The 105,000-nt window shown below is 45.2% G+C and overlaps 1 protein-coding gene across 2 annotated transcripts; it reads right to left on the bottom strand.

Moving 5' to 3' along the window:
- Window positions 1-11,080: 11,080 nt before the first annotated feature.
- On the bottom strand, window positions 11,081-92,647 carry PARVB (parvin beta). Of its 2 annotated transcripts, none has more exons than XM_051962332.1 (13): window positions 92,425-92,647; window positions 41,530-41,619; window positions 41,122-41,192; window positions 32,898-33,000; window positions 29,191-29,331; window positions 27,306-27,421; window positions 26,127-26,185; window positions 25,230-25,249; window positions 23,308-23,369; window positions 22,177-22,245; window positions 18,400-18,501; window positions 14,988-15,060; window positions 11,081-11,579 (listed from the first exon to the last, which is right to left on the bottom strand). In XM_051962332.1, the coding sequence occupies exons 1-13, from the start codon at window positions 92,552-92,554 to the stop codon at window positions 11,503-11,505; spliced, it is 1,113 nt and encodes a 370-aa protein (XP_051818292.1). In that variant the 5' UTR covers window positions 92,555-92,647; the 3' UTR covers window positions 11,081-11,502. The 2 variants fall into 2 exon arrangements, with proteins under 2 accessions (XP_051818292.1, XP_051818294.1); XM_051962334.1 differs by lacking the exon at window positions 92,425-92,647 and adding an exon at window positions 54,515-54,841.
- Between the last annotated feature and the right edge of the window lie 12,353 nt (window positions 92,648-105,000).

Below are 105,000 nucleotides of genomic sequence, written 5' to 3'. Positions count from 1 at the left end.
GCACTGCCCTGGGGAGGGCAGGGGTCCTGGCGAGGGACTTGCCCCTGGAGGGCTGAGATCTCAGCAGCCACTGCCTCTCCATGATCCCGCCTTCCTTTTCTATGAAATGAGGTGGTGGGAATAGCTTCTTTCTGAGACCCTCCCAGTCCTGACCTCCCCTGTTCTAAGCTCCCTCCCAGCCCTGACGCCCCCTGTTCTAAGCTCCTTCCCAGCTCTGACACCCCCTGTTCTAAGCTCCCTCCCAGCTCTGACACCCCTTGTTCTAAGCTCCTTCCCAGCTCTGACACCCCCTGTTCTAAGCTCCCTCCCAGCTCTAACATCCCCTGTTCTAAGTCCCCTCCCACCTCTGACATCCCCTGTTCTAAGCCCCCTCCCACCTCTGACATCCCCTGTTCTAAGCCCCATCCCAGCTCTACCATTTCCAGACACTCGAGAGCTGAGGGGAAGAACCAGAAGCTAAGACAAGTGTCAGGAAGTACCATTCTGGTTGAGACAGCCTGGATCCTGTAGCTGGGGGCGGGGGGATGATCAGAGATGCAGGACCCCCCAGAAGCAGACCAGGAGAGGGAGCACTAGGTATGACTATGGACTTTCTCACCTACGTTCAGCCCCGGGGTCAGAGCCATGACCTCCTGGGACACTGAGCCAAGGGAAGTACGAGGGTCAGCAGGACTTAGGAGTCTCCTGACTGTGCCCAAGGAAATGCCAGCACCCACAAGAACTGGACTGGGGTCACCACACAGGTCATGAGGTCCTAGAATCCGGACCAAACCTCAGAGACCACCAAGCCCATCCCTTTCTTTTTTACAGAGGAGGGGAACTGAGGCTCAGAGAGGCAAACAGGCTTGTCCAGAGTCACCTAGAATAAGTACAGGCAGTGAAGTGACATAGAAGTGAGGATCTGGATCTGGACTTAGGAAGAGTTCAAATCCTCACTCAGACACTCTCCAGCTGTATGACCTTGTCATACATGACCAAGTTACTTAACCTCTGCCTCAGTTTCTCCATCTGTAAAATGGGGATTATAATAGCACCGACCAGCAAATGAGATGCTGTTGTAAAATCCTTGGCCAACCTTGTAGCATCGTGTAAATGGTAGCTATTAGTATTATTTTGAGGTATCTTCTCTTCCTTTTTTCCAAGTCCAGGGCCCTGTTCACTGCATTTTGCTTTATTAAGGTAAAAAGGTACCCTTTCTCCACCCTATGGCTGGGGTACTGGGAGGGGGAAGGATTGGTAGCTGGGCTCTGCCAGTGGCTTCTAGGAGAGTTGGTTTCTTCAGGAGGAGCCCAGATCTTGCTACCCTGAGAATCCAAGATGGCGGCAGATCCCTCCACTGGAGCCTCAAGGAGGATTCTGGGTTCTGCCTTCTGTTCCCTCCCACTTCCCCAGCCAAGTCTCCTCTAAGGGAACCTGTTCCTTCAGCCAGGACTGACATGGCCATTGACAAAGCACTTTACCCTCATCATCTCCTTCCAGGCAGGAGACTGGAAGCTCCCTGAAGGCAAGGACTGTCTCACAGCGGTCCTGGTACCCCTGCCCCACTGAAGGCTCTTAACAAATGCCTCTGGGTGAAGGATCTGGGGATCAGAGCTTCCAAAGAGCACCACTGCCATCACAGAGTCAGTTAATCAGTCAGCATTTATTAAGCACCATCTGTGACTCAGGCTAAATACACAAAGAAGGAAACAATCCCTGCTCTGGAGAAGCTTACATTCTAATGGGAGAGACAAGTGCACACACGTACAGGAATACAAATCAGTCCAAGATTGCTAATTATTTTAGGGAGCACTAGCAGTTGGGAAATGGGAAACAGATCCAGGTAGAAGGCAGAGAAGGTGGGGAGGAGAGTGCACATTGTGGGTATCCAGGGCAGCCTAAGCACAGGAGGTGAAAGATGGAGGGAGGACGGGGGAGAACCGGCCCGGCTGCGTCCCAGAGTGCAGGAGGTGTGCCTTTCAAGCTTCTGCCCCAGCTCCTGAGGAAGGAAATCTGAGCCTGTGTATGAAATTGTGCTACCCGGAGGGGCCAGAGAGAGGGTGGAGATGGGAGCGAGCCCATGTGTGAAACCACTGCAGAGGGAATGGATAAACAAGGCAGCTTTCTGGAACATTGCGATTTTCACACCCAAGGGTACAGATTGGGAGGGGGGTGTTCTAAAAAGCTTTTTGAAAAAGTAAGAAAATAAGAGCAGGAAGATCGAGAAAATGAACATCTGCATCCTTCTGAGACCTTCTGGCTTCTCTTCACTTCCCTCTCAAAAAAAGAGCATTAATTAAGCAACTATTGTATGCCAGGCGCTGGGGATGCAAGGAAGCAAGGGAAGCTGCCCCTGACCTCAAGAAGCTTACACTCTACTAGGAGAGACATCTTGCATGAAGGTAAGAAAATACAAGGTAGTTGGAAAGAGGAATGGACACTAATTGGAGAATGGGGGCATCTGGGAACGTTTCCTGCTGAATGATGCTTCCCCCAAGCTGAGGCTCAATGGGAAATAAGGATTCGAAGTGAAGGTAAGGAGGGAATACCTTCTCAGGGACAGCTTCTATAAATGCATAAAGGGAAGGGTTTCCATGTTTTAATTTGGGGAATAGTGATTAGGCCAATGTGAAAGGAAGAAGTGTTTGAGTTATTGAAAGGAGACATCCAGAAAGCAGTAGGCAATTCAGTGCTGGAGATCTGGAGAAGGATCAGGATTAAACATATGGACTTGGGAAGCACCTAGGAAGAAAAAATAGTGGAAACCATGACAGATAATGAAAACACAAGGGGAGAGAGTGTAGAGAAGAGGAGAAGGCCCAAGAAAGAGCTCTTGAGGGGAGCCCATGGTTTGGAAAAATTCAACAGCACAAATGTAAGGATGGACAAGGTGGGGGGAGAGGAGGTTGATGCAGACTTGGGAATTTGCAGGGCATTCGGGACTGGAGGGTGAGTAAGTTTACATAGTTCAGCCATGAAGCCAAGGTTAGGAAGGAAGGAAGGAAGGAAAAAAGGAAGAAAGGAAGGAAGGAAGAAAGGAGGGAAGGAAAGGAGGGAAGGAGAGAAAAGAGGGAGAGAGGGAAAGGAGGGAGGGAAGGAAAGGAGGGAGGGAGGATCTCAGAGCATAGACAATAGGGAAACCAGCCCAATTAAGGAGTTGTGGCAAGGATGGGATTTGGGGTTGAGAAACCCTTTCCTAGCACCTTGAGAGAGAGGTTCCCTCTCCTTAGAGGTTTGTGTTCCAAGGCTGGAGGACCACTTGTCAGGGAGATTTGAATTAGTCTGGATGGCCCCTGAGATCCTTTTAAATGCTGATATAGACATTTAAGGCTTTGCTCTTGATTTTATTTGTGTCTTGGCCCCTTTGGGCAGTCTATCTGGTGAAGCCTGTGGTCGCCTTCCCAGAATAATGCTTTTAAATGCATAGGAAACCAATGATACCGAAATAAATACATAAAAAAATTTTTTTTTTAAATCAACTCCTGCTCTAGGAGATTTTTTCACACCTTGAACTTGGGATTTCGGCTCTTGCCTCCTTGCCATCGGATAGGCCGTCCTCCATGTCTGGGATGCCCCCCTTCCTCATTTCCTCCTGAGAATCTTCTGCTCTCTCCAAGTCCCACCTTAAAGACCACCTACTATAGGAAGCCTTTACTAGGCCCAGCCTTCTCAAATGATCTTGTGTCTACTATTTAGATGTTAGAATATAAGCTCCTTGAGGGGAAAGCAGGGACTCAATAAATGCTTATTGTATTGGACTAGAAGTTTAGAGTGAAGATGAGGAAGGTGTTCTAGACCTAGAGAATAATGGAAGCAAAGGAAAGGGTGTGATTAGGGGTTGGAACATGGTTCCTTTTGGCAATTAGCGTGAACTAAGGCTAAAAGCTTATCCAGGACTTTGAAAACAAAACTTTGGTTTTTTAAAGCTGATTTGATCTTGACTCATCAGGCTTAGGAGCTCACTGTGTGATACCCATCCTCATAGAGGCTACATCTAGAACTCCAGGAGCTCAGTGTGGGAAGGACCTTGGATAGCGTCCAGTCTGAAGAAGCTATCTAATCCCTTGAGGGAGAGACTGGAGTGGCTCCTGCCACTTTGGGCCAGCTCTGGTTGGGAGGATTTTCCCTTCCACCCCGTCTGCAATTTCTGTCCCTTGTTCCTGAGGCCAGGCAGATCCCCAACGCCAGACAGTGCTTTGGATCCTCACAGACATCAAACACGCTCCCCCCGAGCCTGTTCTCCTTCAGAACTTTAATACTGAAAACACATAAAATGACAAACCCCTCTTTAGCCACTACCGACGAAGGACAAACCCTACAAGGGCACCACAGAGGAAAAGGATGAGCTTGATCAGAAGTAAAGACGAGAGGCTTCCTACAGGGCTTGAAGGAAAAGATAAGCCCCCAGTTTTTGCTCTTATACTGACAGGACATCTGCTTTGCTCCCCAACAGTGCTAATCCTGGATCGTTTAGAAGAGAGAGCTTGTGATGTTTGTGTGCGAGCAGATCTTAAGGAACATAGCAAGCAACATCTGCTTGGGATGAATTCGATCAATGCTTGCAAGGCAGCTAGTCTTGCGAGAGCTGAGCACGCTCCTGGCCACTCAGATTAAACCCGTGTTCTCCTCCTCAAGAAGAGAAGGACATTTCACAATGAGCACCTCGGGGTCACCACAGAACCTTCAAGGAAGTGACACATCGGATCCATATAAATAAAGAGGAGGCAGGAGCTATCCAACTTTATTCAGCTCCTGGTCTGCCATATTTCCTCTCCTTCCCTGCTAATTTCATTTCCGCCAGAGGCACCTGAGCTATTCCTGTCTTATCTTTATTTCTCATGCAGGTTCAAGTTCATTCATTTCAGATCCAAAGAAAGGAGCAAGCGCCATGGGCCATGACTTCATAGTGATTATTAGGTCTTTATTAGAATAAATAACATACCGTAACCTTCCATGCGATTAAAATTTGCGCCAAGCACTTCCTTGAGACTCAGAGCTTGGATATTCCTTAGAGCAGCCCTACCAGCACCTACTCAGGACAATGTCTGACAAATACATCCAGTGTTTTGTCTACCTTTTTTTAGTATCCAGAAAAGGATCCAGAAAAGCAAGGTGGAACAGTTGATATAATACTGGTCTTGGAATCAGAAAGACTTATCTTCTTGAGTTCAAATCCAGTCTCAGACATTTATTACCTGTGTGACTCCAAGCAAGCCACTTAACCCTGCACAGCCTCAGTTTCCTCCTTTGTAAAATGAACCCGAAAAAGGAATGGCAAATCAGTCCGGTATCTTTGCCAAGAAAATCCAAATGGGGTCATGAAGAGTAAGACAATTAAACAAAAACAGTATCCAGAAATCCAGAGTAAACTTGTTTTTTCATTTAAAAAAAGTAGAAAAGATCAAAAATAGATTTGACACCCCAAATACCAAGTTTCTTTATAGAAGGAATAGAAAAGAATCCCAAAGAGCTCATCTTTGTCATATCCCAAGCTTACAGGACTTCAGGGCAGGACAAGGTCCAGGGTATGGAGCTCACTGTAATACTGTGTGGTTATTGGGAGGCAGAAGCTAAAGCAGACTCCAATCATCCAGCAGGAGGAATAGACACATTGACATATGGAGCTGCACTGAACAAGGCTTTTTCAGATTTTTCAGGCATCCAGCAAAAGAAAAAAGATTCTTCAGCTTTGCTAGTTTGAGGAAACCCATCATGCCCATTCCCAGGCACAGATGGAAGAGTCCAACTTTCCTAAAGGAAATGGGGGGGAGAAGGAGCACTTTGTATTTAAACTCAGGTTTAATAATAGTCCAAGATGCATATTATGAAATGAAAGGTGGCGTGGCTTAGCTGAGTCAGGCTCTTTATCGAGAAGCCCTTGGTTCAAATGTCATATGATTTTTTTTTATTGCGGCAAGCAGAAGGAAGAAAGGGAAAGAGGGAAGGCAGGTAGGAGGGAGGGAGTGAGAAAGGGAGAAAGGAAGGAAGGAATAAAGGAAGGAAGGAAAAAAGGAAAGGAGAGAGGGAAGGAGGAAGATAGAGAGGGAGAAAGGAAGGAAGGGAAGAAAGAAAGAAAGAAGGAAGAAAGGAAGGGAGGAAGGATAGAAGAAAAGAAGAAAGGGAGAGAGGGAGGAAAGGAAAGGAGAGACGAGTGCTTATGAGATGCTCAACAACTTGCCTCAGAGCAGTTTGAGGGGAATCGTTCACTCATTGAGTGAAGACATCTCATCTCCATCTCACATACTCCTAGCCTCCTAAGCCATATGAGATTCTAGGGGAGAAACTCCAAGTTTTATTCAACATCTCCTCTTTTTTTTTTTCAAGTAAGCAGAGCACAGAAAAGCCCATAGTCAATCCAATAGTGGTTTCCCAGATTTCCACACAATCCCAAAAGCTAGTTCAGAGAGAGGAAGGGGAGGACCAATTATATTCAAAGTTTAAAAAAAAAGTTTTAACTGGAACTCCTCATTTCAGCTGCTACAATTGTGAGTGAATGCCAGAATCTCAGTCTAGACGGAAATTCAAAGATCATCCCTCGCCTGGGTAAGGAGAGAATCTCAGCATTATTCCGGTAGGAGAGCCATCCAGCCTTTCTAGGAAGCCTTTCCTACGCTGGACAACTCCATCCTTTTTGAAGCTGGTCCTTCTCCTGAGCCTAAATGGGCCTCCCAGTAACTTGGTCCTCTTGGTCCTCGCTCTACCTACGGCCAACAACTAGAACAATAATTTACCTTCTTTTCTCCATCTGATGGTTCAATGTGCTACAGAGACTCCCAAAGATTATGTCAATGGATGAATGTTTGGGTGGGTCACTCTCCAAGCTACAGAACCTTCAGAGGGGGCTGGGCGATGGCTTTCTTCTGAGGACCAGACTCCCCGGGCATAAGAGAGTTCGTCATCCGTTAGCCACCAGGGACGACTTTCCAGGTCATGTTTAGTCATGAAATACTGAACCCAATAGGGCTGGCTTCTCATTAGTGGAGGAAGGAAAGGCACAAAGGAAATCACAGATCCCTGAAGTCAAAGGGATTAACATGCCAGCATGGTTGGGCAGGAAACTCTCCATTAGCCTTAAATTGCTGGATAAGTATGAGCTACTATTAGAATAATAAATTGTAAATTTAATAGCTTCATCGAGCCGGAACCTTACACTGGAAACGGAAGATTAAAATTAAGGGCAGAACACTGGAGGATGAGAGACATGTGATGTTTTCAACATTTCTTACAGTTAAAGGTTGGGACTGAAGAAGAGAAGGGAAGCAATGGATGGTGAATAGATTCAGAGAAGAAAAAATAGTTATTAGACCAGAGACACATTGACCTAGAAGTCGATGGGATCTGCCAGATCCCTGGCCCAGGGAATGAAGCGGTTTACCAAGGGTCACACAGAGAGTAACAAAGGGGGAATTCGAACACAGGTCGTTTGGCTCCAAAGCCAATGATCTACCGCCCCTCACACGGTCCCTTTTAACCACAGTCCTTTCATATTAAAGATGAGGAAACTGAGGCCCCGAGAGGTGATGGGATTTTTACACAGATTTCCAAGGCAGCCAAGCCCAGAAGTGAGAGATTATTGAGCTTCAAGCATTTCCATTTCATCAGTTGGTTCTGTAAAGGGCGGCAGCTGGACAAGGTGACTTCGGACGTCCTTCGCAGTTCCAGATCTAAGTCCGTGCTTAAGGAATAGTGGTCAGGAACTGATTCCTGGCCAGAACCACTTATTTGCCATCCTAGCTACAGTGGGAGAGCTTTATGACAAATGGAGGACAAGGGAGACAAGGGACATCCTAGGAGGAGCCAAGGAGCCCAGGAGAAACTCTACCTCTAGTTAGTAAGGCAACACTCGGGCCTGAGAGAGAATCAAGAATGACAACAGAAGCCTCTGAGCAGTTCCAGGAAATGGGGGCAGTGCTAGCAAAGGGAATGACAAGGTCTGGGGCCGGGAGGGAAACCTCTCCGAGGAACAGGTGAAGAAGGGGAGCTTGGGCCCAGCGTTTGGGGAGCATCCCTCACTGTCTCTCTGCGGGCTAAATGTTTAATCAGAACGTGACCTCTGTAGGGGTAAAACAAGAACTAAAACTTGGGGGTGGGAGGTGGGAAACCCACCATCTGGAAGGGGAGGCTCCCCCAGCACGGGGCAAAGAGGGCCTCGATTTCCCAAGAGTGACAAATATGAGATCACAGCCATTGTCTCAGCCGGGGAAAATGCTGGCCCGCTGATTGCCAGACACGCTGCCTTGTAATTGTTTCCATTCCTTTAAAGATAACTTTTAAAAGCAAAGAAAAACAGCAGGATCTTTAAGCAAATGAATTGGTTCTTGCTGAGGATTGTCACCCTTCCTACTGTTATTCTGAGGTCAGTACTAAGATGAGAAACAATCCAAAATTCTTGAGGGTGATCAGAAAGCTAGGGTATATGGGACTTGTAACTTGTGAGACTATGAGGTCCCTCCCAGCCCTCGATATCCCCCTTTCTAGGCTCCCTCCCAGTTCTGACATCCCCTGTTCTAAGCCCCCTCCCAGCTCTGACATCTCCCGTTCTAAACCCCCTCCCAGCCCTGATACTCCCTGTTCTAGGCTCCCTCCCAGTTCTGACATCCCCTGTTCTAAGCCCCTTCCCAGCTCTGACATCCCCCATTCTAGGCTCCCTCTCAACCCTGACACCTCCTGTTCTAGGCTCCCTCCCAGCTCTGACATCCCCTGTTCTAAGCTGCATCCCAGCTCTGACATCCCCTGTTCTAAGCTGCATCCCAGCTCTGACATCCCCTGTTCTAAGCTCCTTCCCAGCTCTGACATCCCCTGTTCTAAGCTCCCTCCCAGCCCTGACATCCCCTGTTCTAAGCTCCCTCCCAGCCCTGACATCCCCTGTTCTAAGCTCCCTCCCAGCCCTGACATCCCCTGTTCTAAGCCCCCTCCCAGCCCTGACCTCCCCTGTTCTAAGCTCCCTCCCAGCCCTGACATCCCCTGTTCTAAGCCGCATCCCAGCTCTGACCTCCCCTGTTCTAAGCTGCATTCCAGCTCTGACATCCCCTGTTCTAGACCCCCTTCCCAGCTCTGACATCCCCTGTTCTAAGCTCCCTCCACGCTCTGACATCCCGTTCTAAGCCCCTTCCCAGCTCTGACATCCCCTGTTCTAAGCTCCCTCCCAGCCCTGACCTCCCCTGTTCTAAGCCGCATCCCAGCTCTGACACCCCCTGTTCTAGGCTCCCTCCCCTCTGACATTGCCTCTTCTCAGGTTCTGTGACCATTCTTTAGCAGTCTTTACACTCAGTAAAATAGGAAGAGCTCTGGGCCTGGATATGAAGAGCTTCTTAGTCCCGGGGGCCTCTGTTTCACCCCCACCCCCACGGGCTTCTTCCCCTGCAGTAAAAAGGTTGGGCCCAGAGCATCCCTTGGGCTCCTTCCAGCTCTGCCCTCCGCATGCCCAGCCTCTGGCCAGGCGCCCTTGGTCCGAGTGCCAGCCCCAGGGCGGGATTTGCACCCTCTGTCCCAAGCCCTCATGGAGGCCAATGTGAGCCCCCAGGGCTTCTGCAGAAGGCACCGGAGGCTCTGACTTCCTGATGCCATCACTGTGACCTTGAGTGTCTCAGAGTCCCCGGCCTCCTGTGCCAGGGCTAATCTCTCTGCCCCTGCTGGGACACAGCCCTCCACACTAGGTTCTGTCCCAAGTGACGAGATAAGGAAAGCCTTTCTGAGAAAATCAGCCCTGGCCTCCCACTTCCCATGGCACAGATGGAGTGGAAGGGCCACTTAGGGCACAAATCCCCTTGGACAGAAATGGCAGGGACCCCCGTGCCCACTGGCACCAAGCCCCTAATTTTACAGAGGAGGCAACTGAGGCACAGGAAAGCATCCAGGACTTGCCCAGGCTTAGCCAGATGCTTCACTACCCAGGCTCTCCATCTCCAAACTCGAGGCTCTCCCATCAGGCTACCCTGTCCCCTCTCATCTCAGCTTTACAGCCAGCTCGGAAGTGGAGAGGGACCGGGCTACTTCCTGTTTGCATCTCCCCCAGCCCGGAGCCTGCCATGGAGGGGGTGCAGGGCTCAGTACATGTTAGTAGAATGTAAGCTCCTTAAGGAACTGTCTTTGTTCTATATCCTCCCAACTCAGCACAGGCTGGCACACAGCAGGCAATTAATAAATGCCCGTTAGCCAGAATGGAGCAGTGTAGACTGCAAACTCTCCAAAGTGAGCCGTTGTACCCTGCCTTAAGCACTGCATCAGGCACACAGAAGGCAATTAATAAATGCCCACTGGTTGGCTTACTGATGTCAGATAAGGAAACAGCCTCAGAAGGATGGGGAGATTGCTCAGGGTGACCCAGGAAAAAGGGGGGTCGTGGCTGGTTGTGATCTCCCACCCCGTAACCCCACAGCTTAGCTCAAGCACCCGCCGGAGGGGACCTGATTCCAGGGGAAGCCCCAGGGCTGGCCGGCTCTCCGGGTCCCCAGGTCGAGCCATAATCCAGCCTCTGAACGATCTAGAGGAGGAAACGGACATGGCCGCCCCCTCCCACCAAGAGGTCCTGGGAAATGAAGTCATGTTAAAAATTACTTTTATAGATAATTGAAAAGACACTCGGGAATATCAAAGTGGGCCCCGAGTTCAAATCCTACGTCTGATTTTCCTTCTCAGTGTGATGCTAAAAAGCCACTAAATATTCTTGGGGCCCAGGCTCCTTGTTATAACAAGGGGGCCTCTGGGTCTCTTTCACCTTCAAATCTGAGTTTATTTATTTTGCTTAAGAAAGGAGGGAGCTGGACTAGATGGCCTAAAGTCTACTTCTACCTGCTTTTTGACAGCTGGAGAAACTGAGCCAGGGAAATTCCTTTCCTGGGGTGACTCGGCCAGACAGTGACCGGGTTGGGAGGAGCCTCTTGCTCTGGGAGGAGATCTGCAGCCTCCCGGCACAAGAATAAATAAGCAGGCTCATCAGTTGGGACTTTTTGTAGAAACTCTGCACTGGTGACGTGGCTCATGTCATTTAAATGGGGGCCAAACATTCGGACGAAGAGGAAATGTCGAGTTCCTCGTAAATAATTTCAGATTTTCTTTGAAAGGAAGGTGAAAAGTGGAAAGAAATAAGATGCAAAGCCCGTTTTTGCTGGAAAGCACAGGTTTTAAAGGACCTTCTGGCCCGCAGGAAACAGCCGGAAAGCCTGGACAGTGCACGAGGGCGCTCGGACAGACCTCGGGTCACCGAGCACTCCGTCCTAGAACAGGCCGCGAGGCCTCCGTGGGGGGCAGAGTCTGAGCCTGTCATCCGTCCCAAGAGCGAAGCAGGATGGGGGATCCAGCATCCCGGGCCGGGGGGGCCCCAGCCCCTGGCTCTGGACCCATCATTTCCAGAGCTCCCTAGCACCAAGGAGACAGCGTCAAACGGCTCCGAAGAGGAGGCAACGATTCCTGCGGTCTCAGGAAGACGGGCAAACTAGGATAAGGCACAGAGGAGAGACCGAGTGGCGGCTCTCCTTCGGGGAGGAAGGCGTCAGGGGGTGACTATTTCAGCAGCTTCCAGGATCACTCGATGTTTTTGTACTTGGTGAACAGGTTGTATAAAACCCTCAGGGTAGACTTGAGATCCAGGTTGACAACATCTGCAGGGGAAGAAAAGCAGCAGCTATTTAGGGGGCTGTGGGAGAGGGAGCAGCAAGCCCCACATCCACCCCCAACCCTGGGGGAATAAGACCCCGAAATCTCTCACGGCTCTGCCCACACTTGGGGAAAATGGCGACGAGGAGGCAATTAAAAAGCACTTATTAAGTGCCTATGATTTACAAAGCACTGGGGATGAGAGAGAAAGGCCTTCACATCAAGGGGCTTTCCCTAGGGGGCTTTCCCTTCTGTGGTCTATAATTCAGCCTCCTAAATTACCCCCGACTTCTGGTTCGACAGAAAGAAGGAAAAAACACCCTAACAATAACATCGGGGAGTAAAGAGAGGCACAAACTGGTTAATTCTATGGCCCGCAGACCTAGAGACGCTGCCCTTCAGTCCTATAAGTGCTGAGGAGAGAAAATTGGCAACGATCAGATCACGAGCCTGGGGACTCGGGCCAAGGGCACACTTAGTGTCTCTCTGTGGATATCTGTCCTTCCCTCCTCCTGTCTCCTGCCCTTCCCCTCTGTGGGTCTCCCTCTGTCAGTCTGTCCTTCCTTCCTTCCCCCTCCCCATCTGTGTATGTCTCCCTCCCTGTCTCTGTGTCCCTCTGTCTCCCCCTCCCCACGCCATGGGGGAGGCCCCGAGACCCCAGGAGGGTCGCCCCTTTGGGAGGGTCGCCCCGGAAACTTCTCCGGGAGATTTCTCCGTCGTGATGGCTTTGGGCCCATCAAAAAGAATTCCACGAGAAACGTCACCCAAGGTGTCTGGTATAACTTCCTCTGATACCAGACCACGGAGGAGGGGGCGCTGCCTCCAGGAGGGAAGCCCAAGCTCTGGCAGGAATGGCCAGGCTGGAACGGCCTCAAACATAAGGGAGGGACCGAGTCAGCCGCCCAAGCAACAGCCGGGCAAGGTGAGAAAAGCTCATCACCAGATGGCGGCGACCGCCTGGGGAAGGAGATCTGGGGCCACAGCGATTCACAAAACCCAATTCTCGGGAGCGAAGAGCATTTGTTCTCTAACAGCGGAGAGAAAACGCATGCTGAGAACAAAACTCCTCTTCATTATGATGTATCTTATCAATGATAAAACCCTGTGTCCTTGGAGAAAATTATCAGTTCACTTCTGAGTCCCTTCTGTCAAATGGAAAGACGGCCCAACTGAAAGGACCCATTCCTCCCAGCTCTGTTCTAAGCCCCCTCCCAGCTCTGACATCCCCTGTTCTAAGCCCCCTCCCAGCTCTGACATCCCCTGTTCTAAGCCCCCTCCAGCTCTGACATCCCCTGTTCTAAGCTCCTCCAGCTCTGACATCCCTTGTTCTAAGGCTCCTCCAACTCTGACATCCCCTGTTCTAAGGCTCCTCCAACTCTGACATCCCCTGTTCTAAGGCTCCTCCAACTCTGACATCCTCTGTTCTAAGCCCCCTCCCAGCCCTGACTTCCCCTGTTCTAAGCTCCCTCCCAGCTCTGACTTCCCCTGTTCTAAGCCCCCTCCCGGCCCTGACTTCCCCTGTTCTAAGCTCCCTCCCAGCCCTGACATCCCCTGTTCTAAGCCCCCTCCCAGCCCTGACTTCCCCTGTTCTAAGCTCCCTCCCAGCTCTGACTTCCCCTGTTCTAAGCCCCCTCCCGGCCCTGACTTCCCCTGTTCTAAGCTCCCTCCCAGCTCTGACATCCTCTGTTCTAAGCTCCCTCCCAGCTCTGACTTCCCCTGTTCTAAGCTCCCTCCCAGCTCTGACTTCCCCTGTTCTAAGCTCCCTCCCAGCTCTGACTTCCCCTGTTCTAAGCCCCCTCCCAGCTCTGACATCCCCTGTTCTAAGCTCCCTCCCAGCTCTGACATCCCTTGTTCTAAGGCTCCTCCAACTCTGACATCCCCTGTTCTAAGGCTCCTCCAACTCTGACATCCCCTGTTCTAAGGCTCCTCCAACTCTGACATCCTCTGTTCTAAGCCCCCTCCCAGCCCTGACTTCCCCTGTTCTAAGCTCCCTCCCAGCTCTGACTCCCCTGTTCTAAGCCCCCTCCCGGCCCTGACTTCCCCTGTTCTAAGCTCCCTCCCAGCCCTGACATCCCCTGTTCTAAGCCCCCTCCCAGCCCTGACTTCCCCTGTTCTAAGCTCCCTCCCAGCCCTGACTTCCCCTGTTCTAAGCCCCCTCCCGGCCCTGACTTCCCCTGTTCTAAGCTCCCTCCCAGCTCTGACATCCTCTGTTCTAAGCCCCCTCCCAGCTCTGACTTCCCCTGTTCTAAGCTCCCTCCCAGCTCTGACTTCCCCTGTTCTAAGCTCCCTCCCAGCTCTGACATCCCTTGTTCTAAGGCTCCTCGAGCTCTGACATCCCTTGTTCTAAGGCTCCTCCAGCTCTTACAGTGTCTGATTGAGGAACCAAAGAGTTTCCTATTAAGCTTCTTGGCAGATTCTTCCTTGGTCTGTTATCCAATCTCCAGGTCCAGTCTCTCACTACCTTCCTTTCCTCTGAATCTCATGGAAGAAATTTCACGGCCAGAAGGCCCCCATAACTAATTTAAACTCTCCTCAAGGAGTGAGGGCCTCCAGGCGTCCCAGCTGCTGCAGTCAGAAGGACACACACAGGTGGCAGCCCAACACGCTCTCCTGAGAATCACCAAGGTCCAGAAAAGCTGACGGTAACACAACCTAACTTGGGGGGGGACAAGCTCCTCCCTTGCTATTTCTGAGAGCCAGCTGCCTCTAGCCCGGGGTGGGCCCACTCCCCAGTCCAACCCCCAGGCCCTCCCTTGGTTCTGAGGAGGGGGCGCTGGGCAGGGCTCTGGGGGGAGCCCAAGGACCATACAGCCCGTCCCCCTTTCCTCACTTTAAGTCCCTGTGAGCTTGCATGAGTCCCTTGTTGGGGAAACCCATGGTGGAAGTCACTGGGGGTGGATATAATCTGGAGGTGCTACTTTGAGCTCTTAATCCCTCCTTGGCCCCCGAGGCTCCTGGGCTCCCCTCTTCCAGTTGGAGAGTCATAGAATTATCAGGACTAACCTGGACTAGGTTCCCAAGAAGGATGACAAGAGCACCTTCCTCTGTCTTTGCCGAGGTGGGGAGCTATGGGTACAGAATGCTACATGTACTCGCACATTTGGTAACTATGTAAAGTAACTTTGCTGAAATATATTTTGTTCTCTTTTGTTCCAATGGAGAGGGATATATTCAGAAATAGAAAGGAATGGGGCAGCTCGGTGGCCCAGTGGATAGAGCACCAGTCCTGAAGTCAGGAGGACCCGAGTTCAAATCTGATCTCAGACACTTAATACTTCCTAGCTGTGTGACCCTGGGCCAGTCACTTAGCCCCAATTGTTTGGGAGGGAGGAAACAAGAAATGGAAAGGGATGGAAAAAAAAAAAAAAAGAGAAATCACTTTTTTTAAGTCTCCCATTAAAAGAATCCCATACCTTCTGGACGAGCCTTGGGTTTCTTAAGTCCTCCATCTTGCATGAGTTCAAAAGCGAATGAGACATTATGCACCTGCCCCAAAATAAAAATTAGCATCATTATCAAAGAGCAACAATTTCCTCTGGGGGACACTTCCTCCCTGGAGGGACCAGCTCAGTTTTTGTTGTCACATTCCCAGCATCTAGCAAGCAAGCAATCGACATTTACTTATTAAGCACCTACTAAGTGCTCGGTAAAGCACACACAGTCTCATAAAAGCTAGGCAGAGTGATTCGAATTCCATGCTTCCTTTTTTGGTCCCCCAAGAGAATCCTGTTGAATGTCTTGAGGACATTCTCCTCCCCACCCCAGGGGCTTGCTTCTACTTTCAGGAAATCCTTCTCCAGGTGGCGCCCAATGGTTGCCTCGCCTCCTTAAGGGGGTCCAGTGATAGAATAAATCCATTTTCAAGGGAAAAAAAATCAAACAAAGATCTACGTGGCTTATAAAGTTTCTCGTTGCCTTCTATGGGGTAAGCTGGGAAAGTCACAGGATCTCGGCTTGAGTCTCTGAGAGTTAGGGAAGTTTCTTCTCCTTCAGGGATACTGTCCCAAAGAACCCTGGGACAGGAGATGGGGAGGATGCAAAATGGACAGAAGGGACCCTGCCTCAGGCTCCTCCTTGCTGGGTGATCTTGGGCAAGTCACTTAATAATCACAACTAGAAACAAGAGAGCCAACCTCAAAGCCAGGAAAACGTGGCTCTCAGCTCTACCTCTCAACACATTCTGGCTGCGTGACCTTAGGCAAATGACTTAACGCCAACCCCCGGACAATTCTCCAAGACCGAAATCGAGGGAAAACAAACTGGGAAAAAGCCATCAGAGAATTCCGCAGTTGGAAGAGATCTCGGAGTGCTCAACAATAAAAAAAAAAAAGCCCTTTGAACCATAATATTTTGATGAGTTAAGTGTAAAATGAATCAGAAACATATGGATAAAAATTTACTCACAATGCAAATTAATAATTAACAGAAAAACATTTGAAAAAAAAAACAGCATTTAGTCAAACACACAACATCTGAAAACAACTCAAGATGTTAGAAAATCGATGATGCTGCAATGATCTAGGACAACTGTGATGGAAAATGCTGATCACATCCAGAGAGAGAATCATGGAGTCTGTGTGAGGGTCAAAGCGGGCGATTTTCACTTCTTTTGTTTGTTTTTCCTCTTATAGTTTCTCTTTTGTTCTGATTCTTCTTTCACAGCGTGATTAATGTAGGAATATGTTTATTGTACTTGCTATTTTGGGGAAGAGGGAGGGAAGGGAGAAAAGGAGAGAAATGGGAAGCCCCAAGTTCAATGTCGTCAACTACCTTTATGTGTAACTGGAAAAAATAAAATACTATTAAGTAATAAATAAAAATAAAAATAAAAAAGGGCCAAGATGGTCGAGTCCAACAGACAGCCATGACTACATGCAGCGATTAAACTTTCCTACAAGATTGCAGAAATGCAACCTAATGTGGAGAGAGACAGAGGACAGGAGAAGCCAGGAAAATGTGGCTTCCAGCTCTACCTCTTAACACATTCTGGCTGACCTTAGAGAATTGTCCAGGGCTTAGAGTTAAGTCATTTGCCTAAGATGGGAAATCTGTTCCAACTCGACTGCTCGAGTTTTCATCTCTGTATTGATGATTCTCAAATCTACTTATCCATCCCCGACTTCTCTCATACTTTTGGTCCCAAACACGACTCCCTTTACACCCCCCTTGCCTATTCCTCTATATTATAGAGGGCAACATCACCCTCCCATCTCTCAGGCTCCCAACCTCGGAATTATCCTGGACGCTTCACATTCTCTCATCCCTCATGGCCTGTTGATTTTGCCACCGTGGCTGGCGATCTGCTCCTATACACTCCCTTCTATCCTCTGAGCACCATCCTGGGGCAGACCCCATGTCCCCATGCCTAGGGATAGGTCAGCCTGCCTCAAGTCCCCCCCCCTGCCAGTCCATCTTCCATTCAGCCATTAAAATAATTTCTCTAAAGCTCAGGTTTGATCCTACCACGTCCCCCTACGCAACAAACTCCAGAGCATCCCTCTTGCCTCCAGGAGCAAATACAGAATGAAAAATACAGAAAGCATTTTCTAGTATCTTATTCCTTGAAACTCTTCCTCTTGAACCCAGTGACCTCTCTCTTCAGCCTCCCGGCTGGTCCATGAGCAAGACTCTCCATCTCTGATTGTCCGCCATGCCTAGAATGCTTTCCCTCCGACTCCTGACTTCCCTGGCTTCTTTGAGTCCCAAATAAAATCCGACCTTCCACGGGAAGTCTTTCCTAGTAGACTCTCGTAACTCTAGTGCTTTCTCTCCACTAATTATTTCCTATTTAGCCTTTGTATATATTTATTCACACATTCTCTCTCCAAGTAGATTGCAAGGGCAGGGATTCTGGGTTGTTTTTCTTTGTACCTTTATGGTTTATAGAGTAAATGCTTGATAAATGTTTATTGATTGACTAAGAAAAAGCGCCAACCTGCATTGGTCAAGGGACTTTCTTCGACTGGAAGTTTCCCACCCCGCTGAAATCATTAAGAAACCAGATCAATTCTCCAAGTAAGTCTCCTAATTTCTATTTTCTGACTCTCAGAATTTCCCCTTCCCTGGTTAGCCTCCCTCTCTCCCACCCCCTAGTGTAAGAACTCGGGTATTACTGCCCGAGTCTCCCCCATCACATTGTACCTGCTATAATGTTTATATATATATATTCTCAGTGGAGAAAGCGCTAGGCTTGAGTTCAAACTTTGCTTCAGGACACATCAGCTGTGAGACCCTGAGCAAGTCATTGAATTTTTCTCATCTATAAAATGGAGATGATAATGGCACTTATCTTCCCTGTCTGTCTAAGCTCAAATGAGATGCCATCTGTAAAGTCCTTGGCCAGCCTTGAAGTACTTTGGAAATGCCATTATTACTGTAGAGGAGGCACTTTGGCAAAGTGGGTCGAGGGAGCAAGCCCCAAAGCCTCCTGGGAAACACGGGTTCCAGATGCCTCTGGGAGAGGATTCATGATGAAACCCCAGAGAGAGGGGATAAACTAAGGCTACAGATGGGGGCGAGCGGACACGGCCAATGCATGAGTTTGTTTCTAACACTTGTTCACAGTTTGGGGGAAGAAAGGGAGAGAGAGAAGCTGAACCTAAAATAAGAATAAAATGATTTTTTTTTAATGTCTCTAGCATATATTTCCTGGACCCTGGATAAGTCATTTACATTTCTCAGGAGTCCCGGGCAATGTTCTAAGATTGCAGGTCTAATGAAATCCGGAGTTTATTCTCATCCCCCCTAACTCACTAACTACATTTGACTGTAACTCCCTTGAGACAGGGACTATGGGCCCCAACGTGAGTGCGAGTGTGTACGTACCTTCTGGTCGAAATTCTCCGGAGTTAAATGGAAGTTGTGAAGAGGGACAAAGTATCCTTCCAGCAGACCCATGAGCAAAACCAGGTACACACCGTCTGCAAACTGAAGAGACGGCATCAGCGATGTTCCTGGACGGTCTTGCCTCTCCCTCACCCGAGCAGAGCAGTCGCGTTCAGGCTTAGAACGCCTGCCTCTGGCGCGTGCTCCCTCCACCAGGGCCAGAGCGGGCCTTCTCCTGGCCCTCGGAACAGGCTACAAGAATAATTCAAGGTCACCACCACCCCCAGTGATACTCGGCCTTTCTGGAGAGGGAGGAACTAAAGCAAACAAAGGCCCTTCCCCCTGTGCCTTTGTCAAGGGAAGATGCTAACCAGACGGTCCAGGTCCCTTCCATCGGAAACGCCCAGCTCCCTCATTTTACAATTTAACTGTGAGGGCCAGAAAAGGGACGAGCCTTGGGGCAGGGCCCACAGTCAGCATGAAAGAGACCCCGTTTCCTAGACTTTCTAGGCGCCATTTTGAAAGTACAAAGTATGTACCAAGGGAAGAGCAATAAAAGAGCTTGAGGATCTAGAAAATACCAGGAAGACAGGGGAGAAAGTGAGAAAGAACAGAGATGCTAATAAAAATGCTTCTTTTCTATTCTTTTTATAATTAACATTCAGAAGTTCAGGCAGCTGTGTCACAGTGGATACAGCACAGGACCAACTGCAAATCCTAGTCGCATGACTCTGAGCAAATCCTTAACCAATGTCTGCCTCAGTTTCTCCATCTGTAAAATGGGGATAAACATCTAACTCCCAGGGTTGTTGGAAAATCAAATTATTTATATGTATGTATAAACATGTATGTATGCATGTCTGCATATACAAGCATATGTATGTACAAATACGTATATATGCATGTGTGTATATATTTCACTTATATATAATGTGTGTATACATATCTGTATATGTATAAATGTATGTATATATTTTGTTTATATATAATATATACATATCGATATGTATAAACACATACATATGTATGTTATATCGTGTATATGTTTTATCGATATATATAACATATTTTTATTTATATGTAAATATCAACATATAAAAATATGATGCTTTGGAAACTCTAAAGTACCATACAATCAACCCATCAGTAATTAAATACTGAGGGAACTCCCAAGAGGAAAGACCCTCAAATAATGCAAGTTGGCAGCCCCCCAGCTCAAATCCATACCTTAATTTACTAAGGGTTGCTTGGCACCTCAGCAGAAGGCTTTTTAATAAGCAGCGGATCCTACTCTGATAAAAAGAGAGCAACAAAAGCTGACATGGTGACGAACCAGAGGCGGCTTCCCCTGCCAGGGCAGCTCTTAATTAATCCTGCCAGATTCAGGCCATTACAGAGTAGGGAGTGGGGGGGAATATCAGCGACCACAGGCAGCTCCAATTAAAGACAGTTCCAATTTCAGAGGCCCTTGAAGATTTTTCTCCTCCTTCCCAATAACTCCAAGAAAGCAGTATTATTCACACTTCACAGATGGGAAAACTGAGGTTCTACAGTCAAACAGCTTTTACATAAACTCTATGTAGATTTGATCCCAACAACAACCAGTAGAGTGAGCAGAGAGGGCTTTGGAACCAACTTACCAATCAGCAGCAGACCGTGTTTCTTAATTTAATATTAAATTTCAATAAGTTTATTTTATCTATATTTGTATCATGAGGTAGCTTTCCACCATGTTTTCCTAGAGAGTAAACCCTTATAGCAAATGAAGGGGAAAAGGCCCCACAAAACTAACCAGGATGTCAGGAAAAGTCTGAGGAGGCATTCAGTATTCCAAGACTATGTCCTTCCCCATCCCTCAAGAGCATACTGGATTCTAAGTGCATAGGCCCTTACTCAAAGGTATACTGTATAGCCCATAGGCCCTCACTCAAAGGTATACTGTATAGCCCATAGGCCCTCACTCAAAGGTATACTGTATAGCCCATAGGCCCTCACTCAAAGGTATACTGGATTCTAAGCCCATAGGCCCTCACTCAAAGGTATACTGGATTCTAAGCCCATAGGCCCTCACTCAAAGGTATACTGGATTCTAAGCCCATAGGCCCTCACTCAAAGGTATACTGGATTCTAAGCCCATAGGCCCTCACTCAAAGGTATACTGGATTCTAAGCGCATAGGCCCTCACTCAAAGGTATACTGGATTCTAAGCCCATAGGCCCTCACTCAAAGGTATACTGGATTCTAAGCCCATAGGCCCTCACTCAAAAGTATACTGAATTCTAAGCCCATACCCCCCACTCTTCAAGAGTATACTGTATTTTAAACTTATTGCCCCCCCCTTCAAGGGTATGTTGTATTCTAAAGCCCATAGCCCCCTACTCTTTAAAGGCATACTGTATTCTAAGACCATAGTTCCCACACACACACTCTTCAAAGGCAAAGAAGTGCTATCTAAAATCTCATGAAAAACTAACATTTCCATTGACAAAGATCCCAAAGAAGAGCAAGAAGAATGAAACTGGATTTGGGATTCAGAATATGGTGAATTAAAATGAGTGCATGAAATTTTACAAGGAATGGGCACTTGGGAACTCGCTCTCCAGACGCAGGCTGGAACCCACACTATTCAGTCTAAGAGTTACAGGAATAAGTAGCTCTCCCAGAATCCCCCAGCTAGTTTGTGTCCGGGGCAAGGCTCTGATCCAGTTCTTGAGCCAAGAGCCAGGCCCCTCCCCACGGCACCCTCGTGGCTCTCCAAGATTTTCACAGAAAATTTTCCAAGACGGGCCAGTCTCCCTTCACTGAGAAAGAGGGGGGATAACGAGCACATTTACGGGGGATCTCAGGCTACCTCACGGTGGATCCCCACAGAACCCCTCAAGGGGGACGTGACAGATGAAGAAACTTTGCTCAGGGGTCCCACAGTCACCAGAGAGAGGATTCAAAACGGTCAGAGAATCGGGTTCATTTACCAATCCGTGCTAGAATTATCCCCATTATCCTCCCCGGCAAATTCTTCAATTCCTTCCAAGAGGCGGCGAGGGAGGGTCATTAACCAAGAGCCGCCGTGGAGGTGGATAAGTGTTAATAGGTAGCCGGACGCTCTCGTTATTATAGAGAGGCAGCCGCCGTGGCCCGGGGATGACCCGGATCTTTGGGGAGTTGGGCCGGAGCGTCTCTATCAAAAGCGTCTCAGCCAAAAGCCGAGAAGTCACGAATCCCAGAACCGCTCGGGAACTGCTGCGACATCTTCACGTGGCTGAAGAAGGCCTGGGAACAGAGCCTCCTCAGGCTTCCTTCGGGCCCTGCCATTCTACGGGCTTGGCTCGGTTTTTCTGAAGAATATTAGGAATAAGGACTAGAGCCGTGATTTCATTTATGAATTCCTAAATGACTCCCAGAAAGATGCTTAGAGGTTAAGGGTCATCCAGCCAGGGGTCAATGTAGGACTCATCCCTCCATCTTCCTGGCCCCAAAATCAGCTCTCTATCAGCTACGACACAGATGTCCCTCTTAAAAATATTACAAAGTACACTTACAAATAGTAAAGCGAATTAAGATTGAAGTCACCCAGTCAAGGAGCTTTTCTTAAGCACTGTCTGCCTGTGGGGGTCCTCTCCTTTTATAGACACATCACCGGGGCCCAGAGAGCCGGCTGGGACTTGCCCCGCTGGCCGGCAGCTGGGGCAGGCCTTGGACCGGGTCTCCTGGCATCCGTCCCGTCCCAGAGTGTGCCCTTTATTGCCACAAGGATGTGTGCCCGGGGGCCAGCCTTACCTGCGTCTCCAGCTCTGTGACCTCCAAGTTCAACTTATTAAGGTGTTTGTTCACAAATGTGATTAGAGACTGTAGGGACAAGAACGTGGAAAACAAGGGTTAATGATGGCCAGCCTGGACCCCGCAGGCCCACTGGGAACAGGGCGGGGGACTGGGAAAAAAATACTAAACTTTCAAAAGTAAAAGCCAATGAAACAAAGTCTGATGCGTCAATGGGACGGGGGCATCCATCACGGAATGATGGGAAGTACAATGACATCCCTTGTGTGAAGGGGAGCCCACTGCTGCTTGAGAAAACTGTCCTTGGAATGGAGAGGAGACCCACCCCATTCTACCCCGCCCCTTCCATGCTCCAGAGAACACATTCTCGCTTCCTTTTCCATGGGACGGCCTTTTGAATGTGTGAGTGCCAGGATCCAACAACTAGAACTCTGACTGTCAGGAGCTTCTCGGAAGCCTCTGCCCGTCCCGCCTGCAGGCCCACCCCACACCCCCACCCACTTGAAGGTCTGCAGACAAATGCAGATGAAGGGATGGTCTCAGACAAAGGAGCGGCTACGTCACAGGCCCCAGTGACCAGCTGTGCGCTTTCTCAGAGACGGAGCCAATCCCTCCATTTATCCTATTTCACCCGAATAAAGACATAGATTTAATGTATTTCTAGGCCCTACCAGGGTTTCAATGTCTTTAACAATAAATTTTTTTTAAAAAAAATTCAGGCCAGATACTCCTGGAGGCTGATCAGCTCTTAACAGTGCCGACTTCAAGGGAGGAAAATTCACATGATTGGGGGATTGTTTTTTCCCCATTCAAGTCTTTGACATCTGCAGGAGCTGATGAGGCCCTTCAAGACCCTTTCTCCTTTGTATACCTGTCTGGAAGAAAAATGGGCTCAATTTACTCTCCAGCCCCATTCTGACAGGCAAGCTCAGAGAAAGGGTTTCAAATAAGACTTTAAATGCTTATCAGAAAGAGCAAGATCCAACAGGCCTCTGCGCTTTACAAAAAAGAGCCACGAAGATGAGGAAGGAGCTTGAATCTGAATTAGCTTCCACAGAACAACAGCGGGGGGGGTTCTCTGGATCTCAAGCCCCCGCAGCCCCTGGGAGCCCAGAGCCGACCCCGGCTTACCTTCTTCACCACGCTGAGCTTATCCGGGGCATGGTCGAAGAGCGTGTCGAAGGCGTCCCTTTCTGTGGGGCGAAGGGAGTGAGAAACATTGGGTGAGGGAGGGAGAGCCGAGGAGGATGCAGGGAGAGACCTCTCAGGCCAGGCCCATCTCTGAAGGGGCCAGTTATGCCCCTGCAGCCTTCCCCGTGAGACTGTAAGCTCCCTGAGGGACCATAAGCTTCTTTTTGTATTCCCAAAGCTTAGCCCAGTGCCTGGCACATAGTAGGTGCTTAATAAACGTTTCCTGAATTAAACCGGATTGAATTAAGGTACACTAGGCGAAGCAGCCGGTAAAAGATGGTACTTGAGACGCAAGCTCAAATCAGGCCTGTGCGAGCCTGGCTAAAGCACTCTGCCTCCGCCTGCCTCAGTCGCCTCATCTGTAAAATGAGGACAATAACAGCAGCAGGATGTGGAGATGAAAGAGAGAATATTTGTAAAGTGAGTTGCAAATGCTGAAGCTCTATAGCAATGGTACCTAGTACTATTGCCATTACTGTTATTATTTCTATTGCTATTATTATTATTACTACCACAAGTGCCACCATTAAAGTCTCAAGCTGATGTTAAGCCGGACTCGGGCAGAGTCAGCCTCTCGGTGTCCAAACAGCATGGAGATTTTAACCTTGGGCCTACAGAAGCCAACAGGCCTGTGGACAGATGTCAGGGGACCAGGGAACTTATTTGTTGGGGTTTGGGGGAAATAGTTGGATAACTGCATCTAGTGCGATTGCTTCCCTTTGTAATCCCCTGCATTTTATTCCGTGCACTGATTCTCAAAGGTCTCTGAAGCTTCACCAGAGGGGCTGCCAAAGGGGTCCGGGGCAGAAACAAAGTCAAAAACCTCAGCTTTAGGGCCTTCAATAAGCTGCCCTCAATTCCCCAAAGGGGGATCTGGAAGAGGAACCTAAAGATTGCCAGAGCAAGAACATCCCCCCCAGAGAGGACCAGCCAGTGAACAGGGACCACCTAGATCTGAGGGATGTTGGGAGGGAGCAGAGAAACGCCATCCCCTCCCCCTTCCCCAAAGCACCCGTCTGTGGTTCCCCTCCCAAATCCGTCTCCAGCCACAGAAGGGGTGCGGGTCCCACCCACCCGGCAGCCAGCCCAGTTTCCAGGGATAGCCTAGGGCAGTGGAGGAGGAAGGCGGCAAACGGGAGGCTGTTGCCATGGCGACCCCACATCATGATCCCTCCCTCCCTGAGGATGCTTCCTCCTATTAAGAGGAGGAGCCCTTCATGAGCCACTGCCAGAGGAGGCTCTGGAGACTTCCACTCCACGGGCCAACCAGGTGGCCGAGGTGAGAGTCTCGGCCTTTCTGGCTCAGCCAAGAGGAACCCCCAAAAAAGGGAAATTTAGTTCGCCTGCTTATGAATGCTCTCAACACCCAGGGAGGAGATCACAGAGCCCCAGATTAAGATGTGAATTCTCATTTTACAAAGGGGGAAACTGAGGGCCAGGGAGGTCAGTGACCCGACATGACCATGACCTCTCAATATTTTACACCATGAGAGAAAAATGCTGAGGGGACAAGATCACCTCGCTCTGCTCCAATAGGAGTAAAACAGGTCCAAAGTCCATCAGCTTGGCCTGAAAATGTAACAGCTAGGGGGCGTCACCGTGCACAGGCAGGAAGACCTGAATTCAAATCCAGCCTCAGACACCAATGAGCAGAGTGACACTTCACCTCTGGCCGCCTCAGTTTCCTCAGCTGTAAAATGAGGTGAGAAGAGCACTATCTTCCAGGGTGGCTGGGCAATCGAATGAGAAATCTATAAAGTGTAAGTACACTTAGCACAGGAGCCAGCACACAGTAGGTGCTCTATAAATGCTAGCAATAATCCATTATCATTAATAACGTGTCCATTTCCCAGATTACTCACCAAATCTTCCCATCATCATCCTGCAAATGAAAACAGGAGAGGAACTCTCTGTTAGAGCAGGCTCATTTAAGTAGGGAAAGGATTCTTAAGGAGAGAAAAAGACGATGAATAAAGGAACACTGACAGTTACTGATTGTTTTGGTTAGAGAATAATTCACCTAATTAATCGTTCGTCACAGCCTTTTATTTTATCATCAGAGCTTTTTATTTTATCCCCATCTTGTCGTCCTTATAAAAAGCAGACATTCTTCACCTGTGATACAGGAATTTTTTTTTTTATTCTAATAACTGTATTTCAATCTAATTAGCTTACATTGAAATGTAAATTGCAGTAATTTAATAAATTACATTATAATATATAATTATATAAAATAAATATATATTTATAATATATATTTTATCTATAGATAAAATAAAACTAAAATAAAATTGCATTTTATTTTAAACATTTTTTTTTTATATTTTATTGAGACATTAAAAGCTTATTTTTTAGTGGGTCATTCTGGGGGCTTGGGTTTTTGGTCTGTTTTCTTTCATAACAAGATTAATAGAGAAATACATTTTGTACGATTGCACATGTTATAACTGTTTACATCTCAGGGAAGAAGAAGGGGGGGAATCGGGAGAACCAGGGGAAGGGAGCAAAAGGCCCCAAATCTTTGGGAATTAAGGCGATTGTGTCATAAACATTCGAGAAAGGAACGTTGCTGGAGGTATAGGACAGGACAGGATAGGAGCTGCCTTCAAAGCTGCTTCCCAAGATTAACGGGGAAATGGCTGCACGCCGTGCAGGGGACGCACGGTGTTACAGAGGATGAGAAGGGTTGTGACGACAGGGGCAAGAACAGAGATAACCCTCAATCAGTGGCCCCGGAGAAGGGGGTGGGGGGCACTTACTCAGTGGTGGTGGTCAGCTCCTCCGCCACGTGGGTCGAGTGCAGCAAGCCTTCCCGCTTCTGAAAGACCCCAAGGACCCCATGACCGTAAGTGCTGCTCTCGCAGGAGCCCCCCGGCCGGGCCCCACAAGCCCCCCCTGCCTTGTGTTCGGCCTGCCTCCCAAGGCCTCTCAGCACGCTGGCTGTGTTAGCTGGAAGGGGCGGCCTTCCATCCCCCAGACCCCGATTAGACAGCCCGGGGAGGAGGAGAAGGGGGGGAAAGGAAGTCGCAGGCAGGACTCGAGTGGCGCTGCTCGCCAGCACCTCTGCTGGGTCAGACCCTGAGGGAAGGCGACAGGGCACTGGCAGACTTTGCTGGGTGGGAGGGATCTGGAGGACGGGGCGCAGACGCGGCAACGGGGACCAGGAGGATGGGGAGGACTGCCAAAAGAGGGCCAGGAGGCTGGAATCTCGGCGTCAGCCCTGAGCCCCAGAGACGCTCCCTGGCTCTGTGACTGCAGACAGAATGAGCAGAGCAGGGGAAGGGCTGGAGGTGAGCACTTTCAGCATCTCCCAATAAGAGCTGCTGGGGGCATCGTGGAGACAAAACTCGGGCCAGCGGTGCACGCTGCGTTCTGCCCCCGTGGCCCCCCACCTCTGCAAAGAGGGGAGGGCGGGGCTTTTCCTGGACCCCTTCCCCTGTTCTAATCTCAGGTTCAGAACCGCACCCTCACGGGTACATCTCCTACATTCTCTCACTCCCACAGCCCTCCACCCCCCCTGTTCTCCGTGCCGCGTCACCCCGCGAAGGCGAAGGCAGGTGGGCAGCGAGCGGGGAGAGCGCCGCGTCTCGGAAGCCCCTCACTCCCCCTGCCTGCGCCTTCTCCCCTGACGGAGAAGCACAACGAGGGGCCGAATATTGAATGCTGACACACGGCTCCAGGAGGAGATCAATGTGGCTTTTGAAAAACATCTTGGAAATTAAAGCTGAAAGCTCGGGGAGCCGTGGGCTCGCCTTCCCTTCAAACATGGCCCTGTTTCTCATTCCCACCATTTATCTCAAATCCAGGGTGGGCGATAAATTTCATCAAAAAGGAAAACAGAGCAGAGCCTCCTCTCAGGAGGAAAGAAGAGGGTACAAAAAGCCCGCCCAGGGGAGGGCCAGACGCGGGCTCGGGGGCCGGGGCGTGGCGACACTCACCCTGACGACCACCACCTGCACGGAGACGTGCTCAGGGAGCCGGATCGGAGCTCGGAAGTGCATGGCCAAGGCAACCAGCAGGTGAAGGATGGCCACGAGGTTCTTCCCGTGGATTGCTACAGAGGGAAAGGGAAGGGAGGGCCTTCTGAATAATGTTACACATGAAGTAAAAAACTAAACACCGAAAAAGAGAATGCAGTCCGGAGGGGAGAGTGGGCAGTAATAAGGAAGAACACCAGAAAGAACACTGGGCTTGGATTCGAATCCTGCCTCCTCCTGGGTATTCTGAACAAGATACCTCAACTCCAGGCCCAGGTTCCTCATCTGTAAGATGAGAGTATTTGATCGCCGAGGTCCCTTCTGACAGTCTCTGGCCCTCTGAAGCCAGAGACCTGGGTTTGAGTCCTACCACTACTGATTACCTCCCACGGGATGATGGGTAAGTTACTGAACTGCTCTGCTCATCATTTTCTTATTTGTCAACTAGAGGAGATGTCCCCCTGCCTCTTGGGCAGTCTTCCCTTTTTAGAATGTAAACTTCTCAAAACCAAGATGCCTTCCTCATTGATTCACAATCTTTAAGGGCCCCTAACTCTAAATTCTATGTTTCAATAGGTGAGAAATGGGGAGGGGGGGTCTAGAAAAATGTGCCCCGGAGGTCCAGGACCTCCCCTCCCTCTGCCCTGAGAGACCTAAGCTTCCCATGGCCCATGGCCTTTAAGAACTAGGCCCCGGGGCCAACCAGGCCAGCTGTGGCTTGTGTTTCAAGCAGGCCGTTGAGTGGGAAAAGAGTTGTGTTGAAATGAATGCTCTCTGCTGTCCCAAGACGGAACCACGCTATCGCTTGTCTGCCACAGTAGTTAGTGCGTGCTGTGAGGGAGGCCGTACGGCGGGAGGAGTCCGGGGGTGAATTCTGCTTTCAGGTTGGTACTGACAGGTAACACCTGCTCGGGTTAATTAGCCGGCATCCCCCGGACTCTTCCATTTGCTCTTACTTAGCAGAGAGGCTCTCTGCCCTCCAGAAAACATCTAATAGTAATTATCTTCTATTCTGGAAAGGGGGAGCAAGGAGTGGGAGGGTCCCAGGAGGTCCTGAGATGGATAGTGGAGCCAGGGCAGGTACGGGAGTGAGGGAAAGGGAAGGAAAACTTACAGCACCCACAGCCGGGCGGGACGAAATGTGCAAGGATGGGGCAAGGGGACCGGCAGGCTCCAGAGTTAAAGGAGCATCTGATGCTTCCTGTGGCACGCCGGGTCTCGAGACCAAGCCCTTAGTAAGATGCCTTCTTCACCGATTCATGATGTTTAAGGGCCCCAACTCTAAATTCAGTGTCTCAAGAGATGAACTGAGAAGTGAGAATCTAGAGGTTCAGGGCTTCTCCTCCCTCTGCACTGAGGGATCTAAGCCCCGCCAGGCCCTCGGTCCTCCAGAACCAGGCCCAGCCCCCCTATGATGGCTCCATGATGCCCACTGACTACATGACCTTGGACAGGATCCTTCCTCCCCCTCCCTCAGTTTCCCCCTCTGTATAGGGGTTGAGCGCGATGACTTCTGAAGTCCATACCAGCTACAGAGCCAGGATGCGGGGTCCATGGTTTGGAATCTTAGTGCCAGAGGCCCGATCTGGCCCTTCCCTGCTGATTTAAATCCCGACACTATTCTGCTTAATACCATAAACACACAAGCCTCTGAAGCCCTGCATGAAACACTTTCCAGTGACTGACTGTGGGGCTTATCCAGACCATGGTTCCCCTCCACTGGGCCAGATAATCCACTGTTGACCGTCCCGGCTTTGTGGAAGTCAGATCACGTCTAACGAAAAAAGAAATCCCCCTCGGGAGCTACGGTCCCGCCCGCCCGGCTCCAAGGGCACATCCTACTCACAGTCCACGTTCCATTTGATGGCCCAGCCGTGGGGCCGCAGGACGTCGTATATCGCCTCCAGGACGGTCTGCAGCTTTTGCTTCTGACCAATTTCTGACTGCGTCACCTCGGCCACGTTCAGTTTGCGATTGGCTAACTTTTCTGCAGGGAGGACAAAGGGTGAAAGGGCAGGGTTGAGGGAGGTAATCATGGCGGGGTCTCCCTGCACCTCCCCTAGGCAAAGAGGCAATCTGGAGCCACAGGAAGTTCTCAGAGAGCCAAAGATGAATCCTTTTTGTTCATTTATTCATTCATTTCTCCATCCATTGAATTAGTAAAGTGAAGCTGATAATCTCCGACTTTAAACTTTCCCATCACAAAATGTTACAGTTGAAAGAGACCTTTGACCTAATCCAACCCGTTTTTACAGAAAAAGAAACTGAGCGCAACCGGGCAAGTGGCTTGCCAAAATCACAGTGAGAGCTTATAGAATGTGGCAGCTACCCTGCTTCTGGGTTTGTATCCCCAGCACTTAACGCTACGTCTGGCGTGTGTTTGGTGCTTAATAAATGCCTATTCATTCATTCAGTGCTTTTTCTACAATATACTTCCTAACCATCTCCCTTAGAAAAGGGCCCCTGGAGAAGAGGGAGGAGGTAGGGAAGAGTCCAAGAAGAAATAAGAATGTGAAATCCAGCAGAAGAGAAAGGTCATTTAAGTAGGGCAGGCTGGAGAATCTGCCTCAGAAGGATGAGGATTTTGATAAAAAAGAAAAAACAACTTAAAAGCGTTTTTTTTTCCCTCTCTCCCACTATCCCCTTTTTCCTCCCACACTTCCACGTCAGTAAGAATGATTAGATCTTCCCGGATATTCCCCGACTGCTTTATTACCAGGAGCGAGCTTTGAGCCGAACAAACCCTGCTCGTTCAATCTGCTTGCAGTGCAATTACTGAAGGCGAGACCCCCAAAGCCGGCTTTGGCTGGCTCAATCTCGCCGCTTTGTAGAGCGGATTTGGGCAGAATCAGCAGGGGAGCCCTTGCACGTGGGACTGGGTGCAGGGGGAGAGGGCAAGAAGGGGCAGCTGATCGGCATCTCTTCCTCCAGATTTTTCACAAGACCCTGCTGCCTTCAGCTCGAGAAAGAGAATAAAAGCTACTTGGAAAAAATGTTTTTAAAAATAGCTAAAAAAATGATGACATTTTGACCATTCACATATGGCTTATCTACAGCCAACGAAAGACAAAAAAATCATTTTCAGGGTTTCTGTCACTCAACGTGCTTCTGGGATGCCTCCCAGAGAGGGAGGTCAACCATAACCTTGGGAAGTTAAACCTGCTGGGGGAAGGGAAGGAGGAAGAAGGGATGGAGGACAAAGCCAGATTAAAAACACTTTTTCTTTTTTCTTTTTGGTTTACACTTGTGATTATTTCGGGGCAGAAAATTTCTGGAAAGGAAACTCCCTCTTCCCATGATGCTACAGGATCTTAGCTCTGGACCAGAAGGGACCTCAGAGGTCACTGAGTCCAACCCCCTCCTTTTATAGAGGGAACCAAAGTTCCCCCACGTCTCTGCCTCCCCAAATTAATAAAGTGAAGCTGATAATCTCCTATTTTAAACTTTCCCACCCCAAAATGTTACAGCTGAAAGTGACCTTTGACATAATCCAACCCATTTTTATAGAGAAAAAGCAAGTGGCTTGCCAAATCTCAGTGAATTTGTTAGAATGTAAGCTTCCTGAGGGCAGCAGCTACCCCGCTTCTGGGGGTCCTTCTAACCAAAGATGTCCCTCCCATCTCCCTCCCTTTCTGGAAGCCCGCCGGCCCGCCTCAGAGCCCCGGGACTGGCCTTGCCTGCCTTGACCTCCCATTACTGGCTCTCCCACATACCAGGCACTTTCTGAGAATCTCCCTGAACAGGCCTCCTCGGGGAAAGTCCGTTTTGGACACGTTGAGTCTACGGTCCAATACGACGCCCAATCCAGCAGGCAGGAGGTCAGGAGGGGGGCTGAGGACCATCCGGGCGGGGCTAATGGGATCCTGAAGGGAGCCCAGGCCCAGCACAGAACCTTGAGGGGGGCTCTGCTCACGGTACTAGCAGGTGAGACCTGGCTAAAGATCCAGGGGAGGACCACGGTGTGCTCAGACCATAAAAGCCAGGGGAGAACAGCCACAGGAACCACAAGAGCGTGTCAGGGAGACGGCGTCCCAGGCTGCGGGGGGTCAAGGAGAAGGATGGAGAGGAGGGTTCTGGGGAACGGGAGTGGAAGCACTGAGAGGCAGCGAACGGGCTCCCAGGCCCAGCCCTGACAGCTGGGGCAGGTCAAGAAGCCCCCAGGGAGAAGGCAAGGCCCGCAGCGCCCACCCGGGAGGACGGCACGAGCCACCATTCGGAAGCCCAAAGGGGACGCGCCCGATTTAGCTGTCGGCTTGGGAATCACAGGCCGGGGGGGACAGCCACGACTTCAGAGCCCACGTGCTTGGGATGGAAAACGAGAAGCAGCCCAAGTATCCCCCAAACGCCGCTTCCCTCGCTGCAATTCCATCAAGAGTGACGGAGTGCGGAACAGGGACCAAAAATTAAAAGAATGAAGTCATGAATATGTGAGTGGAAAAGCATGTTAGCACTTAGCATGTGCTGAGCGCTGCAGGCTCTCTAGAGACCCAAGGCAAGCAAACAATGGCAGAAAGGCCCTGTGCTCCTCAGGCTCACAACAAACGTGGCAGAGGGGCGCCATTATCCAAAAAATGCTCTCAGGGTGCTTCTGAATGAGCAGGTTCCTTCCTTTCCCCCTTCTCTCCCTCTTTCCTCCATCCTTCCCTCCCTCTTTCCTTTCCTTTCTTTCTTCTCTCCTTTCCCTCCTTCCTCCCTTCTTCCTTTCTTTCTCCATTCTTCCTTGCCTCCCTTCATTCTTCTGATTCTCATAATCCCTTTCTTTTCTCTTTTCTTTCCTTCTTTCCTCCTTCCCTCTCTCCTTTCCTTTGTTCCCTCCTCTTTCCTTTCCCTCTCTCCCTTCCCTCCTTTTCTCCATTCTTCCTTGACTCTTCTCTCATTCCCTTTGTCCCTTTTCTCCTTTCCTTCATTCTTCCCTTCTTTCCTTCCTCACTTCTTTTTTCCCTTCCTTCCCTTTCTCCTTTCTTCTCTCTCTCCCTTCCTCTCTTCTTTTGTCTGGAGTAAATTATTGTCATGCTACTATTCTCTTAAGATGTCCTATCATTATATCATCTCTTATCATAATTTATAGAAATGGTGCTATAATCTTTTCCAAGCCTTAGTTTTCTCATCTGGAAAATGGAAGCAAAACCATCTATCTTCAGTTTCCTCTGGAATTATTTGAAGGCAATAGGGCCTGAGAGGAGGAAAGCCTAATGGTTAGCACACTCCCCTCCCCAGTTTACAAGGGGACCCTGTAATAATTGAGCATATGATACACACTAAGAGGTGCAAGTGAGAGAAGAGGAAGAGAGGAAAGAAGAAAGATCTGCTGAGAATCACTGCTCCAATTATCCTTCCCAAAGAGACAGACCATGTCAGAGTGGTGTCCTGAGCCTCGGTGTCCTGTTCTGTAAGATGCACAGTTGGCTTTGGTGGCCCCCAACGTCCCTCCCAGCTCCACCCATCTCACCTGGACAGACAGGTCAGCAAGGAGCCCACAGAGCTGGAATCCACTCTTTCCCGTGGGCCCACAAGAGCATCCCCCTCCCTGCCTTTTCTGGGCCCCTAACTCACCCAGAAGCTTCTGCAGCACCTGCCCGTCATACAGATCCTCCTCCAGCTGCTTGACGATGATCCTCTCCTCCACCAGCACATCATTAATCCAGTCAATTAAAACCTAAGAAATAAAATCAGGAGTTGATACCTCACGAGGTAAGGTGTGACCTGGACCAGAACCGGCCGTTCACTAGGTCATGGGTCCGAGGAGGGAGAAACCTGGAGACACCAAAGGACCCTTCTCCCATTTGAGAAGTCCTCCAAACTAAGAGCAAAGTTAGAGTGAGCAGACTAAGAAAGGCGGTGGTTTGTCCTCAAAAGCATTTATCCCCACCATCATCATGGCCAGTATTTATGTAACACCATCTGCGGGCGGGTACGGTGCCCTTTGTTTTACAAACACTATCTGACCTTCACAACAGCCCTGGAAGGGAGGAGCAATTATTCCCTCTCTCACAGAAGAGCTAACTGAGGTCGAGTGAAGTGACTTGCAAAGAGTCACATACTAGGTAAGGGTTTGAATCCAGGTTTTCTTAACTCCAAACCAGCACTCTGTCCACGGTGCTCTCAGCTGCCGACATTTATGAAGCACTTGAAGGTTTTCTTTACATACTACCTCCTTTCCCTAGACATCACCTCTTCCTCCTTTCTCCTTGCCAAGCCCATGATCCCATCATCCCCAGTGTCCTCCAGCAGATCCCACCCTAATCATCCCCCTCTCTCCTGGACCTACTACCTCGCCCTAGTTGTTCCCTCTCTACTACCTTCAAATGGATCCAAGTCTTCCACCTCTGTGACAACCTTCCACTGGCCCAGCTGGTGTCTGATATCCTCTCCTTCAAAAACTTCCTAGAAAGAGCCGCCACATGGCTCAGTTGTATCTCCTCTCTCTTCCATGAAATTATGTTTGTAAAGCACTTAGTAAACAGTAGGCACTTATTAAATGCTTGTTTCCTTCCCTCCCTCAAAATCTGGCTCCTAATCTTATCATTCAGCTGAAGCTTCTCCCTCCAAAATTACCAGTGACTTTAATGGCCAAATGATGACTGACCACTCTTGCATCCTCCCCCTTCTCTGGGTTTTCCTGAGGCCCTCTCCTGGTCCTGGCCCTCCTTGACCACTCCTGCTTCGGCAGACCACTGGACCCAGAGGGCTCCGGAGGGGAAAGTGAGGCAGGTGACCTTGCACAGCCTCCCTCACTGAAATCCAATTCACTTGCACGTCACAGTCCTCTTGGAGAACCAAGGAAGCAATCCGTATGAGCACCTCTAATTGGCTCTCAGACTCTGTCCTAGGCTCTCTTCTTGGGTCTAATTAACACCTCCATGAAGATGATTCATGTGTATGAGCCCAGCCTCAATTTCTCCCCTGAGTTTCAGCCCCAGATCATCAGCCGCTTACTGAACATCTTGAACTAGATGTTCCTAAAGACATCTCAGACTCAACATGTCCCAGTGGAGGTCGTTATCTTTCCCCCCGAGCCCTCCCCTCTTCTGAATCTCCCCCGCCATCCTCCCAATCACCCAGCTCTGTAATCTGGGCATTATCCTCCACTCCTTCCTCTTCCTTATATTTCATCCACTGCCAAGTCTTGCCACTTCTGGGTCCCTAGATCCCTTGTATCGGCCCCTAATCCTCATCATCCCTCATTAGCTCTTACTCAGGCTGTTCCATTAGCCTCTAATTGGTCTCCCTATTTAACATGCTCCTCAACCCCCTCCATCGTCTGCACGGCTGCCAAACGGTTTTCCTAAAGTGCCCATCTGACCACGTCCCATCCCCTCCCCAAAAAACTCCACTTGCTCCTTATTAACTCAAGAACCTAATATAAACTCATCCATTTGGCATTTTAAAAACTTTCACAACCCGATTTCTTCCTACCACTCCAACCTCATTATACATTACTCCCTCCCCAGCAACAGAGAAAATGGCAAGATGCCCTAGTTTCCAGGTGATTAATTGGACAGGATGGGATAGAGAAAGATAATTAAACTTGGAAGCTCAGAAAAGGCTCTCTGAAGAAGATGGACACCACGGTCCTTTGACCTGTAGTCAAGAAGGCCCGTGTTCAAACTCGCCTTTGGACATTTACTAGCCGGGTGAGCTTGGATAAATCATTTAACTTCTCTGCGGCTCAACGTCCTCAGCTGAAAAACAATAAAGCTGGGCTTGATGATTTGTAAAGTATCTTCCAGATCTGCAAATATGAGTCTATTATTCTGTAAAATCCTGGGAACTTGAAGCATGGAATTGGGCACAAGGGCAAGGAATTATGTGGCTCAGGGATAGAATGTTGCACCTGAAATCAGGAAGACCTGAATTCAAATTTTGCCCGAGACACTTAATGGGTCACTTTACTGCTGTCTGTCTTGGTTTCTTATCTGTAGATGAAAGATATAAACAATAAATAAGACATATAATTTATATAAAGCAAAGGAGAAACATCCCTAACAATAAATCTCTTAATAAATCTAAGTCTATGAAAAAAATAAAATGAACTCCATGAAAAAAAAAAAGCATCATAAGTCTATTAATGAAATATACAAAAAAAAGATCCTAAGTCGGTTCATGGAGTCCATGAAAAAAAGAGTATCACCAGTCTATTAATGGAGTCTATGAAAAAAGAGCATCATAAGTCTGTTAATGGAGTCCATGGGGAAAAAAAAAGGGGAGGGGGCATTAGTTTCTTATAGAAATCAAACAGGGTTGGAGGTCATGCATCCTCTAAAACACCTTATGCCTGTATAAAATATAAACAATGGTTGGATTAGGATGGTCATACACAACCTGAGCTATCCAAAATATGTGAGCTACAGCCACAGGGCCCTAACTTTCTGGGAAAACACTGCAAGGCTAGGGAAGGAAATAAAGAGAACTGAAGTCAGGAGCCCTGGGTTCAAGGGCCAGTCTCGTTATTGATCACCAAGGGACGTTGTATACGTCATTGAATTTCTCAAGGTCTTATTTTCCTTCTGTATGCAATGGGGGAAGGGAGAGAGTGAACTAAAGGATCTTTAATATCCCTTCCAGACTCAAAAGAAAAAGAAATAAATAATACCCTATGACTCAAGGAAATTTTCAAGAAGCAGAGATAGAGGCAGAAACAGGCCCAGAGTCAGAATGACAGAGAAAAAAAGACCGAGAAAGTGGGAAGTAGAAGAGAGATTAAGACATAGGACGTATACGTGTCTTTAGAACTAAAGCAGATTCATTTTCACAAAATCAACCACAAAGATTTCTGAGATAGAAATCATACATACCCATCCCAGCTACGTTATAGGATCAGACTAGAATAAAGAAGGGAGGCAGCTTAGGGACAGTGAAGGGAAGGAAGAGACAAAAGGACAGAACTTATTGTGTCAAAAGGGAAATGTCATCCCTGCCGACCTTCTCCATCACTTGACCTTCGGTTCCCACCACACACACACACACACACACACACACACACACACACACACACACACCTGCACACACATCTGCTGAGTTGAAAAGATGACTTTTCTCTGTGGGTATTCTCTAAGTAATAAAAAGTACTTGTCTCTGCCAAACCTCCTTGTGGGGCTTGTCTGGCTGTCTGAGCTCTTGAGTTAATGAGGGGAAAGGAATGGAAAAGGACCGGGGTGAAGAAAGAGAGCCCTGGGGTAAGGGATGGCCAAGAGCAGGGCAGGAACGAGCCCAAACTGTGGGTCACTCCCCCTTCCCACAATCACAGCAGGCTTGCACTTAGTAGTTGCTTAATAAACATTTCACACTAAATTAGAAGAGGAGCTACAGGCAGGGATTAATCCAAATCTGCCGGGCATCTGGTTAGAACAGTCTTATTCTTTCAAACAACTCGTGGTGGAGAAAGAGGGCCTCAGTTTCCCCATTTGTAAAATGAGAAGGTGGGACTCGATGGCTTGTGAGGTCCCCTCCAAGGTCTCCACCTGAATCCTAAACCACTCACCCTCCCGAGACCTCAGTTTCCCTCTCCGTAAGATGCAGTTTGGCTAGATGTAGTCCCCTGCAGCTCTGAATCTCATCTATTCCTCCAATAACCCACTTCACATGTTACTTTCTGAAAGGAGGACACCAATTATTATTTCTAGACAACACATTTCCCTCCAGGCAGACTCTTATCCATCCGAAGGATGAAGGAGAATGTCTCATACCTCTATTTCTCACGTCCTTGGCAAAGTCTTCACGCGCTATACATTAAGTGGCTCCTGGGGCCACTTGAACCAGAATAAAACATGATTTTTCCATTAGTCCTTTCTGAATTACAATGGGGTTCCAGTCCGCCTCCCCCCAGAGCCACGAGAGCCGGATTTTAATCACTTCCAAATGCACGCAAAGCATCCCACCTTAAATTCGCTAAGGAAGGATGCAAGCAGACAACAATCCTTTCTGAAAGCCACGAGGACTGCATCCCGGGTGCCCCCAGATACAGGAGGTCACTGTTCCTGTGGGGGCCGTTTCTTTCCAGTGGCTTATTGTACCAAGCACCAAGGAACTGGAAAATGATTAAATCGGACCCTCCTTCATCGTGGCACTAGTTACAGATAGGAAGCCATTTCCCCGTGATTTTATCCAATATGGAGAGTAAGAGCTTCCCTGCCCTCAAGAATCACACAAATGTCCAGTCTTTTTTTCATTTTGACCAAACCACGCGCAGGAACCCTCCCAGAATGCAGATGACTATCAGAGGTCCGGTAGAACCGGCAGATGATGTCATCGAGCTTTAGGTGTCCTTTATTCCGTGGATTACCGCTCTCCATTTCCAAATACCAAGGTTGCAGGGAGCAACAAGACAGCCCACCCTGGGCAAGAGAAGCCGGGGCAGAGAAAAAGGGCAGAAGGAGTCTGAGGGTGAGGGAGAATTAAAATATCACAGATTGGGAACAAAGAGTCCACATGAACATCTGGAGGAGAGATGTCTCTAAACTGACATATCTTATGATTTATACACATGCAGAAAGAAATTTAAATATATATATACATAAAGTATACATTTATTATTATATTGTATATAATATATATACATATAGATATATACATATACACACACACATATATGTATGTATTTTAAACCTATATATATGTGTGTATGTATGTATGTATATATTTTAAACCATTCTATAAAGTCATTTATTACAAAGATGCCTATCTGGGCTGTAGGGCTGCTCATTCATTACCCCACATCATGGAGACACGGATTCATCAGGTCCAGACCCCAAATGGAGGGTATAACGAGTCATTAATCTGAAACTCGATCAAAAGGAGAGCAACGAGCTAAGAACTGGAAAATGAGCAGACGCCCATCCATTGGGAAACGGCTGAATAAGTGTTGGTACAGGAAGATAATGGGATATTATCGTTTTGTTAAAAAAAAATGATGAAGAAGCGGATTTTAGAAAGACTTGGAAAGACTTCCACAAACTGATGTTGAGCAAAACAAATTGAACCAGAAACACACTGTATACAGTCACAGCAAGAATGTGTGATGATCAACTCTGCGGTTCAATGATCCAAAGCGATTGCAATAAACTTTGGACAGAAAACGCCATCTGCAAACAGAAAAAGAACTAAGAGATTGAATGTAAATGAACACATGCTATGTTCTTTTTTCTGGGTTTTTTTTTTAATCTTTTGCTTCGATTTTTCTCTCCCAACATGATTCATAAAGCAATGTGTAATAAAAACAAATAAATTTAATTTAAAAAAATGAAACTAACAACACATTTTGAAAACCAACCAATAAGCAATTATTTAGCACCTGCTAAATGCCTTGTCTCAGAAATCTTACATTTTTTGAAAGAATAAATGACTCGATCCCCCAGCTCTGGAGTCCAGTGCAGGGCTCAGTGATCAATCATTCATTAAGCCTTTATTAAGTACCTACTATGTGTCAGATCTGGAGACTCAAAAGCAAGCTGTGTTTCACTGGGGAAGTCGATGCCCACCTAGGGGTCCCCAATGGAGAGCTCTGTGATACAACAGCCCCTCTCTCTCTGTCTGGTCAATCATTCGCAGATTTCCTCCACCAGAACAGAAGGGACAGATCTCTTCCCCCACCAGCTGGTCCATCTTCAGGAACCACCGAGACCTCTTGGAGGGGAGAATGACCAGTGGCCACAAGTAGAGAGGAATGTCATCACCCCTCAAAAGACTGGGCTCGGGGAAAAATTCAGAGAAACTTGGAAAGCTCCGTATGAACTGAACCGGTGAAAAAGGAGCCAGGAAAAGCTCCACAATATAATGTAAGGGAAACAGACCCAAGAGACGGCAGGGCACAAACAGCAACACAGGATGACAAGAGATCCCGTGTCACAGCTAATGTGGGCAACAGGTCGGACCTGAGTTCAAATCCAGCTGTGTGACCACAGGCGAATCACTTATATTTGCCCCATAGTGCCCTACTGGGCTGTAAGCTCTGTGAGGGCAGGGACTGGATCTTTTGTACGTTTCCTATCTCCCTGGACAGACAACTTTTTTTCCTATGAATCTTTTTTTTTTAATTTTTAATTAAAGCTTTTTATTTTCAAAACATCTGAATGGATAATTTTTCAACATCAGCTCTTGCAAAACCTTGTGTTCCAGTTTCTCTCCTCTTCCCCCACTTCCTCCCCTAGATGGCGAGTAATCCAATATATGTTAAACATGGTAGAAACAGACGCTAAATCCAATATATGCTTATATATTTATACGATTATTTTGCCACAAAGAAAAATCAAATCAAACCGGGGGAAAAATGAGAAGAAAATAAAATACAAGTAAACAACCACAAAAAGAATGGAAATGCTCTGTTGTGATCCACACTCACATCCCACAGTCCTCCCTCTGGGTATAGAAGGCTCTCTCCATCACAAGCTCATTGGAACTGGGCAGAATTATCTGGCCACGTCCCTGACAGACATTTAATAGGTGGCCGTGGAAATGGCCCGAGGAACGTGTACAGAAAGGAGTTTGTACGCACACAGACAGACACACGTCTCCCACTCGCCGATAGCCTCGTCCTGCCTGTTCTCGAGGATAAATAAAGATGTGACAAAGCAGGAGAATCAAACCAGTTCCTTCCACGCTCCGCAGAGCAGCCACAGATGCTTGACAAATAAAAATAAACAACACACAACAACAGAGCGGGAACGAAACATACTTCCCACTCATTCGTCTTTTTAAAGGTCGCCGTTTCCAAAATCCAGGGGAAAGAACGTTGGAATACAAAGTCCAAGGATCTGGATTCAAATCCTCTGGGCCTCAGTTTCCCCATCTGTAAAATGAGGCGGTTGGATCCAATGGCTTCTAAGGGCCCTCCAGATACGATAACTTAAAATTCACATGCTGTGTCGCAATCTGCAGAGCTGATGGGAGCCCTGGGAGGGAGGCAGGGCAGACAGTAGCCCCATTTGACTGAAGAAAAAACAAAAGTAGGGAGGGAGAGCTCCCACTGATTTGCCCAGAGTTACACAACATGAATAACCAAACAAAGGAGCACTGTTTCTGACCATCAGTCGATAACCCCAGACTGGGAATCAAGGAGAAGTGGATTCAAATCCAGCCTCAAACATCTATTAGCTGAGTGGCCCTATGCCTGCCTCAGTTTCCTCATCTGTAAAATGGGGATTAGGGATGATGATAATACCTCTCAAAGAGGGTTGCTGTGAGGTTTGAGCAAGATAATATTTGTAAATGGCTTTGGACCATAGAAATGCTACTGATTGTTATCATTATCACAAATAAGATCCTTCTGGTAAAATTGCTCACTCTCCGAGGTCTGGCCCCAGTTGAGGCTGGATGCTCTAAGGACAGTATACAACACCCCCTTCCTCCCCTTCTCCTTCTCTGCCCTCTAAAAGTTTATATTCTCTCAGAAGAGACCGGCAACAAATGACCTCCTCTCCACCACACTCAGTTTCCTCACCTGTAAAAGGGGACAGGGCTAGTCCCCTGTGCTGTGGGATCCGGTGCCCCTGCGCCTCCCCCCAGTCTCACGCTTTCCCCCACATTATCCTTGGAGGGGGCTCCCCTGCCCCCAGCCCCCACCGCTCATTCCCCCGGCCCCTAGCCCAGAGCCTTGCCCAATAGAGCGCAGGTTTAAAGCCGGAAGGAGTCTTTAAAGGCCTTTACACGGGAGGGGGAGACTGAGGCAGCGAGCACGGAGGCCATCCAGCCAAGAAAGGAGAGTAACCGGCTCCTCGTGTGGTCACCGTTTTCTGACCTTCAGCTCCCCTCGCTGGTCCCAACAGCGCCTGCCTCGGCCTACCTTGTTCAGCTCTTTGAACTTGGGGTCTTCCCTGGAGGTGGGATCGATCATCGTCCGTTCCTCATTCTCCTCTGCCGGGGTACGAAAGAGATGCAGTTAGAGGCAGGCTGTCCCCACCTCCCCGGGCCCCCCAACAGATGGACAGGGAGCCGAGGAGGCAAGAGACCCCGAGAGCCAGCCCCAGTGAGGGATGGGTGCAGAAGCCAGGCGTGCACCTGCCAGCTCCCCCCCCTTTGGGGGGATTTTTGGTGGGAGAGGAAATCGGGGCTAAGTGACTTGCCCAGGGTCACACAGCTAGAAGCGTTAAGTGTCTGAGGCTGGATTTGAACTCAGGTCCTCCTGAGCCTCACCCTCAGCCCTCCCCGGCCCCAGAAACACTCCTGGCCCATAAAGAAGCAGAGATCGTACCAAGAAGGGTGTCCTCGGGGTGGATGTCCACCGTGGCGGGCGTCAGGGGGGAGTTGATGGCATTCTTGCCCTCCTCCTGGAGCTCGCTCACTGTCAAGAGAGAAAAAACCAAGAAAGAAACATGAGGTGAAAGGTGGCCCGGCGGACCCCGGCCTAGGCCAAGGGCACAGCCCAAAGGAAAAGCGGCTGAAGACCCTGAGCGGGCAGGGGGCACTTCCATGGCAGCGGGGCAGAAGGAAGTGGGAGTATGAGCCCATCCGACGGCAAATCCCGGCTACACCAGGAGGAATTGTGGGGACTCAAACACGGATCACGGCTACGGTAAGGGCGGCAGGTGGGGCGGGGGGCTGGGGAGCCAGCCTGAGCCAGGAGGACCCGAGTTCGAGTCCTGCCTTAGTGACGCCTCGGGGCCCAGGCAGCCCCCTAAGAGGGTAAGCTGGGAGGGAGCCAGTTTCCTCACCGAGGTTCCCTCGGGTCCCAGCCCGCTTCCATCCCTGACTTATGCACATAAAACCATTACAAGGGACACCAAGGACTGTTAGCATTTAGCCCACTTGTTAAGGACAAGCAGACAGACGCATCTTGGGTGAACCACGCCCAGCGATGGGAGAGGGGCAGGATGCTGTTCTTTTCTCAGGGTCCGACTTACCGGCCCCCAGACGCTGGCAGCCCCCCGCCCCCCAGGCTGAGTCAGGGATGCAAATAAACATGGAGAGAGATGCCAAAGGAGGGAAAAATACAGGGGAGAGAAAGGGGAAGGAGGGAGGAGGAGGAGGAGAAAAAAGAGGAAACAGAAAGGAAGGGGAGATGGGGAAAGAGAGACAGAGTATGAGGGAGAGAAAGATGGAGATACACAGAGAGACCCAGGGAAAGAGACAGAGAGAGGCAACAAAGCAGAGAGAGAGAGTGAGACAGAGAGAGAAACAGAGAGAAGAGGGAGAGAAAGAGAGAGGGGAAAGGAAGGGAGAGATGGAGGGAAAGGAAAGAGAGAAAGGGAGAGAGAGAGGGAGAGAAAGAGAAACAGAGATAGAGAATCGGGGGAAAGACGCTCTCCCTGCTGCCATACCAATGCAAGCCCTTTGTGGGCGGAACTGTTTCTTCTCTTAGCTCTATATCTCTCAAACTTACATGGTGTCTTGCATACAGTAGGCACTTAATAAATTCTTGACAGATTGGAATCCCAATCTCCTTCTGAGACCCAGCTTAGGTGCTTGCCTGCCCGGGGTTTTTTCTGATTCCCCCAGATGCCAGGGTTTTCCCCCTCCTCAAAAAATAATTTCTCACTACACATCATGTGTATGTTATATTTTCACTGTGGACCATAAGCCCCCTGACCACAGCAAAGTGCCTGGTATACAGTAGATACTTAATATATGCTTATTAAAACGAATTGTTGAATAAAGTGAATTGCCTCATTTTAAATTCTGATTCCAAATAGAAAATTTTCTTTTAAAAAAGAAAAAGTGGGCCCAAGGCCGGATGAGGTCCCAACATCAAAGAAAGGCCCTCAGAGGCAAGCTGAGGTCATTTCCCAGCAGAGAGGAGAGCAGTTTGCTTGGAACATAGAACTTCAAAAATGACATCAAACACGGCCTAAAATTTCATCTCCTTAAAGACAGAAAAACCGGAGAGAGCCTCCTGTCTCTGACTCAGTTTCCTCATGGGAATCATCGCCACCTTGATCTCCCAGGATTGTTATGGGAATCAAAGGGACAGCAGATGGAAAGCACTCTCCCAACTCACAATGCCATATAAACATAAATTGCTATAAAAATGCCACATAAACCTTAGCTCTTGACGACTGAAGACGATGATGTCCTAGTTCTTCTTACATATGTGGCTACCGACTGTTCACAGCGTCCAGGCCTTGTCCATGATCATAAATCAGAAGTTCTCCCTTCAAAGGACCGTCTGTTTTCCGAAAAGGACAGTTCTTTGGAACCTACTTTTCTTTCCCCCAAGAGTTTATGGCCTGCCAGGCCGTGGGGTTCCACTTGAATCTTGGGAATATTCTGGTTTAAAGGCCTTGGTCCGTTTGCCAGGAAACGGCCACATTCTTGGAGTCACGTCTCACGCTCCGCCAGTCTCGGGCCCTGGCAGGCTTTCTGAGAACCAGCTTGGGCCACACCGGGGTTACACAAGTTCAAAGGAGGATTCTGGGCCCTCCTGTCTTGGGCTACGTGATTAATGGGGAAAACTCGCTTGGTTTGTTTTCCTCGGTTTGGCCATTGTTCTCGGGAGGCTGCCCGTCCGTGCTCGTTAAACACAACCACCACGTGTGAGTAAGAGCGATCGCCATGACTGCTCACGGTACTTCTGGTAGCAAACGTTTTGGCAGCGGCAGCGGCCTTCAGAGTCCCTGAGACGACACAAGGCATTTGTGGCCTTAAGACCCAAGTGGGAATGAAGCCCCTGTGCGCTCCTGACCCTCAGGCCCTTGGGGCCACCATTGTGACCCAGGTGATTGAGAATTTAATGGCATTAAAAACAGATGCATTTCTATAAAGTAACCCCGTAAAGAAGCCCCATATTGAATCTCCCCCCTACGAGCTGGGCCCTCGGACAATGGCTCTCACAAACCTTCAGGCCACTGATGGGACTGGACTTGCAGCTCCTTGAGAGCAGGTTCTGGACCATCAGCAGCATCTTGAAACTTTTTTTTTTTAACGTGGAAGTGGATTGATTTGGGTCGGATGACCCAGACTGGGATACTCCAGTCAGCACCAAGGCCACAGCCTTACAAGCTTCCCTGCCCAGTCCTGGCCTTTCTCACACGTACATCCCTTTGGCCACACACCCCCATCCTGGATGTCCAGTGGATGAGCTGTCCACAGTACAAGATTTCTCCCACAAAGGCCCCCGGCCTCTGATTCCACCGCACTAAATTCAGCCCGCCTCCAGCCTGATGGATCTGAGTCCTGATTCTGCCTGTTGGTGAATCAGCCACTGATCCCCCCAAATTCACAGCTTGTGCGAATCCCACACATCCATCCACCTCTCAGCCAAGGGCACTGGAGAGAAGCCTGGGCGTTATCAAGTCCAAGCGGCTGCACCCCGAGTACGCTGAGGAACTCTGGACCTCGTCACAACCTGCCCCATAGCCAGAGTCCGCACTTTCTTAAGGCTTACAAAGCCCTCTACAAATACCTTATTTAACCCCACAGCTTCAGACCCAAACATTAGCGGGTCTGTACCCCAAGGAAGGCATAAAGGAGAGAAAAGGACCCACATGTGCCAAAATGTGTGTAGCGGCTCTTTTTGTGGTGGCCAAGAATTGGAAAATAAATAGAATTGGGGAATGGTTGAACAAGTTGTGATACATGAAAGGAATAGAATATTATTGCTCTATAAAAATGAGGAACAAGCCAAGTTTAGAAAGGCCTGGGAAGATTTACATGAACTGATGCTGAGCAAAACAAGCAGAAGCAGGAATACAATGTACACAATAACTGCGAGAACATGCATGCTCCCTGTGAAAGGCTCGGTTCTTCTCAGTGGTTCAGTGAGCCAAGGCAATCCCTCTAAACTTTACATAGAAAACACCATCTGCACCCAGAAAAAGAACCAAGGAGAGTGAATGTAAATCAACACATGCAATTTCACTTCTTTTTTCTGATTTTTAAACTCTCTCATGGTTTTTCCCTTTTGCTCTGATTTTTCTCTCCCAACATAAAACAATGTGGATTAAAAATAAACTAAAAAAAAAAAAAAATGCCTCATTTGATCCTCACAGCAACTACGGGAGGTGGATGCTATTATTATCAACCCCACTTTATGGATGAGGAAATGGAGGCAAACAGATTAAGTGAATTGTCACAGTTACACAATGGGTGTCTGAAGCAGGATTTGAACGGGTCTTCCCGATCCCAGGTGCAGATCCTGATCCCACTTCACCATCCAGCTATCACCAATGTGGCACTTGTTTGAATACCTCACAGTGCCTGGGAACTCACTGCCCCCCAAAGCAGCCCTTTCCACTTTCAGAGAGCTTTAATCATTAGAAAGGTCTGCTTTTCAAAATAACTATGGATATGTAGACATATATTGTATTTAACATATACTCTAATATAATTAACATGTATTGGTCAATCTGCCATCTGGGGGAGGAAGGAGGGGAAAAATTGGAATGGGAGGTTTTGCAATTGTCAATGCTGAAAAATTACCCATGCATATATTTGTAAATAAAAAGCTTTAGTTAGAAAGGAAGGAAGGAAAGATGAAGGAAGGAAGGAAGGAAGGAAGGAAGGAAGGAAGGAAGGAAGGAAGGAAGGAAGGAAGGAAGAAGGAAGGAAGGAAGGAAGGAAGGAAGGAAGGAAGGAAGGAAGGAAGGAAGAAAAGAAAGAAAAAGAAAGAAAGAAAGAAAGAAAGAAAGAAAGAAAGAAAGAAAGAAAGAAAGAAAGAAAGAAAGAAAGAAAGAAAGAAAGAAAAATCTGCTTTTAAGCTGGAATCTCCCTTCAGAGTCAGAATGTAATCTCCCTAAGAGCAGGGGCCATCCCATCACTGAACACAGTGCCTGGCAGGTGGAAGCTACTCCATCAACACTTTTCAACCGACTGCATTTCTTAAAATCCAGTTGGATTCCTGCCCATGGCACATGCATGGGTAACTTCCATCATTCCCAACATTTTCTGCCAAGACTTTCCTTTCCCAGGATCCCAGCGAAGATGGCTGGCTATCTGTGGCTGCTGATGCCCAAGAAAAAAACAGACTCACTGCTGCTCCGTGTGCCAAGAACACTACAAAGGGGCATCAGGCAGGGGCAACGTGCATGGTGGGAACAGCCCGTTCCTGCCAGAAGCCCCTGAGTCAGGGACTGCCCCGGCCAGGAGGAGACAAGGGAGAAGGCACGTCTCCTGGATGGCCAAGATGACGAGGTGCAGCCCTATGTGGCCAGAGGCCACAGGAGGGAGGCTGGGTGGTCAGCCAGCCCCGGACATCCCCAGCCTCTGCCCGCTTAATGCCTGACTGTCACCTAGCCATCAGGCGCATCCATGGGGGGGTCGCTCCGTCTGATCCCTCACTCCAGGGACAGCCGGCCCCCCGGACTCGGTCAGCATCGGGCAGAGAGCTAACTAATCACTGCTGCGAGCAGAGGCAGCTGGGTTTTTCCCTTTGTCTCTGCGGTAACAGACAAATGTTAAAAACACAGGAAAAAATGAGTGCGTGGGAGGGAAAAAAGCAAGAGAGCTTCATGCTTGCACTGACCAACGGCCGGGCCCCCAGCAAAGGCCCTTCAAAGGCCCGTCTCTGGCCTCAGGGAGGTCAAAGGCAGTAACTGGGAACCATTTCTCAGACTGCAAGCCAACTAGGGCAGCTTGTCTGATTTATTTCCTGCACCAGCCTAACTGGAACAGCAAATAAATCTCTAAAAAGTGAGCAATTTATTCTTAGAGGCAAAATAAAACTCGATATCACAGCTCCCCTTTTCCTAGAGCACTTTAAGGCTTACAAAGTCCCCGTTGGATCCATTGGGTAAATGTTGCAAGGACTCATTTCTGAGAGGAGGAAAACCACAGTTCACAGGGCTAAGTGTTTGTTTGCCCGTAAAACAGTAAAGCTGCCCGAGTTGGAGCCTCTCCTCGGGCCCGGTGAAGAAACGATGAGGTCGCCTCCTCCGCCATTCTGCCCAGGAACCCCAACCCTCTGTCCAGGTGGACTGGGAGACCCCACCCCCCTCTTCTGGGGCTCTTCTGGCCTTTCCATCAGGGAAGGAGAGCCGGGGACAGGGGAGGGACACCGATAAGTTCAGTTCAGCTCTGGCAGCCTGAATGACTCAGATGGAAAGACGGAAGACACTAGGTGACACAGTGGACAGAGTGTTGGGCTTGGGCCTAGGAAAATCCAGATTCAAATTCTGCCTCGGATACTTGCCGTGAGACCGGAGGCAAGACCTTTTTCTCAGCCTCGGTTCCCTCAGTAGTGAAGGAGAGATAATAACAGGGTTGCTACAAAGAGCAAACATCAGTAAAGGTCTTTACAGTCTTTAAAGCACTCCATCACTGCTGGCTATTATTGCTGTCAAAAAGCCCGAGAGGGGGACTTTTCCCTTCTCAGTCAGACGGTCCTTGTAATCAATAAATCATAAGGTCAAAGGGATTTTACATGCTCTGGACTTGGGCTACAGAATGTATATATCGGTGTACGTGCACAAATATATCAATACGTTGTACATGTACACACTGTGCATTCTGTGTACACGCATGGTCACCGTGCACGTGTATTATGAGCACTTGTATTATGTGAATATGGATGTGTTCATGTGTATGGGATATAGATATTGCACACATTTTGGGGACATTTATTTTGCTTGCCAAATGTCTATAATGGGGGGGGCGGTTTCTTGATTTGTCAAGGTATAGGGAGTGGGGGGAGTACAGGTAAGAAGGAGAAGGGAGAAAATGCAGAATTGAAAACAAAAAGTGTTTTTTTAAAAGAATATACTCAAGGGGGCAGCTCAGAGGCGCAGTGGGATAGAGCACCAGCTCTGAAGTTGGGAGGACCTGAGATCAAATCTGGCCTCAGGCACTTAACACGTCCTGGCTGTGTGGCCCTGGGCAGGTCACTTAACCCAATTGCCTTAGCAAATATCTACATCTATATTTATCTATCTATCTATAGTATATATATAGAGAGAGACAGACAGACAGAGAGACAGAGACAGAGACAGAGAGAGAGAGACAGACAGAGAGACAAACAGAGAGAGAGAGAGAGAGAGAGAGAGAGAGAGAGAGAGACAGAGAGAGAGAGAGAGAGAGAGAGAGAGAGAAAAGAGAGAGAGAGAGAGAAGATGAAGGAGATGTGTGTGAATAGAGAGACATAAGAGACACAAAGATCGGATGCCCAACATGGTCTCCAGCACATTGAGGGATCCCCGGGGCAGAGTCTGGGAGAGACACAAGCCAAGAATCATCCAGCCTAGGGGCTGAGATCCTCCCTGGAGGGAACTCTGGGATTGCTGAGATCACAGACCAGGGGAGCAGGGAGTGGAATTTACTCTGTTACACCTGTTGGCTGTATCTTCTCGGTAACTCAGGGACACTTTGAATGTGGCTGAGCCATCATCATCAGTGCACCCAACCATCAAGTCAAAAGACCCAGGGCCCCCAAAGTACTAAGAGGTGTCAGCGGGACTATGGCGCAAGGATGTGCCCTGAGAGAGGCCCCCGATTACTGTCGCCCTCCTCCCAGTCTCAGACAGACGTTTTGGTGATTTATAGACACACAGAGTCCATTAATCTGTCAGCAAAAGCTCCCCGAGGCTCCTCGCCCCCAGAGAGGGCAGAGAAACGAAGGAGCTTTCGCTGAAGCTGTTCCTCCTGACCCAACCGCTCTACCCTGGCTCTTTGGACAAGCAATCTCCACCGTCCTTCCGAGTACATTAATCACCACATTACGCCTGCCTCGATCATAACAAATTGGCAATTATTTTTAACCCGCTCAGAAGGCAGCACACCTCACCTGTCACTAATTACCCTCTCGGCAAAAGCATGGTTAGCAGAAATCAGAAGGGAGAGGAGGCTGAGTCCCCCATGGCTGCTGGGTCATTGGAACCAAGATGGCGGCAGGAGCCCAGGACAAACTCAATGATTTGTGACCTAGTGTTCAGACTAAGAGCATTAACTCTAGAATTGGAAGAGACTTTAGGAGTATCCAGTTCAACAGCCTGATTTGCTTTTTGATAGTTATTGAGTCATTTCAGTTGTGCCCAATTCTCTGTAACCCTATTTTGAGTTTTCTTGGCAGAGATTTATACAGATGAGGAAACTGAGGTAAACAGAGTGAAATGACTTGCTCAGGACCATTAGGCTGAGGCTGGATTTGAACTCAGTTCAACCTGACTCCAGGCCCAGTGTTCTATCCATTGCACCCATCTTCTCATCTTCTCACCATCTCATCATCTTCTTCTCATCTTTTCATCATCTCATCATCTTCTCATCATCTCTCATCATCTCATCATCTTCTTCTCATCTTCTCACCATCTCATCATCTTCTTCTCATCTTCTCATCATCTCATCATCATCTCATCATCTTCTTCTCATCTTCTCATCATCTCTTTATCATCTCCTATCATCTCTCATCATCTTCTCATCATCTTATTATCTCATCATCTCATTAGCTCATTATCTTCTTCTCATCCTCTCATCATCTGTCTCAGAAACCCATCGCTTATGAGGTCAAAGGGACTTTCAAGGTGACACAGGGCCATCCCTTCATTCTGAAAGCATTTACACCAAAGCCCTTTGAGAGAAATGCACGTGGCTAACCAACAGTTTACAGGATCAACCCATAAACATTTATTAAGCACCAACTGTATACTAGCTGCTGGGATACAAAACAGCCAAGAAGTTCTCTCATTCTACAGAGAAAGAAATTAAGTTCCAGAAAGGGGAAAATGCTTACAAGGAAATCAGATTCTCCTCTTGAAGGGCATTAGAGGTCAACCGGTTCCACTTCCTCATTTTATATCCCAGAGAAGGGAATGGCTTGCCTAATATCACACAGCCAATCAGTAGTTCCCGGAATCAATCAACAAACATTGGGAAACTGGGGTTCTCAACCTGGGGCCTAGGAACATGATTACTTTTGAGATGTTCTGCTAACTCTGTTTCAATATAACTGGCTTCCTTTGCTTTCTGCCTTTCTGAGAAGGCGCCCCCAGATTTCTCCATCCCGCGGCCAGGATCCCCGACACAAAGGTAAGTACCTACTATGTGCCACGCACTGACCTAGGCGCCGAGTCCAGGGTTTAGATCTGGAAAGGAGCTCAGGGAATCTCCAAGTCCGACCACCTTGTTTCCCTGATGGGAAGCGGGAGCCCAGACAGATGGACGCAGAGCTGTTTAATAGCAAGGCTCAGAGGGAAGGAGGAGCAGACGTTGCCAACAACTCCACTCTGGGGGACGGGTCACGTCCTGCGTCGTGGAGCCGCGATGGGCCCTTGCAGCCGGGCAATAAAAAGCCAGCTGCTCACTTCCAACGGAGGCCGCATTTTAATGAAGCAGCCCAGAACGTTAGGGACCGGCCTAGCACAGACTAAACAGGGAAAACCGTTCCCGAAGCCGGGGCTGCATTTCTGCTCTAGGGGCGGAGGAGCAATCGGATGCCGGCCAATGGCGCCCACAGGATGCCGGGCTTCTCTGGCGCAGGAGAGAAAGCCGAAGATGAAGCATTCAGTGTTAAAAGGCGGAACTGACTGAGGGGAACCCACTGCAGCTGAAGCACATGAGAGCATTTCCAGACCGGGGGCCGAACAAGGCCAGGCCCACAGCGCCCTCTGGAGGCCGTTCTCTGCCGAGGGAAGGCCCCGGGATTTAGTGCAGGAGGGCCAGGTTTGGGTGGACATCCCACCTCGGGCCAAGGAGCCCCGCGGGCCGGATCGTTCTTTCTTACCTCTTGTCTGACTGTTCCGGAGCTCGTTTGTCTGTCTGTCTGCTGCTCCAGAGCCTGCGGCCCTAATCTAAAGTCGCTCCAAAGCCCCGAGTGCGATTTCTGCCCGTTTTGGAGGGGGCGGTGATTTGATTATCGGGAACAATCCCACTTCACACCAGTCCCGGTCCTACCTGCCTGCCCGCCCGGACAAGTCACTCCCTCAAAGCTTTATAAGCCTCAGGTCCCTCCCCGACAAAATGAGAGGGCTGGGTTTGGGTGGCCAACAAGGGGCCTTCCAGCTCTGAAACCGTCACCCTATGGTCCCAAACGTAGGGAGAGAGCTAAGCTAAAGGCCTCAGTTTCCTCATCTGTAAAATACAAAGGGAAAAAACTAAAAATCTGGGGTATTCCAACCTAGGATCCTAAGTCACTTTTTTGTAAGACTGTTTATCCCTCTGTAAAATGGACTTGTGGGTTAAGTCTGCAATCCCAGGATCCTGTCCCTTCTCTATGAGCCTCAGTTTCCCTCTCTGTAAAATGGACTCAGTGGCCTCTGAAATTCCTTGGAGGTCCTAAGCACTTCCTCGGGCTGGGAGTCAGAGAAAAGGGGAGATCTCCGAGCCTTCCCCCACTTTGGCTTCCTTTCATCAGAAGGATGAGGGGCCCACTGATAGTTTGCAGCTGCCCTCCCAGGGGTCCGGCCCTCTGGCCTCCCACCTCCTCGGGGCAGCTCCCATCACCCTTTCTTGCCCCACTCTCTCCAACCTGCCTTCCCCTCCTGAAGCAGATCTGGGGACAGAAAGGAAGGGAAGGGGTCCCTCCATGGCTGGGCCCGGGAAGCCCAGGAGGGCAGCTGGATCGCACACCTCGAGAAAGCGGCTTTGTAGGAATAATCCCGGCCAGGGCTTGACTTTCAAATGACTGTGACACGGTTTGCTTTTTCATATTTAATTCTCTACTTGGCTGCAGAGGTGGGGGGTGGGTGGGTAATATTCTTTTTGGTACAATGGCTCCATCTCCCAATGACTCAGACAAAATCTGGGTTCAAATTGTGCCTCTGGCACTCTCTGAATGATTCTGGGCAACTCCCTGGGCCTCAGTGTACCTTTCTATAAAGTGCCCCTTCCAGGCCCAGGCCCAGAAGCCACCTAGATGACCTTAGACAAGTCACTGTTTCCTCCTCTGTAAAATAAGATAGCCTTTGAGACCCCTTCTGGATCTACATTTATGAGCCTAGGTTTTTATTTTTTTGCCTTATATGCTACTAACAGGGTTTGCTTTGTTTTGTTTTTTCCCCTCCCCAAATCCTCCTTAAGACTAGGGGCTAGTTTTGCCTTTCTTTGTACCTCCCAGTATTTAGTACAATTGCTGGTACATAGTAGGTACCTAATAAATGCTTTTTAACCAGTTGATCATTAGTAAATATTACGATTCCTGTGATTCTGTTTCCTCCTCCTACTAAATTGTTTTCCATGAATTGAGGGACTACATTGCTCCCTAGCACCCAGAACAGAGTTCTGTATACAGAAGGTGTTTAATGTATGTTTGTTGTGGTTCTACTTCCTCTTTCTAGCTCCTAGTTTTTGAGCTCCCTGAGGACAGAGTTTTTGTCTTATTTGATTAAACTCTTCTACTACCCTTAACACTTCCTAGCTGGGTGACCCTGGGCAGGTCATTTAATCCTAATTGCCTCACCCAAAAAAATAAATAAATAAATTCTTCTGCCTCCCGCAGCTTGCTGTATACATTACTTGCAGTAAACAATGAATAAATCTCCTGAATAACCAGTTTTGGGGGCAGCTAGGTGGCGCAGTGGATAGAGCACCAGCCCCGAAGTCAGGAGGACCTGAATTCAAATCTAGCTTTGGACACTTAACTTTTCCTAGCTGTATGACTCTGGGTAAGTCACTTATTTATCCCCAATTGCCTCAGGGGAAAAAAAAAAGTCCAGGACTCTGAATAACTCATTTTTCTCCCCAAATAAAACTAAGCCCAATAAGACTCTCCAAGGTCTCACTGAGTTTTGGCAGGCTCGGCTTTTTAATCTGGGTCCTGGGATTATTTCCCAGCTCCCCCAGGACTGGCAGTTATTGCCATGGCTCTCGGGGAGGGAACTTTTCGGTAGGAATAAGTGATTTCCTTTTGGACAGGGTACTCAGAGGACAGGAAGGGCTTAAGTAGTCCTGGAAAGAACAGCTTCAGGCCTGTCTCAATCACCCTCTGGCTGTGGTTCATTTTTCTATTCCTGTTGAGATTTGGGGGGAGTTTCCTGGTCCCCACTTCTTCCCATTAGGAATTCCCCAAGACTAAAGCTATAATCCATTCATCTTTCCATTGGTCAATTAACCAGGCCTAGGAAATACCGTAGGACCACAAACGGATGGAGCCGGGAGAGAGAAGCCCCAGGTCAGCTAGAACAAGTCGCTCATTTTTCAGAGGGAGAAAGCACAGCACAAATGGGTTATGGGAGACCCAAGATCAGCCAAATTCTAAGAGCTAGAAGTGAGATTTGACCCCAGGAGCTCGGGCTCAGAACAAGGACTCTCTTAGGAGAGAGGGATTGGGCAAAAAATGTACAAAGCTAAAGCAGGAACAATCTCCTCTCAGTTTCCCAGCCTTTAACACAGTGATCTGTATATAGAAAGAGCTTAATGAGTGCTTTCCTCATCTATTTACTCTCTCAAGTGACTGCGCTGATCTCACAATTCATTATTATCCAAGGAGGGTGTGTCTGCTCTCTGGGCTTTGGCTAAACGAAGTAACAGTGGCATCCAGAGGGGCTGGAATGGGACCTTTGCCATCCTCACCTTCATAGTTCCAGTGGGGACTGGACAGCCCCTATCCTGGGCTAGCATAGGAGGGCCCACGTTAGATTCCAGCTCTCTTTCCTGAGTAACTCTGGGCAAGTCACTCCATTCTCCTTGCCTCAGTTTCCCCTTCCGGAAAATGAGGGAGCTGGCCTTAGAGGACCTTTCTACTTCCAGATTGGGGATCCAAGGTCACAGTGGAGCTCTATGCCTCAGTTTCCCCATCCATGAAATGATAGAGGCAATAAAAGATGACCTCAGAGGGCCCTTCCACCTCCAGATTGAGGATTCAAGGTCACAGTGGAGCTCTATGCCTCAGTTTCCCCATCCATGAAATGATGGAGGGAATAAAAGATGGCCTCAGAGGGCCCTTTCACCTCCAGATTGAGGATTCAAGGTCACAGTGGAGCTCTGTGTCTCAGTTTCCCCATCCATGAAATGAAAGAAACAAAAGATGGCCTTAGAGGGCCTTTTCACCTCCAGATTGGGGATCCAAGGTTACAGTAGAGCTCTGTGCCTCAGTTTTCCCACCCAATAAATGATGGAGGGAATAAAAGATGGCCTCAGAGGGCCTTTCTACCATCAGATGAGGATCCAAGGTCATGTTGAGGCCCTGTGCCTCAGTTTCCCCACCCAACAAATGAGGAAGGAATGACAGAGATGACCTTGCCCCAAGCCCCCCACCAGAAGCCAGCCTGAGTCTGCAGACCCACCCATTGTTTTGGGGTGGCAGAACACATGCCCAGGGAGGACCCTGCAGGGACCGCAGATGCTGAAAGACAAACAAAAGGACAAAGGAAAGAACTCACTGGTGATGAGGGAGGCTGGCGGACCCAGGAACCCGGGCGACCCTGTGCTGGCAGAGAACGGCGGACTGTGTGGCAGAGGCAGCCCCCGGGCTGTGCCCTGATGCCCAGAGGGGCGGGAGGAGCAGAGCCTCCGCCTCCACCATGACTGGCGGTTTTCGAGACCCCTTCTTTGGAATCCTTGAGGAAGGAAGGGCACAAAAAGGCTGCCCCCCTCAAAGGGAGAACAGGCTGTTGTTTCATGATATAAAATGGTACCCTTATCTTGGCTACCAGCAACTACCCACAGGCCACACACATCCTCCTTTCCCTGCTCACCCCTAAAAGAAGGAAGCCCCTAACACAGAAGGAAATGAGGAAGGAAGGGTGGATCCACTCTCAGGCATTTCTCCAGAAACCCGAGCCCTGGGCAAAGGCAACCGTGACTCGGGGGGCCCAGAGGAAACCCCTGCCCTCTCCCCAGCATTCTCTGAAGCCAGGCTCCAGGTAGAGAAGAGCAAGAGCTCATGGGATGCCGAATAAATGGGGCACCCTGTGCCCGACGTGAAAGGAGCCTAATAATAATCCCCCTCCTCCATCTGCTGTGTACAGTACTTCCTCGTTTCCGAAGTGCCAAAACCCTCAACGCTCGTCACTCTGTTTCCATGACTTCAGAAATCAAACATTCAAAAAGAGAAAAGCTAAAAGAAAAAGAGCGATTACGGTTTAAAGATAGATACTGCACGGCCTCCCAGAAAGGGGTCCGCGAGTTCCCCGATGGCCTGTGGGCCCAGAACAGCCCTTCCTAGACACGTTTCATGGACAAGGTGAATGAACAAAGGGAAGAATAAAGGGAAAGAGGAGAGGGAACACAGGATGTGAGGGAGAATGGGATAGACAGAGGGAAGAGAGGGAGAGATGGCCACAAGTCACACACGAGATCGCTTCTGGAGGCAATGGGAGCATTGGGAGAGCTCAGCCACTCACTCACTGATCTAGGATTTGAATGGATGTAGTGACCCTAAGGGTCACAGAGAAGAAGCAAAGGAGAGGAAGGGGGAGTCAGGGAGATTCCCAACACTCTGAGACTAGAGTAGGCTCCAGGTCCCCCCCCCCCCAATCCAATAGTCTCCCTGAGACTGAGAGGTCTGTCCAGATTAAGAGACTTCTCCTTGGGGGGAAGGGAAGGGAAGTCAAGGTGGGGCAGCCAAGTCACAAGTCACGGCACAAACACACCCACGTCCCCCCAGTCTCATCCTGTGTCCCATTCCCAGCCACTCTCAACTTAAAGCCATTAGCTGAAAGAACTAAGAGTGGAAAGGTCGGCTCCAACCCTCTTCTCCTTCCCCAGCAAAGAGACCAATCAGTTGATCAATATTTATCGAGCAGTGTGCCAGGCACTGTACTAAGCTCCACGGTACAAAAAGAGGCAAAACACGGCCCCTGCCCTCAAAGTGCTGAGAGTCCCATGGGTGAGACAATATGTACACAATTATGTTCGGAGCTAACCATGCACAGGATAATTACCAAGGGGAGGACCCTGGAAGGGCTGAGGGAGGCTTCCTGCAGAAGTGGGGATTTGAGTTGGGGCTTAATGGAAGTCAGGGAGGTGAACGAGAAAACCTGAGGAGGGGGCCGGAGAAAATGCCCCCCCCACGAGATGCAGGGTCTTGTTTGTGGAAAGCCGAGAGACTGGGGTCACATGGTCACAGTACCTGGTGAGAACTAAGATGTAAAAAGACCAGAAAGGTAGGAGGGCTGTGAATGGCAAACAAGCACTTTGTAATTGATCCCGGAGGCAATAGGGAGCCATTGGGGATTATTAAGAAAGGGGGTGCCATGGTCAAGCCTGGGCTTTAGGAAAATCACTTCAGTGAGTGGGGCAGACTTGGGGTGGGAAGACCCCCTTTTGTCCAGGCACGAGGGGACCAGCACCTGTACTGGGATCAGAAGCGGGCACCTAGAAGGGGCATTCTGTGAAGGCAGAAGCAACAGGACTGGGGGAACAGCTTTGATGAGGAGAGGTTGGTAAAAATAAAGACACATTGCTTTTTCCCATCCAAATCCACAGAACCTTGAAATCTCCCCTCAGAACCTTCGGGGGCCTGTAAACCCCAGGTTAGAAGCCCCTGCTCTAAATCTAAGATCCCACCAGGAAATCTGCCAACGTCAGCTTGGATCACTTCTCTATCCCTGCCATATCAGGCCATTCTGGATGTCCCAGCTTCCAGTTTCTGTGTCTCGTTTCCCTGCTAGACGGGACCTCCCCGAGCCCAGGCACAGGATATTACGCATAGTAGGTGATTCTTCAATTACTAAACTGATGGAGATTTGGGGTATGGGAAAAGCCTGGGTTTTAACCCTTACTACTGACACTAAGTGTGTGAGTCAGTTTCCTCCGATGTTATTCAAAGGGCTCAAAAGCCAGAACCTCTGAGGTGTTTTCTAGCCATAGGCCTAGGATCCTCTGGGACCACAAGCACCCTTTGTGCCAAGTACGCTAAACTTGGCCAAGGTCAAGGTCAAAACCAAGGTCCCTGGCATGGGAAGCGGTAAGGGAGCACTTCCCTTCTAGAGAAGCACAAAAGGCCCTAGCTGCTCTTTCTAAACATTCAGACCTGTGAGTTTATATTTAATTTAAAAAAAAGATCAAATGGGTTTGGCTCTCCATATCAACAAGAGACTTTAGGATCTGTACACAGCTTGTTGAACCAGACAAAGAAAGCAGAAAAAAAGGACATGCTCTGGGAGGGCATCGAGTCCCCGCAAGGCTAGCAAGAAGAAGATGGAGGATCCCCAAGCTTCAGGTCCAGGAAAGCCCCAAGCATCAGACTGAGAATTGGCAGCAGCCAGCAATGGAATCTCACATCTCCCCCCAAAGACCCGCCCATCCCTCTGCTTTCCTGATTTTCACTTTCTCTTCATCTGGGAAATGAGCAGAAAATGCTTCCAAAGGGGTGGTGAGGAATCTGGGAAAAAACTGTTAGGATAACCAATTCATTAGGCTGTTTACTGAATGTCTACTATGTCTGCTACCGGCGCCACAAAAGGGGCTAGAAAAATGAAGATCTGGAGGGGGATCCACAGAGGGAACAACCGCTGCTTCATGTCTCTCCACACTTCCCAGACACAAGGTCTTCCCTGATTTCCTCAGTTATAAGAGGATCCCTCACTCTAAAGCAGGGGTCCTCAAACTTTTAAAATAGGGGGCCAGTTCACTGTTCCTCAGACTGTTGGAGGACCAGACTATAGTAAAAATAAAAACTTTGTTTTGGGGGCCTTTAAATAAAGAAACTTCATAGCCCTGGGTGAGGGGGATAATTGTCCTCAGCTGTAGTTTGAGGACCCTTGCTTGTATGTAACATCGTCTCCGCAACAAAATGTAAGCCCACTGAGAGCAAGGTCCGTTTCACTTCTGTCTTTACATCCTTCAACAGTATCTGACATATGTCACATGGGATGAGAAGGAGAGAGCCTACTATGTGCCAGACAATGTTGTAATAAAACAAATATCATCTCATTTAACCCTCACATCAACCCTTTGAGGTAGGTGCTATTTTGATCACTAGTAGACAGAAATCTAGAAGACTAGAAGAGACAGAAGTGTCTCTTCTGGACACTAGTCACATAACTAGTAAGTGTCTGAGGTGACATTTGAACTCAAGTCTCCTGATTCCAGGCCAGAAGCTCCATCCACAGCCTCACCTACATGCCTCAAATCAAAGGACATGGACATTTTAGCCATTTTACTTGCACAATTTAAAATTTCCAGAATGGTTGCATTAATCCACAGTTCTACCAATAATGTACCTGTACTTGTCTTTCCATAACTCCTCACACTGTTTTTGGACATCTTTGCCAATTTAAGATAAAATGTCAATGTGAGGTGAAACTTCAAGGTTGTTTGGATTTGCATTTCTCTTATTATTAGCATATTTTTCATATCGTTCACAATTCTTTGGACAATTAATTGCTCATATCCTTTGACTGCTAATCAATTGGAGAAGGGTTCTTGGTTTATGAAATTTCTATTAGCCATTTATACATCTTGGATATCAACCCTAATCCAAGGAATACAATACAAAGGTTTTTCCTCCCCAATTAGTCCCTTCTCTTCTAAGAAACCAGGAACACAAAGCACTGGTCCTGAAGTCAAGAAAGTCCAAGTTGAAATTTGGCCTGATATATTCCCTTCTGGGAGGGGAGGAGAGGCAAGTCATTTAACCCTTGCCTAATTCGGTTTCTTTAACTGCAAAACTGAAGGTAATAAAACCACTTACCTCCCAGGATTACTGTGAAGATCAATGAGGCATGAAATTTGGCACATAGTAGAAACTTAATAAAATTAAATTCATTTTATTAATTATAATTTAACTAATGTTATTTTAAAATCAATAATGTAGTAAAAAAATAATAATGAACATTTTAACCTCTTTCCTTCCTTCTTATCCTTTGGTTTGTGCAATAGCTTTTTTTTTTTTTTTTTTTTTTTTTTTTTTTTTTTTTTTTTTTTTTGCTGAGGCACTTGGGGTTAAGTGACTTGCCCGGGGTCAGTACAAAGGCTTTTCAATTGATATAACCAAAATTATCTGTCTTCTCTTTTGTAAGTGCTTCTATCTTTATTTGCTTCAGAATTGATTCCCTACTCTTAGTTGTGAAAGACCTTTATGTGATCTGCTTTTCCTTTTTTATGCTGTGATCTCTGAAATTCAGGTCATTTGATTGTGTGTGTGTGTGTGTGTGTGTGTGTGTGTGTGTGTGTGTGTGTGGAATACAGTATAAGACACTGGTCTTAGACTAATTTATGCCAGAGACTGTTTTCCAGTTTTCCCCATAGTTCTTATCAAATATCAAGTTCTTTCCTAAGGTTTATAGAACAATAAGTTACACAAATCAAATCCTTCTGAAGCTTTTTTGTCTAGTCTGTTTTATCGACCAAAAGAAAAGCTCCCTAGACACTAAATGTTTATACTGTTAGCAACGGGTTTTGTGGTTGCAGGGAATTAGAAACAAAACAGATACTCATGAATTGGGAATTGGACTGAACAAATTGTGATGTGTGACTGCAATGCTGGGTCTCTGTGCCTTTAAGCAACAAATATTATGAACATAGAGAAGCACAAGAAGATGTACACGAACTGATGCAAACAGAAGTAAACAGAGCCAAAAGAACCCTATATTCAGTGACTGTAACAATGTAACTGGACAGAACAACCACAAGGTGTTTCAACAACAGAAAAAGATAAGATTTTATCGGTGGAAATAATCCTTAAAGAAGGGGACTGACCATCTGCTTTGCTACTACTACCTAAGGACTTTCAACTTGTAGCCAAAATCCCTCCTATGTGGTAACTTCTCCATTAGAATTGGGAGCTCTCCAGAAAGCAGGTACTGTTTTCCATTCATGTCTTCAGTATCTAGTACAGAGCTCTGTTTAATAAGTTTAATAAATGCTTATTCATTAATAACACTGAAAATTGAAGACTGAAAAACTATAATGACTAAACTTGCCCTCAGAGAAGAAATATGGAGGCAATGGGGTGATGCATATAATTTCAGTTGTGTTCTAAGTATTGATCAGTTTTGCTGAATTTTTTTCTCTTTAAAAAAAAATTTCTTTGTTATAGGGCTGTTTTTCTGGGAAGGAAAAGGTGAAGAGATACAAGGGAAAATCTAATAAAAGTCTTAAATAAAAAAAATTTTAAAGTCAATTTATATTTCACATATTCTTGTTTTAAAGAAAAAATTTTTAAAAGCAAGGAAAATCAGGGTCAAGTTCTTAGGGACATAGGGTAACAGTCTGACTTTGGGTGAACTGCTTAGCTTCTCAGCATTCTAGATAACTTTCTAACATTCAGACATGGGTCTGACTTGCATTGATAAAAGATTTCTTTCTATTAATTACAAGCCCAGTTCCTAGCCCAATGTTCTGGGTAAAAACGGAGGAGAGCTTGTTACCAAGATTTCCAGAAGCAGAGACTTCAGAACTGGAAAAGACTTCAGAAATAAGCATTGTTGTTGTTCGGTCATGTCCCATCCCTCATGACCCCATCTGGGTTTTCCTGGCAGAGATACAACAGTGGTTGGCCATTTACTTCTCAAGATCATTTTACAGATGAGGAAATTGAGGCAAACAGAGTCACACAGCTATTTAAGACTGGATTTGAATTCAGATCTTCCCGACTCCAGCTCAGCACTCTCTCAAGAAGCAATCTAGCTGCTCTCTCCCCATGGCTCCTCTCAAGGGATGTAAATAACCATTCAAATACTTAAAAACATCTAGTGTGGCCTCCAGCTCCTCCCACCCTCCTACATGGTCCCAATCCCTCATTCTCCAATTGAGGAAAACTGAGGACCAGGAATCAAGGGACTGGACTCCTCTTCCTCTGAATCCAGCTTCTTTCCTGCTGTCCTCCAATGCCCTAGACTCAATCCAACTATACCTGCATGAAAAAAAAAAAAAACTGATGGCTTTCATAATGAAGGCATTAATCATCTGAAAAGGTCAAATCAGCAAAGAAATGACATGTCTCTGATATACTATGCACTGTAGTAAGGACGCAAATAGAAATTGTGGTTAGCTTTCCAGCCAGTGGAGTCTATTTAAGAAAACTAACCAATGCAATTTTAAGAAAATTCATTTTGAAATAGATTTATATAAAAAAGGTCAAATCAATTGAAGGAGTGACTTTAGTTACTTGAAAAATCCCCTTGGAAGGAACACCATGTTCTCTGCCAATACCTGATGAACAGAGTTTCCTGCCCCAGGGTCTCTCACCCAGCTTCAAGATTGAGTCTAATTCTTACTCAAGAAAAGCAATATTAATAATAAAGTCTAAAATATTTTAGGAACATCAGTGTAATTTAAAGAAAGAAAGAACTTCTATTTTTGAGAAACTTTTTAGGAACAATAAAACATTTTATTACTTTTCCCTTCTTTCTTCTTTCTTCCTTCTCCTCCTCTAGAAATTTGTATGTTCTACCATTTGGTGCATATACATTTAATATCCATACCACTTTATTGATTATGGTGCCCTTATCAAGATATACTTTCCTTCCTTTTCTCTTTTAATTAGATCTATTTTTACTTTTGCTTTATATGAGATTAGAATTGCTACCCCTGCTTTTTTTTTTTTCAGTTGAAGTATAATAAATTCTGTTCCAGTCTTTTACCTTTACTCTGTCTTCTGTCAGATGTGTTTCTTGTAAATAATATATTATAGGATTCGGTTTATTAATCCACCCTGTCATTTACTTGTTTAATGAGAGAGTTCATCCCATTTACATTCACAGTTATGGGAGCAGCTAGTTGGTGCAGTGGATACAGCACCAGCCCTGAAGTTAGGAGGACCTGAGTTTAAATCTGGCCTCAGACACTTAATACTTCCTAGCTGTATGACCTTGGGCAAGGCACTTACCCTCCAATTGCCTGGAGGGAGAAGAACCCATTCACAGTTATAATTACCAGTTCCTTTCATCCCAGTAGTGTTTGTGTGTTTGTGTGTTTGTTTGTTTTAACCCACCTTACCTCCAAAAATCCCTTCCCCCTTTCTCTTAGGGTTCTTTTTTTTTTTTTTTAACCCACCTCACATACTACCTTATCTTCTATCACCCCTCCTCCCTTCTCTTACCTTTTTTTCCTAGTGTTTCTGCCTGCCCATCTATGCTGCCCCATTTTTCCTTTAAACAATGAAGCCTTGCTCCCTCCATGGACTAAGGGCCTAGCTCCTGAAATAGGTCTGAAAGAAGCCATGTATCCATTCTCTTCATCTGCAGAGCGAGGAGGAGCCAAGACAGAATCTGAAGTCAGAACCTCTAAAATTCCAAAGCCAATGTCTTTAACAAAAGGTTCTCTCGAACAAACACTAAAATCAATCGATGAACAGCCTGGAGAATTAGTCCCTGGGTACCTCCCTGTGAGGAAGTGCTCAAATTTTGTTAGACATCAGAGATAATTCATTGCCAAATCCCAACTGGCCCAGGCCTTGACGCCTAAATAATAACCGCAAGCATTGTGCCTTGTCTCATTCCTCAGCTTGTAAATAAATAATAAATGTTTATTGACTGACTGACTGACTGTCTCCAAAACAGGGGAAATTAATCCTATGTGTTCATGTCTGAGGCTGCATTTTAGAGATTTTTGGCCTAGAGAGGTCTTAAGGGGGAATAAAATCACTGTCTTTAATGCCTGCAGGGTTGCTATCATGGGATCCTTCCTTCCTCATCAAATTAACCCATCAACAAGCATTTATTAGCATTGGCTGTGTGCCAGGCATTTTGCTAAGTGCTAGGGATGCAGAAAAAGGGAAAAACAGTCCCTATCTTACAGGAATTCATGTTCCACTGGGAAGGAAAAATGGGAGTGATCCAATGAGAAAGAAAGAGAAAAAGATCTTTCTTATATGAGATGACTCTCTGGAAGGGGAAAGAAAAGGGGTATGGAAGGAAAATTTTGTGAATTAAAGACAAAAAAATCAATAAAAATGTTTTTAGAAAGAAAAAGTAAAAAGGGTGGAAAGAAGGAAAGAAAGAAAAAGAAACAAAAAACAAGACCAGTGGGTTTGTTTGTTTGTTTGTTTGTTTTTTTTTTTAAACTATGGAAGTAGAACTTATTTGTAGGAAAGAAAAGCAAGAAAATTCCAAGGAAGTAAGTCAGGCCTGTGGCTCATTTTGGAACTCTGCCTAAAGGCCTATAACACTGTACATATCCTAGGATACCAGTACTAGATCTGTGCCCCAAGGAGATCAAAGAAAAAGGGAAAGGATCCACATATAAAAATATTTACAACAGCTCTTTTTTGTGGTGATAAAGAATTGGAAATTAAATTGATGCTCATCAATTGGGAAATTTCTCAACAAGTTATGGTATATGATTGGGATGGATTATGGTTAGAAATGATGATCAGGATGCTCCCAGAAAAACCTGGGAAGACTTACATGAGCTGATACAAAGAAAAGTGAACAGAACTAGGAGAACTTTGTGCACAGTAAAAGCAATATTGTTCAGATGATGAATTATGAATGACTTAGCTATTCTCAGTAATATAGTGATCCAAGACAATTTTGAAGGATTTATGATGAAAAATGCTATCCATTCCCAGAGAGCGAATGGATGAACTTTGGGTGAGGATTGAAGCAGTTTTTTTTTTTTTAACCTTCCTTATATTTCTTGCTTTTCATTTTTTACTGTGTTCAGTTTTACTTGAGAGGGGGAAGCCAATACGGCTAATATGGAAATACATTTAACCCCATTTGGCAGATGGGGAAACTGAGACCCAGGAAGAGAGTTGCTGAAGATCTGATTCCAAATCCACATTCAGCCTTCAAAGACTGATGACTTGGATTTGTAGGAGGAGCCCTATAGGAAAGGCCTCATATAAAATATGGCATCTGAGCTGAGCTGGGCAGGAAGTCTAGGATTATGAAAGGCAGAGGTGAGTGGGGAGTATGTCCAGGCAGAGATGGGAGATGAAACATCCCATGCAAAGAACAGCAACAAGTATCTATGTCATATGCTGCATTAAGTTTCACAAAGGGCATATCTCCCTTTCAGGTCAGATTCTGAAGCATAATTACCTGCACTTTGTAGATTAGCAAATTGATCCTCAAAGAGTCTATGATGCGACCAAGATATCAGAGCTGGAACTTAAACCAATGCTGATGGAGCTGATAAATGTGTTTTTAACCCCATTTAAGACATGAAAAGGTAAAGGGTCAGCAATATATGGTGATACACAACCAAGATTATTGACTTCAAGTCCAAATGCCCAGTTTACTAGTGCCTTCCTACTCCCCCACAATTCCCTGTCTTTATTTGAGATGCATCCTTTATTTCCACAATACATATTGTATCTCTCGATAGAATATAAGCCCCTTGAGGACAGGGACTTTTTGATTTGGGGTCTCTAAATTATTCCAAGAGCCTTTACAGCTTCTGGCATATAGTAAGTACTTGATGATTTACTAGGTGATGGACACATCCAATCTAATTCAAATTCAGTAGGAAAAGATACCACCCACAAATAGGGCCCAGACTCCCCAAAATGGTGCCTTTTTACATGCAACGTCCCGCTCTGCTAGCTGCCTCCCAACTGAAGGTCCTCGTCCCCTTCCCCTAAAAGAAAGGAAATCTCCTTATCACATGTCAATGATCCATCCTTGCAGACATGGAAACATATTAGAGTATACGTTCCACTCGGCCCCCATTCTGCACAGCAAGCGTCCCAGCCAAGAGAATGACACGTCCTATTTAAAATCCAATGACAGCAAGCTCGGCATCTGTTTAATAACAGTTCTTCATGAGCCTGTCAAACATGCTAAGTGAGACAATTTTTTTTTTTCTGTTTTAAAAAGAGGCTGAGATACAACCACCACCAGCCACCCAGACAGGGATCATAATAGCGCTCATTTACATCCAACACCCACGTCCCGCGACACGGAACACCTATTCTCTCCACTTGCCCAATATAAACAGGAGATCAGGCAGACTAATTAAATTTCCTCGGGCTGCCACAAATTAGTCACAATTTTTAAGGTAATATAAGTTACATTTTTGTTTTGTACTATTATATAATATGGTTTTATATATTATTATTAAAATATAAGTTGATATTTCTATTCTGGCTAAATAATAAATCAGAAGCCAGGAAAAGCAGAGAGATCTGTCACATTTACAATGTTTATAAGCCCATCACAGGCTTGGGGGCTTCATAACTTTTGAAAGGAAAAATACCAACATTCTCCCGCTTCTCCCAAAAAGTCCAAAAAACCAGTATGAAAAGTCAGTTCTGTTTCCATATCAAGCTTAAAGCCAAACTGGGAACAACTTTCACGACTACAGTACCAGCTGTCTCACAGGACACAGGGACAAAGTTCACTCTCTCACAAAGAGAGTGAAAGCTTTATTATCCTCATTTTACAGATGAAGAAATGGAGGCTCAGGTAGGGAACAGTATCACCCAGGTAATAAGTGTTGGAGGCAGAATGTGATTATGAATTTGGAGCTTTCCTAACCCCAAGGCCAGAGGAGATGTAGGTCTATAAAAGGGCAGTGGTTATAAGTAGAGAAAACAGGATGAATGGAAAGATGTGGAAGGAAAAACACTATGATAGTTCAGCAGCTGATCGGGTACATGGGGAGAAGCAGAGTGAACTGTCAAGGACAACTGAGGTTATCAGTCTGAATAACGGGAAAGAAGGCAGTCCTCTCAACAGAAATAGGAAAATTAAGAAGAGGGCAATTCTTAGGGGAAAAGAATTCTGTTTTGGACATGCCTTCTGGGACATCCACCAAGCAGCTGAAGCCGTAGAAATGAAGCTCAGGAATGCTAGGGAAGATTTGGAGATCTGGGCGCCATCACCATGGAGATGATCCTGAAAGCCATGGGTGCTGATGGGGCCACCACATGGCATACAGAGAGATAACAACCCAAGAAGGCAAACAAAGCCCAACAAACATCATTAACCAGGTCACAAGCACTGCCCTAGTACACGGGAGGCCTGAAGATGAAAATAGTAATCCCTGACTTCACAGAACTTACTTTATAATGAGAGTGAATAGGACAAGAAATACCCGTGATAATTTTTAAATAAGGGAGAGTAAGAGTAGCACAAAAGAAGAGATTCAGGTTAAATGCTAGGAACGATACAAAGGGGCAAACTCGCTATCACATATCCGCGGAATGGTACGTGAATTCTGAACTACAGATTGCTTTTTGACTCAGAGATGCTGAAGAGTAAAATGGTTCTAGTTTCTAAGGTAATAAGGACCTTCTCACCAGCTAAGTCTAAACTCAGGCTGAATGACTCTTGAGTGTCTAGTGGATGAGACCCAGATGGCCATGGAGATATCTTTCAATTCAACAATTTTATGGGTGACCCTTGTCTCTTAACTCCAAAAAGTTAATAGCACCCTAGAAAAATTCCCTATTTTACATTCATGTAAAAATGCCAGAAAATCAGGCTCTACTTACAGAGGAAGAAACAATCTCTCTTCCCCCATTATGTAAGACATTTTTCAAGCATTATTTACAATCTAAAATCACTTTGTTCATTGGGAATATAAATATGTGTTATGTATAACCTGAAGGGCTCATAAAATTATTGTGTTTGCTAAGTCAAGAACATAGTTAATTCAAACAACTGCAAATTTGCTCACTGAATTTACTTATGAGTATTTTTAATTTCTGTTATAATAAGTTAGGAATCAAGTCTTTCTTACTTTTTGCCTATTTATGATAAGTGGATGGAAATTTGAAAAGTGACTGAAAAACAAAAGAGAATTAACACAACCCCACCCCCCAATCACTTTCCACGGTACCCTCTAGGATATGGGTTCATAGATTGGGCCTCTTAGCAATCCATGAAGAGATTTCAATGGTACATAGTGTACCATTTAAATAAAAGGGTGAAAAAATTACATCTTTATTTCAATATAATTGGTTTTCTTTGCTATCCAACACACTATATTTTATGCATTTCAAAACCTAGTTCTGAGAAGTTAATATCATAAAAATGACAATTCTGCCTAAATTGGTCTAGTTGTTCAGTGCCCTATCAATCAAGCTGCTACAAAAGAAGAAGAAGAAGAAATTTTATAGAGCTAGAAAAAATAATAACAAGATTCATCTGGAAGAACAAAAGGAGCCAGATAAAATTCCAGCTTAAGATTTATGCTTCTGGCCAACCAGCCATCACTTCCTAAGTGCTTCAATCAGTCAACAAGTATTTTTTAAGCACTTACTGTGTGGGGAAGACTCTGTTTGGTCTCAGGGATACAAATACAGAGAATGAAATCACCCCTTCTCTCAAGAAGCTCACATTCTTTCTAAACCATAAGATTTTAGAAACTCAGGAGATAAAGTAGGCCTTAGTACCTAATCACTAGGTTCTGGGATCTGGCACCCAGGTTCTAGGCAGCTCCTGAGAAGAACTGAGTTCTGGGTCACATGCCCCCTGAGTAAACACAAATAGGCATTTCTGGAGAAAAATTAGAATCTTTGACACAGAAACACTCTATGTGAGAAACCTAGAAAACTGAATACATTTGAATCACTTAAAAAAGCTAACTGACGTGTCTGGACCCCAGTTGTAGAGAAGAGACAAGTGCTCCTAGACAGTCTTCAGGAGTTTAAAGTAGCAACAAAACAAACAAACAAATTCAGGCCTGGGTGTGGTGTGGTTTGGCTTGATTTGGTTTGAAGATAATAAAGAAAAGAGATGGACAAAAGAATATTCTAGGGAAGTAACGAGGAAGAAGAGGGAGGAACTTACTATTTCTCATAACTGAGGTCAAAAGTACGTGGTTGTAGAAGCACATCCTAGAGGAAGAAGGAGCAGGCACCCATGAACCTCACTTTTATTTGAAAAGGGCAAAGGAAGGATGGGCATAAGCATGCAAAGTTATTGCAGAAATAAAATTAAGTCAACAGGAAAACAGTTGAGAAAAGGGGGAGAGGAATTTTAGGATGAAACCAGATTAGGGAGAAATGATCAAAAACAAACTTTAACTAACTACAAAGAGATTATCATAAAGGAGATGGGAAGGGAAAGAAAGAAAGAAAAAAAAAGAGGGGGAAGGGAAGGGAAAGGAAGGGAAAAGGAAAGAAGGAAGGAGGGAGGGAGGGAAGGAAGAAGGAAGAAAAGGAAGGAGGGAAGAAGGAAAGGAAAGAAGGAAGAAAGGAAGGAAGGAAGGAAAGAAGGAAGGAAGGAAGGAAAGAATCTGTTCATGATGAGGACAGAAGCAGAGGAGTAATATTAGAGCATACCAGTTTAAAAATTTCATGTGCTTCATCACATTCCATTTCTTTAAGTTTTTTCTTTATAAAGGGGAAAAGGAAAGGGGGTTGATATGAAAAGAGAGAGGACACTAACAGTATATGATACAGGGAAATAACATCTAACAAATCTCACTGTAAATGTGAAAGAATTTAACTAACCCATAAAATGGAGGAAAGTTGGAGAAAAACATACAGAAAATAAAAATTCACAAAACTGAAATAAGGATATATGCTTTAGCTAATTATTAAAACACACACACACACACACACACACACACACACACACACCAGGAATGACCATCAAGATCTCAGATTCAGATTTAGAAGGAGCCTTAGAAACCAGGGAACCCAATCCTCTTACTTTACATTAAAAAAAACTAAAGCAGTGAGAGGTTCAATATCTTGCCCTGAAGCAAGGTTTGAACTCCAAGTCCGGTGCCATGGCTGCTACATGATACCTTTAATGGTACTTAATAATCAGCTGGTGAATTTATGGTGGAGGCTTCCTTTCTTTCATATACAATATTCAATTCAATTAAACAAATATTTATTAAGTGCCTATTATAAGTAGCATATTATCCTTACCTAGTCTCTTTTTAAATATCTTCAGTGACAGAAACACACAATTGAATTTAATTCAAAAAGCATTTATTAAGCACCTCTTTTTGTATCCTCAGTGCTTAGCACAGTGTCTGGCACATGATAGGTGCTTAATAAATGCTTATTGAGAAGCCCAAGGAATGGAAGGGACTTGTTAACACAGGATGCACAAGCATATCTGAATCTAAGTCTCTCTGACTTTAAGTCCAACTCACTACCCATGAGGGTGCACAGCCTCTCTCATTCTGACTCTACCAACAGTAGTATCTTGTACTTATGACCCAGGCAACTGGACTCACTGACTGGGCGGCTAAACAGGGACTTCAAGGTCATTTCTATTCCTAGTCTGTGCCCTTTTTTTTTTTTGGCTGACTGGCAAATGGGACACATTCTCCCCACCGTGCGAAAGGCCAGACTTTAGTTTCTTAGCTACAAGGCCAACCACACAGCACACGCCTTCCCCCAAAATGGAAAATAAAATATCTTCTTGTTTTTCTCTTCCACAAAGCTTAGCTAGCTATTAACAAGGCACTTAATGCACTCTGAGGCTTACATCTGCTTGTCTCTTCTCTGTTCTAATAGACCAATTCCCCGAGATCCTATCCCTGCAGATTTCTGCCAGACTTTGTTAAAAACCAGAGACACGAGATGAGAGGTTCTGGAAGCACCACCTATATAAGGCTGAAGAACGCCAAGCATGTTCCCCCTCGGTGATTAATCTCCCCCAGGGCCTATAAACCCTGTACGGTGCAGGCAGCCTCCTCCAAATGAGGTCCCAGGGCAAGGTGTTCTTCTCTGCATAGGAGCTAGAAAGAAGTAAATCTGTGTGTATGATATATTTTATAGAATAATATGTGATTATTATATTACATAATTATATGACATATATTAATTACATATATACAAACAGCCTTTGAAAATCATAAAGAAAAAGGATAGACAAAAGAATATTCTAGGGAAGTACACATATATATTTAGATAGATTTATATTTCATATACATGTGTACACATGCCTATATATGTATGTCACAATATTTCTATTTCATATTTGTATGCACAACTACATGTACACATGTGTCTTTTTTATGTTTATGTACATGTTTATATATACACATACATGTCACTATATTTGCATTTCATATTGTATAAACATTTCTACATATGCAGACATACCTACATATGTAATTGTATTTCTATTTTATATATGTCTGGATACATGACTACAAATATATGCACATACCTACACATATATGTAGCTATAAGTATGTTTCATGTGTGTATTCACAATCATGTATACATGCACACACATGCATTTATATTTCATATTTGTGTGTATAGAAAACAACTATCATACACATATATATACCTATATATATGTGTGGGTATATATAGCTATATTTATATTTCATATATGTGCATATACAAGACTACACACACACACATGTCATTATATTTATACATGTGTATATACATGATTATTATGATGACACCCATTTTAAAAGAGAAACTAAGGCAGAGAAAAGTTTTAAGTGAGATTAGGCAGAATTCCCACTCCAGATCCGCTTTCCACAAGTGGAGGGGCCAAGCTCAGGTCCGTGTGCTATCCTGGACACAAGAAGCAACCCTGGAGGTCCGGAGCAGGGGGATGGGCAATCAGAGCTGCCCAAATGCAGCAGGTCCATATTTAAACCAAGCGCCATTTTTGAACCCAGGTCCTCTGATTATGTCAATGGAGAAAAGAACAGGTGGGAGATCTAATTCCCTTCTTTCACGAATAAGGAAATAGAAGTCACAAAGCCAGTTAGTGGCAGTGTCATGATTAGAACTCGGATCTCTGGACACCCAGTGTGAGGTTCTTTTTACTACCCTGCTCTCTGCTTAAAAGTAGTTCATGACGTACTCAAGCCTGAGACATAAGTTTATCCAGTGATGGGGAATCACCCTACAGAGGGGGTACAGCTTTCTCATTATTATCCTAATTTTGTATAACTTGTAAATAGGGCCATTTATAAATATTTATGCCCAGCTGAGTGAATAAAGGCTTCAACTTTCATTATATCAAAAGAGAAAAAGTCCGGGCTAACAATGGAAGGGGACGTACCCGCAGAGAGCAATCTGGAGGTCATTGTCATGAGAGACGGGGTCTTATGGGTCAGCAATTGAACAGTCAAGATAGAAGCAGTGGGAATAGATGGAGGGGAGGGGGCAAGCCACGAGAGGCCACGGGGGGGGGGGGGGCAGGACAGCAAGATGGCCCCGGGCAACAGATGACCCTGGTACAGGTAGACTGCTTTACTCTAATTCTGTCCACGTACAACGGAGGTGCGCAGGAAGCCTCAATTAACTGTGGGTCTCGTTCAAGTTGGGAACAATTTCAGCTACAAATCGCCTTCTGCAGCCCGTGGGAGCTGGACACGGAGAGCGCCTAATTACTCTGGCTCTGGAAAACCACTTACCGGCCGTTCTGCTTGACTGGACCCCCAAATGACCTCTTGGGCCAGAGGGGCCACCCCTTCATAGCGGCAAAGAGCCCGCCGGAGTTTCATTTCCAGGTCAGGCCTTGCAATTTTCTGGGCCTCCCGAGTCCCTTGAAGCGGTCTCTAAAAAGCACTCTCAAAATTAGTCCACCCGGGACACCACCAATGAGAAGATAAAACTAATAAATGGTGGACGGAGGAACACAGGGAAGAAGATTGTTCTCGGAGCTTTTTATCCCTGGAGAAAGATGACCGACTTCTGAATGAGTTTCGGACTCCACACTATCGCACTGTTGTCTGCATTTCCCACTTCCTCAAGCCTCGGCTCACAGGCAAGCCCCTTCCTCCAGGAAGGCTCCCCTGGTGAGGAGTTCTTGGAGCTCTTTCTCCCCTCCTTCCTTCAAACTGCCCGTATCCGTCCACAAGTGTTCTAATAGAATGCAAGCCCTCCATCCTATTTCTACAGAACACCCTTAGAACCCTCCTTGAGGGCCCGTCTTGCTTCCAACTGCACCTAGCCCACACTGAGTCCTTTTATAAATAAATGGGTTTGGGTTCATTCATTCATTCCTCTTAAGGGAACACCCTGTGACACTTGTTCTACAACTCATAATAGCTGTCTGATGAATGAATGAAGGATTAAGCACTTATTAAGTGCCAAACTCTGGAGAAAGACACAGAAAACAAGACATTTCCTGCTCTGAGGGACGCTCACACTCTAGGGAAAATCTTAGGGAAGACACGCTGGATGAGCTCGGCCACAGAATGGAGTCCTAAGGGGCTGGCAGCAGTGGATGGCAGTGCCAGTGGCCTGGGGGCATGTGACACGATAAGATGGCTCCCATCTCCCCACAGACTCGGGGCCGGCACATCCCAGCTCATGGCGGCATCTTCCCACTGGCTGCTCCAATGAGGTAACGAACTGCACAGGATCATAACACCACAAATCGAGCAGCTAGAAAGGTGACCTTAGAGTTGGCAGCCCCCCAGACAGACTATAAAAGCCTCAAAGACAAGTTCCCTGGGGTAGTAACATTGCCATTAACAGAAGAGAAAGAAGAAGGCTGGAACCGGGTTGGGTATTAATGTGAATATAAATATTAGCTGTTTCTCTGAAACCATACGTGGGGACAGATATTCAGACCACCCAGCCAAGAATATAGATAAAGGAGAGGGTTTAAGCCAGAACCTTGGAGAACACCCACATTTAAGAAACAGGGGAATTACCAGGAGGCAGAAAGAACTGGAAATGGGGAGAGGTCAGAGGAGGAGGGAATCATCCATATGGGAAATAGCTCCTCGGTGCAATCTGTCAAGCTTAAAGGGAGCGGAAAAGGAGACGGGAGAGGCTGTTTTTACTGGCTCGGGATTATTCTGTCTTTGTGGGCCACAGACCTTAAAGCTGGGGCTCTCGGGCCACTGGGTCATGCACAGAACTCCCTGGGAGGTTGCTAAAAATCTATGACACTTTAGCACCATAATATTCTCCTTCTAAAATCATAACTGAAAGAAAGGCTCGATTTTAATGAAAAGTTGGTAAAAATAAGAAAGGCGTTTTTCTCCCCATCCAAGTGTGCAAATCCCCCCCCATCTTTGTAACCTATTCACAGACTCACTGGAGATCTTGGGGGACCCAGGTTAAGCTCCCCAAAATGAAGTTAGAATTTGGCAACAGTCTCCTGGGAGATCTGGGGACTCAGGTCAAGCACCGCGATATGAAGCTAGAATTTGGCAACATAAGCAACATTCTGCCTTCCTGAGGCCCCTTCTCTGTGATGACGGATAGGGCTGGAACCCAGGAGGGCACCACTATACAGAACTCCCAGGTAAGTGAACTGTCTCCGCTAAAGCTGGCCAGCACCTGCTCTGTAGCTTAGAGGCTGAGAGACTGCCTAGTTCATAGAGAAGCATGACTTGCCCATACAGCCAGCCTGTGTCGGAAGTGCAGCATCCTAGGTCTTCCTGGCTTGAATGATGGCTTTCTTGGCCTGTGAGACTCAGTCAATCCATGACCTTTTTGTAGGGGGATCTCAGATTCAGAGCGCAAAGGGACCTCGGAGCCATCGAGGCATTTAATAGATGGGGGAACTAAGGCCCAGAAACACAGTGCCCAGGGTCACACAAACCTTTGGCCTGTGGATTCCTGAGCCAGGTCTCTTTCCACGCCACTGTCCCGTCTCTCCAGGCCTCCAAGGGATGGATACCCTTTTCCCCGTGGCCCCTGTTAAACCTGGCAATCAGAGAAAGCTAGGGACCAATGGATAACTAGCTAAGGGTCCAGCAACACTTCAGGACTGGCCACAGGGAAGTAACCTCATTTCTGTCTGAATTTTCAGAAGGAAGGAAAGGAGGGAGGAGGAAGGCAGGCAGGCAGGCAGGCAGGCAGGCAGGCAGGAAGGAAGGAAGGAAGGATAAGAGAAGGGAAGGGAAAAGAAGAGAAAAGAAAAGAAAAGGAGAAAGAAAAAGCAGCTAACGGAGGGGATGAGGCTCTCCTACCCCCTCTAGTGGTCGCTCTCCTTAACCAGCTCCTGCTGGGGATGGCAATGGAAGGCTGACCAGGGCTTTTAAACTCTAGGGAAGGTTGGAGCAGTTCATAACCCCTGGGAGGGTGCACTGATGCTCTCTCTACCTGTCCTATGTGACCAAGGAGGGAGCCCCCGATCCTTCTGGGCTCCAGGAAGGGGGTGGGCTGGAGCTGCCCTGAAGGTCCCTTCTTGGTCTGGGCCCATGATCCTGGGTCAGAGCTGACTTGTGATGTCATAGGAAACTCTGAGAATCAACTTACATGGGCTGAAATAAAGACCACCCCATCATCACTCACATCCACGTCCATGGTGTCCTTCCCTGTCAGCCGCGGCATGAGAAGAGGGGCAGCAAAGAGCACTCTCTCCATTTACAAATCAGGAAACTAAGGCACAGGAAGTAATGTGAGTCGCTACTGGGACCCCAACCAAGGCTTGTGACCCCACATCTGGGGCTCCTCCCAACACCCTCCATCAACTCAGCATCCATGCTGAAACGCTTGGAAGGCAATGAAACGGGGTGATTCCACACAACTAAAAAATCAACATCACTATGAAGCATTTATTAAGCACCAGCTGTGTGCCAGGTACCATATTAATTCTGGTGATACAGAGAAAATAAAATACATCTTCTCTACCCTCAAGAAGTTTAAAATCTAATGGGGGAGACAACATACTAATGATATAGAGAGACACAACAACAGATCACTACAGCCAATATCTAATAATCAACTAAGAAGCATTTATTAAGTACCTACTGTATACTTGGCATACAGAGTCAAAAATGAAGCAGTCCTTGCACTCAAGAAGCTTAATCTCCAAAGGGAGATAACATGCAGACAAACCAGAAGCCACAAGATGCATAGGAAGAGTGGGAAAGGAGCAGGGGACTAAAACTGGGGGCAGCAGAAGGGGCCCCTCGGAGAAGGAACTGAATTTGAAGTAAACGACAGGTTCCACGAAGGATAGGCAAGGAGGCACAGGGCACACAATCTGTACTGAGGCAGGCAACGGGATGTTGTGCATGGAGCTACGTGAGGAGGAGTAACATGTACCAGGAGATTTGGGCTAAAGAGAGACCATAAAGTGCCGGAAACGGCGACAGCCAGCGCGCCGGCCATTTGGGCTGAAGCACGGAGTCCTGGGTCCTGAGAGACAGGCTTGTCTTTGTTAAGCGCTTTAAATGCCAAAGAAAGCAGCCTGTCCTGCAGGGACGGGGACGCTGACGCTTCTTGGGCGCAGCAGCATCTGACCAGGAGGCCATTCGGGAGGCTCCTGAGGGAGGCTGGGCCGTGACAAGAGGCACTGGCCTCTTGTGCTTTTCAGAGACCGCGATGATAAACTGTCACTAAAAGCCCAACGACTCCTGCTTTTAATGCAGAATTAGGGTGAGCAGATAATGCTTAATTACGGCACAAACGGCCACGTTTCCGTGAGTCCGAGCCAGCCAAGTCTGCCTTGGGAGAGGACAATAACGCTTTATTTTACACCCGTTCTCAGGGCTCATGAATGGACTTGCCTGGCAGAGTCTGAAGGAGGCTTTCTTTCCCAGCCTGCCCTCGGGGGCTGCTGCAGACACGGACACACAGGCCGCCTCTGTGTCTGAGCTCCCAGGAAGGCAGAGACTTCCTCTGGATTGTGGGTCACCAGCCCGAGGGAGTGAGGGGGCCCCGCTCTGGCCCCCAAATCTGGCCTGAGAGCGCAGCTCGGGCACCCACCACCGGCCCCAGCCTAGAACGGGGCCCGGAAGGGAAGGTCACGTGGAAATCCTTCATCCTTCGGGACCGTGCAGCACACACACGCTACGCGCTGGGGATCCCCAACACAAAGATGGACATTTTCAGTCCTCTAACCTGCACTCCCGAGTCTGGGAACCCAAACAAGGCTTGTGCCCCCACGTCTGGGGCTCTTTCCAACAGCAGGTGAAAATCCCACTTCTTGTCACTTCCACCAGTAAGTCACTTCCATGTCCCTGAGCCTCAGTTTCCTAATCTGTTAAAAAGGTCTCTAAAGTTCCTTCTGGCTGGAAAATCTATAATCTTATCCAGACAAATAAGCTCAGAAAACAGGAGGATGATAAGGCCAATTCTGAGCAGCATACGGTGGATGAGGAGGGAAACTGAGACGGTGAGAAAACCAAAATCCAGCCCCCAGGCTCAGGAGAAGAAAACAGGCTGCCCTCTGTGGGACAGGCGCTGGGGAATGGGATGGGGAGGAGCAGCATCCTCTAGAAAATGGAAAATACCAAATTCTCCACACTGACTAGGACATTGTCAGGGCTAAAATAAAAATAGATGAAAGGAAGAGAGAAGGAAGGAAGAAAAGGAGAGAGGAAGGGAAGGAAGGAGGGAAGAAGGGGAAAAGGGAGGGAGGGAAGGAGGGAAAGAGGGAAAAAAGAAGGAAGAAGGAAGGAAGGAAAAGAGAGAGGAAGGGAAGGAAAGAGGGAAGAAGGGAAGGAGGGAAAGAGGGAGAAAAAGAGGGAAGAAGGAAGGGAAGAAAGGAGGAAGGAAGGAAAGACAGAAAACTAAAAAGACAGAAAGATAGAAATAAAGATAGATAAAGAAAAATCAGATAGATAAGACAGAGAAATGAATAGAATGAATGAATGATTAAAGAAGGGAGCGTTTATGAAACTTAACAATCCTAGGAATGACCACTGTCCAAAGGAAAGCCATCATCTACTTTGGGCCAGCCATCAATTCCCACAGTATCTTCTCTGCCAGAAGATGGCAGCAGAGAAACATAATGCAAAATAACCCTGCCCTCAAGGGGCTTACATTCTTAGGGGAGACAAGTCCCCACATGTGAACTATAATAACAATAAATACAAGGTAATGAGGGGGACGGTGGGGGAGGGCACCGACAGCTGCAGGAGAGAGAAGGTGGTGAGGGAGCTGAGTCTTGAGGGAAAGGAGGGATGCTCAATGGCTGGGGGAGAGAAGATGGAGCCAAGCATGATCCTATAACCCCAAGTCATTTCCCCACTCTCTGGGTCTCGATGTCTTCATCTCTAAAAGAAAGGGTTGGTCTTGATGGCCCTTTGAGGGAATCGAGGGGATTCCATCTTTCCCCACAGCTTCCCACTTCCATCTGACGGCGGGGGGAGGTGGCGATGGGAAAAGATGAAACTGAATCACCAACAATAAGCCTGGAAAATCTATTCTAATGAGGACCAGCCTCCCTCCCTCCCTCCCTCTGGTGACAACACTGTGTTCTGGTCTTCATTAAGCCCATCATTCTTTTCAGAGATCTGGGGAACCTTCCTCACCAGAGAACTGGAGGCAATCCACAGAAGGAAAGGACACTTGGGAAGAAGAACTGACTGCCTAGGAAGATGCGAGCTTGCAACGAAATCAAGCCTAACCAAAAACAAAACACCAGCTACGCACAATGGCCCAAGAACCGCCTTGTGCATGCTCCGAGGAAATATTAAATCATTAAAATCTCATTACGCTAATAAGATGTTTTCTAGGCAAATGGAACACACACCACTTTTCCCTTAAGAAAGCACAAAGATACACTTACGGAGGGGAAATGCAAATAGCAGCGGGGAGAGAAATGTAATTGACAGGTATCTCCTTCCACCGCTCCTGCACTGAATAACTAAATAAGTTCAAATTATGAGGATCAGCAGGTTTTCCTGGTAAGATTCAGGAAGCAGAGACCCAAGAGTCTCAATTGGATGCTTACTCAGCCGTGTGACCATGGAACAGACACTTACCTCTCTGAGCCTCAGTTTCTCCATATTTTAAAATGAGAAGAATAATATTTATTGTACTTCTCCATATAACACTGAATAAAGTAAAAGGGGCAGGATCCTAACTATAGAGTAGGAAGGACTTGGAAGGTCTACCAGGGAGGCTACTTGAGGCTAGGGAAGAAAGGTAACAGCCAATCACACCAGCACTTTGGGAAATGATCAAAAAGGTCATTTGTAGGCAGTATTTGAACCCAGGTCCTGATGCCAGCATACTGCTAAAATGAGAAGGGCATTTTCAGACACTCAGAGAGTGAATTTGTTTTGCTTAATAATATGTAGTTATTTTAAGGGTTTGCTTTTCTTTTTCAATAATGAAGGGAGAGAGGGAAAGAGAATGTCTCCCATCTAAACACTTTCTTTTTTGGTTTATTTTTTTCAAATTAGCAAAAAGTCACCTTCGTTCTCTTTCACTTCCCTTCCCACTGGAAAAAAAAAAAAAAGAAAGAAAAATCCCTGTTACAAATTTATGAAAGTTAAAGCAAAGCAATTTCCTGCATCGATCTAGATGTCTAGAAAATATGTCTCCATCTGCCCTCCATCAAGAAGTATGAGAAGCATATTTCATCATCAGTTTCCAGGAATCATAGTTGTAATTGTGCTGGTCAGAATCCCTAAGTCTTTCAGAATTATCTTAAATGGAATTTCTTTTTTTCCTGGAGAGCTAACTGTTAAACATTTATCAACACACAGCTAAAATGAGATGGGCATTTTTGGACAGAGCCAGAGAGCAAATTTGTTTTGCTTAATAATATGTATTTATTTTAAAAGGTTTGCTTTTTTTGTTTGCTTGTTTGTTTGCTTTTTTTTTTTTAATAATAAAGAGAGAGAGGGAAAGAGAATGTCTCCCATCTAAACACTTTCTTTTTTGGTTTATTTTTTTCAAATTAGCAAAAAGTCACCTTCATTCTCTTTCACTTCCCTTCCCACTGGAAAAAAAAAAAAAAGAAAGAAAGAAAAATCCCTGTTACAAATTTATGAAAGTTAAAGCAAAGCAATTTCCTGCATCGATCTAGATGTCTAGAAAATATGTCTCCATCTGCCCTCCATCAAGAAGTATGAGAAGCATATTTCATCATCAGTTTCCAGGAATCATAGTTGTAATTGTGCTGGTCAGAATCCCTAAGTCTTTCAGAATTATCTTAAATGGAATTTCTTTTTTTCCTGGAGAGCTAACTGTTAAACATTTATCAACACACAGCTAAAATGAGATGGGCATTTTTGGACAGAGCCAGAGAGCAAATTTGTTTTGCTTAATAATATGTATTTATTTTAAAAGGTTTGCTTTTTTTGTTTGCTTGTTTGTTTGCTTTTTTTTTTTTAATAATAAAGAGAGAGAGGGAAAGAGAAGGCTCTAAGGTTGACTCAAATGTCTCTCACCTAAAACTTTCTTTTTTGTTTTGTTTTTTTCAAATTAGCAAAAAATCACCTTCTTTCTCTATCGTTTTCCTTCTCACTGAAAAAAGAACGAAAAATAAAATCCCTGTTACAAACTTATAAAGTTAAAGCAAAGCAAATTCCTGCATCGACCATGTTTAGAAAAAAATGTCTCCATTTACCTTCTATCAGGCAGTATGCTCGAGATGCTTATATTTTGCTTATATTTATTAATTTCTTAATTAATATAATTGCTTATATTTCATAATTTCACAATTTCTTAACAATATAATTGCTTATATTTCATAACCAGTCTCCAGGAGTCATGATTGTAATTGTACTGGTCAGACTTCTTAAGTCTTTCAGAGTTATCTATCTTTACAACATTGCTGTCTTTGTAGCCTTTGGACCAGAAGAACCTGGTTCTTCTCACTTCACTCTGCATCATTTCATTTGTGTCTTCCCATGTTTCACCAACCCTTTCATCATTTCTTACAGCACTCAATTACATACATGTAACGTTCAATCATTTCCTAATTGATGAGTATTCCTCCTGTTTCCAATTCTTTGATATCATAAAAAGAACTGTGACTAGTATTTTTGTACATATGATTCCCTTTCCTCTTTTTTGGATCTCTTTGTGGGCTAGATCTATACAGCAAGGGGGGAACAATTGAGAGAATATGGAACTTGGATTCAGGAAGATATGAGTTAAAATCCTCAAATATTTACTAGCTATGTTTCAATACCTGGGCAGGTTTCAATTTTTCTATATGCCTCAATTTCCCCACCTGTAAAATGGGGTAATAATAGTAATATAATGTGATTTTGAGGTCCCCTGACCTTGGGGCTTCTGTTCTAATGAGTCCTTAGTCTTCTACCTTTAGAATCTGCCTCAGGAAACTGAGCACACCCAATCTCTCTGAAGACCACCCTTAATTCATCTGGAGATTATTTCCTAGGCCTATTCTTGAGCTATAGAATTAATATATCTATGATTTAAAGCTGTATAAGTACACTCCTGAATTTGCTTAGAATTCAGTCCCCTCATTAAGGGTGTCCCATTGCTTTTAATAAACTTTGCCCCTTGACTAGGAGATGGGTTCAAGCCTGCAAATTCTTATGAGACACCTCGTGACACTGGTCTGGGACTTTTGGAATCCCCCTTCTCAACCTTTGTAGGAAGTTTGGTGTGAGACCCCATCGGGCCAGATCCCACAAAACAGAGAGTAATTGTGGAAGGGAAAGGACCTTTGTAGGAAGTTTAGTGTGAAACCCCATTGGGCCCCTACACAAACATAACCTATTTTCCTCACCACTGACAGTAGAATGCTCACATTGGGGCTTTACCACTGCAGGCACTTCTGAGTTATGTGAGAAAATAGGAATGGCTCTCAACAGGACAAAGGCAGGAAGGGCAACTGGGACGGGTCTGGGATGTGTCTCGGACACAGCAAAGAAGTCACTAAGCTGAGAAAGGACAACTTTGAAACAATCAAAGGATCCATTTTCAAAAATACTCCTGGTGATGAAAAGCCCAAATTTGGAAGAAGGGAGGGGGAAATTGGGAGGGGGGAGAGAGAGTTGGGGAAGGGGTGGAAAGTCTCAGATGGTTTTAATTTTCCAAAATTTCCAAAAAATGTCAAGAGATCATTAACTGAGGAATCATAGGCCTGCTTTCTCATTTACAAAAATCTTGAATGAAAATTATGTTTATTAAAAGAGATGATTGGGAACATGCATTTTTGCAAGGGGCAGTTAGGTGCTCAGAAGATAGAGCCTTGGGTCTGGAGTTGGAAGATTTGACTTCCAATCCAGCTTCAGACATTTATTAGCTGTGTGATCCGGAACAAGGAAGGGCCTTAGAGATCCAGCTGTTTTATTTTACAGAGAAGGAAACTGAAGCCCAGGAAGATTAAGTGCTTTGTTAAAGATCACCATGGTAATGTCAATGGCCCTACATTTGAACTCAGAACCTCAGAAGGTGTTCCTTCCAGTGTCCTGGGAGGATTTTCTTACTAGGAGAGGGAAAATTATAAAAATTTTTAAAATGTGAAACATGACCACAAAACTGTGGAGATAACAAACCAGGAGCCCTGGGGGATTGGCTGGGGAGGCTTGGATCTCCTAATCCCAGGGAGGCTCCAGGAGTTCAGCCCCAGAGATAAAGGGAATAACAAGCTTTTCCCAGTCTAATAGCCCCAGGCACAGGGAACCAGGCTGCTCCAGTAGATAAAACAACCATAAAAGCTGCAGTAAATTTCCAGTGCTCCTTTGGAGGCATAAAGGTGGCCTAGTGGCTAAAGCATAAGATCTGGAATCGGGAAGAACTGAATTCAAATCTAGCTGCAGACACTTATTTGTCGGACAGTCACTTCACCCTGAGTGCCTCAATTTCCCCAAATGTAAAAAGGGAATACTAAGAGTATCTACCTTCTGGAGTTGTAATGAGGATCAAATAAGGTATTTTTAAGTGTTTAGCACAATGCTGGCCCATAGCAGCAGATGCTTAGTAAATATTTGTTTTCTCTTTCATGGTATTAAAAATCCCTTTTACTCAAGACCCACTCAGCATTCTAGCAATACCCTTATATTCACATCTATGCATCAGGACACACACACAAACACACAGGCGCGCTCTCTCTCCCTTTCTCCTCTTTTCTCTCTCCCCTCTCTCCCTCTCTCCCTCCTTCCTTCCCTTCCTCCCCCCTCTCTCTTCCTCGTTCTCTCTCTCTCCTCTCTCTCCCTCCTCTCCCTCACTCTAGATCACAGCAATATGATCTAGGACTTGCCTTTCTCAAATCCTATCTTATTAAATTAACCTATAGTGCCAGTAAGGTGAAATCTTCCCCTCCTCCCCCATTCTGTTGTCCAGTATTTCCACAAAACGATGTATCACCTGCAAACATAATAAGCACGCCTTCATCAGAACCATCGAATGGGATATCAGTGTTGGAGAGAGCCAGGAAACCCTCCACACCAATCTGACATCAACTCATTAATTTCATATTCTTTGGGTCTTAGGTTCCATCACTGACCAGGGAAGGGAAGGGAGGGAAAGGCAACAAGATCACTTCTGAATCGTCATCCAGTCACTATCTCTTCATATGGTCCATAAAGGAGAGATTGAAGACAAAATCGAAGAATCTGGACTTGAAGGGGACCTCAGAGAGGGCAGCCAGATCTAGCTCCTAGACTCAGAATCCCCAAGGGGAGGGCACCCCTGATGTGGCCACCCAGCCTTTGTCTGAAACCCACCTGAGTAAAAGGGAAAATGGTACTTCAGAGGCAGGCAATCGTCCATGTAAACAACTGTCCTTATTATCGAGTTTTCCGGCTCTCTGGGCCAAGGAGAACAAGACTAAGCCCTCTGCCACCTGCCTGTCAAATGCCTTTCTTTTTTAAGCATTAATGATGCCTTTTGTTTTTACCCATGACATTCATTTCTAAATAGAGTCTTGCCCTTCCCAACAAGTCTTCTCTTGTACCAGGACTTTAAAAAAATGAGGGGGGTGGAAACCACTTCAAAACAAACACAAAGAAATTGAAGCTGAATAACCACAATATCTAAGACTGGCCCCTAAGAATAGACTAGAAAACACACCTTTCATTTCTGGCAGAGAAGGGGGACCACAGGTGTGAAATTGCCCAAATATTGTCAGATCCCATTGGTGAGTTGGATAGTTTTGCATCTCGTTGTTTTTTATTTAAACTTTCTTTTTTTATTCTATGTTAGGGAAATGGAAGAAGGCAGGGGTATGGAGAAGACATTTAGAAATGAAGGCAACATAAAAACAATGCATTAATATAAATGTAAATTTGTTTAAAATTCAGATAAACCAGTTAATATATTAACCACCCATCTGACAGCAAATGCAACATCCCTCACTCTCATTCAGGACCAATTCTGGGGAGGCTGATTAAAAAGCAAACATAAGATAACCAAAATCTAAAAAGACTTTCTCAAAATGTCCAAACTGTTATTCACTTGTGAAAATGCAAGCAGAGAAAAAGTGGCTGTTAGTCTAGTGCTCTAAGGACCAAAGCTCAGGCAAGCAGAGCTTCCCACAGATAAATCTCAGGTAAGAAAACATTTTCATTTGCTAGTTAGCAGAGTAAGGGGAGTAAATAATAATCTCTGATTCAACCCACAATAGAATCAAGAAGAACTAAGTTCTAAGATAACTTTAAACACTTATCAACTGAGTGATCCTTGGCAAGTCTGTCACAGTTTCCTCAATTACCAAGTAGAAGAACATAATAGTACTAACTTCCCAATGCTGTTGTGAAAATCAAATGAAACACTGTTTTATAAATGATTATTCCTTTTCCCTAATTGAAGCTTTGTAATGTATAACAAATTAAAATGGGTTCCAGTCAGCATGGGAAATGTCACAAATTCACAATGAGCCACTTCTGAAAATCCAAGAATTTCAAGGACTTATGAAAGACTAATATAGCTACTAATAGTCATGTAGACAAAGAATGATTTCCAAGGTTAAAGTAGGAGCCAGGTTAACTGAAGCATGCCCTACCTTGGAATTATGAGAAACATATATAATATATATATATATATCACACTAAAAAAGAAATCAGCTTAAAAGTCCAATGATACCAGCAGAGGTATTCCTGGTGCTTTTTTTTTTTTTTTTTTTAATGTCTAAAACCCATTGCTAGCAAAGGAGAAACACTAATGGTTTCCCCAATAAATACAAAAGTAAGGCTGCTCTCTTTCCCTGATTTACTTTGACACAATTCTAGAAATGTTAGAAATAGCAGTGAGACTGTCTACATAAATATGGGCTAAAAATGGACAAAAGTATCCCTATTTGCCGATGACACATTATCTAGAGAAAACCATATGGAATCAGCAAAGAAACAAATTGAGGTAACAGATACTCTCTAAAGTAAAAGTATATGCAATTAACCCACAAAAATCAACAGCCACAAAACCCAAGAGGAAAGAACAGAACTAAAATAACTAGACAATGTATAAAATAAAATCTCTGGATGTCTTCCTTTACCCCTTGCTCATCTTCCCTCAGTGGAGCCCACATGGTTCAGCTATGGGAGACAAAGGGGATTTCTCTAAGAAATAGGGGGAAAGGGGATCTGAGGATGTAACAAAGATACCCAGTGCTCTATGAGGTCTGAAACAGGAATGATCATTTCTGACAAGAGTCGAGTATTAAAACCAGAACCAAGCAATTATGAAGTATTTAATAAATGACTCTGTGCCAGGAGAAATAATAAAAGCAACTCAAAAAAAATTTTCTAAAAGCTGTAAATAATCATAATAATAATTTCTATATGGACAAAAGCTTTTACCTCAAACAAGCCTTGATTCATTGAGTGTTACTCATTCCAGGGAGCTTTTTGTAAGGGGGTTTGACTGCCCAGTTTTCTTGAAAGGCATATTTTAGAGAGGCTTATGTGGATTGGTGGAACAAATGAGGAGAAACACTGGCTATAAAGATAATCAAAGGAAGTTTGACTAAGCGACACCAAGCAAGGCTTGAAATCAAAGTTACTTCCTCTTAATCAGAGAAGAAAAAACAGAAAAGTGATTTTCAAGCCCACCTCTGACTAATTTGAAAGACCCATGCCTAGGAAACGGTCTGAATTGAAACACTTTTGCCTTTTTAAAAACGGCCAATTGAAAGAGCCACAGCTGAACAAACTGCCAGTTTCATTTTTATCCAAATAGCACCAAGGCTCCCAGTTAAGAAGAAAATAAAAGTTCTAAGAAATTGAGGTTTATTTTCAGTGGTACAGGACCATTGATTTAGGCTGAAAGGGACTTTAGAGGCCATCAAGTCTAAACACTTCAAAGAAAAAAAAAAGTAACAGAGGGGAAGGGGGAGAAAAAAAGGGGACAAAAGGGGAAGTAGAAAAGGGGGTAAGGGGAACAGAAGAAAGGGGGAAGGAGGAAGGGAGGGAGGGAGAAACACAGAGAGAGACACAGAGACAGAGAGAAAAATAATTTATCCAAGCACAATGCCACGGGACATGGAGCATGAGCTAGCTGAAATGAAGCAGTGTCTTGGTAACATCCCTAGAAAGTTGGATAACATTGCTATTCCCACTGGACACTATGGGAGGTCACACAAATACCTAGGTGTATCTACTCCTCCCGCTGTCGACAGAGGGATGCAGCACAGGTTTATGGGAAATGTTCTACTGCTACCTCTCCTATGGTACTTTCATTAAATAACTTTGCTTTGGGGGAGGGGAAGAAGAAACACTCTTGTGGCACTTCAGAAATTCCAGCTGTGATCATTAGTCTTTGAAAATACATTCCAAACAAAATGGCCCCACTTAGCTACCTGTGGATTAGCAGAGTAAAGAAAAACATACCCCTCTCCTATCCCCAAAAAAACACTTTTGATTTTTTTGTAAAATGTTTAATCCAGCTTCTGAAAACTCAGAGCCATCACCCCACTCCCACTGCCATCCGTTCCTTAGACTTTATTAAAAAAAAAAAAAAAAAAAGTGGAAGCAGCACAATACTAATGAGAGGGAAATTGAAGAGACCCCAAAATTCTACCCAAAGCAATGACCAGTTTTGGCTTCAAAAAACAGACAAGAAGGAAGCCTGGTCTAAACTTATCAGGGTAAAGGCCCAGAAGGAGCCACTCTGTCTCCTATGGACCCCATGCACTGGCTGGTTTTACTTGACTCCATGTTTGTGAAAAAGGAAGATACCTACTCGGGTGGAAGAAGGACAAGGCTAGTGAACAGTGATAGACATGAAAAAAAAAAAAAAGCATTAATAAAACATTACAAAAGAAAAATGTACAGGAGATACAAATAGAGCAATTATGTATTATTGACTCATTTTCAATCATGTCATGACCCCATTTGGGATTTTTATGTCAAAGTTCCTGGAGTGGCCTGCCATTTCCTTCTTCAGCTCATTTTATAGATGGGGAAACTGAGGCAAACAGGATACAGTAATTTGTCCAGGATTACATAGCTAGGAAATATCTGGATTGGAACTCAGCACTATGACTTTCTGTCACCAGACACAGAGCTCTATATATTATAGCACCATCTAGCTGCCCACAATTGTGGGCAATTCTGTTATTACTTGGTTCAACCAGATATAAATACATTTTCCATTCTTTCATTTGTTGATGTGTGAAGTGTATATATAAGTGTGCATAAAAGAGATTCATAGTTTTTCCCATAATCCTCATCCCAGCTCTTCTTTTTTTTTTAAATAATAGCTTTTTAAAATTATTTTTCAAAATACATGCAAAGATCATTTAACATTCATCCTTGCAAAACCTTGTATTGCAAATTTTTCTCCCTCCCTTCCCCTCCTAGACAACAAGTAATGCAATATGGGATAAACATGCACAATTCCTTTAAGCATATTTCCATCCAGCTCTTCTTTGTATCCCGAAATATGAATTCAATGACTACATTTATGATTTACTAATTGTTTTTTAAAAGGGAGATTTGGCTCCTAAACCTCCAGGCTTCATCACTAACGCATGACCCTCCCTTCCCCTGAGTTCCGCTGGGGCCATAGATCATTTCCTTCACAGAATGGAGCTGAACCACCCCAACTGTGAACAATAGTGGGGATAGGGAAGGGGGAAGGGGATTGTTTTGAGAAGCTTGGTGGAAACTCTTCAGAGAGCTTTAATCTCCAGCTAGATCTTCAACTAGAGATTAAGAGGATTCTAAGAGCCGGAAGTCAATACCTGGAGTCCCAGCCCCCTCTTAAGCCGGGAGATAGCTTGTGGTGCTCTGGCCCAGCAAACTTTCTCCCACCTAGCCCCAGGCTGCTTTGAGCACAAGGAAGTCCCAGCATGACTTGGTCTAGTCTGCCCAGAGACCTTTATATGTGGGATCTTCAACAAATGAAAGAGTGAAAAAGCATTTATTAAGTGCTTACTGTATACCAAGTAGTGGACAAAGTTGTGGGGATGAATGAAAGAAAAGGGTTGCATTCTGTGCTTTGTGCTAAATATTTAAGCTGGCGATCAAATATCAAAATTAGATATTAGATAATTCTCAAGGAGAGAAAACAACTAGAACCTTCAGAAAGATGATTGGTTTGGGAAGTCACAGAGACCACCTCCCACAGGAAACCTTCACCCACCTCACTCAAGAACTTTTCCCAGTTAATCATCTACTATTTGTGGTAGAAAGTTTGCCTTGCAAGTATTTGCTAGTGGTCTCATTAAACTGTAAGACCCCTGAGGACAGAAATTGACTTTTGCTTTTTTTTTTTTTTTGTATTCCAGGATTGAGCACTGTTAAGTATTTAATCAATGTTGATTGATTGACTAGTAGGGAGAACAAAAGAGGATGAGCTCTTTCCAGAAGCTACAGTGGTGGGGATTTAAACACACTCCCCAGAGAAATAATCAGAAGGAAGGCTCTTAACTGCACAGTGGCCCAAAATGGTTTCCTACTATATTTGATAGCATTTTCCCCTAGTTTATTTGAGAGGAGGGCTTACCTTAGTAAAGAGAGCACTCACTCACTATCTCCAGACTTAGAACCCCATTCAACTCACACCTCTGATACTTTGAATAATCCTGGGCAAGTAATTCAGTTTCTTGAAGCTTCAGCTTTCCCATCTGTAAAATGGGCATAATAGTACTTACACTACTCACCTCCTAACACAGGGGGAAAAAAATGTTTACATCTGAAAGTGCTAGAGGAAGAGTAGATAGAATGTTTGGAATAGGATTCAAGAGGCTTTAGGAAGAATTTCTATGTCCAAGACTGACAAATCTCTTACCCTCTCTGAGGTTCAGTTTTCCCATCTGTAACATGGAAATAAGGGCAACTAGATCACACAATAAAGTAAATGAATCAAGAAGACCTGAATTTAAATCCAGCCTCAGACTAGATGTATGATCCTGGACAAGTCATTTCCACCTGCTTACCCCAGTTTCCTCATCTGTAAAATGAGCTAGAAAAAGAAATGGCAAACCATTCCAGTATTTCTGCAAAATAACCCCAAATGGGGTCGCAAAAAGTTGCTCATAATGAAATGACTGAAGCCCAAAATGGGAATAAGACCTCACAAGATTGTTGTAAGAATTAAATGAGATAAGCAATATAAAACACTTTGCGAACCTTATTGAGCTCTCTACATATATATGTACATATATAATGAATGATAAATATTCATACATGTGTAGGTCCATTTAAATCAGATCTGTAATTTCACTGATGTAGAGAGTTCCTGGGGAGGAAATTGATACCAATGAACATGTACAACTAATAATCTTAGGAAGTGACCTTAGGCTGAGGGAGTTAAATGGTCCCACAGCCAGTCCAGATTGGATTTGAATCTGCCAGCTCTGAGATTTACTGCCTGTGTAACGCTGGATTAATCACATCACTCTCAGCCTCAGTTTCTCAAGCTGTACAACAAAGGTGTTGAACGTGGTCAACAAATCTCCCATCTTCTTGGCTCCAAAACCATCCTCTATCCTCTCCAAAGTGTCTTCCACTATATAAATAAATGTCAGATACAAATAGATACACCAAAATGTGTGGGGTAATTTGATCTGCCGCACATGTTGTCCCTGGGCTTTCAAACTGTACAGAAGAGAACAGAGGAGGCTTTAAAGGAGACACAGATAAGCAGGACAGCTTTGAAACTAACATGCTGAATGTATCATAGTCTGTAAAGAGAAAGACAAGTTATCTATACTGCATACAAAGTTTCATCTACCTTCCTCCTGTTCTCATATTTGTGTATGTACATATAAATAAAATATCATATTTGATATTGTCAAGTACAGAAGAAAAAATATGCATGTATGTGTATATACACATGTACACACAAATATATTTGAATAGACAGATTATAATCACGTACCTGAGTTTGTGTAGCCATTTTCAGGTCAACAGGTATTGACTATTTGTTGGAGACTTTTCACATAACACACATATGCATATTTCTATGTATATGTATGTGCATATATAAGTATATAATATTTATAAAATAAATAATATATAACTATTATACATTAAGCTTACAAAATAAAGGTCACACATATTATGTGTATATATGATATATAATGTATCTATAATGTGTTTTAAAATATGTTACAATAATATTATATTTATATAATCACATCATATATGTAATATGACAATATTATATATAATATAGTAATTATGATATATAGTATATATAATATATACATATATACTTACATAAGTACATTATATTATATATATTATGATATGTATAAAATAATAATTATAGTATATAATATATAATGTGCACATTTATATAGTACGTATATGCTGTTATATATTATATATAATAATCATAATATATAATACATATATACACACATTTTTATGAAAAGCCTCTGAGAAATAGAGTCAATGTCCATTGACTGGAAAATGACTGAAAAAAAACTTGTTCATGTTTGTACATGATTATAATGAGATATTACTGGGCTGTAAGAAGTAACAAATATAAAGAATTCAGAGAAGCACCAAAAAAACTTCCATGAACTTAAAACAAAGTTAAGTCAGTAGAATTAGGAAAATAATATTCACAATGATAACACCAATGGAAAGAACTTTTAAAGAAACATTCTAACAACCAAACTTGGCCCCAAAGAAAAAGTATCAACAGGCAACTCCCTCCCTCCCAGTTTTGCTGAAATGCGGGACTATCAGTGCGGGATGCAGCAGATGTCAGGTTTTTTTCAATATTTTAGTTTGTTTTGCTGAAAATCTTTTTTTTTTTTTTCCTTTTTTATATCCTTTATTATAAGGTGTAACTATTGAGAGAGGTAGGCAATATAAAATAAATAAAATACAATTTTATTAAAAAGAAACGTTTCCAGGGTTTCAAAGAATTATATTATAGATACTTTAAATATTCCTTTCCATTTTTCCCAATGGTCACATTTTGTCACAGTTCCCTTTTCTAAAATGGGGATGCCACATGATGGAAAAATGTTTCAGTTAGTCATGGTGTGATTCACAATTACACAGCCCTTCCTGTTCACCATTTGGGACCAAAGCCATTATATCTCCTTTCTTGCGGCTTCTAAAATTCCTGCTCAAGGAAACCAGCATCAGTCTTGGCTAAAACCCTTCCTTGACATCACATTTCAATGAAAGATTTATTTCTAAGATTTGTGGACCGGCGCTGGCTGGTTAATTACTTCTGGATAGCTGCAGTCTCTATACTGTATCTCACTTCGACTGCCTTCCCTTTCCATCCCCCGCTCCCTCTTCTAAGCATCTTCTCCACATGTGGTGCTCCCAAAGATAACCGTTCTTTCTAGAGTTCCCCTAACTCCCTAACAAGGAGAATGAAACTCTTGTGAACAGGACTGAATGCCTGGTACTCATAGAAAACTCTTCCCCTAGATAAAAAAATCTTGCCTTCAAGAATGTCATACCCACCTCAGCAGACCCCAGGACCCAGGAGCATCACTTATGAAGCAGGTACCCCCAGGAAGTCCAAAACAGAAAGAAAGGACCCACGAGTGAGCCAGCACAGTTACAGCACATTTTGGTTTTGTAGCAAAGGACTGGAAACAATGAGGATAACCATCAATTGGACTGGCCGGAAAACATAATGTGCATGTAGCAAAATATTGCCCCATTAAAATAAGGGAAGGCACAGATTCAGAGAATAATCATCATGATGATAGATATTTAAATAGATAGATAGATGAAGGGATAGATGGATGGACAGATAGATAAATGGAAGGATGGATGGATAGATACTCCTTTAAAGTTTGCCAAGTGATTTTCATATATTAATTCATTTGATCCTCATAATAATCCATGGAGATAAATACTATTTTTATACCCATTTTACAGATGAGAAAAGTGGGGCCTTGATGGAGGTTCAGTAACTTGTTTGTGGTCATGGAGTTGGAAGTATCTAGAGGAGAATCTGAATTCAGGTCTTTCTGACCCAAGTCCTGCTCTCTATTTACTCCCCACTGTGCTGTCTAGACTTCAGAAGACTTGTATGAACTGATGCAGAGCCAAGAAAACAGAACCAGAAGAACAATTTACACAAGGACCCCAACAATGGGAAGGAAAACACTCTGAAATGAAACTTCGAGACCCTGGCCGATGTCACTAGGGATCATCACAAGCCACACAAAACTTTATTCCTCTATGATCCGGTCAGTGGTTCATTTGTTGGAGTGGTTCATCTCCAGTCCTCCACTCCCTTCAATTTCCCATCTCCTTGTCTTTGTCCTGGCAGTGTCCCATGCCTGAAATGTTCTCCCTCCTACCCTCAGGTTATTGGCTTTCTTCAAGGCTCAGTTCAAATTCCGTCTTCAATTGGGTCCTTTCCAGACCCCTCAGCTGCTAATGCCTCTCTTTTCTGATTATTTTCTATTTACTCTGTATATATTTATGTATGTGACTGTATCTATGCATATGGATGCGTATATATAAATGTACATGTATAATCAATTAACCCATAAGGCCGGATCTCTGGTGGGACCTCTGCTGCTTTTACCTTTTGGCATTCTCATCCTTGCCCTGACTCTAGTTAGGCGGCCCCAAAGACTCTATTATCCTCATCAGAAAAATGGGGACAACTGTAATTCCTGGTCACTAGAAAGTAAATGACGATGAAGTGACTAAGTAAAGGTCCATCTGAGGGTTCGAATGTTAGAATCAAACAGGATCTGAGAAATGACCTGGCCCAATGGACTGTAAGCCTCTCTGAGTTCAAGAATTGGAGTGAAGCTTTTTTCCCCTCCAACCCATCCATCCTCGGGTAAATGAACAGTCTTTACACACAGTAGGTGCTTAATAATGGTTTCTCATGTTAATAGTGAAAAGCAGTGCCTTGCTCCAGGGCCTGGTTGTATATCCTAATGTACAGACTCCTGGGCCACCCCAAGGTTACTCATCTACTAGGTGGGCGTGCAGCAAACAGCAGGGGGCCCCAAGAGCCGGCACTGAAACGGGACAGTGCCCAGCCCCCACCCGCTCCCCACTAGTTTGTGAAATGTTTTTCTCAAGGAGTTGGGGAGTGGAACTTCTGGGAAAGGGGAGAGGAAGGAAGGGGAGCAAAGATGGAAGAGGGAGGGAAAGAAAGAAACAAAGGGGAGATGAGGGAAGAGTGAGGAAGCAGGAAAGGAAGGGGCAAAGGAAGCAGAGAGAAGGAATGAAGGACAGAAGAATAACAGGATGAAAAGAGATTGAGGAGGGGAAGGAAAGAGAGGAAGAGAAGAAAAAGGAGGGAAGAAAGGGAGGGGAAAAGAGAAGGGAAAGGAAACATTGGGGAGGGGAGAAGGGAAGGGGAAGGGGAGGGGAGAAGAGAAGGGTAGGAAGGATGAGGGAAAGGAAAGAGGGGAGGAGGGAAGCCGAGGTCTCGGGCGGCCCTCCCCCTGCCCCGTCGGCCCACTCCAGAGGCCGCAGGGACCCTCCCTCGCTCACTCACCCTCCTTGGCTCTCTTCTTCCGGCCCAGCGTGCCTCCGAGCTTGCCTAGGAAGGATTCGTCTTTCTTGGCCCGGGGCGGCCGTAGCGGCGGCCCCGGGGAGCGCAGCGGGCCGACGGGCAGGGCGGACATGGGAGCGACGGGGACACCGGCGGGGGGCCGAGTGCGGCTGCCGGGGAGCTGGAGCGCGTGTGCCCGTGGCCCGGGAGGAGTAGGGGGCGGCGTGGGAGCCGGAGCTCTGCCGGCCGGGCCCCGCCCCCGGTCCCGCCCCGAACCCGCCCCTCCTCCGGCCCCTCCCCGGGCCACCCCTTAGCCCCAGCTGACCTTGACCTTGGCCGCGGAGCGCCCATCCCGTCCCTGGCGAGGCTGGCAGCGGGCACGGGCGCGCTCCCCCAGCACACTCTGGACTCTGGAACCTCCGCTCCGCGCCTCCTTCTCACGCCACAGAGTCCCAGATGCAGCGAGATCTCCTGAGGACTTAGGGTGTACCTTGCCCGGGCCAGGGGGCCGAGGTGTGCGAGAGCAGCCCCTGCCCTTCCCGGGTGGAGAGGCCACCCTCCGGGGCGCGGAGAAGCCAGAGCCCAAATCCGGGGGCCCAGGCCGCCTCGGTCCGGGGTCCCCGTCTGTCTGACCTCTGCTGGCCGGGCTGGGCCGGGGCTCCCGGACGGCTCAGCTCGCCCTGGGCGCGGCTAGGGTCACAGGCAGGCTCTGCCCCGCGGGGGATCCCCGGCCCAGCGGCCTGCCTTCCCCCTTCACTCTTCACCCACCTCTGCCTCCATTTCTTTTTCTTTTTTTTCTGAGGCAATTGGGGTTAAGTGACTTGCCCAGGGTCACACCTGCCTCCATGTTCTAGTTCAGCTACCATTAGCGGGACACAGGGGCTCCAGAGCCCCATCCCCATCTGTTCCCTTTGGGGTCTCTCCCAGAAGTCCCAGTTCTTCCAGGACAAAGTACTAAGCAAGGGAAGGGGGTGGAAGGTCAGAGCACACACACACACACACACACACACACACACACACACACACACAGGTGTCCGGACCCAGGGGAAAGACTTGGCACACGTGGGTGTCAGAGCAGAATCTGTGACCTACAAATCGCATCTGACAAAGATCAGGCTGAAGGCAGGACTTCCCCAAACACTTGAGGTCTTAGGTGAACCACAGTGTGAACCACAAGAGGAAGGTAAAAATTTACAAGTTAGTGGGGTTAAACCACCAGTTACCCAAACACCACCAGACATGGTCAATTTAGCCTTAAAAAAAAAATAGATTGGGCCTTTATTTTTTTTTTATTCCAAAACTTAATAAACAGCCCAAATGTCCCCCCCAAAAAAAAAAATTGTATGTAAAACTCCTACGGAGGGAGGATCTGTGGTTTTATCTGAATAGGGAGTTCCCAATATAAGAAAGTCCCATGTATACATATATTGTACTTAACTTATACTTTAACATATTTAACATGTATGGGTCAACCTGCCATCTGGGGGAGGGGTGGGGGGAAGGAGGGGAAAAGTTGGAACAAAAGGTTTGGCAATTGTCAATGCTGTAAAATTACCCACGCATATAACTTGTAAATAAAAAGCTACAAAATAAATAAATAAATAAGTAAAGTCCCTCCACCAGTACAAATCTTCATATTGGGCTAGTGAGTCTCGCTGCTAAAGCGGCAGAATTTGAACACAGATCCTTGAGTCTTAAATGGTTTAGAGTATTGCTGAGAGTTGGAGGGACTTTCTAAGCCCTCCACAGAGTCAGGATCCCTCTTTTTCCACCGCATCCTTTTGCCTTGCTCATGAAGCCATAAATCTTGTTTTGCATCTGCTTTTAAACTGTATGTGTATGGAGGGTAGTGTTCACAGGTAGCTTGGGGGGAGGGGGGTAGGCGGGGTATGTTTTAAAGGAGCCAGCACAGACTCCTCCAGCCTTTTCTTCCCCAATTCTCCTCCAAAAAAATCGTATTTATGTCAATGGGAAGCAGAAGGTGGGGGGCTAGAACTTTTGCCCCTCTGCTTGCCTTTGTGAAAGGTGATGGGGAACTACCATTATATCTCTCTGCCAGAAAGGCTTAAGGAGATAAATGTGGATTCATCCTATCAGAGATCTAGAACTCAAAAAGGCCCCTCAATGCACAGACCAGGAAACTGCCACCTCTGAGATTTTACAACATTTATTAAGCTCTTATTGTGTACCAGACACTAGGCTAAACACTGGGGATATACAGAAAGCAAAAATACATGCTACCGACCTTTATTCTCTAATAGGTAAAACAACATGCAAACATGCACAAACAAGACCCAAAGGACAACCGAGAGTAATCTCAGAGAGCAGAGCCTTAGTTGTCCCATCTGTAAAGTGGGAATAATAACAGCCCCTCCCTCCCAGGGCTGTTGTGATGATCAAATAAGATCATATTTGTAAAAAGTGCTTAGCTGGGAGCCTGACACTAATATAAATATTAGTTATTATTATTATTATTAAAATTGGGAACATTTAAATGTGACATCACATTGCTTATCTCTTTAATGGATAGAGGAGGGACTTGAGGAAGGGAGAGAATTTGGAATTCAAATTTTTAAAAATGAATATTAAAAATAAATGAGAGTTGGGACAGCTAAGTGGATAGAGGAAGCCCTGAAGTCAGGAGGACCTGAGTTCAAATCTGGTCTCAAACATTTAATACTTCCTAGCTGTGGGACCCTGGGCAAGTCACTTAACCTTAATTGCCTCAGCAAAAATAAATAAATGTGTTGTCCCACAAATTTATTTTAAATATATATGTGTGTATATCTATGTATATCTATATTGCTCTATATACATATTTATGGAAGTAGATAGATAGATAGATAGATGGATGGATAGATAGATATCTCCTGAAAATGGAGAATAATAGCACTCATCTCCCAGTGTTGTAAGAATTAAATGAGATACTAATTTTAAAATGCTTAACATAGTGTCTTAACACATGGAAAGTACTATATAAAGACTGGCTATTATTATTATTACTATTGAAGGCACTGAGATGAGGGTAATAGAGGGCAGAAAGAGCACACAAATAACTATCATACAAAAATAGGTCCCACAAGGGGTATGGGCAAATATACAAAGCAATAAACACAGGGGAAGGGAAACAGTCGAAGAACTTCCCCCATGAAATTCTCCCCTTCGGATAGTCAGATCACAGGCTGTTTTAAATAATGTTTCTAAGTCACTTCACAATTTACAAACACCTTTTTCACCACAGTCCCAAGTGCATTGATCTTTATGTCCTTTTGACAGATAAGGAAACTGAGGCTCAGGGCTGGAAGGGGCCGGTCCCGCAGCCAGTCAGCAGCAGAACTGAGCTTCAAGCCCCGCACCTGGACCCTGGCTCCAACTGAAGTGACTCAGCAAACGATCAAACCAGGCCCTCTGGGTACTCCTCATGGGAACAGCCCTCTTGTGTGTTTTGCTTTTGCACGGTGGGGAAATGAAACTATCTATTTATTTCAGGCCTTCTAGGTATCTCGTAGATGGGAGGCTATTTTCAGAAGTGGAGGGCCAACTGCTTTGTTTGGGAGGAGCTGGGAGGGATCATTTCGGGGGTTTGGGAGGGAAGAGCAAATGTCCACCCATCCTTTTATCAAATTAACCACCGCACCCCGATAAGATGAATCCCAAGGGACTGGAAAAATGGGGCAGAGGACCATAGGGTCAAAAGTAGAGCCTAGAGAGCAGGGTGGACCTGGTCTGTGTAACAACCTCTGCCTCTCATTTTCCTCATCTGCAAAGTGAGAGGAGTAAGGGAAGAGGAGATCAGTGGGACTCAGAAAGGGAAACTGAGGCAGTGACCCAGGAAAGGATAATCAACAAGTCAACTTTTTATTAAACACCTACTATGTGCTAGGCACTATGCTAAAAGATTGACTGACTCATGAAGATTAATAAGCTCAGGAAGAAAATTAAGGCCTAAAGAAGGAATGGACCCATCAGAGACTCACTTCAGCCCAAGAGGGGCCCAAATCTCTAAGCCACAGGCTGCCCTGAGAAATGGCAAAACCACAGCAGCCTCCATCTCCACTCTCTGGCACCCCAGATAAATGAGCTCTGCACCCCTCCCCTTGGCTATTATCAGAATCTGGGCTACTGAGGGCTCAGAGACCTCTATTATCCATTGGGGAAGCAAGTGGGATACCTTCAGAGTCAGGAAACCCCAAATTTTAAGCCTGCTTCTGACATCTGTATGAGCCTGGGCAAGTCATTTAACCCCTGAGCCTCTATTCCCCCATCTGAAAAAAATGAGGGGTTACACTCCATCTCTCAAGTCTCTCTAGCTCTAGGCCCAGGATCCTATGGTCCAGGTGAGGGGACACTCTATTTGAACATCCAGGGGACAGCAGCCCTTTTATGATCCTCCTAGACAGATGGGCCACTGGTTTTCCCTTTCTTGTGAAAAAAAAAAAAAAAAAAAACCACAAGTTACTATCTCCCCTTATAATTATTGAATAAAATGTTTTTAGATCTGATAGGTGTCACATGGATAGCCAGAATGATAGATTTGTTTTATTTGTTTGTTTTTATTTTTGTTTTTTGCTGAGGCAATTGGGGTTAAGTGACTTGCCCAGGGTCACACAGCTAGGCAGTGTTAAGTGTCTCAAACCAGATTTGAACTCAGGTCCTCCCGACTTCAGGACTAGTGCTCTTCAGGGCAGCCCCTTAGCTACCCCAGAATGCTAGATTCGGAGTCAGGAAGAATTGAGTTTGAATTTTGCCTTAGACACTCAGTATTGTGTTATCCTAGCCAAGTCACTTCCCCTTTGCCTCGGTTCCCTCATCTGTAAAACTAAGGATAATAATAATACCTAGCTCTCAGAGTTCTTGTGAGGATAGAATGAGAATATTTATAGAGTATTTTGCAAACCTCAAAGCACCATATAAATTCCAGTATTATTATTATTATGCATAATAATACTTGGGGTCGAAGATTCTCTAATACTTTCATGTCTTCCAAATGAAAACTATTTTGCCTGAATTTTGCCCTTTATCTGTGAGGTTCTAACTTATTCTAGAGATTCCTTGAGTTCTGGTCTTCTTGGTTTCAAGGTCACTGCCCTTTCTATCACACCAATCATAATTTCTAGACTAATTAAAATACATTTAAATTAGAAAGACAGATGTAGTTGGGCAAACTAATCCATCAGCGATGCAAGATGGCATCCATTAACCAAATTTTCTTTTGTTGAGGTCCGCAATGTGTACATTAGAATGGGACAAGTCCACTGACAGTGCATTCAACATACACTCTAGAACATAAAAGTGTGTAAACAATGCTACAGAATCTGTGAAGAATTCAAACACTAATATTTCAATCCTTGACCTGCCTCATCTAAGCAGGCAGCTCTTTTTGACTAAACAATTTTTAAATCTGGAAAGACATCAAGTAAAAACAGAATATTCAAAAAGCAGAACTAAGAAAAAAAATTAAACAGTACAACCCTTATATGGAAGGGAGTATAGGGTATTGCTTTCCCCATTTTACATATAAGAAAACTGAGTCTCAGGACCATAAAGTATCATGCTCAAAGTTACAAAGGTAAGAGCTTGTGTTCAAGTTCAATAGATTTATTGTACGGTTCTGTGATATCAATTTTCAGGCAGAACCTGCCAGCTTCAGTATTGTCCTGGATTTTTTCTCAAAGATATTCGAAGGGCATCATCTCCATCCTTACCCACATCCAGGTAACGGGAAGCTATTACAGAATCTTTCAAATCTCCCCAACCTCTGCTTTCCCAGAAATGAGGTCAGACTCACTGACATCTTACCGCTACGGCAACCATCTGAATCTTGTCAATTATAGGAGATAATAAACATGGCTAATTTTTCTTCTAGGAAAGGAGCGAAACATTTGAAAGAAAAAAAAAAAGGTTTTTAATGTTGATGTTCCTTTATTGTGTTTGGAAATACTAGCCTCGGATACTGAGAGAGGAATTATTTTTAAACTGAAATTTCAGTACATTATTTTGGTCTTTGTTCTCTAAATCTGTGCAATGCTCCAGATATTTCTTTAAGTCACCAGGTGGTCTCTGCAGCCTTGACTTTGACATTTTTCTCAATCTTCTCAAGTCTGCCCACTTCTGCTCTATGATAGGATCAGAAGGATCCTGCTAAAATCACCAACTCAAGGTGCCAAGGTTACTGTTCCTTTACAAGTCAGGCATCAGCCAGCCACCCGCGGGGAGCCATCAGTCCTATTGTTAAGGCTTCAGGGGAACAAGAAGAATTCGCTCTATTCTTTAGAAACTGCCAATCATTTTAAGCTCTAGGAGTATTTCAAATAGAGATTTTCCAACTTTTCTAACAACTTTTCATTTCACTTTTAAAATGGGAGAACCAGCATTATAGAACAATCTAAGAAACAAACAAACAACAAAAAAAAAAGTAGCTGGTAGATTTCTGGGGCTGGATTTAGGAAAACCTGAATTCAAATCTTGTCTCTAACACTTATAAATTATGTGACTCCAGACCAGTTATATCTCCTCTGTGCTTCTGGAAACTCCCTAGTAACTATCTACTTATTAAGTTAAAAATGGGTTTGATGATATTCAATGTAACAAGCATTTACTAAGCACTTGCACTATGCAATTATCCCTGAAATTCTCAAGGCCTTTTCCAAAGTTCCTGCCTACCTGGCAATCACTGCGATCAGGTTTTTAGGCTTAGTTTCCTTCTTATTCTGGATGTCTCAGTGCTTACGGCACCAAGGCTTTTGGTTTTTATTTTTTTCTTTTATAATTTCTTCCAAGACATAGTGTTTTAAGAATCCTCCACAGTTAAGATGACATAAAAGATGACATTTCCTTATTTTCTAGTTTTCACATGGTGTGATTTTTTTTTCAATATTTAAATCTTTGAAATAGATGGAATTTACTTTGGCCTGGGGAATGAGCTACTTGTCTCTTACCACTTTTTACCAAACTGCTATCTATTTTTTCAACAAGTTCTTGAATAATGAAGTTTTTCTCCTGTGTCTTGTGATCCTAGTATTATCAAGAACTTGGTTCCCATGGATACTTGGTTCTATCTTCTTATTGTCAAGTCCATTACATTGATATATTTTTTCAATTTTTTTTTTTTTGGTCCAGAATTGAGATCTAGGAATACTTATTTCCTTTCCTTTTTACTTTTATTTCTTCGCATAATTTCTCTAACCGCAATTCTATTCTTGAACTTTTCTTAAGATATATGATTACTTTCTCTACTTCTACAAAATATACTGCTGCTATTTTGATCTGTGTGGTTTTCAGTGTCATCTTTTCACTATTAGCTCAGTCTAGCCCTGAACATTGACTCTCTCCCTAATTATTTTTGTTTTATTTCTGTAAAAATTGTTTTGTAGTTGAATTTAAATGCTCTATATGAGGTAGTTAATGCATTTCATTGCTATTTAAATGGCATTTCTCTTTTTATCATTATTTCAAATTTTGATTGGCGAACTAGATGATTTTATGGGCTTATCTTTTATCTTGCCATTTTTCTGAAATTGTTTGCTAGCTCAGTATTATTGTTGATCCTTTTTTTCCTAAATAACCCTCATCTCAACTATAAAATCAAGACATTTTAACCTCTTCCTTATCAATCTTTATTTTTTTTTCTTTCATTTCTTTTTCTTCTTTTATTTCAACAAATAATATTTCTAGGACCACATGAAGAGCAATGACAAATTCTTAGGATCATGGATTTAGAAACAGAAAGATAAAAAGACGTAAAGTACATCTGATGCAGTATTTTACAGGTGAGGACTCGAAGGCCAGTATCTTGTTCAAAATCATAAAGTTCATAACTAACATAGCTGAGGTTCAAACCAACGTCTTCCATTTTTCCATTGTAGAATAAGCTTCTTTTTTCCAAGAGTGAACAACCTTATTTAATGCCCTGATTTGTTTGGACAAGATCTAGAATTTTCCCTATTATTGGTATAAATGTTAAAAGGGCTGAGATGCAGTGTAAACACTCAGACACTTGTCCATGCCTCCTTGGCAGTTTTCCAGGGGCTGGACACATCCTCCCCAAACCTCAAAAGATTCAACAATTCACTACTAATGACCATGTGATTTTTAACACACTCAAAAACAGCCTAAGAAAGTCAAATAAACAATGAAAACAATGCTTCAAACAGCAGGATACCATAATATTGTGGCCTGAGTAGATCTTTTGTCCCCACCCACTCACCCACCCCTTCTCCCAACATATGCTACAAAAAACAAAAGGAGACACAAGGAAAAGAGATTGAATATATGTTTAAAATTAGCAGGAGTTTCCCCAGTAAAGTTTTTGGAGGAAGGAAGGGAAAAAAAAAGATGGGGAAGGGGGTAGGGGATGGGGATAAAGGCCATTGCAGGGAGATAGAATTCTGCTTAATCTCTTTCTTAAAATTATTTTTAAAATTTTGAACTTAAACACCCAAAAAAGGGCATTTCTGATGATGGTGAATACAAAAATAGGATTCTACATGAAACCATGAATCTCTCATGTTTCTTAGCTTCTTTGTATTTTAAAGGCATATAGTCAGTTCTATATGTTACTTTCAAAACCATCCTGTATGTCTGTTCTTTCTTCTCAATGTCTTCTTCTGCTCATTTTTTTATTAAAGCTTTTTATTTTTCAAAACATATACATGGATAATTCTTTGACATTAGGCCTTGCAAAACCGTGTGTTCCAATTTCCTTCCTCTTTCTCCATCCCCTCCCCTAGATGGCAAGTAGTCCAATATATGTTAAACATGGTAGAAATATAGGTTAAATCCAATATATGCATACATATTCATATTTATCTTGTTGCACAATCAAACCGGAAAAAAAAATGAGAAAGAAAATAAAATGCAAGTAAACAACAACAGAAAGAGTGAAAATTCTGTGTTGTGAACTACACTCTGTTCTCAGGGTCCTCCCTCTGGGTGCAGATGACTCTCTCCATCACAAGATCATTGTAACTGGTCTGAATCATCTCATTATTGAAGACAGCCACATCCATCAGAATTGATCATCGTATAATATTGATGTTGCCGTGTACAATGATCTCCTGGTTCTGCTCCTTTCACTCAGCATCAGTTCATGTCAGTCTCTCCAGGCCTTTCTGAAATCATCCTCCTGATGTTTCTGTTTCTTACAGAACAATAACATTCCATATTCTGTTCATTTTTTAAAAGGTTCTGACAAAATTCTGGTCCATCTCCCTAATGTTGGGATTAGCATAGAACTGGTTATTAGTCCACACTCTCTGCCCACTCCTTTTGTCTCCAGTCCCATAGAGACCACACTATACACCTGTTCCTCTGCCACAACTAGGAACAGCTCTGCAAAGAGATTCCCTTTCATAGGGACCATCCATCCTGGGCTGCAGTCACAGGGGGTGAACAAGAAACCCCAAAAACCTCAACCTCTGGGAAAGAGCCCCTGATGTCATTTTCTATGACCCTTTCCCCTTCGCCATCCAGGTTATATTTGTCAGGCTCAATGTTTCCCAGAAGCTGCTGGCAAGAACCAGTGGTCACCTTCTCACCCTAAGAAGGGATGTTGATGTGGTTGCCCCAACCAAAGAATCACGGGGAAACATCAAAACAAGAAAAACAATCTCTGCCTCGGTTAGCAAACAGTGCCTGACATGAGAGGAAAGTATGGGTCTTTCCAACCTTCCATTTGTTGGCAACAGGTAACATGGCCTGGAATCTCCCTTCCAAGGACTATCTTCTCTCCTTGAGAGAGTTTTCTTTGCCTTGAGTAACATTTATAACAAATACTTTTCTCAGTTTTGTTCCCTCACCCCTTGAATCAATTTCTTTTTCAATGCACCCCCCCAATCCAATTTCAGGTCACAACACCCCTTCAGGCACCCCTTATATTGATTTACAGACCATATGTTCCCTGCTGGCCTTTTCTCTCCAGGAGTTATCAGAAGAGAGATTCCCTCTGTGTCTCAGCCTACGGTCAATCTCTTTTCAATATCTTCCTATACAAGTGTGTGAAAATGTGGGAAATCAAAGCCAGATCTTCAAATATTATTCCTCGTTTCCCTTGGGCAGAAGATTCTAGGATGAGGTTTGATACTTTTTCATTTTCTGTAAAACGCCTTCCATTTTTCTCTCTCTTGTTTTCACTGTGGGGGAATAATCCCATGTGATTTGAAGTGGGATCTTTGATAAATCAATGATATTTTTCCTCGGAACTGCTTGTAAAAATCTCTTTATCTAAATCTCTGGGGGGAACTGAAGCTGATGTTTCTCAAGAAAGGGTCCAGGTGAATTTTGTTGATCTGAATGTCACCCCTTGATCTTGACAGAACTGGGAAAATTTCTCGAGTGAGTTCCTAAAATGCATTTCTCAAGTGAGTTCCTAAAATGGATTATGATTTCCAATTTCACCTTTTGGGATGGGAATCTAGAGACTTATACATTGTCTTTCTGAACTCTCCTTGTAAAATGTCAGACCTTTTCCCTGCTAAGTTGTCTTTTGATCTTATTTTGAGGCATGTTCTAGCATTTCTATCATTTTTGTCCTTGATACCAGGACTCTCCTTTTTCCTTGATTATGTGCCATTATGCAAACCTTTGAGCAACTTCTCCATGTTACTATTTTTTTGTGAGCCTCAGCATCACTCCATTTTACTTATGGTCTCTTTCAGACACTGACATTTCTCTATTTGGGCCAAATCCTTTTTTATTTCCTTTGAAGAGTTTTAATCCAAGAGCATGGGCTTTTGTGAGAACTGGATTCATCTCTAAAGCCATTGTTGAAGGAAGCATATTATTTTCTCCTTCTGGTGACTTCTCTTTGGGGTCTTTTAACTATGTTCTTTTATAGAATTGGCGTTTTTCTCTGCTTACTCGTTTCTTTGTTCATTCTTTTTCTTTTATCCTGGAGCTATCCAGCTAGGTAGTGCAGTGAATAGAGCATCAGGCCTGGAGTTAGGAAGACTAATCTTCCTGAGTTAAAATTCAGTCTCAGCCACTTGCTAGTTGTGTGACCTTGGCCAAGCCACTTTACCCTTTTTACCTCAGTTTTCTCATCTGTAAAACAAGCTGGAGAGGGAAATGACAGACCACTTCAGCTTCTTTGTCAAAAAAAAAAAAAAAACAAAAACAAATGACATCATCAAGAATCGGATGTGACTAAACAATAACTGAGATGATTTTCCTTTGAGCAACAGTTCTTAAACTCTTTGTTCTCACAAACTCCTTAAACTCTTACTGAGGATCTCAAAAAGTTTTGGTTTATGTGGGTTTTTTAATCTTTCAAGAGCTACTATATTAGAAATTGATATTGTATTGTTGGAAGCAGATTTGACCTTGGGGACCCCTTGAAAGATTCTCCAGGATCCTGAAGAGTCCTTGTACCTCACTCTGAACCCACCTACCTTTGGGGTCCCTAAACAGTTCCCCTTCTTTGCTTTCCTTCCAGTATTTATTTATTTGGATTTAGGAACACTTTTCTCTTTATTAATGTGTCTGTTGAGGAGTTGGTCTCGTTTATCACTTCTATCATCTTGTCAGAAACTCCCATTTCTCTCTGTCAGTTTGTCCCTTTGTCTAGCACAGCCTCTCATGCTATTGGGTGTGATGAATCTGTTGTTGTGGGACTGACTGTTATTTGGGCACCCATAATGCAGGCTGGTTTCTTTAAAAACCGTTCAGTCTCAGGAGCATTTTATCTCTCTTGACTCCAAGCAAGAGACAACACGAACTGGACAAGAAGAATTATTGTTCTCATTTCACAAATGAGAAAACTGGGCAAAGTAAAAGCAGTTGTAACCTGCCAGGCAGAAGCTGGGCTGTTTGATGACTTTTCCCCATGCAGCAGTTTCCATGACCTGGAAAATCAGGACATTAAAAAAAAAAAAAAAAGGTGAACTCCAATCTCCCTTCACAAAGAACTTTAATACACTAAGTTAATCCTACTTGATTATTATCAACTTTGAATAATAATAAGTTAGCACCTTAATATAGTATTTTAAAGTGTGTGGATTATTTAATATGTTTATCTTACTATGATCAGGGAATCCACTTTTTTATTCTGTCCCTCAGTTTCTTCATCAGTAAATTAAGAGAGTTAGCTCAATGGCCTCAAGTTCCTCCCACTGTAGAGCTGTATAATTTCAGAAAAACCTGGGAAGATTTATATAGATGATGCAGTGAATTGAGTATAATCAGGGGAACAAGAATAATAGCTAATATGTGTTAAAAATGGGATTCAGATTTAGGTCTTTATGCTTCAGGATTCACTCTTAGACAAGAATTAGGGTTTTATTTTGGACGTGGTCAATGCGTATTTGTTTTTCTTGCTTTCTCATTAGTCAAGGGTGTGGAGGAAAGAGAACAAAAAAATGAATATTCATGAAAATTTTAAAAATAATAATTCAAGTTTCCTTGACTCCACGTCTCATACTCCATTCATTAGGCCATGCTTCCTCTCTTAAAAGATATTGGAATTTTCAGAATTAAAATCTTTCTCTGAAGCTTTGGAACTAATGGATTGAGCTTTTTAAAAAATATAAGCCATTGTGGCACAATGGATAGAACACCAGCGCTGAAGTCAGGAGGAGGACCTGA

This window comes from Antechinus flavipes, chromosome 5, assembly GCF_016432865.1.
Source record: "Antechinus flavipes isolate AdamAnt ecotype Samford, QLD, Australia chromosome 5, AdamAnt_v2, whole genome shotgun sequence".
Lineage (NCBI taxonomy): Eukaryota > Metazoa > Chordata > Mammalia > Dasyuromorphia > Dasyuridae > Antechinus > Antechinus flavipes.
This window is presented reverse-complemented; position numbering and strand designations above follow the sequence as displayed.

Coding starts and splice junctions, on each gene's coding strand:
- PARVB (XM_051962332.1), bottom strand. CDS start 92,554: ATGTCCGCCCTGCCCGTCGGCCCGCTGCGCTCCCCGGGGCCGCCGCTA. Junction 41,620..92,424: donor GAAGAAGAGAGCCAAGGAGG/GTGAGTGAGCGA, acceptor CTCTCTTGACAG/TGAGCGAGCTCCAGGAGGAG. Junction 33,001..41,121: donor AGTTCAAAGAGCTGAACAAG/GTAGGCCGAGGC, acceptor TTTATTTCTTAG/GTTTTAATTGACTGGATTAA.